The sequence below is a fragment of the Malaya genurostris genome, chromosome 2 (assembly GCF_030247185.1).
Source record: "Malaya genurostris strain Urasoe2022 chromosome 2, Malgen_1.1, whole genome shotgun sequence".
NCBI classification, from domain to species: domain Eukaryota; kingdom Metazoa; phylum Arthropoda; class Insecta; order Diptera; family Culicidae; genus Malaya; species Malaya genurostris.
In genome coordinates, this window is record NC_080571.1 from 190550416 (window position 1) to 190683224 (window position 132809).

Genomic DNA, 132809 nt, shown 5'->3' on the forward strand with positions numbered 1-132809 from the left:
GTTCCAGAATCCAATTTCAGCACGCAGGCTCTGAATTCTAAACCTCGTTACGACTACCGAAAAGCGAATGAGAGTTACGACCTGAGCGTTTGAGGTTTCAGCTACGCAGAAGGTGCTCTCTCCGTCGCTGCTGGTTGATGGTTTAGTTCTCGCGATGGCAGTCTGTTCGCCTTGATGGCCAGCAAGCGAATGAGAGTTGCTACCTGAGTGTTTGAGGTTTTAACCACGCAGAAGGTGCTCTCTCCGTCGGTGCTGGTTGATGGTTTAATTCTCGCGATAGCAGTCCGCTTGCCTTGATGGCCAGCAAGCGAATGAGAGTTGCTACTTGAGCGTTTGAGGTTTTAACCACGCATAAGGTGCACTCTCCGTCGGTGCTGGTTGATGGTTTAACTCCCGCGATGGCAGTCTTCTCGCCTTGATGGCCAGTAAGCGAATGAGAGTTGCTACCTGAGCGTTTGAGGTTTTAACCACGCAGAAGGTGCACTTTCCGTCGCTGCTGGTTGAAGGTTTAACTCCCACGACGTCTGCTACCATCGAACGCACGAAAAGAAATGATCGATTTTCGACCACGGTTCCCCTTTTATACGCATTCAGTTGAAGATATGTGCCTGACTACCTCAAAATCGTCGTCCTTGCGCGAAAAACCCAAGCGAAAGTAAAGAGTTTTCCGCATTATTTTAAAATTTTGAGAAAACTTAATTTTTGAGTTGTTTGTGGTTATCGCACACTGTTCAAAATATTATCCTAAATTCCTGATCATATTTTTGATGAAATGGTGAAAGAATTATGTTGCTACCATTAATACAAGTCGAGTAATCAATATTAAGTTCTGGCCATTCTTCCATATGGCTAATTTTGAAAAGGCACCCCATAGTAAAGTAAGTCGTATTCACGACAAAAGTTGTACGGACTTTCGGATGATCGTGCCACTCGTGTCGATCCTCGCTCTTCGAATCACACCTTTCAGGGCAATATTGAACAAGATACAAGAAACTCCATCACCTTGATGTAGCCCTCTCCGAGATTCGAAGGGACTCGAGAGCGTCTCAGATACTCGGACGTAGCACATCACTCTATCCATCGTTGCTTTGATCAATCGCGTCAGTTTATCCGGGAAACCGTATTCGTGCATTATCTGCCATAGCTGTTCTCGATCGATTGTGTCGTATGCCGCCTTGAAGTCAATGAATAGGTGATGCGTGGGTACGTTGTATTCACGACACTTCTGTAGTACTTGTCTTATCGCGAATATGTGATCCGTAGTGGCGTGGGCTCCAGTAAACCCCGCTTGGTACGACCCTACGAATTCATTAGCTATTGGTGATAGACGAAGGCAAAGGATTTGTGAGAGTACCTTGTAGACGGCGTTGAGCAATGTGATTGCGCGGTAATTGCAACAATCTAGCTTATCGCCCTTTTTGTAGACGGGACATACCACTCCATCCATCCATTCCTGCGGTAGAATCTCCTCCTCCATGTTTGAGCAGCTCGCCTGGTAACTGGTCTTTGCCCGCGGCTTTGTTGTTCCTCATCTTGCCGATCTCCTCACTTATCTCCGACAGATCAGGGGCTGGGAATCTGTCTGTATCCTGTGCTTCGCCATTCAGATGCTCGTCATAGTACTGCTTCCACCTGTCGATCACCTTACGTTCGTTCGTGAGAAGGTTACCACTGGTATCTCTGCACATTTCGGCCTGTGGCGTGTAGCCTCTACGTGAGCGGTTCACCTTCTCATAGAATTTCCGTGTATCATTTGCGCGGTACAGCTGTTCCATCGCTTCGCGATCTTGGTCTTCATGGTGGCGCTTTTTCCTCTGGAAAACCGTGTTCTGTCTGTTCCGTGCCTGTCTGTATCGTTCCTCGTTCGCTCTAGTGCGGTGTTGCAGCATCCTCGCCCTTGCTGCATTCTTCTCTTCGACCAACTGCTGACATTCGCCGTCGAACCAGTCATTTCCTCGATTCGATAACCTCGTTCCTAGAACGGTTGCAGCAGTGCTACCCACGGCGGACCTTATGTTCCTCCAGCCGTCTTCAAGAGTCGCCGCGCCAAGCTGCTCTTCCGTTGGTAGCACTAGCTCCAGTTGTTGCGCGTATTCCTCTGCAGTACGAATACTACGTAGCTGCTCGAGATTTAGTCCCGGCGTTCTTGTGCGACGAGTATTGTGCACCGTCGATAGTTTTGAGCACATACAAACCGCGACAAGGTAGGTGCGGACATTGATGACGTCGGAGAAGAATCGCCCGTCGATGAGAACGTGGTCGATTTGATTTTCCGTATGTTGATCAGGTGATCTCCAGGTGGCTTTGTGGATATCTTTGCGGGAGAAGAAAGTGCTTCGAACTACCATTCCTCGGGAGGCTGCAAAGTTTACGCATCGTTGACCGTTGTTGTTTGTTACCGTGTGCAGGCTCTCCAGCCCGATCACGGGTCTGTACATTGCCTCCCGGCCTACCTGAGCATTCATGTCGCCGATGACGAGTTTTACATCCCGCCGTGGACAGCTGTCGTAGATTCGTTCCAGCTGCGCCTAAAATGGTTCCTTATCGTCATCGGGTCTCGTCTCATGTGGGCAGTGCACGTTCATGATGCTGTAATTGAAGAAACGACCCTTGATCTTCAATACGCACATTCTATCACTGATTGGCTGCCACCCAATCACGCGCTGGCGCATCTTGCCCAACACTACAAATCCCGTTCCTAGAACGTTGGTTGTGCCGCAGCTCTGGTAGAAGGTAGCCGCTCGATGCCCACTTTTCCACACCTTCTGTCCCGTCCAACAAAGTTCCTGCAGTACTACGACATCGAAGCCGCGGATTTGAAGCTCATCATGCAGCATTCGGTCGTATCCTGGGAAGCCAAGCGATTTGCAGTTCCATGTGCCAAGCTTCCAATCGTAGTCTTTTCTTCGTTGCGTAGGTCTTTGCCGATTATTCCGAGTCGTATTTGTATCCTGATTATTCGTAACAAGTGTTTTCCGGGCGGCTTGTTAGGCCTGCACCAACCTCCTGTCTCGCCGGAGGGCCATCGTGTCAGCACTGTTTAGAGTCCCACACTGACACAACGATGGTAATCAGCCGCTCCTTACATGGAGAACAGACGCTGTTTCGAGCCGCCCCAACATGGGGAACAGACAGGCTAAGAACCACATTGGGGCCTGAAATACGCATTGTCCAGTCGTTTACCAACCGTTACTCTAAGCTGCAGGTAGTTGAAACTGCTGGTGCTAATCGCCAAGGCAATATTCGGAGCGTTTCCCGACTGGAAAGCTAGAAACGACGGCCATCCCGTTCATGCGCACAGATGTGTATAGAAACAGAGGTGCCATCGCATAAAGGTGTGACAGAGGTGCTAAAGCAACCCAGTGCTGATCTAACAGGTACCAGAATTTGTACGTTGCGTAGGATCGAAAGAGACGACATATATCGTGAGGTGTTACACTGCAAGCATTACATTTGATCACCACCAAGAGCAATAGCACTGTACCTGGGCAGCACACCAAATTATTAAATTATTTGCTATTGAATTTCGAGTTTACATTCCATCGAAGGAGGTGGAAATTGACGGTGTTGTCACTGAAGCCAGTCTGACAGCCGATGATATACTTAAAAATGGAGTTGATCGTTTCAAAAACTCCATGCTTGAGGGAGTTGAGATACTCGAGTGCAAGCAATTGTACACAGCATCCATTGTCGATGGATAAAAGTCTTATCGTCCCTCGGATTCGTTTCGCGTAACATTTGCCGGATCTGCGTTGCCTAGCCATGTCTACATCGATAAAATTCGTCTTCCTGTTCAGATTTTCTTACAGCATGTTATGAATAGCACGAACTGTAAAAATATCGGGCATACAGCTACTTATTGTAGTAAGAAGTCCAAATGTATCAAATGTCAAATGCCCCAAAAGGATAATCTTTGCTATAAAGATATTGAAAAATGTGTTTATGAGTCCTCATGATCTCTCAGTATGTGCTGCATTTAAATTATGTAAAGACAAAATGAAGCTTTCTTTAAAAGCACGGTCTAAGCGCACATATGCAGAAATGCTCAAAACGATCATTTATGTCCCACCTTTGGAATCCGAAAACGGTTTTTTAAATCTTGCGGAATCAGAGAAAACTGACTGACGAAAATAGTGAAGATACCTCGTTTGTCACTCCTCAAGGGTCTGTTAAGAGGAGATTACCAAACCAAAAATTACCAAAAATGGCGTCTAAAATTACACTTTCAAGAAAAGATCCCCGTGTTAAATCTAAAAAGCCAAATTTAAAACCAAAAACTGTGCCTCCTGGTTTGTCAAATTTACATACCAATCCAGGAACTAGCACAAGAAAAGACAATAATCCAGTGGGCTCCGTTTCACATTCACCAACAGGACTACTGAAGTTTTCAGAAATTGTAGAATGGATTTCCGCAACATTCAATATTTCTGAACCTCTAAAGGCTATAGCTAGTATTTTTTGAAACAGTTATCAGCTCAATTTCCAGTTCTCTCAAGTTTTGCATCATTTGATGGATAATTTATCATCCGCCGCAAATGATTTAATCACTGTTCTGCAGTGGAATTGTCGAAGCATCATGCCAAAACTTGATTCATTTAAAGTTTTGTTGCATAGTGAAAAATGTGATGTATTTGCTTTATGCGAAACATGGCCTACATCAAACATAGATTTAAATTTTAAAGACTTTAGCATTATACGTCTCGATAGAGACTCCCCGTATGTTATTCCTTTTATAGATTTAACATTCCTTCTACTTCTAGTACAGAAGTTGTTGCTTGTCAAATAAACATTAAAGAAAAAGACATTTGCATTGCTTCGGTATATATTCCACCAAGAGCACAAGTTGGACAGCGACAGCTTACTGAAATGGTCGAAGCCCTTCCTGCTCCACGTTTGATGTTAGGAGATTTCAATTCGCACGGAATTATGTGGGGTTCCGTTTACAATGATAGCAGATCATCTTTAATATATAATATTTGCGACAATTTTAGCATGACGGTACTAAATATGGGTAACATGATATATATATATATATATATATATATATATATATATATATATATATATATATATAAATATATATATATATATATATATATATATATATATATATATATATATATATATATATATATATATATATATATATATATTTATTTATTTATTTATTTATTCCAAGCCCTGCTGCACGTCCAAGTGCATTAGATTTATCTCTTTGCTCGACTTCAATTCGACTAGATTGCACCTGGAAAGTATTTCCTGATTTACACGGTAGCGATCATTTACCAATCATCATCTCAATTAGTAGTAATAAATGCATTGATAATTTAGTTAATATTCCATATGATTTGACAAATAATATTGACTGGATTAAACACAAAATAATATTTCAAGTGTCTTGAATTCAATGAAAGAGCTTCCCTTTCACTTGAAGAATATGACTTCCTCGTTTTTTCGATTCTGGAGGCCGCAGAACAAGCACAAACCAAACGATTTCTTGGTCCATCGTCTAACAGAAGGCCTTCAAACCCTTGGTGGGACAACTCAAATACTAAACACGCGAAACAAAATGCTTTCAAGACGTCTTTAAAACGAGTAGGAGGAACTCCTCAGAATTTTGAAAAGCTCTTAACTTTAGAAACCTAGTACAAGAGCATACTTCGGGCCAAGAAATGTAGCTATTGGAGACATTTCGTCGAAGGTTTGTCAAGAGAAACCTCAATGAGCACTCTTTGGAATACGGCCAAACGAATGAGGAATCGTAACGTAGGAAATTAGAGTGGGGAATACTCAAACCGATGGATATTTGATTTTGCGAATAAAGTTTGTCCAGATTCTGTTCCTACGCATTGCATTATTATGGAGTCTTCTTCAAATAATGGTTCCATTGATAGCCCTTTTCAATGATGGAATTTTCCATAGCACTCATGTAATAATAACGCTCCTGAGTTGGACAGAATTAAATTCAACTTGGTGAATAATCTGCCCGACCTTGCAAAAAGACGTTTGTTGGAATTTTTCAATAAGTTTCTTGAGCAAAACCTGACTGGAGGCAAGTGAAAGTTATCGCCATTCAAAAGCCGGGGAAACCAGCTTCCAATCACAACTTATATAGACCCATTGCGATGTTGTCCTGCATCAGAAAATTGGTGTCGCTCAAAAACAAGAAATTGCATCTGTATTTTTAGACATTTAAGGAGCATTTGATTCAGTTTCCATTGATGCTTTTTCAGACAAGCTCCACCAACATGGACTCCCAGCGGTTATAAATAATTATTTGTACAACCTTTTGTCAGAGAAGCGCATGCATTTTTCACATGGCGATTTAAAAACATTCAGAATTAGCTACATGGGTCTCCCGCAAGGCTCTTCCCTCAGTCCGCTCCTCTATAATTTTTACGTGAATGACATTGACAGCTGTCCAGTAACCCCATGTACACTAAGACAATTGGCAGATGATGGCGTGGTTTCAGTTACTGGACCCAAAGCTATTGATCTGCAAAAACCATTGCAAGATACCTTAGATAACTTGTCCGCTTGGGCTGTTCATCTGGGTATCGAATTCTCTGCGGAGAAAACGGAGTTGGTCGTCTTTTCAAGAAAGCATGATCCCGCGCAACTTCAGCTTCATATGATGGGAAGAATGATCCAACAGGTTTAACTTTCAAATACCTCGGGGTATGGTTTGATTCCAAATGCACGTGGGGAGGACACATTAGGTTTCTGATAACGAAATGCCAACAAAGTGTAAATTTTCTTCGAAGAATAACAGGATCTTGGTGGGGTGCTAATCCGAAAGATCTAATAAAATTGTATCAGACAACGATAGTTGAGCTTCAATCTCTAACAAGATTCATGACAGTAAACTTTAACCATATGTCACAGGAAATCGACCGTTCAAGATATATTCCTATCCGTGACAGCCTCCTAAATGTCCCTGATTCAACTTTATTTTTCGACATATCCATGGAGCGCGCAGTGCGTGGAATCCCGGAACACCTACGCTCGATGGAAATCCCAAAAATATTTACAAGTAAGTTAAGGCATATTGACTCTGAGAAAATGTATTACACGGACGGATCACGAATTGAAGAGGCTACTAGGTTTGGTATATTCAACAATAATGTTTCGGCTTCATTTAGGCTTCAAGAACCTGCATCTGTTTATAAAGCAGAGTTAGCAGCAGTTCATTATAGTTTGAGTGTAATCGCCACATTATCTCCAAGCTATTATTTTCTCTTCACAGATAGTCTGAGTGCAATTGAAACCATTCGCTCAAATACTGCTGGCAAAAATGAACCGTTTTTCTTGGGCATGACAAAACAGTGCCTGAACGACATTTTGAATAATAATGATCAAATCACAATAGTTTGGGTCCCGGCTCATTGCTCCATTCCAGCAGACCCTGTCAGCTTGGAGCGATCTCAATCTTCAGTTCAGCAACGCCATCGCACGGCATCACATTCAACATATCATGTCAATCGTATGGGTGCGCAACCCTGCTATTTTGGCGCGCACGAATTTGACATTTCTCTCCCCTACTTCTATGTATGAGATTCGATGCGGACTCACCTGAGGGCGACATGTTCGCAAAAAAGGATGTTGCCAATGATTTGTTCGGGAAATGTGAGAGCTGCATATCTTGTTAATATGATGTCTTTGATTCCAGGCAATAAAAGAGCCGATATTTCAGCCAAACGTGGTACTATTGAGGGAGAAATTTATGAAAGACCGATTGCTTTCAACGAATTCTATAGCGCGTCTCGCCAAAGAACACTTGCCAGCTGGCAAGCTTCTTGGGATAAAGATGATCTGGGTCGGTGAATCCACTCAAATATTCCTAAAATATTATTCAGGGGACTGGATGTGAGTAGGGACTTCATTCGTGTGATGTCCAGACATTCTTGCTTGTCGTGACCTTCCTTACATGAAACTTCTTTATCATTTCATGAAGTCCATTGGAGTTCCAATTTAAATTTTATTTTATGTTAGGCTCCTTTCTCTTCCATGAGTTCAACCAATAGCCAGCTATCTTATATTGTATAAAAGTAATAAACTGATACAAACAAACCTGAAATAGTTATAAGACCATGTACAATATAAATTAATTTTATTTAATGTAAGTTATAATAGCAAAACGATTTATAAAAACCCTTCTTAATCCACCTAGTGGTGTGATAATGCCTTTCTCTTCTTTCATAACAGTCTCATGAAAATATGTTTCATACTTTTATTAAATAATTTCGGATACTAATTTTGACACCAATTGATTCAGATTGATTCGAGTAGTTCACAAAAGCATGCTTCAGTGTTTATGTCACACAGTCAGCATCATTTTTCCAACTAGTGCTTGACATTTGCGTTGCCTATTTGTATGAGAACAGTGATGCTAATCTAAAAAAACCCTTCTTAATCCACCTAGTGGTGTGATAATGCCTTTCTCTTCTTTCATAACAGTCTCATGAAAATATGTTTCATACTTTTATTAAACAATTTTGGGTACTAATTTTGACACCAATTGATTCAGATTGATTCGAGTAGTTCACAAAAGCATGCTTCAGTGTTTATGTCACACAGTCAGCATAATTTTTTCAAACTAGTGCTTGACATTTGCGTTGCTTATTTGTATGAGAACAGTGATGCTAATCTAAAAAACCCTTCTTAATCCACCTAGTGGTGTGATAATGCCTTTCTCTTCTTTCATAACAGTCTCATGAAAATATGTTGCATACATTTATTAAATAATTTTAGACGCCAATTGATTCAGATTGACTCGAGTAGTTCACAAAAGCATGCTTCAGTGTTTATGTCACACAGTCAGCATCATTTTTCCAAACTAGTGCTTGACATTTGCGTTGCCTATTTGTATGAGAACAATGATGCTAATCTAAAAAAAAGCCTTCTTAGTCCACTTAGTGAAATTTTCATATATCTTGAAAAATCACCATAGGGGGGAGTACATGAAATTTTCGAAATCGAAAAAAAATTTTTGATGCCAAAAGGCTTAGAATTGCATGAAACGTCGAGATTTAGTGTCATCTCGAAAAAAAAATTTGTTGAAAAAATCGACTTTTTGGGACTTAGAAAAAATATGAAAATTTTTCTAAGTCCCAGAAAGTTGATTTTTTCAAAAAAATTTTTTTTGAGATGACACTAAATTTCGATGTTTTATGCAGTTTTAAGAGTTTTGGCATCAAAAAAAATTTTCGATTTTGGAAATTTCATGTACTCCCCCCTATGGTGCTTTTTCAAGATCGATAATTGTCAAACCTTTACCACCGGGCAGCACCCCTTAAGCATGTCCGATTTAGGTCAAATTTTGCATGAAGGCTTTTTTCGAGGTGCTTAAACTTTTGAGCACTAGAACTTTACGAAAATAGAGTTGATCCCAAAATTTTGGCACCCTTATATATACAAGAGCGGTAAAAATCAACGTGTTTTGTCGGTTACGTCACTTATACCATCATATATCTGGAACCAAAAGTCACAACCATTTGATCTTCGAACTTGATCAACGGCCCGACAGTAGCTTTCAAACGAGCCCAAGTTTGTTAAAATCGGATCAGCCATCTCTGAGAAAATTGAGCGCGTTCAAATACAACGCTTTTTGTCGGTTACGTCACTAATACAATCATATCTCCGGAACCAAAAGTCACAGCCATTTGATCTTCGAACTTGATAAATGGCCCACCAGTAGCTTTCAAACGAGTCCAAGTTTGTTCAAATCGGTTCAGCCATCTCTGAGAAAATTGAGCGCGTTCAAATAGCACGATTTTTGTCGGTTACGTCACTTATACAATCATATCTCCGGAACCAAAAGTCACAGCCATTTTATCTTCGAACTTGATCAATGCCCCGATAGTAGCTTTCAAACGAGCCCAAGTTTGTTAAAATCGGTTGAGCCATCTCTGAGAAAATTGAGCGCGTTCAAATATCTTCGAAAAGTGCACACACATACACACACACACATACACACACACACACACACACACAGACATTTTCCGATCTCGTCGAGCTGAGTCGAATGGTATATAACACTATGGGTCTCCGAGGCTCCGTTCGAAAGTCGGTTTTTCCAGCAATTCTAATACCTTTCTATAGAGAAAGGCAAAACCCTTCTTAGTCCACTTAGTGGAATTTTCATATATCTTTAAAAATCACCATAGGGGGGAGTACATGAAATTTTCGAAATCGAAAAAAAATTTTTGATGCCAAAAGGCTTAGAATTGCATGAAACGTCGAGATTTAGTGTCATCTCGAAAAAAAATTTTTTTGAAAAAATCGACTTTTTGGGACTTTTCTAAGTCCCAGAAAGTTGATTTTTTCAAAAAAATTTTTTTTTGAGATGACACTAAATTTCGATGTTTTATGCAGTTTTAAGAGTTTTGGCATCAAAAAAATTTTTCGATTTTGGAAATTTCATGTACTCCCCCCTATGGTGCTTTTTCAAGATCGATAATTGTCAAACCTTTACCACCGGGCAGCACCCCTTAAGCATGTCCGATTTAGGTCAAATTTTGCATGAAGGCTTTTTTCGAGGTGCTTAAACTTTTGAGCACTAGAACTTTACGAAAATAGAGTTGATCCCAAAATTTTGGCACCCTTATATATGCAAGAGCGGTAAAAATCAACGTGTTTTGTCGGTTACGTCACTTATACCATCATATATCTGGAACCAAAAGTCACAACCATTTGATCTTCGAACTTGATCAACGGCCCGACAGTAGCTTTCAAACGAGTCCAAGTTTGTTAAAATCGGATCAGCCATCTCTGAGAAAATTGAGCGCGTTCAAATACAACGCTTTTTGTCGGTTACGTCACTTATACAATCATATCTCCGGAACCAAAAGTCACAGCCATTTGATCTTCGAACTTGATCAATGGCCCGCCAGTAGCTTTCAAACGAGTCCAAGTTTGTTCAAATCGGTTCAGCCATCTCTGAGAAAATTGAGCGCGTTCAAATACAACGCTTTTTGTCGGTTACGTCACTTATACAATCATATCTCCGGAACCAAAAGTCACAGCCATTTTATCTTCGAACTTGATCAATGCCCCGATAGTAGCTTTCAAACGAGCCCAAGTTTGTTAAAATCGGTTGAGCCATCTCTGAGAAAATTGAGCGCGTTCAAATATCTTCGAAAAGTGCACACACATACACACACACACACACACATACACACACACACACAGACATTTTCCGATCTCGTCGAGCTGAGTCGAATGGTATATAACACTATGGGTCTCCGAGGCTCCGTTCGAAAGTCGGTTTTTCCAGCAATTCTAATACCTTTCTATAGAGAAAGGCAAAAAGCCTTCTTAGTCCACTTAGTAAAATTTTCATATATCTTGAAAAATCACATGAAATTTTCGAAATCGAAAAAAATTTTTGATGCCAAAAATCTTAGAATTGCATGAAACGTCGAGATTTAGTATCATCTCGAAAAAAAATTTTTTTGAAAAAATCGACTTTTTGGGACTTAGAAAAAATATGAAAATTTTTCTAAGTCCCAGAAAGTTGATTTGTTAAAAAAAAATTTTTTTTGAGATGACACTAAATTTCGATGTTTTATGCAGTTTTAAGAGTTTTGGCATCAAAAAAAATTTTCGATTTTGGAAATTTCATGTACTCCCCCCTATGGTGCTTTTTCAAGATCGAAAATTGCCAAACCTTTACCACCGGGCAGCACTCCTTAAGCATGTCCGATTTAGGTCAAATTTTGCATGAAGGCTTTTTTCGAGGTGCTTAAACTTTTGAGCACTAGAACTTTACGAAAATAGAGTTGATCCCAAAATTTTGGCACTCTTATATGTATATAAGAGCGGTAAAAATCAACGTGTTTTGTCGGTTACGTCACTTATACCATCATATATCTGGAACCAAAAGTCACAACCATTTGATCTTCGAACTTGATCAACGGCCCGACAGTAGCTTTCGAACGAGCCCAAGTTTGTTAAAATCGGATCAGCCATCTCTGAGAAAATTGAGTGCGTTCAAATACAACACTTTTTGTCGGTTACGTCACTTATACAATCATATCTCCGGAACCAAAACTCACAGCCATTTGATCTTCGAACTTGATCAATGGTCCGACAGTAGCTTTCAAACGAGCCCAAGTTTGTTGAAATCGGTTAAGCCATCTCTGAGAAAATTGAGCGCGTTCAAATAGCACGATTTTTGTCGGTTACGTCACTTATACAATCATATCTCCGGAACCAAAACTCACAGCCATTTGATCTTCGAACTTGATCAATGGTCCGACAGTAGCTTTCGAACGAGCCCAAGTTTGTTAAAATCGGATCAGCCATCTCTGAGAAAATTGAGCGCGTTCAAATACAACGCTTTTTGTCGGTTACGTCACTTATACAATCATATCTCCGGATCCAAAACTCACAGCCATTTGATCTTCGAACTTGATCAATGATCCGACAGTAGCTTTCAAACGAGCCCAAGTTTGTTAAAATCGGTTCAGCCATCTCTGAGAAAATTGAGCGCGTTCAAATAGCACGATTTTTGTCGGTTACGTCACTTATACAATCATATCTCCGGAACCAAAAGTCACAGCCATTTGATCTACCGTAAGGCTGCTGGAACTTGTTGAAGTAGTCGAATGTAAAGAGTGTCGGATACAATTTAACAATGAAGTCTCATTTTCATTTCGTGAAGACTGGTACTAACTTCCGAGTTGGTTGACAGTATGTTAAGCAAAAGTGATGTGTTTCGGAAACTCGACTGGTTATTTCTAAAAAGAAAGACCATCATCATGGATGAGTTAGATGACTACACTGAAGATAGAGTTAACGGGTAGCTGTGGATGACGCATTTCTGTCGCAACACTACTTCTAGTACCAGATTTGGTTATTGTACTATTGTGGTCGGCGCAAATCTAAAAAGAACGTTGAAACAAAATTTGAATTTATATAAAAGTTTCACAACTTTCTCAAATGATTTGTTTATTTATTATAGCGCTCCTTGGTAACTAGTTCATAGCAACTAAAACAGTGTTGCTCAAGAAGTTTATTTTCATGATTATCGAGGGGTTGCTATATTTATGGTAACTGGCGGTAAATCATTCACGAACACTTTTTGTTCAGATTTTTCTTCGGAGTGCCTGGTCGTGTCGTCGATTTTACCTTGTTGGCCACAATTCGAGGATTACTAGTGGAATTCCACAAAGAAATCATTTTACCGTACGTTATGTAGATACCGCAAAGCACTAGCCTCGCACAGCTCGTTGTCGGTCATTTCCATGTCTTCCTCGTTGGTTTGCGCTAACTGTTATCACACAACGGTTTCAAGTCAGCAGTGAGTTATGCATCCCAATGTCCCTAAGACCTTAATATTGAATTTGGCTTTATTGAAGACATAACTCATACTCCTCAATTTTTACATTCCGCTCGAGGCAGGTAAATCCATGAAAATGTTCCGTAATATAATAACCGATCTGAAATTTATTTTGTTTACATTCATCTTGCAGTAACCAAGGTTATGGTGACTGTTATTCAAAATCAATAATATATCAACTTGTGCTGCCAGTTTATAAAAATTCACTAGCTTTTTCGATTTGACATTTCCAGTTACTGAGGGGTAGTTAAATTTACGATACAGTTTTGATAGACGAGTGGCAGGTCGTGTCGTCGGTGCTACCCTGTGGTTGAAGTTTGAAAATTATCGATCTTGAAAAATCACCATAGCCACCATAGATCAAATAAACATAGATTTCCCATTGTACGGAGACACTATCAGCGCTTCTAGTGAGAAACGGGTGTATTTTTTTCCATGAGCTACTGTCATAAATAAAATAAACCTAGATCCCCCAGTGTAATAGTACTGTACTTGAGCAACCCGTGACACCAAAAGCGACGTCTGGTCATAAATCAAATAAACATATATTTCCCAATGTAATAGTAATGTAGTTGAGCAACTCGTGACATCAAAAGCACCGTCTGGTGGAGAATGGGTGCGTAAATGCTCCTAAAATGCATGCATAAAGTTGCCTGCGCATTTAACACAACCGCAGTAGCTAATGGGAAAAAGTATACCCGTTTCTCACTAGAGGTGCTGTTAGTGTCACCGTACTGTGGGAAATCTATGTTTATTTGATTTATGGTCTGGTTTAGTTTGCCTGCGCATTTAACACAACCACAGTAGCATAAATCAAATAAACATAGATTTCTCATTGTTGTGGACACTAGCAGCACTGCCACGGCAACAGTCAACCGTGTCCCTCGGTCGGAAGCTGCCGGTCTGTAAATCAAGATAGCGGATGGAAGACGTCAGCAACACAGTATCGTTGGCGGAAGCGTTTAGCTGTCATCAGAGGTGTAGATTCATTCTTGTTTACATCGGAACAGTGAACGTGGTGAAAGATAAATTAGATTTGATATTTGTACGTTAAACTATATTATTTATCGTTAAATTTTTTAATTACTAATAGTACGGTGATTTATTACTACTTATAGCTAAATTGGATACTATACTTAAACCTACATTTGTATTACTTATTCTAATCTGAGCGAAAACTGATTTTGTAAGTACGGGAAGAACATGCATTGATTATTTGTAATACTAGCTAGTACAAATAAAATTTCTAGCTTTAAGCTCTATATCGCACAAGAAACATCGGCTTTGCGATTTTTGCTACGAAGATTCAGTGTCCTCTCCACGTAATATTCCTGCTCCGGAACAAACTTTAAGAAAATCATCCATCGTGAAAGATCATAACCTCACATTCAGAAGATGCCAGAAACCGAGTTAAATGACTGCCCTGTGTGTGGTAAATCCAACAGCCTCGATGATATGGTGCTGTGCTCAGGATGTGCGAATTGGTATCACTTTGGCTGTGTGGGTGTTGATGGAAACGTCCGGAAGATTCGGAAATGGAAATGTGGTGTTTGTCGGAAAACGACACACCCGATTCCTCCCAAACCGCCAATACCAGTTACGGAAATCGTGAGTTCTGGAATAGTTATGCCACCAGGTACGGTAGTGATGACCGCTGCTCCGACGACTGTGGAGGGAAGCGGAATAATTTCTCTACCTGCATCAAATGAGGATGCCGGAACAATAATATCCCCTACAACGATGGAGATAGCAACGGAACTTATTAATGCAGCAGGCTTTGCTTCTCCTGTCTCGGTTACCGCGACTGGTGCAGCGGTAGAAATCAGTCCAGTCAGTTCGTGTTCAGGGCAATTGTCCAATGCATTTGGGGATCGGCTTCGCTGGCTTCAGGAGCAACGTGCCGTATTAGAAAAGGAGATGTACGAGCAACATAAACTGGAGCTGGAGCGTAAGAGGTGTGTGTTGGAGAAAGCGTTTTTGAAAGCTGAAAACAAAATAGTGGCAGACGAGGAAACAGAGATGCGGTCAATGATGACAAGCATTCGTCAGTCAGGTATCGGGAGAGTTGAAGATTGGATGAAACGGGTTGATGTTGGATTCTCTAACCTGTCGTTCACACACCCAAACGTGACGTCAGTGGTTATGTCACCAGCAATGCCCACATACAACCGTAATTCAACACCGACAACCACAGCTGTACTGAATGGAATGTTCGAGCTGACGCAACCGAACTCGAACCTTGAAGCAACCGGTTTTCAAATAAGCGGATCCTCATCAACGAGTTTCCCGGCACCCGCGTGCGCCGTTTCACTCCAGCCGAACAATCAACAAACTTACACATCGGCAACAGCATTGTTTTCAGGGATGTCAAAAGACCACTATAAGCAGCAAGGTGCAATTCCGAAAGGTTTCCGAATGAATTTGGATTCCAACGTGTTATCCTCGGCAACGGTCTCGGCTCAGCCGGCGTCGGCATTTCTTGGATGCAGCACAGTTCCAGCAATGACACAGCCATTGATGTTTCCTGGCGTTACGGCTGGTACGGCTGATGTGACATGGACTACTTCAACGATGCCATCGTCCACGTCGGGTTTTCCGGGCATAAGTTTAGGAAGCAAGGTGATGCCATCGGTAACGTTCCCTACCATACCGGCCTATTCGACAGCGGGATATCCGGGACGTAGTGTAGTTCCACAGCCGTTGGTATTCCCAGCTACTACGTCTGGTGTGGCATGGACAAACCCAACGATGCCATTGCCCACACCGGGCCATCAGACAACAAACGTGGGTCAGCAGCCGTCTTACAACGATCGTTCGGTTCTGACTGGTGGACTCACCCAGCAGCAGATGCTGGCGCGGCAGGTAATGCCGAAGGAGCTGCCTATATTCAGAGGCGACCCGGAAAGTTGGCCGCTTTTCTACAGTTCCTTTGTCAATAGTACGTCGGAGTGTGGATATTCGGACGCCGAAAACCTAGCGAGACTGCAACGAGCGCTACAGGGTAAGGCACACGAAGCAGTGAAGGGTCGGTTACTTCTCCCGGCATGCGTCTCTCAGGTTATGTCCACCCTTTATCTCCTCTTTGGGCGTCCGGAACTTATTATTCACACATTGCTGAATAAAGTTCGAGATGTACCGGCGCCGAAAGCCGACCGTTTGGAGACACTCATCGCATTCGGGGTGGCAGTGCAGAATCTCTGTGACCACCTGGAAGCTGCGGGGCAAATGGCACACATGTGCAATCCAGTTTTGCTACAAGAGTTGGTGGAGAAGATCCCAGCTCAACTACGGCTAGACTGGGCATTGTTCAAGCGACAGTTCCCAGCCGTAGATCTTCGTACGTTCTCGGCGTACATGTCCAACCTCGTCTTCGCCGCTTCAGACGTAACAGTGATGGCTAAAGCAAAGTCGGCTCGACCTGGCAGAACTGAGAAATCTAGGGAGAAGATCTATCTCAATGCACATTCCGAGGATGGCCTGACTCAACGGGATGAAAGTAGTAAACCAGCATCGCCGGCGGCAATATTGTGTTTGGTGTGTAAAAATCCAAATCACAGGGTGAAGGAATGTCCTGTTTATATGAAGATGGATCCGGACTGCCGTTGGAAAGTCACGCAAGATAACCATCTTTGTCGGACGTGCTTGGGTAAACATGGCAGAAGACCATGTAAATCACAGGCTCAATGCAAAGTAGATGGCTGCTTACAACGTCACCATCCCCTCTTACATGCAGTATTCCACAAGCGGGACCTACCAACTAAGGTAGTCGACAAGGCAAAAGCAGCAGACCCATCAAAGGATCGTGTGAACGCGCATCACAACTTGAAGCAGTCGGTGATGTTTAAGATCATGCCGGTCCGGTTGTCGTGGAAGGGCAAGTCGGTGGAAACCTTTGCGTTCTTGGACGAGGGGTCATCTCTGACGTTAATGGAGCAGTCGATCGCGAAGCAACTCGGTATAGATGATGGTGAAGAGCTTCCACTGTGCCTGAGCTGGACCGGAAACATCACACGACGAGAGCCGAAATCGCAGCGAGTTTGTGTCGAAGTTCGTGGCGTTGACTCTAACCAACAGTACCAGTTGACCGATACACGCACGGTGGCGAATCTGAACCTACCGAAGCAGACACTGCTGTACGATGAACTAACGCGGCAGTATACTCATCTGCATGGCCTCCCGATTCGTAGCTACAAAGGTGTTTCACCGGGAATACTCATCGGCTCCAATAACGCTGGTCTAATTTCTGCTTTAAAGGCAAAGGAGGGTAAGCTAGGCGATCCAGTTGCTGCTAAGACAAGGTTAGGTTGGACGATTTTTGGAGCGGCAACCGAAGGCAACGATTCAGACAACTTCAGCTTTCACATTTGTGAGTGCTCTCGAGATCACGAGCTTCACGAACTTGTGAAACAATTCTTCAGTGTGGAGAGTGTAGGAGTTTCAGTCGATGTTGGGCCCGAGTCGGATGAAGACAAACGCGCACGAGACATCCTCGAGAAGACAACAAGGCGCGTAGGCGATCGGTACGAGACCGGCCTACTGTGGAAGTATGACCATATTGAATTCCCAGATAGCCTGGGAATGGCTAAGCGACGCCTGGAATGTTTCGAAAAACGGATGCGAGCGGACCTGGTTCTAAAAGAGATTGTGCAGCGGCAAATTGAAGAATACCTGGGAAACGGCTATATTCATCGTGCGACAGCGGAAGAGCTGAGTCCGTCGGAACCCGGACGAGTCTGGTATTTACCGCTGGGAGCTGTTCGGAATCCAAAGAAACCAGGAAAAATCCGACTCGTGTGGGACGCTGCTGCGATGGTGAGAGGAATCTCGTTCAATAGCATGCTGCTGAAAGGCCCCGATCTGCTTACACCTCTACTGACGGTTTTCTTCGGGTTTCGAGAGCGAAAGATAGCGATATGTGGTGACATAAAACATATGTTTCACCAATTCCGCATTCAGCCCAGGGATGCTCAAAGTCAACGATTCCTCTATCGTGCGAACCCATCTCTTCCTGTGCAGGTGTACATCATGGATGTAGGAACCTTCGGTTCGACCTGTTCACCGAGTCAGGCACAATACATAAAGAACCGCAACGCTAAGGAACACCAGAAGACCTTTCCCAGGGCAGCCGATGCGATCGTGTCCAAACACTATGCCGACGACTACTTGGACAGTTTCGACAGCGAAGAAGAGGCCATAGAGGTAGCCAGAGAGGTAGCAGAAGTTCATTCCAAAGGAGAATTTCTAATCAGAAACTGGCTATCTAGCTCACCAGCAGTCCTTCGACGGATCGGGGGTCCGGATGACAAAGCGGTAAAGGCTATCAACGTGAACAGAGAGACCGCAACCGAGCGTGTGCTGGGGATATGTTGGCGGCCGCGCGAGGATCAGTTTACGTTTGCTTTGGAAATGAGCTTGTGGAGCGTACGGCCGACAAAACGGAACATACTGAAGACCGTGATGAGCGTGTTCGATCTTCCAGGCCTATTTTCTCATTTTCTGGTACACGGTAGGATAATTGTGCAAGAAACCTGGCGCATTCGAATCGGCTGGGACGAAGAGATCGTTGGTGATATCTACAGTAAGTGGCAAAGATGGATCAAATTGTTTGAGAAGTTGCCAGAGGTATGCATAAACCGGTCGTACTTTCCCGGATTCTCATCTTCCAAGATTGGTGCGCTAGAACTGCACGTCTTCACGGATGCAAGTGAGGATGCATACGCAGCTGTCGCCTATCTTCGAGCAGAGATAGAAGGAAGATTCTACTGCGCATTGGTGATGTCTAAAGCAAAGGTGGCTCCACTGAAGGCACTGTCAATACCTCGATTGGAGTTGCAGAGTGCGCTGTTGGGTGCTAGACTGAGTAAGGTGACTAGCAAGTCACACAATTTGCCCATTGTTCGACGAGTGCTATGGACCGATGCAGACGTCGTTCTCAGTTGGATCGGATCAGACCATCGGCGCTATCGACAGTTTGTTACGTGCAGAGTGGGGGAAATCTTGGCGATGACCAACATCGAAGATTGGAGATGGGTCCCATCAAAGTACAATATAGCGGATGAAGCAACCAAGTGGGGGAAAGGTCCTTGCTTTAGTCCCGGTTCAAGATGATTCCGTGGTCCTGAATTTTTATACGAATCGGAATCGGAGTGGCCGAAGAAACGCGCACGGGACCTGAAGGAAACTACAGAAGAATTACGTCCCTGTATGGTTCTTCGAGAGTACGTTATGGAAGAACTCATCGATTTCACAAGGTTCTCCAAATGGGAACGCTTGTTGAGAGCAGTCGCATATGTTCGTCGTTTCGTAACGAATTGCCGTCACCGTGTGGAAAGGCAACAGATACTGCACTTGACACAAGATGAGTTGATGGAGTCTGAAACAAACCTTTGGCGTATGATGCAGGCGGCAATGTATCCGGACGAGGTGGCAGTGCTGGGAAAGCATGGTTCGAAGAAAAAGCAAGATATCGAGAGAAGCAGCAAACTGTACAAATTGTCACCATTCATGGACGAACAGGGAGTGCTACGCGGAAACGGCCGCATCGGAGGGGCACCTTATGTAACGTACGATTTTAAGTTTCCAATCATCCTCCCCCGGTACCACCGTGGTACCGCCCTTCTCCTGGACTGGTATCATCGAAAATACCTTCACGCTAATCGCGAAACGGTTGTGAACGAGGTACGGCAGCGATTCCACGTGTCGAACCTACGAACGGTAGTGCGAAGGATGGCCAAAGAGTGCCAGACCTGTAGGAATAAGAATACATTTCCAACAATGCCGAGGATGGCTCCGTTACCGGAGGCAAGGCTGACTTCATTTGTTCGTCCGTTCACATACGTCGGGCTTGACTATTTCGGGCCATTGCCGATCAAAGTCGGCCGCAGTGTAGCGAAGCGATGGGTAGTCTTGTTTACTTGTTTGACGGTTAGAGCTGTGCATCTGGAGGTCGCCCACTCACTATCGACGGAAGCTTGCAAAATGGCGATTCGTCGGTTTGTCGCGAGACGAGGAGCACCTCTTGAAATATACTCGGACAATGGCACGAATTTTCAAGGTGCTAGTCGTGATCTGTTAGACGAGATCAGGAATATGGAACAGGAACTAGCTGATACCTTCACGGATGCGCACACGAATTGGATCTTCAACCCACCGTCAGCTCCGCATTTCGGCGGGGTTTGGGAGCGTCTCGTACGTTCAATTAAAGTGGTATTAGGATCGCTAACCACATTGCGGAACCCGGATGACGAAACCCTGCTCATCATTTTGGCCGAAGCGGAGTCCATCGTCAACTCGAGGCCTTTGACGTACTTGCCGCTCGAATCTGCCGTTCAGGAAGCCCTCACTCCTAACCACTTCCTACTCCTGAGCTCAAATGGTGTTGTACGAGGTCCAAAACCACTGAAGGAGGCCGAGAAGGTATATCGTAACAATTGGGATCACACAAGGCAGTTCGTCGATCACTTCTGGAGACGTTGGATAGCCGAGTACATGCCAACGATCGCGAAACGTACGAAATGGCATCGAGAAACAAAGGCACCAGTGGTTGTACTTAACGAGCAGCAACGTAATGGGTGGATTAGAGGACGTATCGTCTCGTTAGTGAAAGGGAAAGACTCGAGAGTGAGACAAGCGGTGGTGCAGACGTCAATTGGTAGTTGGCAAAGTTAGCAGTGCTGGAGGTCGGTAAAGCTGCAGCAGATATGGAGCAGCGTTACGGGTCGGGGGATGTAGTGGACACTAGCAGCACTGCCACGGCAACAGTCAACCGTGTCCCTCGGTCGGAAGCTGCCGGTCTGTAAATCAAGATAGCGGATGGAAGACGTCAGCAACACAGTATCGTTGGCGGAAGCGTTTAGCTGTCATCAGAGGTGTAGATTCATTCTTGTTTACATCGGAACAGTGAACGTGGTGAAAGATAAATTAGATTTGATATTTGTACGTTGAACTATATTATTTATCGTTAAATTTTCTAATTACTAATAGTACGGTGATTTATTACTACTTATAGCTAAATTGGATACTATACCTAAACCTACGTTTGTATTACTTATTCTAATCTGAGCGAAAACTGATTTTGTAAGTACGGGAAGAACATGCATTGATTATTTGTAATACTAACTAGTACAAATAAAATTTCTAGCTTTAAGCTCTATATCGCACAAGAAACATCGGCTTTGCGATTTTTACTACGAAGATTCAGTGTCCTCTCCACGTAATATTCCTGCTCCGGAACACTCATTGTACGGAGACACTAACAGCGCTTCAAGTGCGAAACGATCGGGGGTCCGGATGACAAAGCGGTAAAGGTTATCAACGTGAACAGAGAGACCGCAACCGAGCGTGTGCTGGGGATATGTTGGCGGCCGCGCGAGGATCAGTTTACGTTTGCTTTGGAAATGAGCTTGTGGAGCGTACGGCCGACAAAACGGAACATACTGAAGACCGTGATGAGCGTGTTCGATCTTCCAGGCCTATTTTCTCATTTTCTGGTACACGGTAGGATAATTGTGCAAGAAACCTGGCGCATTCGAATCGGCTGGGACGAAGAGATCGTTGGTGATATCTACAGTAAGTGGCAAAGATGGATCAAATTGTTTGAGAAGTTGCCAGAGGTATGCATAAACCGGTCGTACTTTCCCGGATTCTCATCTTCCAAGATTGGTGCGCTAGAACTGCACGTCTTCACGGATGCAAGTGAGGATGCATACGCAGCTGTCGCCTATCTTCGAGCAGAGATAGAAGGAAGATTCTACTGCGCATTGGTGATGTCTAAAGCAAAGGTGGCTCCACTGAAGGCACTGTAAATACCTCGATTGGAGTTGCAGGGTGCGCTGTTGGGTGCTAGACTGAGTAAGGTGACTAGCAAGTCACACAATTTGCCCATTGTTCGACGAGTGCTATGGACCGATGCAGACGTCGTTCTCAGTTGGATCGGATCAGACCATCGGCGCTATCGACAGTTTGTTGCGTGCAGAGTGGGGGAAATCTTGGCGATGACCAACATCGAAGATTGGAGATGGGTCCCATCAAAGTACAATATAGCGGATGAAGCAACCAAGTGGGGGAAAGGTCCTTGCTTTAGTCCCGGTTCAAGATGGTTCCGTGGTCCTGAATTTTTATACGAATCGGAATCGGAGTGGCCGAAGAAACGCGCACGGGACCTGAAGGAAACTACAGAAGAATTACGTCCCTGTATGGTTCTTCGAGAGTACGTTATGGAAGAACTCATCGATTTCACAAGGTTCTCCAAATGGGAACGCTTGTTGAGAGCAGTCGCATATGTTCGTCGTTTCGTAACGAATTGCCGTCACCGTGTGGAAAGGCAACAGATACTGCACTTGACACAAGATGAGTTGATGGAGTCTGAAACAAACCTTTGGCGTATGATGCAGGCGGCAATGTATCCGGACGAGGTGGCAGTGCTGGGAAAGCATGGTTCGAAGAAAAAGCAAGATATCGAGAGAAGCAGCAAACTGTACAAATTGTCACCATTCATGGACGAACAGGGAGTGCTACGCGTAAACGGCCGCATCGGAGCGGCACCTTATGTAACGTACGATTTTAAGTTTCCAATCATCCTCCCCCGGTACCACCGTGGTACCGCCCTTCTCCTGGACTGGTATCATCGAAAATACCTTCACGCTAATCGCGAAACGGTTGTGAACGAGGTACGGCAGCGATTCCACGTGTCGAACCTACGAACGGTAGTGCGAAGGATGGCCAAAGAGTGCCAGACCTGTAGGAATAAGAATACATTTCCAACAATGCCGAGGATGGCTCCGTTACCGGAGGCAAGGCTGACTTCATTTGTTCGTCCGTTCACATACGTCGGGCTTGACTATTTCGGGCCATTGCCGATCAAAGTCGGCCGCAGTGTAGCGAAGCGATGGGTAGTCTTGTTTACTTGTTTGACGGTTAGAGCTGTGCATCTGGAGGTCGCCCACTCACTATCGACGGAAGCTTGCAAAATGGCGATTCGTCGGTTTGTCGCGAGACGAGGAGCACCTCTTGAAATATACTCGGACAATGGCTCGAATTTTCAAGGTGCTAGTCGTGATCTGTTAGACGAGATCAGGAATATGGAACAGGAACTAGCTGATACCTCCACGGATGCGCACACGAATTGGATCTTCAACCCACCGTCAGCTCCGCATTTCGGCGGGGTTTGGGAGCGTCTCGTACGTTCAATTAAAGTGGCATTAGGATCGCTAACCACATTGCGGAACCCGGATGACGAAACCCTGCTCATCATTTTGGCCGAAGCGGAGTCCATCGTCAACTCGAGGCCTTTGACGTACTTGCCGCTCGAATCTGCCGTTCAGGAAGCCCTCACTCCTAACCACTTCCTACTCCTGAGCTCAAATGGTGTTGTACGAGGTCCAAAACCACTGAAGGAGGCCGAGAAGGTATATCGTAACAATTGGGATCACACAAGGCAGTTCGTCGATCACTTCTGGAGACGTTGGATAGCCGAGTACATGCCAACGATCGCGAAACGTACGAAATGGCATCGAGAAACAAAGGCACCAGTGGTTGTACTTAACGAGCAGCAACGTAATGGGTGGATTAGAGGACGTATCGTCTCGTTAGTGAAAGGGAAAGACTCGAGATTGAGACAAGCGGTGGTGCAGACGTCAATTGGTAGTTGGCAAAGTTAGCAGTGCTGGAGGTCGGTAAAGCTGCAGCAGATATGGAGCAGCGTTACGGGTCGGGGGATGTTGTGGACACTAGCAGCACTGCCACGGCAACAGTCAACCGTGTCCCTCGGTCGGAAGCTGCCGGTCTGTAAATCAAGATAGCGGATGGAAGACGTCAGCAACACAGTATCGTTGGCGGAAGCGTTTAGCTGTCATCAGAGGTGTAGATTCATTCTTGTTTACATCGGAACAGTGAACGTGGTGAAAGATAAATTAGATTTGATATTTGTACGTTAAACTATATTATTTATCGTTAAATTTTCTAATTACTAATAGTACGGTGATTTATTACTACTTATAGCTAAATTGGATACTATACTTAAACCTACATTTGTATTACTTATTCTAATCTGAGCGAAAACTGATTTTGTAAGTACGGGAAGAACATGCATTGATTATTTGTAATACTAACTAGTACAAATAAAATTTCTAGCTTTAAGCTCTATATCGCACAAGAAACATCGGCTTTGCGATTTTTGCTACGAAGATTCAGTGTCCTCTCCACGTAATATTCCTGCTCCGGAACACTCATTGTACGGAGACACTAACAGCGCTTCAAGTGCGAAACGGGTGTATTTTTTTCCATTAGCTACTGTGGTTGTGTTAAATGCGCGATTGTTTTGAGAAATATCGATACAGCCATACATAATTATGCATAATAAATCATTACATTATTGAAGTTCCAAAAGCTCAAACAAAATTCAATTCTCCTTCATCTACATCAATATCAACGTTCTTGTGATCCTACTACGGAATAGTTGAGGAAGACCTTTAAAAGAAAAATTAACATAGATTTACTGAACAAATCATTCCAAATTCTAAATCTTTCTAAGATTCTATACTGGTCCTCAGAAACCAGTTTCAGCTCTCAAAGAAAAACTCAAATACTCCCAAACGCAAACGAGGGATAAGATTCAATGTCAACAACTTTACTAATTTTGTGAGTCCTATTGAACAACAACAGAACAGTCCTTACGGAAATATGAGCATAAGAAAAGTGTTGACTCAAGATTTCATTACTTAGACAAATCATGATGAAATAAGGGCAATCATCAGAAATCTTAAAAACATGAAGGCTCCTAAGAATTAATAATTCTATGAAAAATTTCCCGATGTTACCTTGAGACTGTGCCATCAACCTAGAACATGTATGGTACAATAAGTTGTTTTAACACTTTTACTGAACATCTCGTTCAAACGTAAAATTGGGTATTGTCTCCTACTTTTCACCTGTTGAAAAAAAATCATGATTCCCGACTTTTTCCCGGTGAAACCAAATTCCCGACATTTTCCCGGTCACTTGCCACCCTGTTGAATGCTTTTTACTGAATGTTAAAAATTATTTCATTCTCGGGAAATACTTGAATTTTCACCGTACAAATCTACATGGGCCATCATCTTCAAACACAATAAACATCCAACCGATTCTTAATTTGCTGTATTAACTTTTTATAAAATATTTATGACGAAACAGCTTATTTCTTGTCTGCAATAGTAAATTTTGAAATGCCTTCAAGTAAATTTATATACGCCGAATGTTCATATTGGGTACTAAAATCTGCAACTTTTTCTACAAATTCATTGCTTATTCCCTTTTCTTCTAGTATGTTCATAAGTAGATCGTAGAGGTACTGAAAAAGAATTTTTTTAAATAATTTACAATTTCACATATTCTAACTTACTCCATCTAGTACATCTCCTGCTACAACGTAGGTTTTATCATTCCATTCGCCCTCGAAAAGCGTTATTTCATCGATTCCAAATAGATCATCTGTGAATGCAGGAAGCAAATATGTTTAAGTATACTTTTAAATTTCCCCGGATGCTTAAATGTACTTACTATATTCACCTTCTTGTGCTTCACCCTGTAGAAAAGAGCAAGTAAAACTGAGAGTTTGGGTACCCTTAACAATATCCACTTCAAATTGTGGTTTGCTTTTCATCTCAGCAAACTCTGGTTTGTCAGCAGAAGAATTAATATCTGCGTCATTTTCTGCATCCACAGTGTGATTAACGTTGAAAGAGATAATTATTCTGAAATGGGAACGTTCTGTTACACTATAACAAAATCGACATAATCTAATTGAATATGTTTTACTTTTCGTTATTTGTTTGTTTTTGCATTTCGACGTCTGCGCCATTGAGTTTAATTTCAAACCCATCTATTTCCAATGGGATTTTCTTTTTCTTCTGAGACTTTTTCTCAGCTATAATTTCTTCTGTAAGGAATTCCACTAACTCACGTTCACCTGCAAATATTAAAAACAATATGATTTACTTTTGTCTTATTTTTTCTAACTTTCTCATTGTAATGTTTGTTATTTGCCAGGCAGTGTGTAAGTAACATTGAATTTATTTCTGAAAAAGTGAAAGAACTATCAGTTAAAAACTGTACTGAGATCTACAAAAGATCATAGATAATTTGAAAAAAATTCGAAATATATCAAATTTCGTGTTCTCAATGCGAGAAAAAAATACATTAGACAGACGAAGAGGACGGATATATTCGGTACAAAGAACACATCGCAGAAATAGCGAAAGAATTTAAAAGGGTTTACCCAGGCGTTATGTACACGAACCCTTTATTTTGCGCTGAGACAAATTTATTCTCATTCTCATAGGACAACCACGAACATGCGACGGGCTTTAGCCGCTCTCAAGAGAACTCTTTGGTATTAGCGATTTCAATTTCCCGGATTGCCCGGTGCGCGAGATCAAAATGCCCGTTTTAGGAACAGGCCAAATAGCCTATCTTCAGCATTTTTTTAAATATTTCTCTCATTCCAGCTGTAAGTAAAAATTCCATGTTCAAAAGAACTTCGAGAGTTGAGAAATGAAATATTTTTCGGGTATCTCCTTGGACCTACGTTTAAAAATCTCATCCACAGTTTATCCAAACGTTCATCTTCTGAACTGACAATACCACCCAGCTCAATGTATTCAATCTTTATTTTGTCTATTACTTCGCCAGTATCTTCGATGTAACAATAGTATTAAAACAAGAAACATTTCTGGCCAACGGTGATGAAAGTGATCAGTCTTGCATTTCGCGAAGGAATGAAGCATCAACATTCTTGCAATTCTCTCGAAAAATCAGCAATATGTTCAAAATGAATTAACTAATGAACAACTCTCCTCCCGTAAAACCGATTTCTTCTAACAACATATACGATATTCTTTCAAAATTGGATTTTAGTGAGACAGAACAAAATCCTTCTAGAATTCTTAAAATGCACGCTTGTCACTTTGGAAAAATAACAACAATCTATTACCGTTTTCGTTTATTGATCAGAGTAGCCCGAAAGCCGACCCAGAGTCGCCCAAACAACGTTTGATATGTTTGTTTTAGCAACCTGAAGTCGCTCTAGATCGGACTCCAATCGCGTAGTTTCGCTCTGAAAATTTTCTCGGGTCGCACCACGCATCCAGCCGAGTTTGTTTATTTTTTCTTTTTTTCATGAGTTGTTTAGGGCGCGTACCACGTGTTCGTTTTACTCGGAGTCAGAGTAGCCCGCGTCTAGGTTCAAAAACGAAAACGGTATATGTCTTTAGTGACTGAGATGATCTAATTTTGATTTTGACATTCTTCGACTGCTTCTTCGTCAACATCAATATCCTCATCATAGCTGATAACCTTAAAAAACATAGATTCACTGAACAAATCAAACAATCTTCTAAACCTTTCAAAGGTTCTTACAAACTCTGAAAACCCAATTTCAGCTGTCAAAGAAGGTAATAAAATACTCCTTGCAAACGGTGGATAAGAAGAAAGTTGAAACTTTTGTCGATTTTGCTAATTCTATTGAAGTCAATACCAAGATTACAACACAAGTATTGTCACAGTTTGACATTACAGAGATAAATTTTGATAAAATAAGGGGAATCAATGGCCGGCACTTAAAAACATACTCCTAAAAATTCTTTAAAAAATTATTAAACATATTACCTGATGTCCTTTTTACCATTATGCATACATATTCTGAAGTTTGAAGACAAACATTAGAAGTTCAAATGACTCTTTCTTTACTCACTCTTTCGATTATTACGGTCCTATCGGCAATACTTCTATCTTACACTTTGCATAGAATAACGACTGAAATCATCAACTTTCGAACTGCAATTAAGAAAATGTTGGAAAATTCAGGAATATGCCGTAATAATTGAAAGAGAAAATAAACAAAGAGAAATTGTCATTTGCACTTGGGACCTTTTCTAATATTTATTGAGATTTAGAAATCAAACAGAAGTATCCAAATTATCCTTATTTTTCATTATGAGCATTCATTTTGCTGTTATTGATGACAACTAAGGAAGCTCTTATTGATTTAAAATTGCTGTCAAACCCATAAAAACCGTTGAATAAGACATGAAGCGTTGGTTCCATTTACAATGGATTGTACACCATTGAACCTGTGTGGGACAATAAGATGTTTCGAAACTTGTACCGTAATTGTCGTTCAAACACAAAATTAAACATTGCCTCCAATTTTTCATTTGTTGTATCAGGAAAATCATGAAAATCGTTACTAAGGTTAGATCTGCCAACTGTATTAGGCACATTGATTTAGTGATTTTGCGAGCAAAAACAGGAAAAAGACCTGCTCAACCTGGTTTGCCTCTAGGGAACAAAACCCCAAAACTGAAAATCGGTATTTTTCTGTATGAAAAAAATTGAAATATCGGTATTTTGAGAGAACATATCTGTATTCCTGTATCGAGTCCGAAGATCGGTAGAAATACCGATAAATCGGTATAGTTGGCAGCGCTACTTGCCACCCTGATAATCTCATCGCATTGTGCCAAATACGAGGCATAAGCGCTCTTATCACATGGGATAGCGCGGCGCGCTCGTTTCATGCGACCTACGAGCGGTTTGTGCGTTAGTAGGATTTACACGAACATGACATAACCTCACAAAATGTAAAGAATTAACTTCATTTCACAGCCGCCGGTAGTTTGATTACAGTTTAAAAGTTCATCAGCAGTTCATCGTTTAAATTTAAAAATCGCAAGTCGCCTCACACTAAATAGTTGTGGAAAATTCAAATACAACTACATGTGTCCAGTTAAAAACATAAAAAAATCCATATACATCCGCTTACGCATGGTTTGTCTCCCGCAAGCAGAGAATTAACTTCATTGTCGTCTTCAGTGAAAAACCCGTCTACAATTGATCTGGTTCTAACAGATCAAAGTCACATTTGTAGTGAACCGATTACACATGCTGACTTTGACTCAGATAATCTTCCTGTAACATTCAGACTTTCCAACGAAGCTATAATTAATCCAATTAGTTCTATTTTCAACTATCATAGAGCTAATTGGTTGGATTACAGATCTCACATTGAAAATCATGTGGATCATGAAACTATTTTAGAAAATTCTGCGGACATCGACACAGCAATTGACAATTTGAATCATTATATTATCGAAGCTAGAAATCTTTCAGTTCCCAAAGCTCAAACTAAATTAAATTCTCCTATCATCGATGACAATCTTCAACTGCTCATTCGGTTGAAGAATGTTCGTCGACGACAATATCAACGTTCTCGTGATCCTGCTATGAAAAACATAGTTAAGGATTTACAAAAAGAAATTAAACATAGATTTACTCTTTTGCGAAATGAAAATTTCGCTGAAGAAGTTGAACAAATTAAACCATATTCTAAACCTTTCTGGAATCTTTCTAAGGTTCTTAAGAAACCTCAGAAACCAATTCCTGCTCTCAAGGAAGGAAATCAAATACTTCTTACAAATGGTGAAAAAGCTCAAAAATTTGCTCAGCAGTTCGAGAGTGTCCACAATTTTAATTTGAACGTTGTGAGTCCTATTGAAAATGAAGTCTCACTGAAATATGATCATATTTCATCCCAAGTGTTATAACACGATGACATTATTGAGACGAATTTTGATGAAATTAAATCAATTATTAGGAAACTCAAAAACATGAAGGCTCCTGGTAATGATGGAATTTTTAATATTCTTATTAAAAATCTTCCCGATGTTGCCTTGAGACTCCTGGTTAAAATTTTCAACAAGTGTTTTTCATTAGCTTAATTCCCAAAAAGATGGAAAAACGCTAAAGTAATTCCTATCCTCAAACCTGATAAAAACCCACCAGAAACATCAAGTTATCGACCAATTAGTTTACTTTCTTCTATCAGTAAACTTTTTGAAAAAATTATCTTGTTGAGAATGATGACTCATATAAATGAGAATTCAATTTTTTTACCAGAGCAGTTTGGATTTCGTCATGAACATTCAACTACTCATCAACTTGTCAGAGTAACGAACATGATAAAATCAAATAAATCTTCTGGGTTATCCACTGGAGTTGCTCTTCTAGACATAGAAAAAGCATTCGACAGTGTTTGGCCCAAAGGTTTAATAGCAAAAATGTCTGATTTCCAGTTTCCTATTTATTTGATCAAAATGATTCAGAATTATTTAACTGATCGTATTCTTCAGGTTAGCTATCAGAATTGTAAATCTGAATTGCTACCCGTACGAGCCGGTGTTCCGCAGGGTTCGAGTGTAGCTCCAATCTTGTATAATATTTTCACTTCTGATCTTCCAAATCTACCCGTTGGTTGTCAGAAATCGCTATTCTGTGACGACAGAAGTCTGTTAGCCACAGGTAGAAATCTAAGAGTGATTTGCAGTCGCCTACAAAGAAGTTTAAATATCTTCAGTGATTATCTATCAAAATGGAAAATTAAACCAAATGCAGCAAAAACGCAATTAATTATCTTTCCTCACAAGCAAAGAGCTTCTTTTCTTAAACCAAACAATAATTACATTCTCAAATTGAATGGCTTGGAATTGACATGGTCTGATCAAGCTAAATACTTAGGTTTAACGTATGACAAAAAAACTCTCTTTCAAAGATCACATTGAAGGAATCCAGGCAAAGTGTAATAAATATATTAAATGTTTTTATCCTCTTATAAACAGAAATTCTAAGCTCTGTCTAAAAAACAAATTGTTAATTTATAAACAAATTTTCAGACCAGCCATGCTTTATGCGGTACCAATTTGGTCAAGCTGTTGTTCCACCAGGAAGAAAACGCTTCAAAGGATTCAGAATAAAATTCTGAAAATGATTTTGAAGCGTCCTCCCTGGTTTAGTACAAATGAGTTACACAGACTCACAAATATAGAACCATTAGATGTAATGTCACATAATATTATAAGCAAATTCCGACAAAAATCGATGCAATCTTCAATTGAATCGATTCGCTCTCTGTATTAGTTAGTAAGTTAGTATATAAGTTTCGTTTTTCCCATTACACAATACAAGTAGGTTTAGAATTTTCCCTACACAAAAATCTCAGAATTGCGGAAACAAATAATGTAATAACCAAATCATATATATATATATATATATATATATATATATATATATATATATATATATATATATATATATATATATATATATATATATATATATATATATATATATATATATATATATATATATATATATATATATATATATATATATATATATATATATATATATATATATATATATATATATATAATAGGGCTGAAAAGTCACCACTTGTGGCTGAACACCCAATTTAAATCTTAATAAATAAATTTTAACTTATATTCCAATAAATAGTTATTAAAAAAAAAAACTTAATTGTCGCAAAACAAAACAAACCATAGGCAACTGTCAAAGATGAACTTGTTTCATCGGTAGTTAATTCGTGTCGTCATAGTGTGGAACCTAATTTTCATCGTCTTTATTTCTTTTTTTAGGATAGCAAGTTCATTTCGTATACAACATATGCACATATGGCGCAGTTCGTAGCAAAAGATATATTCAAATCGAAGATAGTGTATTCGATATCCGAATACAAAGAGCGTGGTCAGAGTTGTGAGAAAATGAAAAGACGCAACACAAAAATATGTTTGAATATTGGTTTATTAGATGAAAAAAATTACATGCAAATATTAATAACAAGTCTAATCCCCTTCAGCGTTAATAATGGCTTGAAACCTTCGAGGGACACTTTGAGCGATTTTCTTCTGAAAATTTTTGCGCGTATTCTTCTGAAAATAACCTCCAAAATTTTTGTTAATTCAACGAACAAGCTGCTTAAAATTGTGTGGTCGGTTTTGCCCAAGCTTCATCTTCATTTGAGCCCAAACGTTCTCAATCGGCCAATCCAAGGTCACGATACCATGGCCAATTCAAGACGTGTTTGCACATGTTTTTCACTCAACATCGGTTTTTGCGAAATAATTTGAAATTTCAAATTATTTGCGATTAAATGTCTACGAACAGTTTCGTACGATATATTCGGATTCTTCAAAAACAGGTCACCAATCACATTATCTCCTTTTTCCGACAATACATCGACAGAACCGCGATTTTAAAAGTCGTCGACATTTTTCACCTTTTTAAAACGATTCACCCCACTTACTCGCAAACTGATTCGATTTTTGCATGTATTTCGCCGCCGCAGCTTGGGTCATTTTGGGACCTTTCGGGTGCGAGCACAAAAAACTGCTTCAAAGCGCGAAGCGTACGCAATACTCATTTTGGAAAAAATGCTTAGATCGAATTCTAAACAATAGTCAGCTGATTTATTCTCGCATTGCACGAAGGACACTACTGCCCTCTGTGTTAAAAATAATAATCACACCATTCCACTTTAACAAACTGTATATATTTTTAAAACATAGGGTAAGGGCTCCCTATTTCATCTCATTTGTAAGGACGTTACCTTAAAAACCTGATTTAGCCACCAAAATCACTACGATTTTTTCATATTTCTGCTTAATTCGCCTTGCTCCACATTGGGAATTGATTCACATTTCTTGGAAATTAAAATAATAATTGAAAAATCAGCTAAAAACACTTCTGATATGTTCACTACTGTGCTCCTAATTTCATCTCAAAGGTTTTGTATTCATCCTATTGTTGGTCCTTTATTCATCCCATAAATTAGCAATGGCGACAGCAATCAAAACCAAAATATTGCACTATTACACTCTCAGGTTCAAAATGTCAGAATTTTCCTTAAAAAGGGCCTAATGCCAACTATGACACAACACACGATGTTTAAAAAAAAACAGTTTGGAATCATTTCGACGTTTAAAATTATTTTGGATCGTTTTAATTACCTTTCGTTTCAAATTTAAAATTTTACTCTGAAGTTAATTTGGAGAATTTAAAAAAAAAACAAAAATAGAATTGTTACTTTTTAGGCATCAGCCCATTTTAAAAACAAAATGTAGAAGCAGAGATGCCATTCATACAGATTTATCTGTATTGTATAGATTTTTGCGTTCGCGTTCGTTAAATCAGATTACAGATTTTCTAAATTTAATACAGATTGGACTTTTCACTCTGAGTATCTATTAGTATTTGATTACAGTACTTCTTTGAAAGTTTATTAATCAACGGACAAATCACATGTTAAAATGGAAATCTTTTGTGCAAATGTTTGATGATGAACACTGATGAACATTTGGATTCAGTAAAAACCATTCAAGCGAAGAGGTTGTGTTTCGATTGTACTGGCTCGTGAGTTAACGGCTGCTACCGAGACAATTCTAAGCTTCAGGTAGTTAAACTGCCCATAGCAAACGCAATATTCGGGGCGTTTCCCGACTGGAAAGCTAGCAACGAAGGCCATCCCGTTCATACGCACAGAGGTGTAGAGACACAGAGGTGCGAGAGCATAGAAGTGACGAGTCACAGAGGTGCCATCGCATAAAGGTGCGAAGACGAAGGGGTGCAAAGGCACAGAGGTGCTAAAGCAACCCAGTGCTGATCTACCAGGTACCAGAATTTGTACGCTGCGTAGGATCAAAAGAGACGGCATATATCGCGAGGTGCTACACTGCAAGCATCGCATTTGATCGCCACCAAGAGCAAAAGCACTGTACCTGGGGTCAGGTACAGCAAGTGCAGTGGTGTTCACAACGACGGCAGAGCAACTGAGATAGCAGTAAACGACAGAAGACTGCCAATTGGAAACAGCAAAAGACTGCCAATTGGAAATCGTTGGAAGAGCTTCACGTCGTTCTTCACGATAAAGGAACAGAGACATCAGCTACAAGGTAGATTTAATTTAATTTATTTTTTATTTCTTATATCTGAAATTTTACTAAACATAAGTTTTTATTTTGGTATTATTAATTTACAAAAAAAATTTAATGTAATGGATGATCTCATGGAAGATCATCCGAATCCGATTCCGGATACTAGTAAAAGTTTAAATACTCCGAGGGCTAAACATTATCCACAGGGTACCACTGGGCCATGGATAGTCTATCTTCGAAAAAAAGAAAAGATTTTAAACTTGATGCAAATTACAAAGGATTTGACATCACATTTCTCTGAAGTTAAAGAAATCTGTAAGGTTAATAGAGATAAAATTCGAGTTGTAGTTAACGACTTGAAACAGGCAAACGATATTGTAACCTGTAAATTATTTGCTATTGAATATCGAGTTTACATTCCATCGAAGGAGGTAGAAATTGACGGTGTTGTGACTGAAGCAAGTCTGACAGCAGATGATTTACTTAAAAATGGAGTTGGCCGTTTTAAAAACTCCATGCTTGAGGGAGTTAAGATACTCGAGTGCAAACAATTGTACTCAGCATCTATTGTCGATGGAAAAAAGTCTTATCGTCCCTCAGATTCGTTTCGCGTAACATTTGCCGGATCTGCATTGCCTAGCCATGTCTATATCGATAAAATTCGTCTTCCTGTTCGGCTTTTCGTACCGCATGTTATGAATTGCACGAACTGTAAAAAATTCGGACATACAGCTACTTACTGTAGTAATAAGTCCAAATGTATCAAATGTCAAGGGCCTCATAAGGATAATCTTTGCGATAAAGATGTTGAAAAATGTGTTTATTGTGGGGAAAGCCCTCATGATGATCTTTCAGTGTGCGCTGCATTTAAGCTGCGTAAAGACAAAATGAAGCTTTCTTTAAAAGCACGGTCTAAGCGCACATATGGAGAAATGCTCAAAACGGTCATACATGTCTCCCCTTTGGAAACCGAAAACGGTTTTTCAAATCTTGCGGAGCCAGAGGAATCTGACTCTGACGGAAATAGTGAAGATACCTCGTTTGTCACTCCTCAAGGGTCTGTTAAGAGGAGATTAACAAACCACAAAATACCAAAAAAGACACCTAAAATTATACCTTCAAAAAAAGATCCCCGTGTTAAAGCTAAAAAGCCAAATTTAAAACCAAAAACTGTGCCTCCTGGTTTGTCAAATTCACAAACCAATCCAGGAACTAGCTCAAGAAAAGACAATAATCCAGTGGGCTCCATTTCACATTCACCAACAGGATTACTGAAATTTTCGGAAATTGTAGAATGGATTTTCGCTGCATTCAATATTTCTGAACCTCTAAAGACCATCATAACAGCATTCCTTCCAATAGCTAGAACTTTTTTGAAACAGTTATCAGCTCAATGGCCAGCTCTTACAGGTTTTGTATCATTTGATGGATAATTTATCATCCGCCGCAAATGATTCAATCACTGTCCTGCAGTGGAATTGTCGAAGCATCATGCCAAAACTTGATTCATTTAAAGTTTTGTTGCATAGTCAAAAATGTGATGTATTTGCTTTATGCGAAACATGGCTTACATCAAACATAGCCTTAAATTTTAATGACTTTAACATTATACGTCTCGACAGAGACTCCCCGTATGGTGGAGTGCTTTTAGGAATTAAGAAATGTTATTCCTTTTATAGATTAAACATTCCTTCGACTTCTAGTATAGAAGTTGTTGCTTGTCAAATAAACATTAAAGGAAAGGACATTTGCATTGCTTCGGTATATATTCCTCCAAGAGCTCAAGTTGGACAACGACAGCTTAATGAAATTGTCGAAGCCCTTCCTGCTCCACGTTTGATTTTAGGAGATTTCAATTCGCACGGAATGATGTGGGGTTCCGTTTACAATGATAGCAGATCATCTCTAATATATAATATTTGCGACAATTTTAGCATGACGGTACTAAATATGGGTAGCATGACACGGATCCCAAGACCTCCTGCACGTCCAAGTGCATTAGATTTATCTCTTTGTTCGACTTCAATTCGACTAGATTGCACCTGGAAAGTATTTCCTGATTTACATGGTAGCGATCATTTACCAATCATCATCTCAATTAGCAGTAACAAAGGCATTGCTAATTCAGTTAATATTCCATATGATTTGACAAAAAATATTGACTGGATTAAATACCAAAGTAATATTTCAAGTGTCTTAACTTCAATGGAAGAGCTTCCCCCACTTGAAGAATATGACTTCCTCGTTTGTTCGATTCTGGAGGCCGCAGAACAAGCCCAAACCAAACGATTTCTTGGTCCATCGTCTAACAGAAGACCTCCAAATCCTTGGTGGGACAAAGAGTGCTCAGATGCTAAACACGCGAAACAAAATGCTTTCAAGACGTTTTTAAAACGAGGAGGAGGAACTCCTCAGAATTTTGAAAAATTCTTGGTTTTAGAAACCAAGTACAAGAACATACTTCGGGTTAAGAAATGCAGCTATTGGAGACATTTTGTGGAAGGTTTGTCAAGAGAAACCTCAATGAGCACTCTTTGGAATACGGCCAGACGAATGAGGAATCGTAACGTAGGAAATGAGAGTGAGGAGTACTCGAATCGATGGATATTTGATTTTGCGAGGAAAGTTTGTCCAGATTCCGTTCCTACGCATAGCATTGTTAGGGAGTCTTCTTCAAATGATGATTCCATTGATAGCCCCTTTTCAATGATGGAATTTTCCATAGCACTCATGTCTTGTAACAATAACGCTCCTGGATTGGACAGAATTAAATTCAACTTGGTGAAGAATCTGCCCGACCTCGCAAAAAGACGTTTGTTGGAATTGTTCAACAAGTTTCTTGAGCAAAATATTGTTCCACCTGACTGGAGACAAGTGAAAGTTATCGCCATTCAAAAGCCGGGGAAACCAGCTTCCAATCACAACTCATATAGACCCATTGCGATGTTGTCCTGCATCAGAAAATTGTTCGAAAAAATTATTCTACGACGTCTCGACACTTGGGTCGAGACGAACGGTTTGTTGTCAGATACTCAGTTTGGCTTCCGTAGAAATAAAGGGACGAATGATTGCCTTGCATTACTTTCGTCTGACATCCAAATTGCCTTCGCTCAAAAGCAACAAATGGCATCTGTATTTTTAGACATTAAAGGAGCATTTGATTCAGTTTCCATTGATGTTCTTTCAGACAAGCTCCACCAACATGGACTCCCAGCGGTTATAAATAATTATTTGGACAACCTTTTGTCAGAGAAACGCATGCATTTTTCACATGGCGATTTGGCAACAATCAGAATTAGCTACATGGGTCTCCCGCAAGGCTCATGCCTCAGTCCGCTCCTCTATAATTTTTACGTGAATGACATTGACAGCTGTCTAGTAACCCCATGTACACTAAGACAATTGGCAGATGATGGCGTGGTTTCAGTTACTGGATCCAAAGCTATTGATCTGCAAAAACCATTGCAAGATACCTTAGATAAATTGTCCGTTTGGGCTGTTCATCTTGGTATCGAATTCTCTGCGGAGAAAACAGAGCTGGTCGTCTTTTCAAAAAAGCATGATCCCGCGCAACTTCAGCTTCATATGATGGGAAGAATAATCGAACAGGTTTTGACTTTCAAATACCTCGGGGTGTGGTTTGATTCCAAATGCACGTGGGGAGGACACATTAGGTATCTGATAACGAAATGCCAACAAAGAGTAAATTTTCTTCGAACAATAACAGGGTCTTGGTGGGGTGCTCATCCGCAAGATCTAATAAAATTGTATCAGACAACGATACTTTCAGTGATGGAATATGGATGCGTTTGTTTTCGTTCCGCTGCAAATTCTCATATTATCAAACTTGAGCGAATTCAGTACCGTTGTTTGCGAATTGCTTTAGGCTGCATGCATTCGACACATACAATGAGTCTTGAAGTTCTGGCGGGAGTTCTTCCATTAAAAGATCGATTTTGGGAGCTTTCATCACGCCTGCTAATAAGATGTGATGTGCTGAATCCCATGGTAATTAATAATTTCGAACGACTAGTCGAGCTTCGATCTCAAACAAAATTCATGACAGTATATTTTAACCATATGTCACAGGAAATCAACCCTTCAAGATATATTCCTATCCGTGTCAGCCTCCTAAATGTACCTGACTCAACTTTATTTTTCGACACATCCATGCAGCGCGAAGTGCGTGGAATCCCGGACCACCTACGCTCTATGGAAATCCCAAAAATATTTTCAAGTAAGTTCAGGCATATTAACTCTGAGAAAATGTTTTACACGGACGGATCGCGAATGGAAGAAGCGACAGGGTTTGGTATGTTCAACAATAATGTTTCGGCCTCATTCAAGCTTCAAGAACCTGCATCTGTTTATATAGCAGAGTTAGCAGCAGTTCATTATAGCTTGAATGTAATCGTCACATTATCTCCAAACCATTATTTCCTCTTCACAGATAGTCTGAGTGCAATTGAAGCCATTCGCTCAAACGCTGCTGGCAAAAATGAACCGTTTTTCTTGGGTAAAATAAAACAGTGTCTGAACGACATATTGAATAATAATTATCTAATCACAATAGTTTGGGTTCCGGCTCATTGCTCCATTCCAGGCAATGAAAGAGCCGATATTTTAGCCAAACGTGGTGCTATTGAGGGTGAAATTTATGAGAGACCGATTGCTTTCAACGAATTCTATAGCGCGTCTCGCCAAAGAACACTTGCCAGCTGGCAAGCTTCTTGGGATAAAGATGATCTGGGTCGGTGGATGCACTCAATTATTCCTAAAATATCGACAAAGGCATGGTTCAGGGGACTGGATGTGAGTAGAGATTTCATTCGTGTGATGTCCAGACTCATGTCCAATCACTACACGTTAGATGCACATCTCCTTCGAATTGGACTTTCCGAGACTAATCATTGTGCTTGCGGCGAAGGTTACCGCGATATTGACCATGTTGTTTGGACATGCGTGGAGTTTCGTGATGTCAGATCTCAACTAATAAATTCCTTGCGTACCCAAGGTAGACTATCCAATGTCCCAGTTCGCGACATTCTTGCTTGTCGTGACCTTCCATACATGAAACTTCTTTATCATTTCATTAAATCCATTGGAGTTCCAATTTAAATTTTATTTTATGTTAAACTGTTTTCTCTTCCATGAGTTCAACCAATAGCCAACTATAGGATATTGAATATAAGTGGTGAACTGATACAAACAATCCTGAAATAGTTATAAGATCATGTACAAAATAAATGTATTTTATTTAATGTAATTTAAAATAGCAACTCGCTTGATAAAAACAGTGTTTAGATTAACTAATGAGTACCAACATACTAATATGATATTCGAAATGTATTAGGTTTAAACTACTATGTATTGTGGATGCCACGGCGAAGAAAAACTTATGTATATTGCCTATGAAATAAACGTATTATGAAAAAAAAAAAAAAAAAAAAAAACTGATGAACATTTATATTAAAATTTAAAACCAATTTGAATTTGATTCATTTTATTAGTGAAAACAGATAGAGCAGATACATATTTTCTATGAAAATATCTGGCATCTCTGTGCACAGCCGATGAAACACACACATTTAACAGTGTTATGGTGACGTATAGCGAAAAGGAAGCAGTGCTACTAGATTTGCCACAATGGCTATTTGATTAGTATTGAACACGCTCTATTTGGTAATATTAGAATCCGAAACAGTTTTTTTTATGTATAAATATCAATGATATAATTAAACTAATGTCACGGATACCAAAAAATACTTGTTGATGATAATTTAAAGAAGAAAAAATATTTTTTTTATTTAACATTATGAGAAAACTTGGCAACCTTGCGATACGAAATGAGATGAAAATAAAGCGCAATTAAGTGAATTAAGTGCAATTTTTTATCTCATATTTATATAGCTATTATTGCTTATCAGGTAATTTAAGAAGTCTTCAGCCGTTGATTAAACAAGTGGAAAGTGAACATTACTAACTATAAGGTCATCCAACATTGAATAGTGGTGTAATTATGTGAAATAGTGATCATGTTTTGAGACGAGCCGATTAGTAAATATTCAGAAACATGATGAATTGTAAAATTTCAGACGAATGTGGTTCCTAAATCAAGAAGTGAGTTTATTTTAAATGAAAAAAGCGATCGTTGAAGGTTTTTAAACTATTTTTTTTTTTTCAATTGGAAAGTGTGGCAAAACCTAGAATAAATGTTTTAAAACGTTCCAAAGTTTCGTTCAGGTACGTTTAAAGATGTGATTAATGTTCAAAGTTATGAGGTGAAGGAATGAGATGGAAATTGGAGCTGAGATGAAATAGGGAGCCCTTACCCTGTACACTGTTTGGTTAGGAAGCTGTTCGTTTATACTCGTACTGAACATATGAATCAATCCTTCTTCGGTTGGGGCGAAAAACTGAAAGTTTCTTTCTGAATGAAGATCTGGAAAATTGCTGTAGATTTTAGTAATGGTACTATTCCCTCCCATGGTTGGTGGGCTTGACGGTATTGCAAACATAATCAGATACAAACAATTACAATTGAATATAAACATGTTGGCGGGTTGGTGTCTTACAAGCCAGTTGACATATATTCGAACCTCGACCTAGAAGGTAAGATCGTAGTACTAGCCATGCAATGATTCTGTACTCTAAGAATCGGCTGCGAAGTCTGTTGAAACAGAAAGGATTAATTCCACAAAAGGAATGTAATACCAAGACTTTGCTATAAATATGTGTTACACCTTGAAGCTTCATAATTTAATTTAATGAATGATGTATGGAACGACTTAACCCATTATGTCCTATCGTATGATATATCATACGCAAAACTTCCTATATTTTAATGCATGTTTACTTTAGAAGTTTTATACCTAATAACATTACTAGAGCACTAGTTGATAGTTTACACTTCCAATTTCTTTGTATATTAAAATTGTTTTCATGTGTCAACATTTCATTTTTTTACCTTGCAAAATTCACACAAATCACCAAACAAAAGTAAGCAACATATTCGTGTGAATCTTATGATCGAAACCATAGATATTACTTCCATCTTTTGACAAACCATATTGCCATTTATGTTAAACAATAAATAAATTGTTATTAACATTTGAACGTATAATATGGGAGGGAAGGGTCTAAATGATGAAAAATATCAACATTTTTGCGAATATCAACATTTTTGCGAAGGTTGAGGTCTGGTTTTTTATATGTAGGAAGTGTGTGCAAGATTTGAAAATAATTGGTGCAGTAGTTTTTGAATGACGATGGACACGGATTTTCAAAACCTGCTTTCGAGAAAAACGCGTTTAAAGTATATTGTCTATAAAATCGAAGGAAACAATTTATTACTCAAGGGAGCACTTAGGCTCTAACATTCTCAAAAAGCAATATTTTTTCTTTTGTATTTTGTTACAAGGTGGCAAGTGAAATAGTAATTTCAATTTCCCGGTTTTTTCCCAGTTTTCCCGGTGCGCGAGCCTAAAAATTCCCGGTTTAAAAAAACCGACAACATGTCCAAAAAAGCATCTAAAGTTGAGAAATAAATATTTTTCGGGTATCTCCTTGGAACTACGATTCAAATTCTCATCCACAGTTTGTCCAAACGTCCGAACTAACAGTACCATCCAGCCCAATGTATTTCATCTTTATTTTGTCTTTTACTTCGTCAGTAACTTCGATTGAAACAAGAAACATATCTAGCCAACGGTGATGAAAGTGATAAGTATTGCATTTCACTAAGCAATGAAACAACAAAATTCTTGCAATTTTCTTGAAAATCAACACATTATATTTAAACTTCTTGCAGTTTTCAATAATGCTCCTAAGCGCAGCTTTCACATCATATTCGATTAATGGTGGCGTTCTGTAGTTTTCCAGAAATATCATCAGTTATTTGAAAGCCCAATGATGAAAAAATCAATTTCAAGTCTTACAATTAAAATAAAATAATTATTTTTCGAACTATTCAATCTTTTTCAAGACTACCACTGAATCAGTCTTTTAAAGGCTATCTGGAAAATCAGTCCTTCTTAAAACTTATGCAAGTTAGGAGTGTATTCTAGAAATGGGCAAAACCGTTCATTTCAAAGAACTGTTGATAACTTGATAGTTGTACCGAAAGAATTAGTTCTATTAAACCGTTCTTTCGTTTTTATGAAACTTTGTATGTTTCTTCTAAAATAATATGAGAGCTATAAATTATATTTTGTAGTAAACAGATTCAACAATAATAAAGTCTTTTTTGCATGTGTTCTACCAATAATCATTCTCTTTTGTATACATTTTCAAAGTTCGCGAACTTCTACCAGATTCCTCAAACCAGCAAACGTTTCGAAAGACTATTCTATTGAGAAGAATAGTGAGCTATCATTCTTCAATAAAGAACTCCAGTTCACTCAATCTTCGAGAAAACCTAGTTCTGTTGGACCGTACGCGGACTGACCGTCTCTAGTGTATTTCAATTTTTTTTTAGTTTGGTATAGTATAAGGGTAAAAATTAAAAATGAATGAACTAAAGCACAACACTCCTCCCTCAAACCCGACTCCTTCTAACAACCAGTCGCGTCTCGTGACAAAATTTACGGGTTGTGCACTGCTTATACGGTATGGTATCATAACCGTTTCGACGTTGCAACTGACCTCTCCTGAATGTGTGCATAGAAGTTCTCACAGAGCCTATTTGACCAGTTGTGCAGTGCACGAGGTGCACATGAGGACGAGAGACCATTGCTAACAACATATACGATATTCTTTCAGAGTAGGGTTTTGGCGAGAGAACGAAATCCTTCTAGAATTCTTAAAATGTACGCTTGTCACTTTGGAAAAACAACAACAACCTATGCCTCTAGTGACTGAGATGATCTAAATTTTATTCTCCTATCATCGACACTGAACAAGCTCTTAGGAACTCAGAAAAATCAATTTCAGCTGTCAAAGAAGGAAATCAAATACTCCTTGCAAATGGTGGATAAAATGAAAGTCGACTGCTTTGTCGATTTTGTGAACCCTATTGAAATCAATACCAAGATTACTAAACAAGTATTGTCCCAATTTGACATTATTGAGACAAATTTTAGTGAAATTAGGGAAATCATTACCTGATGTTACTTTTACCATTATGCATACTTATTCTAAAATTTGAAGAAACACTAGAAAAGGTCCTAAGTTTAAATGACAGTTCCTCTTTCTTTATTCTTTCTTTCGATTATTACGGTCCTATAGGCAATCCTTCTATTTTACAATTTGAATAGAATAACGACTGAAACCATCAACATTCGATCTGCTGTTAAAAATGTGTTGAAAAATACAGGAATACGCCGTAATAATTGAAAGAGAAAAAAACAAAGAGAAACTGTCATTTGCACTTGGAATCTTTTCTAATATTTGTCGAGATTTAATAGAAATCCAGCAGAAGCATCAAAATTATCTGTATTTTTCATTATGAGCATTCATTGTGCTGTTATTGATGACAACTAAGAAAGCTCTTATTGATTTAAAATTGCTGAGGTGTTGATCCCATTTTCAATGGATTGTGCACCATTGAACCTGTGAGGGACAATAAGAAGTTTCAAAACTTGTACTGAGCTTCTAGTTCAAACACAAAATGGCCTTCATCTTTTCATTTGTTGTAACAGGAAAATCATGATGCTGAAAATCGTTACTAAGATTAGGACTAGTAAATTTTTTCCCGGATTTGCACTAAAATTCCCGACTTTTTCCCGGTTATTCCCGGTAAAACTAAATTCCCGACTTTTTCCCGGTTTTCCCGGTCACTTGCCACCCTGATTGTTATAATGAAGCATTTCGAGAATGTTTTCTCAAGTTTTTAAGTCAATCGAAGCAGAAATCTTGGGCCTGTGTGCGCAGCTCTTATTTCTTCGTAGTATGAGATCGGCAACGATAAAGGCCCATAACTTGCTGAGTTTTGTTTCGATAGGCTTCAAAATTTCACAGAATATTCTTGAAATGTTTTACTATCAGAAAACAGAAAGAAAATAATAAATGATTTTTCAAAACTGTTAGACCCTACCCGCCCCTTAAAGTCATTCACCACTTCGGACCAGAAAATCCTTCTGACCCTGTGTGCGAGGTTGGGAATCGAACTCAGGTAGGCTAGGCATCGACAAATAAAGTTGTAGGTAGGTAGGCATCGACAAATGAAGTTGTTTATTGCAGCTTACAGTACAATATATACAAATAATTATATAACTAATAACAATTCACTAAAACCCGAAACGAAGGTATATTTTGGACGAAATGCATCAAATATTTCTATTTATATTGTGCCATAATCTCCGACAGTACTTCTACCGGTACTATTTAAAAGAAATTGAATCGTATCCAAAAATACCACTCTCAAGATATAGGCATATCTCTTGTCATTTGATTGCTACTGTATTGTCCCAGCGAATGATATATCATACATAGGATAATTTCGTTTGGAAAAGATTTTTAATAGTGATTTGACATTTCCCAACATCATCATTCGTTTGAAAAATGTGCAATACTGCTGTTAACTTGACGCGAAAACTGGAAGCGAATGCATCCCCTTTCGATTCACCCTTCGAGTCATCTAACATAAATAGTGGATCTCACTCTCAAATAAGGGTACTGGTTTGGCTTAAACTTTTTTGCAAGTATCTATCCACACTTCAAAATTCGCGCGACGCCACCTCACTTACTTCTAAGCAGCTTCTATAATACATCGTTCAGCTTCTATGCAGCAGAAATATAAATACTTTAAAATTGCCAAAAGATTCACTCGTTCTCTTAAGAAACGAGAAAGTTCACGCGGAACTTGTATTGTCAAAAAATAATTACGTGTTTTCCTAAGCTGCAAGAAATATCACACGGAATACTTTTTGTACATTCCAAAGTTCTCTTCCGCGTGTACTTTTAAGCAGCAATAATGTGAATATTTTAAGTAAATGTGGAACTTTTGGTGGCTTGGGTTCATACTAGAGACGTAACTTTTTTCCCAGTGAGTTTACTCTAAACTACTTATCGAATTGGTCCAGAGAATCAACGATTCGTGAAGTATATATCAAATTTGTCAGCATTTTTGTCGAAATCAGTTCTCGTAATCGAAACGGAAGTGCACGACGTTGCTAAACGCACCATATTCTTATCGTACTTCTTCTTCATTTTTCTTTGTTTGATTGGAAGGTCACCGCCGAGCCACTACAGCTCGAAAAATTATTCTTTCCTTACTCGAATCTCTAACGCATTGTCCGCGAACCTTAGGGCTCACACATCGGACATATTTCCCGTTTTTCATCATGTTTTCATGTTTGTTTGTTTGGAATCAAGAACACAAATATATTACAGCAAACACAATTCATTATGTCACTATCAAGGCTAATGAAATGAATCTGCGTGATCTGACGATTCGCTCAGTAATGGGCGATTTTTCAAATCTAATATTTTTGCATTGCGTGAGTTAAGAAATTGAGACCAGGATTTCTTTTTAAAAAACAACAATTCACACTTATGCTAAACCAAGAATAACTTTATTCCAGGGACGCTTTTAAATAGGGGCAATGGGGGCAACTACTCGGCCCGGACAGGACCAACCGAGCAAAAAAAAAAGACAAGACGATTAACCGAGCAAAAAAACGACAGTTAGCTAGGGGCACACAAAAAGTACGGGTGTGTAATGTCAAAGACATAACTGAATGTCGTGAATACGAATAAAACTGACAATCTTTCTTCATACTTCCGAATATCAATTAGTTGTTCGATTGTGTTAATTGTGCAAGCTTTCCCCTTTTTCATTACTAGAAACGATACACCTGAACTAAAGTACAGATTAGTTACATTAAACATTCTGACATACAATTAAATATTACAAGCTAACTAGTATAGTTATATATGATAAAATAATGGTGGTTCTGCAAAAACCACCATTATTTTATCATAAATAACTATACTGGTTAGCTTTCTGGGTGCGAAAAAAGCAAGCACGTGTGATGAATTTTCCTCACTATTTCCAAAAGTTTCAGAAAACTTTGTTTCTCAGTTATTTATGGGTATCTGACGCTGTTGAAAATTCAATCACAAATTCCTGATTATATTTCCGATAGCTTGTAGAAAAATTTATGTTGTTAGGGTAAGTACATCAAGAGATATTGGCGATAAAGTTCTGCCCATTCTTGTACAGGGTAAATTTTGAAAAGGCGTCCCATAGTAAAGTAAGTCGTATTCAAGACAAAAATCTTGCCCCCGTAAAAACGGCGCTGCTTTATTTAGATAATTTAAACTAACGATACCCTAGATGCCGTGCGTCCTGCACACGTTGTCATAGGTAGCAAGGTCGTTAACTGAACCCCCTTTAGACATGAGGCTCCGTATGAACGCCCGATTTTTGAACTTCGGTCGTGTGTCGGTTGACTGGCTCGATTCTTCTTTTTGATGGCTCATCAGTATTGCTGTTTTTCGTCTGCGATTGAAGAGACCAAAAAATATGCCAAGACCAATAATTATAGGGGTATCAAATGTGCTTCCAAAGATGGACCTATGTGGCCATTGGATGCTTTTGCTCTTCAGTCTGATGAACTCCAGATACTTCCTAGTTTGCATCTGCAAGCTGTAGAGGTGTTTCAAACTGAGATTTAGAACATCTTGCTGTTTGTAATGGGTACTCCATTCAGGTGTAGTTTAATCGGTGCTCCTGTGAGATATTGTACAATGTTGAAAAAACTATAATTGCTCACATTTATGGCGCAGTTGGTGTAGGTGATCAAATATGACCCGGTGAGATTCGTTTCGAATTCTCCGCAGGTTGTCTTTATGGTTAGGTTATCCATCTGGTTTATTAATATGTGTTGACACGATGGAGGTCATTTGGCTGATTCTTGGATTGGTGGTGTTGCACCTTACTGGTTTTCCTCTCAGAGGCATTGGGATGCAGTCTAGGTTTACTGGCATTATTTCATGTTTGTCTAATGATTTTATGGCGATGCATTCGTTCTTAGAGATGAGATAATTGCGTTATGGCCAATGAGCTTGGCTATGATTTGTAATGATAGGGTGAATGTGGACTTTATGGAAGATTCTGCTTTTATCAATAATACGACCTCCTGATGATTCGTGGCGATTGATGCGTTGACGTAGGAGATGATATCGGCAGTTGTGTGTGTGACTAAGTGTTCCCTAGCTCTCATTCGGTTAATATCTGAATGTTCAAAACTCCTAGTTTAGCTAAAACTATTATTTCTATACTATGTTGTAGGTATTCAAGATTCATAAGAATGTTTATGGTATGAGATTCAGAAGATTTTGCATTGAACAGCTTAAGTGCGTCTCTAGTTTTAAAGATATTCTCTTCCAACTGAAGTGTTAATTCTCTATTGTTCTTTACATGAAGGTTATTATTGGTGACAAGGTTGTTGCCTTTCTCATATAGAAAGGTTATGCAATCACTGTGAAAACCGACATATACCATTCGACTCAGTTCGTCGAGTACGCAAAATGTCTGTGTGTGTATGTGTGCGTGTATGTATGTATGTAACTTTTTTTGCAATCACTTTTCTCGGAGATAGCTGAACCGATTTTCATCAAATTAGATTTAAATGAAAGGTCTTGCAACCACACACAAAGTTCCTTAATTTTATTCGAATCCGACTTCCGGTTCCGGAATTACAGGGTGACATGCGCAAAAAAATGAAAATAAGTGCACTTACTTTTCTCAGAGACGGCTGAATCGATTTTCACAAACTTATATTCAAATGAAAGGAACAATTGTCCTTTACAAAGTTCCTGAGTTTTATTTTGATCCGACTTCCGGTTCCGGAGTTACAGCGTGATTAGTGAAAAAATTGTTTTTTTTCTAATTACTTCCTCATTTTTCTCGGAGATAGCTGAACCGATTTTCATGAACTTAGATTTAAATGAAAGGTCTTGAAACCACACACAAAGTTCCTTTATTTTATTTGAATCCGACTTCCTGTTCCGGAATTACAGGATGATAAGCGCAAAAAATGAAAATAAGTGCACTTACTTTTCTCAGAGACGGCTGTATCGATTCTCACAAACTTAGATTCAATTGAAAAGAACAATTTCTTTTACAAAGTTCCTGAGTTTTATGTTGATCCGACTTCCGGTTCCGGAGTTACAGCGTGATTAGTGAAAAAATTCTTATTTCTAATTACTTCCTCACTTTTCTCAGAGATGGCATGTCCGATTTCAACAAACTTAGATTCAAATGAAAGGTCTCATGGTCTCATACAATACTTCCAAATTTTATCCGGATCCGATTTCCGGTTCCGGAATTATAGGGTGAAGTATGATAAAAATAGAATACTGTCACTTGAAGCGGCGAAACAATACACGTAAAAAAATCTAAACTGGCCTCGAAACTATTGCAATCGGTAGCCATTTTCAATAGACAACCAAACAACCCGATTCCGGGTATGCTGGTTCTCGGTTTCTGATTCCGGAAGCACCGGAAATAAAAAAATTCTAAACATGTCTCAAAACTATTCCAATCGGTAGTACTGGTCAGCAGACGGCCAAACATTAATTTGGCTTTCCTTGTTCTTGGGTTTTTTATGAATGAACGAAAATTGTAGCCATAGACTCAAAAATGGATCCCAATCACTTATCTCTTCGATTTTACCGGTTCCCAGATTCCGGTTTCGGAAGTACCTCTTTTCGTTTCCTCAGAGATGGCCTAACCGACCTGAGTACTGTTTCACTCTGTAGGTTATACTAGGTTATACGATGGTTTTGAGGTAGTCAGACACATATCAGTTCCGACTATCTACTGGACGAGTATAAAAGGTAAATTTTGATTGAAAATCGATCATTTCTTCTAGTGCTTCAGACGGAACTGGATGTCGTTAAAGATACGCTAAAATTAAAACAGGATGTTCCCACTCGCTGGAACTCAACGTATGATATGATTAACCGTACTTTGAAAAATAAAAACTCCATTGTTTCCACTCTTACTATTCTGAATACTAAGTTGACTTTAAACGCTGAAGATTGGTTAATCATCGAAGGATCAGTTGAGGTCTTAAAAATTTTTTCACGAAGTTACAGTCGAAATATCAGCTGAGTTGAATGTGTCTTTATCAAAAAGCGTTGTACTAACTCGTATACTGAATCAGCATATGCAAAAATTGGCTTCAAACGCAGAAAAGCTTCCTCAAGAGGTAATCGAACTTGGAGGCAATGAAAGATGGATTTAACAAAACGGTTGGATTCAAGAAAAGAGAATGAAATAATTTCTCAAGCAGTATTTCTTGATCCTCGCTTTAAAAATCAAGGATTTGAGGAAGACAGTCAGTGCAAATTTGCATATCAAACGCTTCTAAACTCTATATGCATGCAACAAGAGAGCAAAACTCACAAAGATAGTTCTGTGAATGTTAATATTTTGAAACCGACACACAATATGTCCATTTGGAAAGAATTCGGCAAATCTGTGATCGAGAATCAATGTAAGCAAGGTTCGGTTCCAACATGTATTAGAGAGATGGTTAAGTACATGGCTGAAACCCACGATCCGTTGATCTGGTGGGAGGAACGAATTTATACAATGTAATGCAAAATATATTATGTATTCCGGCGACATCCGTTCCGTGCGAACGAATATTTTCGAAGACAGGTCAAATTTGCAGCGAGAGAAGAAATCGATTGGAAGCAAAAAACTTATCCAAAATTGTTTTTCTCAACCATAATCTATGAAAAAGTCGCTTGAAGTAATAAAAACAAAATGTTACAGAAAATGATTCTCATTTTTGCCTTTCTCTATAGAAAGGTATTAGAATTGCTGGAAAAACCGACTTTCGAACGGAGCCTCGTCGACCCATAGTGTTATATACCTTTCGACTCAGTTCGACAAGATCGGAAAATGTCTGTGTGTGTGTATGTGTGTGTGTGCACTTTTCGAAGATATTTGAACGCGCTCAATTTTCTCAGAGATGGCTGATCCGATTTTAACAAACTTGGGCTCGTTTGAAAGCTACTGTCGGGCCGTTGATCAGGTTCGAAGATCAAATGGTTGTGACTTTTGGTTCCCGATATATGATGGTATAAGTGACGTAACCGACAAAACACGTTGATTTTTACCGCTCTTATATATATATAAGGGTGCCAAAATTTTGGGATCAACTCTATTTTCGTAAAGTTCTAGTGCTCAAAAGTTTAAGCACCTCGAAAAAAGCCTTCATGCAAAATTTGACCTAAATCGGACATGCTTAAGGGGTGCTGCCCGGTGGTAAAGGTTTGACAATTTTCGATCTTGAAAAAGCACCATAGGGGGGAGTACATGAAATTTCCAACATCGAAAATTTTTTTTGATGCCAAAACTCTTAAAACTGCATAAAACATCGAAATTTAGTGTCATCTCAAAAAAAATTTTTTTGAAAAAATCAACTTTCTGGGACTTAAAAAATTTATTAGAAGTCCCAAAAGTCCCAAAAAGTCGATTTTTTCAAAAAAAATTTTTTCGAGATGACACTAAATCTCGACGTTTCATGCAATTCTAAGCCTTTTGCCATCAAAATTTTTTTTTCGATTTCGAAAATTTCATGTACTCCCCCCTATGGTGATTTTTCAAGATATATGAAAATTTCATTAAGTGGACTAAGAAAGCTTTTTTTAGATTAGCATCACTGATTACAAATAGGCAACGCAAATGTCAAGCACTAGTTTGGAAAAATGATGCTGACTGTGTGACATAAAAGACTGAAGCATGCTTTTGTGAATTAGTATCCGAAATTTTTTAATAAAAGTATGAAATATATTTTCATGAGACTGTTATGAAAGAAGAGAAAGGCATTATCACACCACTAGGTGGATTAAGAAGGGTTTTTTAGATTAGCATCACTGATTACAAATAGGCAACGCAAATGTCAAGCACTAGTTTGGAAAAATGATGCTGACTGTGTGACATAAAAGACTGAAGCATGCTTTTGTGAACTAGTATCCGAATTTTTTTAATAAAAGTATGAAATATATTTTCATGAGACTGTTATGAAAGAAGAGAAAGGCATTATCACACCACTAGGTGGATTAAGAAGGGTTTTTTAGATTAGCATCACTGTTCTCATACAAATAGGCAACGCAAATGTCAAGCACTAGTTTGGAAAAATGATGCTGACTGTGTGACATAAACACTGAAGCATGCTTTTGTGAACTACTCGAATCAATCTGAATCAATTGGTGTCAAAATTAGTATCCGAAATTATTTAATAAAAGTATGAAACATATTTTCATGAGACTGTTATGAAAGAAGAGAAAGGCATTATCACACCACTAGGTGGATTAAGAAGGGTTGTTTAGATTATGTTCGGAACGTGAAAGAACACTCTTTGTATCAGGTGATAGCACATCAAAGCTGCAAAAATATTATTACTTAAACGTTCAAATTCAATTTATCTGTTTGCTTACATTAATTGGTGTCCTATCTTGCAGCCTCCTAAAGATTGGAATTCAGTTCTATTTTACAGTATTCGATAGCAATATAATTCTTCAACAAATGCGACTTATCTGTAATACTAGGTTAAGTGCAATCTCGCTGTGATGAGTATCTGTGATATTAGGCTAAGTTTTAGATGTTATTGTAATTTCTACATTTCAGTTCCGTACTTACGAATTCAAGTTTGTAAATCTCCTACGCACTATATGCTTTGAGAAATCAATATAATTAATAAAATTCAACTCTCTTTCAAAGAAACCACCTTTCACTTCAACATCAACTTTACTTCTTCTCGACCTACTTTTTCTTCGCCTTTTCCGTTGTTATTTGACAGATTGTCTTCCACGTATCGAGTGTTGCCAGATGAAGTGTTATCGGTTGGTAACGTTGAACAGCCCAGCGGAGTTGTACGTAACAATTCCCCAGCCCGTAATCCTGGTTCGATGAGTGCATCTTGATCAGTGTTACTATCCCTAACTTCCAGAACGGCCAACTTTGCTGTAGCTCGTTTATACATTCCCGTTTTCGTCCGAATCCATGCTTGACGTACTCGCCCGTCGCTAGATACGATTAATTCTTCGACCAAACCTCGTATCCATTGTTTCCGCTTGTCTCCTTCAACTATATATACGATATCTCCAACTTGTAATGGTTTCGTGTCTTTAAACCACTTTGATCGTTGATTAAGCGTCGGGTGATATTCCTTAATCCAGCGATCCCATAGCTGAGTAGCCAATTGCTGTGACCGTTGATAGGCATTTCGCAGTGCTTCTGCCGCATGGGGAGGCGGAGGTGTAAGATGAGATTCGTTTGGCGACATTCCGCGAAGAAAATGGTTGGGAGTCAAAGTTTCTACTTCGTCTATCTGTGACACGTACGTTAGAGGTCTTGAGTTGATCATATCTTCTGCCTCACTGATCGATGTTTGAAGGATCTCATCTGTTAATCTCCTGCCGTCATTTAAAACACCCAAAGTTTCTTTAACTGATCGAACAAGCCTCTCCCAGACGCCTCCCATATGAGGAGAGGCGGGAGGATTGAAACTCCATTTCAATCGAGCGCCCGTGAATTCGTCGGCACAGTCTTCATTAATACTCTTGATTATATTTTCAAGCTCTCTACTCGCACCTCTGAGGTTGGTCCCATTATCCGAAATAAATTCCAGAGGTGGTCCACGACGACAAACGAACCTTCGGATTGCCATTAGACATGCCTGCGTTGTAAGACCGTGTGCAATCTCCAAATGAATCGCGCGAACGACCAGACAGGTAAAAAGGACGATCCAGCGTTTCTCGCTACGACGACCTGCTGACACTTCAAAAGGCCCTAGATAGTCCAGACCCACATAACTAAATGGGCGTAGATACGGGATCAGCCGTTGAACCGGCAGTGGTGCCATTCTCGGTGTATGTGGGCGATTACGGTTAACTCGACACCACGTGCATGTCGCAGCTACCTTCCGAATAATTCCTACAATACCATGCACAAAGAATCTTTGCTTTATTTCAGCTTTCACAGTCTCTCGATAACCATGGCCAAACTTTTCGTGGTAGTACTGCACGAGCATAATGGTTAACTGATGCTCCTTTGGTAAAATAATTGGAAACCGAAGATCAAACGGTAGATATTCAGCGTGTCTTGTTCTTCCTTCTAAACGCAATCCATTTTCATCAACAAGTGGAGTTAGTTTATACAGTTGACTGGATGTTTCTACAGTTATCCATTGAGCCGTTGGTAAGCCACGATTGTGCATCAACACTTTCAATTCATTCCCAAATGCTTCATATTGTGCTATTTTAAATAGAGTGTATTCCGCCTTCTGGAATTCTTCTTGCTTCAAGGGAGCACGCTCCGTCTGCCAATTCACCATTTGAATTGACCTTGCTTGTGTTTTTGTTGCCTTCAATGTTTCGATCGCTTGACCGCTAATTCGCCGTCGACAGTTAGAAATAAACCTAAACACGCACGCAACCATCCGAACTAAAATCCGCCACTTTGAAATGCGACGAAAATCTACCAGCACTTTGGATAAAGTAACGTCGTGGACAAGCAAGTGTGCTTTTAACTCTTCGTTGGTGTTTGCAGGAATTACAGGCTGCTTTGGCCACTCATTTTGATGATAGAATAGCACTCTTGCTCCCTTAAACCAAGAACTGTCGGAGTGTATACTCTTCCCAAGCGGTCACGCGGTCTGCTTCATTATCCATTGTCGGAAGCCATCTCCAATCTGTTGCGCTAGAGTGACATAGAATATCACCAATACGAAATCCCACGAATTGCCGGTATCGACGCTGATCGGACTTGATCCACGATAAAACGTTCCTTGAGTCTGTCCACAAGAACTGCTGTTTGATCTCTATACTGTGATTACGTCGAATGGATTCCGCCAACCTGGCCCCTAAGACTGCCGCTTGCAACTCGAGTCTAGGAATTGTCAGCATTTTGAGCGGTGCCACCTTGCTGCGGCTCATTACTAGCGCACATCTCACCTCTCCATTAACTTCGACACGGAAATATGCCACACAACCGTATGCGGTCTCACTGGCGTCAGTGAAGATATGCAATTGAAGGTTTTCCATTTGATTTGATTCAGCATCACCGAAGTAACTACGAGGAATTTGGATTTTGGCGACCTCCGTTAACATGTTCGTCCATTTTATCCATTTTTCGAACGACTCATCGTCAATCGGATCATCCCACTCACAACCAGTTCGCCACAAATCCTGCACGAGCATTCTTCCCATGATCGTGAATGGTGCAAGAAGGCCCAGAGGATCGAACATAGCCATCACACAACTGAGAACGACCCTTTTTGATGGACGTTCCAAGCTCTGGAGCATAGCCTGCACCTTCGCTGGCGGCGTTGCCGAGAAGCAGAAAACGTCCCTTTCTGAATCCCACACTATACCCAGAACCCTTTCAATTTCAGTGTCCTTGTTCTGGTGAAAGTGTATGGATTGGTTTGAGTGTTGCTCAGTGCTGTAAAACTTCATTCAATTCAATTGAAACTGAATGTGGAACACATTGACGATCTCTCTAATGCAGTAAACTTCATTCTCTGACACACACAATGTTTGCTGACGGCCCGCACGGGCAGCATTCAATTCATCACTCGTTTCTCTTCAATCGAGGCTCAGTTTAACCACCGTCAGTTGATCTCTTGAAATGTCAAAATATCTATTTCAATAGTGTGAGAGCGGCCTTCAAATGAGGTTCATGTAAACATTCGAATTAGTTCAAGATAATAAATGAAAGACAAACCAGATAGCTGAAATATCAATCACAGAATACACATAAATTAATTGTTTCCTCCTTTAGTTTTCATTTTTAATACTTTACTCCATTTATAATTCTATTCGTTCGAATTTGCTTGCTACCAAGAGCGAAGGCATTGAAGCAGGTAGACTACTTGGCACTCGAAACTGAGCAAGCAAAACTTCAAATGACTAGGTACGATTAATCAACTGACGATGAATTCCGGGAGCTTCACTTGAAAATGGCAGCAAAAGTCAAATGAATTAGTAGGGATATGCTGACTGTCAGCGGCCATAAATTTCATTTTCATCTTATATTATTCGATTGAAAATGAAATTTTACCGCACTGGTGTTGCTCTCCCATTTCTCGTAGAAAGTCTTTGGAATTAGAGACCCAGTTCCGGATTTCAAATCCTCCTTGAGAATGAATAAACTTTACTTCGCGTGCTCGCTTAACCGCTTCATCGATAGTTTCAACGCTATCGAAATAATCGTCGACGTAATGTTTTTTGATAATTGCTGTCACGGCATCCGGATACAGTTCTGCAAACTCTTCGGCGTTCTTGTTTTTCACGAACTGAGCTGAGCAGGGTGAGCACGTTGAGCCGAACGTTGCTACGTCCATCACGTAGATTTGCGATGGCCCTGAGGAGTCAAAACGATACAGGAACAGCTGAGCTTGTTTGTCCTCAGATTTGATTCGAAGCTGATGATACATTTCCTTGATATCACCTCCAAAACCGTAACGCCGCTCTCGGAAGCGTTGAATCACTCCGAGAAGAGACGTTGACATATCAGGTCCCGTCAATAGTTCCGAATTCAGCGATATTCCTTGCACTGTCGCTGCTGCATCCCATACCAGGCGTAGTTTTTTTGGTTTTCGGGGATTCCGTACTACATTTAACGGGAGGTACCAAACCTTCGACAGATCGGTTTCAAACAGCTCTTTATCAGTTATTTTGTGCGTGTAACCCTTAGCTTCGTAGTCTCTTATTTACTGATCTACTTGGGATAATAGATCCGGATCCTTCGCCAACTTTCTTTCCAATGCTTTCATTCGTCTTTCAGACATCGGGTAGCTGGCCGGAAATCGTCGAAGATCTGTACGCCAAAGCAGGCCAGTTTCGAATCGATATCCTATTCGCTTAGTGGTACGTTTTAGAATAGTTCTAGCTCGTTCGATTTCGATTGATTCCGGCATTACGCCCGAGATTCCAGCTTCATCCAGCACGAATTGATTTCGCAAAATATTATGGAGCTCCTGATTGCTAACCACTGGTGAATCGTGCATATTAGCATACATGTGCTGAGCCGTAGTTTGTTTCAATGGTCCAGTCCATCCTAGCTTCGACTTCACTGCGATTGGTTCGCCCACTTCACCAATTCGTGATTCCGTTGGTGCGAATATGTGTAAATTGTCTAATCCAATCATTATCTTTGGTTCTTCGAGGGCGTGGTCGCTAACTGGTAGGTCCCGTAGATGAGGATACCTTTCAGCGATTTCCTGGAATTTCACCTCCTGTTTTGGCAATACGAGCTGTTTGACCGTGCGCGCATTTAGCAACGGGAATTCTTCAGTTGATCAACTCGCGGACACCGTAAAATCAACCTTCCTCGAATGGTTCTCATAGCGTTTGACATACCCAGTCCAGGTAACAATCAAGGGTTCAAGATGCCCTTTTAGCTTTAACTGATCAGCTACATCTTCTTCTACCAGGGTGACCGAGGATCCTTCGTCCAAAAACGCCAAGACATCTAGTTTGACGCTATCCCCGTGGATGGTAATCGGCAGCATGCGGAATATTACCGAACGGTTTAGGCGAGTATGAGTATTACATTCAGCTTCCAGCATCGGTACTGGTTCGATAGAGCGGTGGAGCAGTGGATGATGATTCCCTTGACAGGCGCCTACATTGCATCGTAGCTTGAAATTGCATCTACTCCTTCCATGATTGTTCAAACAAAGTGTACACAAATTAAACTGTTCTGCTACCGTCCAGCGCTCCGGGACTTTCAATCGCTTGAAGTCTTCGCAGAATCGTATTTTGTGATCGGCATTTTTGCAAAACCAACAAAATAGACTAGTTTTCTTATACGAGTACGGGTCCTTTCCTTCCGTCATTGAGGTATGCATATGCATGAATTCTCTCTTCGGGCGCATTTTATTAAAACGGAATACTTCATTCGATTCGCCTGGCGATAATTCCGATATCTCAGAGACATCAGAGATTATACCGTTCATGAAATTTGTGAAAATTCGAAGGGGTGTGCCATCCTTATTTCGTCTGAAACGGACCCAATCTAGCTAATAGCTTGGAGGAAGCTTGTCTACTATTTCCTGCACCAGCATGGGATTATTGAGATGATCGGACATCTTCGCCGCCTCAAGATGGTCACATAGCTGTTTTACGGTTATTCCAAAATGAACAAATGTATTTAAACAGCTGCACTATTTTTGTACCATTTAATTCCACTATTTCCAAAAACAAACTTATAAAACCGATACACTGAAGAAGGATGTAAGTAACATTCCGAAATACGCGTATCTGTATTGTAACGTTTGTTATGCTTCATTAAAGTATAGTGACTTTGTGAAAGTGTAATAACGTGACAGTGAAATAGTGGAATTAAATGGTACAAAAATAGTGCAGCTGTTTGAATATATTCCGCTAACAGCTCCAGGTGAAAAATAGTGGAAATGTATTTAGTTGATCCACTCTCGGTGCCTGTGCTTTGCGAACTTTCATAAGCAGACTTTTCAATAACTTTTCGGGCTTTCCAAATAAGTCCCGCAGATCGTTAATGACGTCTGGTACGGATTCGGGTAAAAGAAGCCGACTTTTCACCGCCTCTAGTGCATCTCCCTGTAAACTATCCTGCAGGCGTTTCAGGTTGTCTAAATTAGTAAAACCACAGGCCTTGGTGGTATACTCCAGACTGCTGATAAACATAGGCCAAACTTCCGGTTCTCCTCTAAATGTAGGTAAATGTTTGGATATAGCTTGGCGTGCAGCTAGTTGCTCTTTCGTAATACTAGGGCCTGCCTGTCCAGCCCTTTTATGAATCTTCAATAATTTCGCGAGTCTTTCAAGTTCTTCCTTGCTAAATACGTCATTCTCTGGTATGTCCAGAGGCCATTTAGTTTTCTGCCCCAGCCCGTTTTGCTCGTTTTCTTCCATCAACCTTTTGTCGTCCTTATCCTCTTCGTCGGACTGACTCGTGTTTTCATCATTTTCCTCTATTAATTTAATGATTTCCGATAACGTACTCTGCTTTCTTCCTACTAATTTCCCGATCTTTTTTTCCGAAATTTTTCCTTTCGTATCATTAATTTCATCTTTACTTTCGCTTTCCTGAGACTCATTTTGATCACTCAACCAGAGCTGAACTTTCTTCTTGTTGGGCAGCTCTTTGTCGTTATTCTTATCCGAGACACCCCCCACGGCTCCCTCGCCAGCAGAAAGTTTCCTTATAGTTTTCATGCGTATCTGAAACTGTTCATGCAAATTTTGTCGTTTTTTTTGAAACGCGGCCTCATCCGCCAGACGTTTTTCAAACATTTCTTGCTCATGTTCCAATAAACGATCTTGAATCTCTCGATCCAGTTTTCTCTTCTTTTCCTGAATCTGCTTTTCGTGTAACAGCTCCTTTTCTTTAAGCATACGCTCCAATTCCAAACCCTTTTCCCGTAGCAGGTATTCCTCATCCTGTACTTTTTCTTTCATTAAGTGTTCTTCTTCCAACTGTCGCAATGACGCATTCAATGCTGACACTGTACTTCTTACGGATCCGCCTTCGCTTTTGGAAACTCCCTTTTTTATAGATTTTTTAGTTTGCTTTGGCAAGCGCAATTGATTTGAGCATTTAGCACAATTCCATGAACAATTTTTAATTTCATCGGTAACACCAGCGCAGCGAAAATGAGTCCACAACGAGCAGGTATCACATTGTACCATATTATCTGCTCCGTCCGGGTCTTAGCAGAGCATGCAATGATTATCAGCGGATGAATCTTCCATCTCTAAAGGGTATTCCAATTGAACAATTAATCTTTGATTTATGTTCGGAACGTGAAAGAACACTCTTTGTATCAGGTGATAGCAGATCAAAGCTGCAAAAATATTATTACTTAAACGTTCAAATTCAATTTATCTGTTTGCTTACATTAATTGGTGTCCTATCTTGCAACCTCCTAAAGATTGGAATTCAGTTCTATTTTACAGTATTCGATAGCAATATAATTCTTCAACAAATGCGACTTATCTGTGATACTAGGTTAAGTGCAATCTCGCTGTGATGAGTGTCTGTGATATTAGGCTAAGTTTTAGATGTTATTGTAATTTCTACATTTCAGTTCCGTACTTACGAATTCAAGTTTGTAAATCTCCTACGCACTATATGCTTTGAGAAATCAATATAATTAATAAAATTCAACTCACTTTCAAAGAAACCACCTTTCACTTTAACATCAACTTTACTTATTATCGACCTACTTTTTCTTCGCCTTTTCCGTTGTTATTTGACAGATTGTCTTCCACGTATCGAGTGTTGCCAGATGAAGTGTTATCGGTTGGTAACGTTGAACGGCCCAGCGGAGTTGTACGTAACAGATTAGCATCACTGATTACAAATAGGCAACGCAAATGTCAAGCACTAGTTTGGAAAAATGATGCTGACTGTGTGACATGAACACTGAATCATGCTTTTGTGAACTACTCGAATCAATCTGAATCAATTGGTGACAAAATTAGTATCCAAAATTATTTAATAAAAGTATGAAACATATTTTCATGCGACTGTTATGAAAGAAGAGAAAGGCAATATCACACCACTAGGTGGATTAAGAAGGGTTTTTATATTTAAATTTGTTTTATAGAATTAAATATGTAGTTATTTTTATATACTACTAGCTGACCCGTCGAACTTAGTCTCGCCTGAAATTATTTTTTTAAATTTGTGTTTTCAGACAGCAGAGTAGTTAAAAGTTAATGTTTCTTTCCATTATTTTACTGATTACTTGGCTTACAATAAACGAATTACGAAAAATTCATATCCAACACATTAACTTTGTCCCGAAAAAGAAACATCATCAAGAATTATTGTGGATATGTTCAATGCGTTTGGTACGCAAAAAACTAAATAAATGCACCGATTGCCATCTCATCCTTCGAGTCAGTGTATTGAACAGAGATTGTAGATCTCTCTCAAACTAAAGGTTTGACATGTGAGATTATGGATTGGATTGAATCATATCTGACTGGTCGTAGTATGACCGTGAAAATTGGCGACTGCGTTACTCCATCAATCATTGTGAGCTCTGGCGTTCCTCAGGGAAGCCATCTAGGACCATTCATATTTCTGCTATATCTAAATGATCTGAATTTCACATTGCAATGCATGAAGCTATCATTCGACGACGATTTCAAGATGTTTCATCTCATCAAAGATCTGAAAGACTCAAATTTCTTGCAGTCACAGTTGGATGTATTTTCTAACTGGTGCAACGTCAACAGAATGGTTATGAACACCTCTAAATGCTCCGTTATCTCCTTCTCTCGTAAACGAACCACGATCATGTATGATTACACTATTTCGCAAGCTGTACTGAAACGGGAGACATCAATTAAGGATCTAGGAGTGTTATTGGATTCAAAATTTAGTCTCAAAGATCACATAGAATATACCCTCTCTATGGCTTAAAAGATCTTTCGCATCTAAAAAAATTTCAATTACATATACTGCCTGAAATCGTTATGTTGCACTCTAGTTCGCGAGTATGCTGTTGTTGTTTGGGCACCATATTACTAAACAGATAACCTACGCATTGAAACTGTTCAGTGCAAGTTCATTCGTTTTGCTTTGCCTCGCCTGCCCTGGAGAGATCCATTGAATCTTCCAAGCTACGAAAATCGTTGTAGGGTCATACACTTCGATTTGCTATCAGTCCACCGTGATACACAAAAAGCTGTTTTCGTCGCGGACTTAATCCAATCTCGTATTGATTGTGCAGATCTCCTACAGCAGCTAAGTTTGGACATTCTTCGACGTAATTTGCGGTTTAATCCCTTTCTCAGAATTCCTCGTGCTAGAACTAACTATGGCTTCAATGAACCGTTTTCGAGTATGTGTCGCGTATTCAATACTTGCTCTGATGAATTTGATTTCAATTTATCTCGTAACGCCATTGAAACCCGTTTTCTCCAAATCTTTTCCCGCTAGTTTTATTAGGATAATTAGTCAATGTGAATAGTTGTTAGTAACTTTGTAGTTTAAATAAGGGTAATTAATGATTTGTTGATACAAAAGATGAGAAGGTTTTATGCCTGCTGGAGAAGGAGAACCAAAATCTCAGCTCCAGCAGGCTTTTCCTAAATAAACAAATAAACAAATAAACGGATGGAAAAGAGACGACCAAGATGAATACTTTAAATTTATCCCACAAATTTCCAAAAGCAGTCCTCGGGGATTGTTGTTTGTCATTGGATGTTAAGACTTACTTGTACTGAAGACGTTTAAAAATTTAATAGCAAATCCTTAGGGATTATCGAAAGTAATAATTTGGTTTTGAACGGTTGTCCATAACCTGCTTTACCGCTAGTGATATTACTTAGTCGTGTTTGATAAATGTTCGTAGCATGATAATTACAGGATCAATTTTCGATTAACGAATTAGCGATAAAATGTAAAATTCTTGACCATTCGAAAATTCAAATTAATCTTTTATTAAATATTGTGTCCATTAACTGTGACATGAACGCTGGATTCGTTCAAGAATTGTATCAAAAGACCTCTCATTTGTCGAGCCACCACATGTTTTTGCTTAGTATTCAGTCCTGAGAATCAATATTCTGTTCTAGCGGAGCGAACATGAGGAGTGATTATACCAGTATTCTTCTTATCGTTAAAGCCAATGTATATAACAGCAGATTTCACAACTAATGGTTCTTACATGCCACGATTTCTCCTTCAGGTATGATATTCACGATTCGCATATGGTAATTCGTCAAGTAATCCAAAGTTCGGAAAATGAAATGATTTGGCTTAAGCAGCTTACAAATGTCATTAATAGCATCCTAAGAAGACCGTTTTGAAGTAAACCACTCTTGAAAACTTACCCGAATCTGCTGAACAAACTTCAGCATGCTAAATGCCAAGAAGATATTTTCATTTGAACTCATTATTTCAACACCAGAATCCTATCATTATTACTTAAAAATTCGTTACATAATTTGATTTGTTCAACTCACGGCCACGATGGCCAACATTATTCATCTAACTACATTTACTGGTAAATGATATTAGAACTTGTGCTTCTGTTTACGGTATAGCTAAAAGTCATGTGCATTCTACCATAAGGTTATTTGGCAATTTTGATACCCTATTAGGCACGTGTTTCCAAATGACGAATCAATCATGCATGTAAAATCTCCACCCAAAACTACCCGTTGCGCGCAAAAAGATTTTTTCAACGATCTAGTATTCCTTTCTTCGACGGCCAAACACTTATGCAACTCGTTATGCGCCAAACACCTATCGATGATCTAGCAATCATTGGCGACTTTTTCAGTGGAAAATTCCATTGTCCATACAAAATAACTTTATTGGTTTTTCCCACTTTTCCGGTAAGTTTTCCTATTTTTTTTATGTACGAATCCGGTGGGGGTAAAAACTGATCAAACAAAAAAAAAGCATCTCAATCCGTCCAGCCGTTCTTACGTGATGCGATTGAATGATCTCTGCATTTATATATATGTATATATATATATATATATACATATATATATATATATATATATGTATATATATATATTTATATATATATATATATATATATATATATATATATATATATATATATATATATATATATATATATATATATATATATATATATACATATATATATATATATATATATATATATATATATATATATATATATATATATATATATATATATATATATATATATATATATATATATATATATATATATATATATACATATATATATATATATATATATATATATATATATATATATATATATATATATATATATATATATATATATTTATATATATATATATATATATATGTATATATATATATTTATATATATATATATATATATATATATATATATATATATATATATATATATATATATATATATATATATATATATATATATATATATATATATATATATATATGTATCTTTCCATGTTAATGTATCTTTCCATTATTTTACTGATTACTTGGCTGCGATGAATTCATAAAAAAATTGTGAATATGTTAAAAGCTTTTGTTAAGCAAAAATAAAGCGAATGCACCGCGAATCATCTTTTGAGTCAGTGCATCGAATAGCGATTGTTGATCTCTCTCAGACTATGGTTTCGACATATGGAATAAAAAGTGAAGCAAAAATAACTGAGATGACTACTTTAAATTGATTAGAACAAATTTACAAAAGCTGCCCTCGCGACTTGTAGTTCGTCACTTCTCGCTAGTCTGGTGATATTATTTAATCGTGTTTGATGAATGTTCGTAGCGTGACAATCACAAGAAAAAATTTCCATTAACAATTTAGCGATAAAACTTTATTTTTACTTTTAATGTATGAGTAACTATTTAGTAAATTTTTTGGTGTGGGGGAGTGTGGTGGGCAAAAAAAAAAATTTAACATATCAGAGACTCGGATGTTTCGCATCGCTAAGTTCGACTCCTCTGGTAGACGGTTAGATGCGTTTAGATGTTTAGATGCGAGAAATCTTCTTCTTACTTAAATGAACCTTGTTAAACCTCCTGGAGTACTATGGTTAGTTTGATATTGTTAAAAAATCGAATGATAAAATGAGTAATTCTTGGACATTCGAATGTTCAAGTTACCATTCTTTTAAATATTGTATCCATTAACTTTTACATGAACACTGCATTCGTTTAATAGTTTTATCAATAGTCATATCATTAGTCAACACCACATAATTTTGTTTAGTACCCCACCTACAATTAATGAATGGTGGAGTTCAGCACTGAGAATCTATATCAGAAAGTTTTATATGAAAATAATGTGCAGTTCTTCTGTTATAGAGGAGTGAAGATGAGGAGTGATTGTACCAGTATGCAGCTTATCGTTCGAGTCAATGCATAAAATCTCACAACTAATGGTTTTCAATCCACCAGAATTTACCCGACGCGAGCGAACTTCAGCATGCTAAATTCAAAGCAAACCTCTATGATTGATCTCATTATTTAAACAGCAGCATCTTATCATTGATTCGTACAAAAATCGTTCTATTTATAAGGTGATTTGTTCAACTCACGCCTACGATGGCCAACAATAAACAACTAACCGATTACATTGCACACAATGCATCTTCTGGTAAACAGTATCAGAACTTTTGATCATGTTTACGGTATAGCTAGAACACTCATATGCGTTCCATCATTGAATCATTTGGCAATCAATAATAACTTTATTGGTTTTTCCCACTTTTCCGGTAAGTTTTCCTAATTTTTTTGATGTACGAACCCGGTGGGGGTAAAAACTGATCAAACAAAAAAAAGCATCTCAATCCGTCCATCCGTTCTTACGTGATGCGATTACAAAGAACGATCTCTGCATTTTTATATATATAGATATACGGTCACGTTTTGAAGAACGATGAGGAAGCTTCTCTTCACAAAGCCTCTGTTCAAATTCCTACGACCCTTTTTTTATCACTTTACCTTACAAAGTTTTTGTCTTAGTCTTTGAACAAGCATACCAACTATCAAAAGAACGAACGAACGGCTCTGGAGAACTAGTTCTTTCAATTGAACTCTACAGTACTGAACGGTTCTTTGAACTGTTTTGCCCATCTATAGTTAGAAGTAAGTTATATAATTTATTTTACCGCATTCTCAGATAAAGTGATTCTCAAACGTTGGGAAAGAAAATGGAGCTTCTTCGAAAAATAGATTAAATGAACAATTTAACTTGAAGGAAATAGTTCGCATGCTCACGTTCAGCCTGGTGTAATTTTTCGTAAAGTTGTACGTCCGCATTTTTTCGAATCTATTCTTCCTTAAGTAAAGCCAAGCTGCTGAAAAAATTTTCTTACTGAGTTGACTGAATTTCGCAATTATTTTTTTTTCCTCTCATGGGCTTTATGGCTCAGACCTATTGATCCATAAAGCCCCGTCTTGTGAATTGTGTTGCCAAATTAATCGAACCTATTAGTATGGAAATAAGTAAAACTAAATTGATTAGTACGGTTACAGAGGTTGTTCCAGAAAGTAAACACCGTCTTTACAGTTGCCAAACTAAGCAGCTAAAAGGCTGTAATTTATTCAATTCATTAATTATTATTCTATGGTAAGTATACTTATTTCATACATATTCAGTGTTTTCTTCTTCTTTCTTTTCAGGTATTGTCACGGAAGGATGATTGCTCACAATCTACAATAGTAACGGTAAGTTTTAGGTTAAGTTTCAGGTAAGTATTTTTCAGCAACTTTTCAGGTAAGTGTGATTCAATTATTCAGGTAAGTAATCTTAGAAAATCTTCGCAATTCACAACGTACCTCAATTGAACTAGTTTTTCCACTCACTACGTGGATGAATCAATTTAGATTTAATAATTAAACAATTCACTGAATTCACTGCGCGCTATTAAACTGATTACGATGATTGATTTCTAACTTTCTCTTTCACTCCTGCCGTCTGTCAAACATGAGCATGAGTCACGTAATTTTTTATTCCCTGTGGTAACTTTCTTGCGAGGGATAGGGCAGATGGTTCACAAGTACTCTTGACGACGAATATCGTTAACATTCCCCGACCCGTGAACCATTTCCGATTCCGAGAAAATTCGCTCCGACTTCTGGCTATTGCTGGCGACATCTAGAACGGCTAACTTTACTGCTGGCCTACCAAACACGCCTCTGCTTGTCTGCACTGTCGCTCTCCTTACTTATCCGGAAAGGTCTCCAGAATGCGTCCTCGTTCCCAGCGGTTTCTAGCTTGTTCATCAACTATGACGACCAGATCGCCAGGTTCTAACGGTTTAACTGCATCGAACCACTTTGTCTGCCGTGTTAACATTGGAAGATATTCCCGAACCCACCTTCGCCAGAAATCATCCACGATGAGCTGGGCTAGCTTCCAACTATCCCGAAGAATGTTTCCGGTAGGTATAGAATTGCTCGGTGGTTGCTTGATACCGCTCGAACTATATAGCAGGAAATGATTAGGTGTGAGTGCTTCGTGGTCTTCTGCTTCCAAGGGCACGTAAGTCAGTGGCCGCGAATTTACAATACCTTCGGCTTCCAGCATGATCGTTTCCAGTACTTCGTCACTTGTATGTCGAGGACTGTCGAAAATAGCCTTCATCGCGACCTTCACGGACTTAACCATGCGTTCCCATGGCCCTCCCATATGCGGAGCTGCCGGAACGTTGAAATGCCACTGCGTATCAGCGTTCGTGAATGTAGCGGCACAGTGCTTCGATATTTCCTCGATTTTCGACCTTTCTTCCGATAGCTGACGATTTGCTCCAACGAAATTAGTGCCATTATCGGAGAAAACCTCCAGGGACGCGCAACGCCGAGACACGAATCTACTGAATGCCATTACACAAGAGGTTGTCGATAGGCTATGCACCAACTCTAAGTGAACCGCACGAACCGTGAGACAGGTGAACAGGCATATCCACCGCTTGACCAAACTGCGTCCTACCTTGACTTCGAAGGGTCCCATGTAGTCGACACCGACATACGTAAATGGTCGAATAAATGGTGTTAGGGAAGCGGTCCCATAAGCGGTGGCACCGGAACAGCTTTCTTCACTTTACAGTACTGACAACTTCTGCCAACTTGACGTATGAGAGTTCGCAACCTCGAGATGTGAAATTTCTGTCGCAATTCGTTGTAGACTGTCTCATTGTTAGCGTGAAGAAACCGTCGATGAACAGCATCCACAAGAAGAACGGTTATACGGCTATTCCTAGGAAGTACTAATGGGTATCTTGTCGCGTAGGGAACATGTGATGCGTTGCCGATACGACTTTTGATCCGAATCAGTCCTTCTTCGTATATAAAGAGAACCATCGAACTTAATGGACTTCGTTTATTAACGTTGCGACCCTTTGTCAGCGCCTGAATCTCTTCGAAGTATGCCTGCACTTGTGCCTGATGCCAAAGAGCTTTCTCTGCCTTCTCGAATTGATTCTGGTCGAGACCGAAACTACTGCGTCCACGGTTTTCCGAATGTTTCCATATATTTAATGCTTTGTAGACATAAGCCATCGTTCGTACTAAGCGATTCCAGTTAGAGAAACGGCCAGCGTCCACGATCTCATCAACTGTCTGGTGTACAGCTACCACTCGAACTTCCTCAACGGATGCATCTATCTCATCTACCGTGTTTGATTGCTTGGGCCACTGCTCTTTCCTGGGTAGAAATGATGGGGCTTGATACCAAAGATTTTCCGGATTGAACGACGGTCCTGCGTTCCACTTAGTAGCATCATCGGCTACGTTGAGCTTTGAGGGCACGTAGTACCATTCATCGACACTGGTGAGCGAAAGAATTTCGCCGACTCGGAAGGACACGAACGGGGGATAACGACGACTGTCAGAGCGAAGCCAGGCTAGAACCAAAAACGTCTTCTTATGTTTTTGTTTTTGCTGCTACTAGCGAACACCAACTACTGCCATTATGCGACATCCTTAAATATGCCACGCAAGCGCACGCCGACACACTGGCATCGGTGAACACATGAATCTCCATTTCCTCCACCTCTTGAGACTGAAGACCACCGAAATAACATCGAGGTATTCTTACTTCGTCGATCATATCATACAACTCGATCCATCTATTCCATAGATCGTGCAAGCTCTCCGAAATAGGTTCGTCCCAGTTCGTTCCTGTCCGCCAAATCTCTTGCATTAAGATTTTTCCTTGAACTACGAAATGCGCTACAAATCCCAATGGGTCATACAGCTTCATTACCGTTCGCAGTACCTGCCGTTTCGTCGGAATTACAACACTGCTGCTCAGAACATCTTTCACAGCCGATCGGTCGAATGTGAAGTGATCTGTTGAAGGAACCCACACAATTCCTAAAACTCGCTCGAACGAATGATCTTTATCCAATCCCAACGACTTGCTGTTCGACGTACCGGTTTCTCCGAGACGATCGAGCACGTTTTGCGAATTTGACAAAATTTTTCCGAACTCGAAACCAGCTTCTGCATGAATGAGTTGCACTTCTTTAACGAGTTTTACTGCTTCATCTTCCGAATCAACACTATCCAGAAAATCGTTCACGTAGTGGTTGTAGACGATTGCATCTGCAGCTCTTGGATACAGTTTTGCATATTCGAGTGCATTTTTGTTCTTCACGAACTGTGCTGTACACGGTGAACTGGTAGCTCCGAACATAGCAACGTTGATTACGTACACCTCAACTTCATCCGCCGGACTGTTACGCCATACGGAGCACTGCGACCACTTATCCTCCTCCCGAATAAGGATGCGAAGGAACATTTCGCGAATATCAGAGCAAACTGCTATTTTGCCTTCTCGAAAACGTAGCAGGAGGCCTACTAACGATACGAGGAGATCCGGACCTTTGAGCAGCATGTCGTTGAACGCAACTCCACCGGCTTTTGCGGCTGCATCCCACACCATCCGAATTTTGTTGGGTTTCTTAGGATTCGTCACTACTCCTAACGGCAGATACCATGTTCTACGGGTGTTTACTTTCGCTAACTCTTCTGGCGATACTTTACGAACGTACTGTTTCTGCTCGTAGCTTTTGATTTGATCGTTAACTTTTATCCGTAAATCAGGATCTTTTGCCAAGCGTTTCTCCAAACCTTTCAACCTGCTGATCGCCATTTGATAGCTATCTGGGAAACTTAATTCGTCCTTTCGCCAGAGTAAACCTGTCTCCATTCGGTTTTCTTTTCGTACTGTTGTTGCCTCCAAGATACTACGTGCTCGTTTATCCTCTTCCGATTCTAACTGATGCGTCGAAACTACTTCTTCCACCGCAAAAAACTTCCGCATTGCATCATGTATGCTGCTGTTGCTCATGTCGTCACATGAATGAATGTGTAACTGTTCAACCGAATTTTTATTACCACAACTTCTCCCGTATATGCACCAGCCTAATCGAGTTTTAGATGCTACAGGTTCGCTGTTACTGCCTTCTCGTGTTTTCAAGCTAGTCAGCAGCCGTACGTGTTCCAGACCGATTATCATACCAGGTTTGGCATCGATGTAACTGGCTACGGGAAGTCCTTGAAGATACGGAAATCTACTCGACAACTCTGTATAGTCCAGCGTTTGACTTGGAAGGCCTAGCTCGCGCACCGTGCGTACATTGGCCAGTCGAAACGTTTGCTTCTCTTTGTCGTCCGATATTTCAACTGTCAGCCTCTTTGACGCTTTCTCGGGTCTGCTAACCTTTCCGGTCCAACTCAGCCATAGATGATCAGGTTCTCCTTCTATGCCAAGTTGTGCAGCGATTCCTTCTTCAAGCAGTGTACACGATGATCCATCATCTAAGAATACGAAGGTTTTTACTTGTTTTCCATTCCCATACAAAGTAACTGGCGAATAACGGAATAACGAAAAGGATTTCGTATGATGATGGTTCTGATGAACGACTTCTCCGGACCTGTTACCCTCACTGGTGTCATCGCGACTACTGTGTAGCAACATATGATGTCTAACTCGACACCCGTCTTGCCCGCATTCTTTCTTCGATCGACACGGCCAACTACGATGCGGAATCAAGCACAATCGACACAAGTTCTTCTGCCGAACTGCCTTCCAGCGACCTCCCACGTCCAACGATTTGAAACTGCGACAATTTAGAATCTGATGGTTGTTTTTCTCACAGTAAGAACACGCTTTTTATGTGGATTTCTCGACTGTACTGTCCATGTTCGATTTATTCGGCGACATGCCCACGTGAGTTCCTCCTTTTGCTTTTGCTTTTCCGCTCTTTGCGACTGCTGATAGTTTTGAGCGGAAACCACATCAATACTCAGCTCGGAAGCTAGATTCACTAGTCCCGACATGAAATCATTGAAAGTCGCCAAGTTGACGTTTGTGTACGCTTGTTTGAACGTACCCCATTGCATCTTCAACGAAGTGGGCAATTTATCGACCAACTCTTGAAGTAACATCGGATTCGACAAATGCGCTTGCTGCTCAGCCAAAACAATATGATCAACGAGATTTTGTATTGCTAGCCGGTAGCAGACGATGGAACTAAGGTTTTCCGACTTTGGCGGTGGAACGTTTCGCACCTTCTTCAGAAGAGAACTGATAAGAATCTCGGGTCTACCATAGAGCTTTTGTAGCGTTCCCATCACGTACGGAACGGATGCTGGCAAAAGTAAGCGACTTCTTACTGCTTCCAGGGCGGGACCTCCTAAAGAACGCTGTAATCTTGCTAGATTCTCGGCGTCGGTGTATCCACAAACGTCCGTTGTGTTCTTGAATGAACTGTATAAAATAGGCCACTCTTGAGGATCTCCGTTAAACTTCGGTAATTCGCGTGGCATAACCTGCCTAGCCGCCAACTGAGCGCTATTAGGCCCTACGCTAACTGGAACATGGTTTCCATTTCCGTACATTCCTAGCGATGATGGTATTGCAGACGGTATCGCTCCTGATCTTACAGTAGAAAAGGGCACGCTTGCTGGTGGATAATTATTCAAAACGGGATCTTCCGGTAACCAAGGGACTCCGGAAACCGCCGCAGAAGAAGTAGAAGGGTACTGGACTGTTGAATATATACCTGTATTCGAAGAAATAACAGGTCTTGAATTGGTTACGCTTCTGTCAGATAACTGCAACGAAGGCATTGGAGTAAACAACTGGAGTCCTTGTCCATTGTTCATTCTCGGATACGAATAGACAGGCGCTATATGCATTAGAGCATCCGTAATACTGGGTAGATTCGAATTTGGAAACGTAGTAGAAACTGGTGCATGAATTGATGAAACACTCGTTGACGCAGTAGCGACCGTCGTGATACAATTTCCGCTTATCGTAGCTACTACTGTAGCTGGAACTGCCGTAGAAACCAAACACGAATTTAACGTCGTGTTTCCCGGTATCGATGCAAACAATTCGTACGATTTCGCCAAAGCACCAAGACTTCCACTGGAAACTGGAACTGCTGGATTCGGATGAAGAATATCCGGAACAGTCGAAGTACAAATGGTTGAGACAAGTGACGTTGGCTTTGATACCTGAACGTCATTTTGTAGGCAAACGACTGGTACTGGCAGGGTAACTTCCTGTTCTGACATTGTAGGCTTCGACTGTCCCGTTTTGTCAACTTGTGTTCCCTTATTAAGCCAGTTCTCCAGCTGTTCACACCTCCTCTTCACACTAACTCCGCTTTTTCGACTCGATCTGCTAGAATCCTTATCCTCTTCAATCTGAAGCAGCAATGCATATCGTTTCCTTAAATACTCCTGCTCTTCATCGATTTGCTTCAGTTTCGCTTCTTCTTCCAACTTCCGGGATTTCCTCTCCTCTTCTGCACGCTTCTTCTTTAAGTTTTGTTGCTCCTTAAGAAGTTGAAGACTCAGCTGTAGTTTCTGCGATGCTCGACTACTCTTGCTGACGGATGACTCGTTGAAAGAAACAGCTGATTTTGATTCGCCATCCCAATCCGCCAAGCATTTACTGCACTTGAAACTCCGATCCGGTTCAGCAATAGATTCACTTACACCAGCACACTGAAAGTGAATCCACGATTCACACATATCGCAACATACCATGTCGTCATCGGCATCGACACGATCGCACCTCTTGCAGTGCCTACCATTATCACCCGATGTCAAATTATTTCGTTCGTCTGACATTTCGAACGATTATTTTAACCGAAATAGCGACCTAACTTTCCCTAAACAGTTTATACAATTTATTTCATTATTTCCTAAACTGTACGGGACTCGCGAATAGTGGGTGACAGAAAACTATCGTATATAATTATAGCGATCGATGTTTGCACTCTCAAACCTCACTTCCGAGCGGTCGTCTTCGGTATGTACTTCTCGGCACAGTAGACTATCTTCCGGACGGTACGTCTGTCGAAGGAACTTCCAAGGATGACTATCCAAACATCCAACTTAGGATGAATATCCTTTTAGAAATGTTCCAGAAAGTAAACACCGTCTATACAGTTGCCAAACTAAGCAGCTAAAAGGCTGTAATTTATTCAATTCATTAATTATTATTCTATGGTAAGTATACTTATTTCATACATATTCAGTGTTTTATTCTTCTTTCTTTTCAGGTATTGTCACGGAAGGATGATTGCTCACAATCTACAATAGTAACGGTAAGTTTTAGGTTAAGTTTCAGGTAAGTATTTTTCAGCAACTTTTCAGGTAAGTGTGATTCAATTATTCAGGTAAGTAATCTAAGCAAATCTTCGCAATTCACAACGTACCTCAATTGAACTAGTTTTTCCACTCACTACGTGGATGAATCAATTTAGATTTAATAATTAAACAATTCACTGAATTCACTGCGCGCTATTAAACTGATTACGATGATTGTTTGTTTGTTGTTGTTGTTGTGTTTTCTTGTTTTTGGCTCGAGGATCGTAGCCTCATATCCGCCACTGACGATTACGATGATTGATTTCTAACTTTCTCTTTCACTCCTGCCGTCTGTCAAACATGAGCATGAGTCACGTAATTTTTTATTCCCTGTGGTAACTTTCTTGCGAGGGATAGGGCAGATGGTTCACAAGTACTCTTGACGACGAATATCGTTAACACAGAGGTGATAGTACGGAGCAAGAGTTGAGGTTAAATACTGCAAGGAAGAGCAAGGAAGATAACCGAAATTTACAAGATTTATTGAAACCTATATAAAATGAAATAAATTTGCAGCTAAAAGCGTGCACCACCAATACAAACTGTGGTCTACTGATTTTGAGTCAACAGCGGTAGTTTGACCGATTTCCATAAACTTAGATTCGAATGAAAGGTTCTCGGAATTCCTGAATTTTATAAGGATCCGACTTCCGAAGTTATAGGGTAAAGTGTGTTCAATATTGTACACCGTCACATAAACTGGCGGAACAAAACCCGTAAAAAATGTTGTAAACTGGACTCAGAACCGTTATTTACAATCATAGGGTCAAATGAAAGGTCTTATGGTCCTATCAAAAATTACTGCATATTTTCGGATACAACAAACATTTAAATCATCATTTAGAGTGCGATGGCAAAATTGCATAAAATTTTCAAAATTTCAATAAAAACAAGTAGAGTATCATGTTATTTGGTGGCCGTACGAACCGACTTTGGTTATTGTAACCAGTGGTCACATTCAATGGTAATGGTCTCCGCCATAAATGATTGCTAAACGCGACCTGCTCAGATTCCCTTCCCTTCTGCTAATTCACCATCTCCTACCATGACAACACGATTACCAGTGTGAGTGATAGCCTTCCACGTCCGTGTTTACATGTGAGACCTTCATCGCGACCTTCACGGACTTAACCATGCGTTCCCATGGCCCTCCCATATGCGGAGCTGCCGGAACGTTGAAATGCCACTGCGTATCAGCGTTCGTGAATGTAGCGGCACAGTGCTTCGATATTTCCTCGATTTTCGACCTTTCTTCCGATAGCTGACGATTTGCTCCAACGAAATTAGTGCCATTATCGGAGAAAACCTCCAGGGACGCGCAACGCCGAGACACGAATCTACTGAATGCCATTACACAAGAGGTTGTCGATAGGCTATGCACCAACTCTAAGTGAACCGCACGAACCGTGAGACAGGTGAACAGGCATATCCACCGCTTGACCAAACTGCGTCCTACCTTGACTTCGAAGGGTCCCATGTAGTCGACACCGACATACGTAAATGGTCGAATAAATGGTGTTAGGGAAGCGGTCCCATAAGCGGTGGCACCGGAACAGCTTTCTTCACTTTACAGTACTGACAACTTCTGCCAACTTGACGTATGAGAGTTCGCAACCTCGAGATGTGAAATTTCTGTCGCAATTCGTTGTAGACTGTCTCATTGTTAGCGTGAAGAAACCGTCGATGAACAGCATCCACAAGAAGAACGGTTATACGGCTATTCCTAGGAAGTACTAATGGGTATCTTGTCGCGTAGGGAACATGTGATGCGTTGCCGATACGACTTTTGATCCGAATCAGTCCTTCTTCGTATATAAAGAGAACCATCGAACTTAATGGACTTCGTTTATTCACGTTGCGACCCTTTGTCAGCGCCTGAATCTCTTCGAAGTATGCCTGCACTTGTGCCTGATGCCAAAGAGCTTTCTCTGCCTTCTCGAATTGATTCTGGTCGAGACCGAAACTACTGCGTCCACGGTTTTCCGAATGTTTCCATATATTTAATGCTTTGTAGACATAAGCCATCGTTCGTACTAAGCGATTCCAGTTAGAGAAACGGCCAACGTCCACGATCTCATCAACTGTCTGGTGTACAGCTACCACTCGAACTTCCTCAACGGATGCATCTATCTCATCTACCGTGTTTGATTGCTTGGGCCACTGCTCTTTCCTGGGTAGAAATGATGGGGCTTGATACCAAAGATTTTCCGGATTGAACGACGGTCCTGCGTTCCACTTAGTAGCATCATCGGCTACGTTGAGCTTTGAGGGCACGTAGTACCATTCATCGACACTGGTGAGCGAAAGAATTTCGCCGACTCGGAAGGACACGAACGGGGGATAACGACGACTGTCAGAGCGAAGCCAGGCTAGAACCAAAAACGTCTTCTTATGTTTTTGTTTTTGCTGCTACTAGCGAACACCAACTACTGCCATTATGCGACATCCTTAAATATGCCACGCAAGCGCACGCCGACACACTGGCATCGGTGAACACATGAATCTCCATTTCCTCCACCTCTTGAGACTGAAGACCACCGAAATAACATCGAGGTATTCTTACTTCGTCGATCATATCATACAACTCGATCCATCTATTCCATAGATCGTGCAAGCTCTCCGAAATAGGTTCGTCCCAGTTCGTTCCTGTCCGCCAAATCTCTTGCATTAAGATTTTTCCTTGAACTACGAAATGCGCTACAAATCCCAATGGGTCATACAGCTTCATTACCGTTCGCAGTACCTGCCGTTTCGTCGGAATTACAACACTGCTGCTCAGAACATCTTTCACAGCCGATCGGTCGAATGTGAAGTGATCTGTTGAAGGAACCCACACAATTCCTAAAACTCGCTCGAACGAATGATCTTTATCCAATCCCAACGACTTGCTGTTCGACGTACCGGTTTCTCCGAGACGATCGAGCACGTTTTGCGAATTTGACAAAATTTTTCCGAACTCGAAACCAGCTTCTGCATGAATGAGTTGCACTTCTTTAACGAGTTTTACTGCTTCATCTTCCGAATCAACACTATCCAGAAAATCGTTCACGTAGTGGTTGTAGACGATTGCATCTGCAGCTCTTGGATACAGTTTTGCATATTCGAGTGCATTTTTGTTCTTCACGAACTGTGCTGTACACGGTGAACTGGTAGCTCCGAACATAGCAACGTTGATTACGTACACCTCAACTTCATCCGCCGGACTGTTACGCCATACGGAGCACTGCGACCACTTATCCTCCTCCCGAATAAGGATGCGAAGGAACATTTCGCGAATATCAGAGCAAACTGCTATTTTGCCTTCTGGAAAACGTAGCAGGAGGCCTACTAACGATACGAGGAGATCCGGACCTTTGAGCAGCATGTCGTTGAACGCAACTCCACCGGCTTTTGCGGCTGCATCCCACACCATCCGAATTTTGTTGGGTTTCTTAGGATTCGTCACTACTCCTAACGGCAGATACCATGTTCTACGGATGTTTACTTTCGCTAACTCTTCTGGCGATACTTTACGAACGTACTGTTTCTGCTCGTAGCTTTTGATTTGATCGTTAACTTTTATCCGTAAATCAGGATCTTTTGCCAAGCGTTTCTCCAAACCTTTCAACCTGCTGATCGCCATTTGATAGCTATCTGGGAAACTTAATTCGTCCTTTCGCCAGAGTAAACCTGTCTCCATTCGGTTTTCTTTTCGTACTGTTGTTGCCTCCAAGATACTACGTGCTCGTTTATCCTCTTCCGATTCTAACTGATGCGTCGAAACTACTTCTTCCACCGCAAAAAACTTCCGCATTGCATCATGTATGCTGCTGTTGCTCATGTCGTCACATGAATGAATGTGTAACTGTTCAACCGAATTTTTATTACCACAACTTCTCCCGTATATGCACCAGCCTAATCGAGTTTTAGATGCTACAGGTTCGCTGTTACTGCCTTCTCGTGTTTTCAAGCTAGTCAGCAGCCGTACGTGTTCCAGACCGATTATCATACCAGGTTTGGCATCGATGTAACTGGCTACGGGAAGTCCTTGAAGATACGGAAATCTACTCGACAACTCTGTATAGTCCAGCGTTTGACCTGGAAGGCCTAGCTCGCGCACCGTGCGTACATTGGCCAGTCGAAACGTTTGCTTCTCTTTGTCGTCCGATATTTCAACTGTCAGCCTCTTTGACGCTTTCTCGTGTCTGCTAACCTTTCCGGTCCAACTCAGCCATAGATGATCAGGTTCTCCTTCTATGCCAAGCTGTGCAGCGATTCCTTCTTCAAGCAGTGTACACGATGATCCATCATCTAGGAATACGAAGGTTTTTACTTGTTTTCCATTCCCATACAAAGTAACTGGCGAATAACGGAATAACGAAAAGGATTTCGTATGATGATGGTTCTGATGAACGACTTCTCCGGACCTGTTACCCTCACTGGTGTCATCGCGACTACTGTGTAGCAACATATGATGTCTAACTCGACACCCGTCTTGCCCGCATTCTTTCTTCGATCGACACGGCCAACTACGATGCGGAATCAAGCACAATCGACACAAGTTCTTCTGCCGAACTGCCTTCCAGCGACCTCCCACGTCCAACGATTTGAAACTGCGACAATTTAGAATCTGATGGTTGTTTTTCTCACAGTAAGAACACGCTTTTTATGTGGATTTCTCGACTGTACTGTCCATGTTCGATTTATTCGGCGACATGCCCACGTGAGTTCCTCCTTTTGCTTTTGCTTTTCCGCTCTTTGCGACTGCTGATAGTTTTGAGCGGAAACCACATCAATACTCAGCTCGGAAGCTAGATTCACTAGTCCCGACATGAAATCATTGAAAGTCGCCAAGTTGACGTTTGTGTACGCTTGTTTGAACGTACCCCATTGCATCTTCAACGAAGTGGGCAATTTATCGACCAACTCTTGAAGTAACATCGGATTCGACAAATGCGCTTGCTGCTCAGCCAAAACAATATGATCAACGAGATTTTGTATTGCTAGCCGGTAGCAGACGATGGAACTAAGGTTTTCCGACTTTGGCGGTGGAACGTTTCGCACCTTCTTCAGAAGAGAACTGATAAGAATCTCGGGTCTACCGTAGAGCTTTTGTAGCGTTCCCATCACGTACGGAACGGATGCTGGCAAAAGTAAGCGACTTCTTACTGCTTCCAGGGCGGGACCTCCTAAAGAACGCTGTAATCTTGCTAGATTCTCGGCGTCGGTGTATCCACAAACGTCCGTTGTGTTCTTGAATGAACTGTATAAAATAGGCCACTCTTGAGGATCTCCGTTAAACTTCGGTAATTCGCGTGGCATAACCTGCCTAGCCGCCAACTGAGCGCTATTAGGCCCTACGCTAACTGGAACATGGTTTCCATTTCCGTACATTCCTAGCGATGATGGTATTGCAGACGGTATCGCTCCTGATCTTACAGTAGAAAAGGGCACGCTTGCTGGTGGATAATTATTCATAACGGGATCTTCCGGTAACCAAGGGACTCCGGAAACCGCCGCAGAAGAAGTAGAAGGGTACTGGACTGTTGAATATATACCTGTATTCGAAGAAATAACAGGTCTTGAATTGGTTACGCTTCTGTCAGATAACTGCAACGAAGGCATTGGAGTAAACAACTGGAGTCCTTGTCCATTGTTCATTCTCGGATACGAATAGACAGGCGCTATATGCATTAGAGCATCCGTAATACTGGGTAGATTCGAATTTGGAAACGTAGTAGAAACTGGTGCATGAATTGATGAAACACTCGTTGACGCAGTAGCGACCGTCGTGATACAATTTCCGCTTATCGTAGCTACTACTGTAGCTGGAACTGCCGTAGAAACCAAACACGAATTTAACGTCGTGTTTCCCGGTATCGATGCAAACAATTCGTACGATTTCGCCAAAGCACCAAGACTTCCACTGGAAACTGGAACTGCTGGATTCGGATGAAGAATATCCGGAACAGTCGAAGTACAAATGGTTGAGACAAGTGACGTTGGCTTTGATACCTGAACGTCATTTTGTAGGCAAACGACTGGTACTGGCAGGGTAACTTCCTGTTCTGACATTGTAGGCTTCGACTGTCCCGTTTTGTCAACTTGTGTTCCCTTATTAAGCCAGTTCTCCAGCTGTTCACACCTCCTCTTCACACTAACTCCGCTTTTTCGACTCGATCTGCTAGAATCCTTATCCTCTTCAATCTGAAGCAGCAATGCATATCGTTTCCTTAAATACTCCTGCTCTTCATCGATTTGCTTCAGTTTCGCTTCTTCTTCCAACTTCCGGGATTTCCTCTCCTCTTCTGCACGCTTCTTCTTTAAGTTTTGTTGCTCCTTAAGAAGTTGAAGACTCAGCTGTAGTTTCTGCGATGCTCGACTACTCTTGCTGACGGATGACTCGTTGAAAGAAACAGCTGATTTTGATTCGCCATCCCAATCCGCCAAGCATTTACTGCACTTGAAACTCCGATCCGGTTCAGCAATAGATTCACTTACACCAGCACACTGAAAGTGAATCCACGATTCATACATATCGCAACATACCATGTCGTCATCGGCATCGACACGATCGCACCTCTTGCAGTGCCTACCATTATCACCCGATGTCAAATTATTTCGTTCGTCTGACATTTCGAACGATTATTTTAACCGAAATAGCGACCTAACTTTCCCTAAACAGTTTATACAATTTATTTCATTATTTCCTAAACTGTACGGGACTCGCGAATAGTGGGTGACAGAAAACTATCGTATATAATTATAGCGATCGATGTTTGCACTCTCAAACCTCACTTCCGAGCGGTCGTCTTCGGTATGTACTTCTCGGCACAGTAGACTATCTTCCGGACGGTACGTCTGTCGAAGGAACTTCCAAGGATGACTATCCAAACATCCAACTTAGGATGAATATCCTTTTAGAAATGTTCCAGAAAGTAAACACCGTCTATACAGTTGCCAAACTAAGCAGCTAAAAGGCTGTAATTTATTCAATTCATTAATTATTATTCTATGGTAAGTATACTTATTTCATACATATTCAGTGTTTTATTCTTCTTTCTTTTCAGGTATTGTCACGGAAGGATGATTGCTCACAATCTACAATAGTAACGGTAAGTTTTAGGTTAAGTTTCAGGTAAGTATTTTTCAGCAACTTTTCAGGTAAGTGTGATTCAATTATTCAGGTAAGTAATCTAAGCAAATCTTCGCAATTCACAACGTACCTCAATTGAACTAGTTTTTCCACTCACTACGTGGATGAATCAATTTAGATTTAATAATTAAACAATTCACTGAATTCACTGCGCGCTATTAAACTGATTACGATGATTGTTTGTTTGTTGTTGTTGTTGTGTTTTCTTGTTTTTGGCTCGAGGATCGTAGCCTCATATCCGCCACTGACGATTACGATGATTGATTTCTAACTTTCTCTTTCACTCCTGCCGTCTGTCAAACATGAGCATGAGTCACGTAATTTTTTATTCCCTGTGGTAACTTTCTTGCGAGGGATAGGGCAGATGGTTCACAAGTACTCTTGACGACGAATATCGTTAACACAGAGGTGATAGTACGGAGCAAGAGTTGAGGTTAAATACTGCAAGGAAGAGCAAGGAAGATAACCGAAATTTACAAGATTTATTGAAACCTATATAAAATGAAATAAATTTGCAGCTAAAAGCGTGCACCACCAATACAAACTGTGGTCTACTGATTTTGAGTCAACAGCGGTAGTTTGACCGATTTCCATAAACTTAGATTCGAATGAAAGGTTCTCGGAATTCCTGAATTTTATAAGGATCCGACTTCCGAAGTTATAGGGTAAAGTGTGTTCAATATTGTACACCGTCACATAAACTGGCGGAACAAAACCCGTAAAAAATGTTGTAAACTGGACTCAGAACCGTTATTTACAATCATAGGGTCAAATGAAAGGTCTTATGGTCCTATCAAAAATTACTGCATATTTTCGGATACAACAAACATTTAAATCATCATTTAGAGTGCGATGGCAAAATTGCATAAAATTTTCAAAATTTCAATAAAAACAAGTAGAGTATCATGTTAGTTGGTGGCCGTACGAACCGACTTTGGTTATTGTAACCAGTGGTCACATTCAATGGTAATGGTCTCCGCCATAAATGATTGCTAAACGCGACTGATATGTACACCTTATGTATTACATAGTGGAAACAGAGGTAACGCAAGTAACCATCCACTTGTCATCGAGATAGAGCAAGTAAATACAGGCAGAGTTTCTCTGTATTCGTTTTTAGGCAGTTCAGCTAATCAGTTGGTTTTTCTTTCTTCAGCAAATCTACCGAAATTCAAATAGGTCAATGTCCTATAGAGGTCGATGCCCTTTAAGAAGTTTGTAGGTGAGTATATCATTACTTAGAACTTTGTGTTCAAAGTGCAGAGAGATAGTAAAACTGGCGACGAGGAAAAACGTATTGAGTGAAGCATTGGACGGCATTTTGGAAGTTTCTTGTGAGATGATATTTGAGCCATAGCCATAGGCTTCTTTATATAACATTGTATTTGTTACTCTGGTGGTGATAAAAGATTTAATTTTTCCCAGGGAAAGAATCAAACAGCGTGCGGAGGTGCCATTTTTTTTCTGGTTGATTGTTCTTTCTGAATAGTGAGTGAGTAGCCATTAGGGTAAATTTACATATAGTGGAGTTTATGATGGAATAATGAGACAAAGTGGGATGTTTTTTTGATTAAAAAAAATCACCATTTTGAACAACGGCGTCATATTTCATTTAATTTTCTTTTGGTTTAAAAGATTAAGAGCATATTTTAATGCTATTAAGTTGAATAAGTGACTCGTTTACAGCAAAAAAATTTATTACCGACAATTAATAGGGTTTTTATCTTTCTTTTCATCCGGTAAAGCTTGGAGAATAACTGTTCAAAAAGGATTGAACTTTGTCGGAAATATCTACGGAGCAGGCAAAGGTGCTCGCAAGGACTTGGAAGGCATCGGATTCGGTGAAGGAAATTTAGACGGACCAGGCAAAGGCGCTGAGATTAAACGACAGAGGTCTAGTATATAACACTAGCTAAGTGGCTTGAGCTGGTGACAGTATTGGATTTGTAGGGTGAGTCATTTTGTTTGCCATATATATAGAACTATATTTATTCGACAATCAGCTCCCAGTGATCTAATTTGGTTTTTGTTATTATTATTTCGTTTTTGACTTTATTAAATCAGAAATGGCTCAAATGAGCATGGCCTCGATTATCGAACCGTATAGGAAGGGTACGCCCTTTAGCGATTGGATAGATCGTTTGGAATTTTGTTTTACCGCAAATAATATTACTGCTGATTTAAAAAAAGCTCATTTTTTCACTCTGAGTGGTCCGTTTGTGTTTGCAGAACTTAAGCTTTTGTATCCTACGGGGAATTTGAACGATTTGTCGTATGAGGACATGATAAAAAAGTTAAGAACACGCCTTGACAAAAAACCGTCTGGTTTAGTACAGCGGTTGAGATTTTCGAATAGGGTGCAGCACCCTGATGAATCCTTAGAGGATTATGTCCTCGCAGTGAAGCTCCAGGCTGAATTCTGTTCTTTTGATACTTTTAAGGACCAGGCCGTAAGAGATAGAATTATCTCGGGTATAACAGATACAGCCCTACAGGAAAAAATTCTAAATGAGGAGGAAGACTTAAGCGCTGAAGCCACAGAGAAGATTATACTGACATGGCAAATGGCCAAGTCAAACGCCAAATCGCTGGGAATAGGGGGTAAACCTGAGACAATAGCATCGATTAACCCAACAAATTCTCCTCGTGGAAAGGTTTGGCAAAAACTTATGAATGCTTACTGCAATTCGCAAGCTGCTAATAATTTTAGCACTCCCAACTCATCCAGGGGTCCGGTAAAATCTAGATTAGGTTACAGACAGTATGGTCGAGGGGAAATACCCAAATCTCATTTGAATGGTTCGGAAAGATTATATGAACGTAAGAAGATAGATTATTCTAGATTGACATGCGATTTTTGCGGAGTAAAGGGCCATATTAAAAAAAAATGCTTCAAATTGAAAAACCTAAAAAGGGATGCGGTAAAATTCGTCGATACCTATGAGAAGCCTGGGACCAGCCAAAGCAAATCGTTGAACGAGATTTTCAGCCGGATGTCAACACGGGAGGACAGCGAAGACGAACCTGATGCAGGTGATGTTCAATGTATGTTGGTAACTTCTGTCAACAAAATAAACAATCCTTGTTTGATAAATGTCATTATGGAGGGAAAGACCATCCAAATGGAGGTTGATTGTGGTTCGTCGGTAACAGTTATGAGTAAACAACAATATGATTCTTGTTTTTCGATGCCTCTGAAGAAATCAGAGAAGAAATTATTGGTAGTAAACGGGGATAACTTGGAAATAATGGGAGAAACAAATGTTTCAACAATATACAAAGGTATACAAACAAAATTAACATTAATAGTTTTAAAATGCAACAATAATTTCATTCCGCTATTAGGACGCGATGGTTTGGACGTTTTTTTCTCCGATTGGAGGAGCATTTTCACAAATTCTATAACTGAAAATGAAATCATTAAAGGGGGAACTGGTATAGCTCAGGGAATCAAGGACAAATTTTCTAATGTATTTATCAAAGACTTTTCGGTTCCCATTAATGGTTATGAAGCAGATTTAGTCCTTAAGGAGGACAAGCCAATATTTAAAAAGGCATATAATGTTCCTTACCGGCTAAGAGAGAAAGTTTTACTCTATCTAGACAAATTAGAGAATGAAAAAGTTATTACGCCCATAAAAACCAGTGAGTGGGCATCTCCTGTTGTAATTGTTATTAAAAAGGACAACAATATAAGGTTAGTGATAGACTGCAAAGTGTCCATAAACAAATGTTTAATTCCGAATACCTATCCTTTGCCTACAGCACAGGATCTGTTCGCTGGTTTGGCCGAATGTAAAGTGTTTTGCTCGCTTGATCTTGAGGGCGCATACACTCAACTCTCATTATCTGAAAAGTCAAGAAAATTTATGGTGATAAACACAATCAAAGGATTATTTACGTATAACAGATTACCACAGGGAGCCTCCTCTAGTGCAGCGATTTTTCAGCAGATTATGGAGCAAGTATTACAAGGTTTGGAAAAAGTGTTTTGCTATTTGGATGATGTTCTAGTTGCGGGAAAAGACTTACAAGATTGTAAACACAAATTAGAAATGGTTTTAACAAAATTATCAGACGCAAATATTAAAGTTAATTGGGAAAAATGCAAATTTTTCGTAAGTGAATTACCATACTTGGGGCACATTATCAGTGAAAAGGGTTTATTGCCATGTCCGAGCAAAATTGCAACAATTAAAGAGGCAAAAGTGCCAAGAAATGTAACGGAATTAAAATCTTTTTTGGGTTTGATAAATTACTACAACAAATTTATACCACATTTATCATCAAAACTTTATTATTTATATAATCTTTTAAAAAATGACACTAAATTTATTTGGGACGCTAATTGTGACAAAGCATTCAAAGAGAGTAAAGAATCGTTAATAAATACTAATTTCTTGGAATTTTACGATCCAAGGAAACCTATTGTGGTAGTATCGGATGCATCAAGTTACGGGCTTGGTGGAGTAATTGCTCATAAAGTCGATGATGTCGAGAAACCAATATGCTTCACATCCTTTTCACTGAACTCAGCGCAAAAAAATTATCCTATCTTACATCTGGAAGCTTTGGCATTAATTTCTACAATAAAAAAGTTCCATAAGTTTTTATACGGTCAACATTTTATGGTTTACACGGACCATAAACCTCTTGTAGGCATTTTTGGTAAGGAAGGTAAAAATGCAATTTTTGTTACAAGACTTCAGCGATATGTTTTAGAAATGTCTATTTATAATTTCGACATTCAATACAGGCCATCATCCAGAATGGGAAATGCGGATTTCTGTTCGCGATTTCCATTGCAAGAAGAAGTTCCAAAACATCTAGACGTAGAACTGATTAGAAATATTAATTTCGGTGAGGAATTTCCAGTAGATTCAAAAAAAATAGCTGAAGTTACTAAAACTGACGAGTTCCTAAGGGAAATTATGAAATATATGATGAATGGCTGGCCAAAAAAAGTAGACAGACGCTTTGTTGACGTGTATTCTAACAAACATGAGCTAGAAATAACAGAAGGCTGTTTGTTATATAAGGACAGGGTTATAATCCCGCAGCAAATGCAGGGCCGGATCCTCAAATTATTACATGCCAACCATGCTGGAATGGTAAAGATGAAATTGTTTGCCAGACGATATGTGTATTGGTTTGGTATAAATAAAGATATAGAAAGTTTCGTAAAACATTGTGATATTTGTGGTAGTATGGCTGTAGTCCCAAAGCAAAAAATTGAATCTAAATGGATACCAACAGCAAAGCCTTTTAGCAGAATACACATCGATTTCTTTTATTTTGAGCATCGTACATTTTTGTTGATAGTAGACAGTTTCTCCAAATGGATTGAGATTGAATACATGAGAAATGGTACGGATGCAGGAAAGGTCCTGAAAAAGTTAGTTGGGTTTTTTGCCAGGTACGGTTTGCCTGATATTTTAGTTTCAGACGGAGGACCTCCGTTTAATTCTTATAGTTTCGTGGGTTTTCTAGAAAAACAAGGGATAAAAGTTCTAAAAAGCCCACCTTATAATCCATCGAGTAACGGTCAGGCCGAGAGGCTCGTGAGGACGGTAAAAGAAGTACTAAAAAAATTCCTAATTGAACCGGATACTAAAGAATTAGATTGGGAGGATCAAATGAATTTGTTCCTATTTAACTATAGGAACAATTGTTTGACAAATGAGGGTGATTTCCCTTCAGAAAGAATATTTAGTTATAAACCAAAGAAACTCATAGACTTGTTGAATCCAAAAAATCTTTATAAACACCGATTGCCACTACCACACCCTATTTGTGATGAAAAGTCGTCAAATTTCTCTTTAGAGAATACAAATGATCCTTATAATAATCTGATAGAAGGTGATGTGGTGTGGTACAAGAACCACAACCCCCATAATCATATGCGATGGATAAAAGCAAATTTTTTAAAACAATTTTCTAAAAATACCTTTCAGATTACAATTGGAAGCGTGCCGGTAATGGCACACCGTTCCCAAATACGGATTAGAGATAGTAGTCCGGGGAGGAGAAACTTACTGGTTTCTTGGAAGCCACGAACCGAAATTGGAAGAGAAAACGAGAACAACACTATGAGTGACGAGGAAGAATTCAGGGGATTTCCTGAGCAGGATCAACCAAGGAAAGGTGTTAAAAGAAAGCTGAATTTGGACCAGGTGGATTTGCCAGCATTAAGAAGGTCGAAACGGTTGCGAAAAGCAAATCTCGATCATAGTTACATTTACGAATGAATTGAAATGAATTTTATGAATTATGTTCTAAATGAATTATAACGAAACCATCAGGAAAGCCTGATTTCGAAATATTTTCAAACTGGTTTCGAATTACTTTCAAATTGTAATTATTGTAAGCAATCATATGTACATATTTTATTATTTAATTATAAGACAATTTTAAGGGAAAAGTACTGATATGTACACCTTATGTATTACATAGTGGAAACAGAGGTAACGCAAGTAACCATCCACTTGTCATCGAGATAGAGCAAGTAAATACAGGCAGAGTTTCTCTGTATTCGTTTTTAGGCAGTTCAGCTAATCAGTTGGTTTTTCTTTCTTCAGCAAATCTACCGAAATTCAAATAGGTCAATGTCCTATAGAGGTCGATGCCCTTTAAGAAGTTTGTAGGTGAGTATATCATTACTTAGAACTTTGTGTTCAAAGTGCAGAGAGATAGTAAAGCGACCTGCTCAGATTCCCTTCCCTTCTGCTAATTCACCATCTCCTACCATGACAACACGATTACCAGTGTGAGTGATAGCCTTCCACGTCCGTGTTTACATGTGAGACGGAAGGTTCACTCACTGCGGTAAGTGTAGCAGATATGCATTTTACAGTGCTCAATGCAACGGTTGGAACTCCTTTTCGCGCAAATTCCTATTCACTGTGATTGGTGCTATCGGCAGGGCTACCAATGTTTGACAGTCATAAACGTCAACCCTTATGGTCTAAAACAACCAAAAATATGAACAATTTGCGAGTCGGTATGAGGTTGGCTGTGCTCAGCACTAATTGGGAAAATTCTTTCCGTTAGTGACACTCAAATGAGTAAGAAGTGCACGCGATTCTCGATCCTATAATATGTTAGTGATGATTTATTAAAAAATGTTGTAACGTGTTAATAATGTTATTTTTTCTTATAGTCTAAGTTTACCAAATCGAAAACAAACAGCTATTAAGATTATAAAATTGTTTTATAGTAAAAAGTATTAAAACGGTTAGTCACATTATAGTAGTACAAATTAAAATGGTGTTAAAAATGTATATTTATATGTACATTGAACAGTGTCAAAACCAAGCATAAAAACCACGGAAAGCACGAAACACATTATAAAATGTAGCAAAAGGTAAAATTATTAAATAAATTAATGGGTTTGGTTAGGGTTCAGCAAACACGTGATCAATTAGCTAATGTCTACTGGGTAGGCCCCAGCAGCCTTTTTGTTTCGGGCTGAAGACTTTGTCCGAAGCCATTCTCGTTCCCAGCTGCTGAACTCGGATAAATCGGGCGCAGTCATAACGCACGACCCTAGTAAACGAATCCGGAGATTCTAACTCAGATGCTACTCCAATCGCTAAAGATTATAAGACCATCAACTTTAAGCCGTGCGATAAGCCACATGCCTGAGTTACAGCTTGGGAATTCCCTTCTTCGTTATTCGGCATGGCTGCCGAGATAAATACTCAGTTTTGATATGAAACCAGTCGCTGATCACAATACATTTCGTCGTGGATCACCGCCTGCTGTCATTGATCATCATCCGTTTCGTCGAGTACACACTGTGAACCCGAATCATTCTTCCAGAAGAAACACGCAAGTAAAACAATCAAAAAGTGACGTCACATAGATATAAGATCATTGTTAGGGTAGTAATAAAATTATGATCATGTTCAGAAAATCTGTGGCAATTTAGTAAGAAAAGGTAGCCATTACTAATATCGTTACATGATCGCTTTTACCGGTTTCTAGACTCAAAAAGGGGTCTTCAGTCCTCGCCTTTGAGTGTTCTCCAGAAGAAGCTTTCCTAAATTTCGCTTTTGAGTACTATGGGGCGCCTTTTCAAAATTTACCCTCTGAGAGAGTAATAATTTTTTGATCGTAAATATCTTTTGTTATATCTAACGAATCAACACAATTTTTGCTTTATGTCATCGGAAATATGATCACAATTTTATGATAAAACTATGTTTGGTACAAACGAGTATCAAAGAGGATAATTTATAATGCGCGTTTGCCTTTCTCGTATTTTGAAAGCTCATAGTTCAGTGATCTGTGAAAGGATTACAATAATCTAACTACCAATAGAATCGAAATTTTTCAACTTAAACGTGTATAGCAACAGCATTGAAGTAATTCAATAGTACACTATTAAAAACCTGTCTCATTTGACCCATGTCAACACCAGCCAATCAGAACGCGTTCTGAGGAAGAGAACAAAATATCTGCTCCTGTACAACAAATCGTTCGAGAAAAATGTTCTGAACAGTGCTTAATATCGTAGTGAGTTCCACAATTTGGTCCTTCTGAAAGGCAAGAATAAATCCCGTAGAGCATCCTGATAGTTTCTTTCAATGAAATGCAAATCCGAAATTAAATAATCGACATTAAAATTCTGTTAGGACCGCCCATTAGTGAAATAGCTACAAACGAAATCACGAAAAAAGAAACCTCTTAACAAAAATTGGATCAGGATTCTATCGCCACTGCGAGCAGATGTATTGTGTGTCGTTTGCAAAGCTAGTTTCGCTGTCGACAAGAGCGATTACGTCACAGCCGCCAGTTGTTTGCATTGGTGAAAAAACAACGGAAAGAGGACAACGGTGGAGAACATCACACAAAATCAGTCGTTCTAATGGCTCTAAAAGTTTTCTAAAGAACTATTAGGATTTCTTGCTCGCAAATCGAAGGTAAACAATCTCAGTTTAGTGCAAATCTAGAATTGTTTGATTAGATTTGTGCATTTTTCGCTGTGTGAAATTCACAGTAATCGAGATCAAGTGAAGCTTTCTTTGTTGTTGCGAAAAATGTCAAAAAGGGGAATGCTTGCATAATTCACACAATTGATCAACTAATTGATATTCAACTAAGTGTTAAGGAACATGTCAGTTGTTTTTGTATTCACGAAATCCAGTTATGTCTCTGACATTACCCACCCGCCTTTTCCACACGGATTCCGGAATTAACACGATTTTAATTTACGCGGTTTTCGCAATTAAGGTAGCGCTTCGCCGTGGTCACGGGAGTTCGCTGCCTATCCCGGGGTTTCACGCACTTTACCCAAAATTGTGAGAAAACGGGGAAGAAAACGGAAATTCCAAGAACATACGATTCTAGATAATTAATTTTTCTATCTATTCGTATATAAATTGTGCCTGATAAACATTTTTATCGAAAGATTTCGTGCGAGTTATAAAAATAAATAAGTTTTTCCTTATTCTTTCGCACGCACACAATGTCAACGCATGCATTGGGGTGTGCAAAATGCTACATGCGGTAGACGCTAACAACATTTCTTTTGTTTTCGTTGTCCGTTCTCTCTGCGTAAACGTTGAATATAGTTGAGTAGAAAATGTAAGTAAGTGTTACTACTTTGTAAAATAATTTCTATTCATGTTTCAGTAGAACCAGAAATCAGTAAAGATTTTCATCGCTACCTAAGACAAGACCTGACATCTGGGGGGGCTGCTTTTGTTCCAAAATGGACCAGTTTCTGATTGGCTGATTTTGATGTTGCCACCTGCACATTGTGAAAAGAAAAAACTTTTGCAGGGTACGCGAGCAATGATGCCAGGTATAAAGAAAATCAGAAAACAAATTTATTAAAATGTATAATTTTAGCTCACCAATGAAAATGAAAATTTTCGGAGAATGTTTAACTTTTTTTTCAATCTCATTGGTAATAAATGTTTATAGTGGCAAGACTGTGTAATTAAAATAGGCATCAAGCCGTCTTACTTTTTAGTGAATTAAAGTGTAACCAAAAAAAGATTTGTTAAATTAGTGTAAACTCGAAAGTGTGTTTAGTTTTACGAGAAGAATGAACTGTTGTGTTCCACACTGTGGTCGCATTAAGCATTTCTATCCGAACCTGACTTTTCCCGGTTTCCAAAAAATCCGGTAATACGTCAACAATGGATCCGATTGTTCGTTCAACATTAGATATTTTGTGTTTTGTCATCAAAGCTCAATTAATTGTTTTTAAGCATTAATATATAATAAAGAAATGCATTCACCAAAACATGTTTTATGTTTATTTCAAATCAAAAACCTAAAGTCTAAAAATTTAAATGTAATATTTTTTTCCTAGCATAGTTATTAAAAAAATTCTGTAAATATAGCTACACTGTAGCCGATACGTTGGTATTTATTCCACAGGGCGAAAATGGCGAGAAGGATGATTCGGAAGGAAGAATAAGAAGCCAGTTGTCAGGTCTTGTCTTAGATCGCTACTAGCTTTGACGCTTTGGTGAAAACGTAGCACATCCCTACATATGCGAGTTGTTTATAGCGAGAAAAGAAAAAAGAAAACCAAATTTTAACAAAAATCGCACGAAATCTCGCGAAAGAAAAGCTTTCTAACTGATATTTTTCGCCAAATGCATAGTAAAATCATTTACCTACAATCGTATGTTTTTGATTTTTCGTGAATCGGGTTAGTATTTTAGAAATTTGCAATTTAGGGTGAAATTTCGGCGACAAAGCAAGAGGAAGCAGTGAGATGTCTTGCTTCGACCTGACCACGGCGAAGCGCTACCTTAACACGGTTTTATTTTACACGGATTTTTTTCAAACGGTGCGTAACCCCCGTGCAAAAAGAGACCTTAGAGTCATTATGTAGAACAAGTTTCATGCGATATGCTAACTTTTTACGAAAAATATCTAAAATAGTAGTAAACAAATCTGTTCGTGCACATGGTTAAGTTATATAATAAATTATAACATATAAACATTAGATTAACAGAGTGATGTAATTATGTTTATTTACCTTTTGTGTGAATTCGATGCGTTCCTAAGCATCCACAGGTGCATGTTGTGCTGGATTTGAGAAGATTTTGTGAAAACCGAGACGTTATGTGGCTATCCGATCGACACATGTTCCTAAATGCTCTCGTGAAATCTCTTTTACAGATAACTTTCGTTATATTTGAAGGCAAAAAAACAGTAAACTGCTTATAAGGTGTTGATCGAACGATTTTTCCTAATACATTCATTATTGTTTTGAAGTTAGCCGGTAGATAGGATTCAAAAATTCACTTTTTTTTCTCTCCGACTTTTACTGGCTTAGACCATCAGAACCATAAAACCAAACAAAAATTCACTTGCATGAAAATCTTTATGCTCGAGTTTTACACAATTTTAGGAAATTGACAATAGCTGCCGGGTTGCCAGAATGTTTCATAATACGATAAGCAAATCTACACGCACATTGGACATAATACACTCAAATAAAAATTCACGTTCGATTCACTTAAAAAATCACGTAAATTGGTTTCAAATGTCAAATTGAATATTTTACGTGACGTAATTGAATGTTACACGAACATCCCCTAAAATGAATAGAGTCATCACATAAGGTTTACGTGAATTGACCAAACGTCAAACAATCTACGTGAATTTCCAGTGTGAAAAACTTGATTTTGAAAATGGCGAACAGTGGCTCTCAAATTGTAAATAGTGTAAATATTTGCGAGAAATGTTATTTAATTACAATTTTTTACTACATCGACTGGACCATTCCAGTATGAAAGTTTCTATGTGTTTAACTAAACCGAATGCCTGCGTGAGTTCGGAAGTTTGCCGCTCCTTCCGAATGCTTCAAACATGTCGTTGGTCCACCGAAAAACGAGTTCAAAATCGGTATGAAGCTAGAGACACTGGAACCATGTATTGCGACTTCAACCTGCATCGGTAGTGTTGTGGGAGTTCTCGTATCTCGACTTCGGATTCGGTTGGATGGCAGTGACAATATGATTTCTGAAGACTTGCCGATTCGAGATCCCACGTTATTAGTTGCTTTTTATTTTCAGCCATTAAAATTCTATGCTAATTTTCTGAAATAAATGTTTTATTTTTCATTTCCTAGATTTATATAAGAATCTGAAATCTCCCTTTTGACTTTAACCAATATATAAAATAATAATTCTCTGGTATCTAAATTTGATATGAACTGATAGGTAAATGTGATATGAGCAGTACATTACATTTTACCTATGAAACACGTAACTTTTACTGGATTATGCATTGAACAGCTTTTAAATGTCAGTCCATTTAAATCTACGTGAAAAGTAGGGTGGAAAATATTCACATAACTTTTCACGTAACTATAACATGATTATTATTTTGAGTGTATATTATCTATTATCTCAAAGTTTGAGTTGCGGTTATACTCAAATATATACACTGAAAATAATTCATACACGCAGAGAAATGAAGCATGTTAAAAATAACAAAACAGTTAGTAGAATTTTTAATATGATTTATGTTCATTTCAAGCTTTTTGTTTGGTTTAACCTAACGAAAAAATTTTTTGCTCTCGATGAATTTTGTTGTTGAATTAAACTAACTATTTATTACATGCCAACCAAAGTGGAATTGACGTTATAGAAATATCCGTGTTGACTCAATCCTGTTGTATCTTTATTTCTAGAAAGAAAAGGGTTTTCAACAATCAAAAGTGTTAGTTGAAATAACTAATTTCAAGGAAATTTATTTCAACTAAAAGTACAACATCCTGGCACCGGATTCTCCAACGAGACTGTCTAGATCGGGAGTCCATTCCGTTCTAGACATTTTCATCAGCAACATCAGCATAGACAACTATCCAGTTTTTTTGTCCTTCGGAATAGCACCAGTGTCATCACCAAACGTTCGCAGACTGGCCACTTTTCCAGCAACTAGCCGAAGAGAACATCAATGTCGATATGCCACTGGACGCTCTGGTGGAAATCGATACGGTCATTAGAAACATCGAGGAGGCAATCACGATCGCCAGAGAAAGATCAATAAAAAACAGTTCAGAGGGTGAGTACTTCTCTCCAAATTGACTGCACACTAAACACCTTATTCGTCTCCGGAATATTTACCGGAGACAGTACCAACGTACAGGTGGTCTTGATAAAAAGACCACCTACACCAACTTGACTAGGGTTATCCAGGGAAGGTTGGTGGAAATAAAAAACAAAAGTTTCGAACAAAAACTTCAACAAATCCTTCCCCATTCGAAACCGTTCTGGTCGATGGGGAAGGTGTTCAACGAAAAATCAAAACCGATCCCTCCACTGGTTCCGCCTGAGGGCGCAGATGAGGGAATCATTTTAGTAACACCTGCCGAGAAGGCTAACGAACTGGGGCGGCAGTTTGTGTGTTCACACAATCTGGGACTCAACATTGTTAGTCCACACGAAAGGGCCGTTGCCGATGGCGTGGCCGAGATTGAACTATCAGACAGCTTAGTTCCAGAAGAAACAAGAGCTACTGCAGATGAGTTGATGGCTTTTGTGAAAAAGTCCAAAAACATCAAGGCCTCCGGTTTCGACAACATTTTCAACATTGAACTAAAGCAACTGAGTTTCCGTTCTTTTGACTTTATTGCAAAAATATTCAACCGGTGCTGGGACCTTGGCTACTTCCCTTCAATGTGGAAGTTAGCTGAAGTCATCCCAGTACTGAAACCGGGTAAAGATCCTTCCCTATCCAAAGGCTATCGACCCATCAGCTTACTCTCTGCCCTGTCTAAGCTGCTCGAAAAATTCATCCAAAGCCGAATCCTTGCATTCGCCGATCAACATGGGGTCTTCCTGGAAGAACAGTTTGGGTTCCGGAAAGGAAGATCTACTATTCATCAACTCACGAGAGTAACCAACATCATTCGACGGAATAAGTCGGTGTCCAAGTCGACAGCAATGGCGATTTTGGATATCGAAAAAGCGTTCGACAATGTATGGCACGATGGGTGTTCAAGCTGCATCGATACAGTTTTCCGGTGTATCTGATTAAGATCATCAAAAGTTATCTTTCAAATAGAGCTTTTCAGGTTTCTCTGCAAAATGTTCAATCGGACAAATTTTCCATCCCTGCAGGTGTGCCCCAAGGAACTCCTGGGTCCCATTCTGTATAATATTTTCACATCAGACATCCCACCTCTTCCGGGGGGTGGTGTCTTGTCACAGTTTGCTGACGATACGGCCATCCTTTATGATGGACGAGTCGTCAGTATCCTGAAGAACAAACTGCAGAGGGGTCTGGATGCTCTAAATGAATATTTCTCGAACTGGAAAATTGTAATCAATGCAGCGAAAACTCAGGTCATCCTGTTTCCGCATTCGAGATCGACTAGACTTGTTCCGTCTGACGAATGCAGAATTCGGTTCGGTTTCGCTGACGTGCAGTGGTCCGACGAAGTGGTCTATCTAGGATTAACGTATGACAGACATCTGATCTTCAGGTCACATGTTGAAAAAATAATCACCAAATGTAACATACTCATCAGGTCTCCATACCCGTTGATATGTAGAACATCAAAACTGTGCCTGAAGAATTGGATGGCTGTCTACAAACAAATCATCTACCCCGCAATCGAATACGCAGTCCTTGTTTGGCGGGGTTGTGCAAGAACACACAAGCTAAAGCTCCAGCGAGTTCAAAATAAAATCTTGAAAATGATCCTTAAACTGCCCCTTCGGACGAGAACCACGGATGTACAAGAACCGGCTTCCCTGGATACCCTAGAAACAAAATTTGACCATCAGTGCATAAAATTTGGGGAGAGGTGCTCAGCCTCAGAAATTGCTATAATTCAAACTTTGAATGTATTAGATTAGGCTTAGACATAAATAGGTAGGATTTTATAATAATTGAAACAAACGAAAGTTCAAACTTTGCAAAGTATACTACAAGAAATTGAAAAATTCACATCGGTACAAATTACTGTAAGAGGAAAAACCAAAGATGAAGAGCCATAGGCTGAAACATTTGAAATGTACTATGTTAATGTAAAACACATAAAAACATCAAATAAACACATAATTAATAATACAAAATATGCAAAACTTTCGAACATCACAGTGACATTAATAAACAACCCTAATATATATCAGAGACATAACTGGATGTCGTGAATACGAAAACAACTGACATGTTCCTTAACACTTCCGAATATCAATTGTTTGAATTATGCAAGCATTCCCCTTTTCCACATTTAGGCTTCACTTGATCTAGATTACTGTGAATTTCACACAGCGAAAAGTGCAAAAATCTAACCAAACTGTTTTAGATTTGCGCTAAACTGAGAATATTTCCTTTCGATTTGCGAACAACAAATCCTAATAGTTCTTCAGAAAACTTTTAGAGCCATTAGAACGGCTGATTTTTTTGTAATGCTCTCCACCGTTACTTTTTCATCCATGAAAATGACTGGCAGCTGTGACGTAATCGATTTTGTCGGAAGCGAAACTAACTTTGCGAACGGCACAAAATACATCTGCTCTCATTGGCGATTGAATCCAAACTGATTCAATTTTTTAGGAGCTTTCTTTTACGTGATTTCGTTTGTAGCTTTTTCACTAATGGACGGTCCTAACGGCTATGAAATAGCCGCATACAGAATTTTAAAGTCGATTATTTCATTTCAGATTTGCATAATTTATTGAAAGAAACTATCAATATGCTGTAGGGATTCGTTTCTAGCATTCAGAAGGACCAAATTGAGGAACTCACTACGATATTCATTACTTTTCGGAACATTTTTCTCGAACGATTTGTTGTACAGCAGCAGATATTTTGTTCTCTTCCTCAGAACGAGTTCTGATTGGCTGGTGTTGACATGGGTCAAATGTGACAGGTTTTCAGATAGTGTACTATTGAAATACTTCAATGCTTTTACTATACACGTTTCAGTTGAAAAATTTCGATTCTATTGATAGTTAGATTGTATAAATCCTTCCACAGATCACTGAGCTATGAGCACAGACTAACAGACAGGACACTCAAATTAGATTCTTCAATCATTTTAACTGTCATTTCGAATATTCCTTTATTTGGGACAGTACTCACATGTGTCATGATGGCGCCACGTTACCCTATCAAAAACATCCTGTCTGTCATCTAGACTGTGTTTATTTTTTTCATTTACCAACAGAGTTGCCATTCATACAGAATTACCTGTAATGTATTGATATGTATTTGCATTTGTATGCGAATTTCATGAAGGATACAGATTTAATACATATTGCCAAAACTATATACAAAATTGTGCCTACCTCTCATCCTTCAACGCAATACAAAATCGAACCCGTTTAGTGGCAATATTTACTTGCTTCTGATCTGCCGCCACTTAATTTCGGGTGAAAATTACCAACACAATAAAAAATAGTCTAGATGAACAATGTTGAGAAAAATATATGGTTACCTTCCAACATCGCTAAAAAGTTTAATATATTATTAACGTAATATAATAATTTACTGTAACGATTCATTTCCAAATATTATGATGAAATCAGGCATCCCTGCAAGCAGCTGATCGGTGTTGACAAACGAGGGGGAACCAACTAGTAAATTAACTTTTACATAACACAAGGGGTGTACCGATAGTAAATAGTTCGCGCGGTACAATATAGGTGGAACTAGTGCATCACGAAAAATTATTTTTATAAGAATTTACTCATACTGTCATGTCTGTTAGTCTGTGCTATGAGCTTTCAAAATACGAAAAAGGCAAACGTGCCTTATGAATTATCCTCTTTGATACTCGTTCATACCAAACATTTCAGAAAAGTTTAATTTTGAACTATTTGAGATTATGTCACACAACTGAAAATTTTATCAGAAAATTGTGATCATATTTCCGATGGCAAGTAGAAAAAATTATGTTGATTCGTTAGATACAACAAGATATATTCACGATCAAAAACTTATCACTCTCTCAGAGGGTAAATTTTGAAAAGGCACCCCATAGTAAAGTAAGTCGTATTCACGACAAAAAACGTTCAAAAATAGTTCTTCATTGGTCCAATACGTTGGATCATTGGTCCAATGAAAGTCCAATCAATCGTTCAACGGGAGGCCAACACGGGACCTTCGTTTGCCGATTTTGAAACAGACCTTTGAACCGAGTGCCATTTTTTCGTTCAACAAACCCGGCAGACAGAGGTCCATTGTTAATTCATTTTTAATATGGGGAGTTGGAGCCCCGTTGGACTAGTTTTACTGCAGAGTTTCTGAAGTTTTTTCCACTTATTTTTTTTAATTAACACTACATACCTGCACAATATTTCTACTTCACGTAGAATAACAACCAATTTTCTTTCTATGTAAAGGTAACACAAAATTTTCACACAGTTTTTACAAGAGAAAAAACAACAATAAACCGCTCCAGCAAAACTGAACGAATATTATCAAAATCAGATCAATATAGATCAGATAGATCAAAACAAAGACTTCATATTAACAAGATATCCAGCTCTCACATTTCCCTAACAAATAATTGGTGACATCTTTTTATGTGAGCATGGCGCCCTCAGGCGATTTTGCATCAAATCTCGTACATAGAATTGACATGATATGTTGAATGTGATGCCGTGCGATGGCGTTGCTAAACTGAATATTGATTTCGCTCCAAGCTGACCGGGTCTGATCAAAACTAGAAGTTAATCGAAATTAACGCTGGAATGCATTTAGTCACTTCTGCTTAAAAAATACACTTGGCATCACTTGATCTCGATTACTGTGAATTTCACACAGCGAAAAGTGCACAAATCTAATCAAACTGTTCTAGATTTGCACTAAACTGAGAATATATTTATCTTGGATTTGCGAGTAGGAAATCCTAATAGTTCTTAAGAAAACTTTTAGAGTCATTAGAACGGCTGATTTTGTGTGATGCTCTCCACCGTTGTCCCCTTTTCGTTGTTTTTTCACCAATGCAAACAACTGGCAGTTGTGATGTAATCGCTCTTGTCGTTGTTTGATTTTTGCGATAGTTGATTTAACTAATTTCTTTTTGATTCAACCAATATGGTTTTTGATTTGCATATATTCAAGTAGTTGAAAAATATGTTGTTTTGAATGCTGTCAAATGCCGGAGACAGTTGAAAGCAAAACAATAATTGCAATGCAAAATCAACAACTTTTTTAGTTGAAATCTGTTTGCGTCGCTTCAAAATGTCAATGAAAACAACATCGATGGTTGAAGCGTTTGGTGAAATTGTGTTCATTCGATTTGAGAAATTTATGATAACAAGTGTTTATCTAACAGCGGTGTTGTGATAAAGTTAACCTTGTTTAAGATGAAAAGGATTTGGTGACAAATTAGAAAATGTTAATGAATGATCATCTCGTAATCATTCAGGTATGCGCACAAATATTATGCTTCAAATTCGATCATTGATTTACTTCCAGCAGACTGTTTTACTTCCAGCTGTTTGATACCGATGATGATGTTCATGCATTAGCAATAAAACGCTTTTTGACATGAATTTAATTTATGAAAGTAACAGGAGCGAAGGGTTTCAAACAAACAGAAGTTATTTCTATTGTTTGCTACCCGCATCGCAGCAGCCAAATCCTGAGTCAAGGTCACGCTGAAGCACAACGAAGGAGTGAAGGAGCAACTCACCTAACAGCTTACCGTGACATACTGTTAAGTATTTTCTCAAACTTTTTCTTTCAACTTTTACTATTCATATTGTTGTAACCGGTGCTTTCCTCACTCTTAAATCCGGATTTGCAGCGAGCCGAGTAAAACGCGTTCATGTTATTAATTGACTTACAACTCAGTGACAGTTTATTTTCTCTCTCGTATCAATGACAATCAATGTATATAGACAGGTTATATAAGAGTATTGTTCGTACACTGTAAAACTCAACAGCTTTCTTCCCCTAGAATTGTGTTCTAAACAACATTCAGCTTTTCTATGTTTCAATATACAAGTTGAAGAATTTCTATTGTTAGTTGCACTGATAATCATAGATCTAATCGCGTAGGTGGTTTGCTTACTCTTGTGGATCTACGGGGTACTTCCACAGTTGATTTGTCCGGAACTTGCTGCTTCTTTCCTGTTTCACGCCGGACCACTTCAACTGTCTCTCTAGAAGATTCAGCATGGCCTTCCTCAGGCTGGGTTGAGGGAATGGTTGTTGTTTGGACTTTATTTGTTTTTTCGTAATCGGAGACTAGCTGATTCAAGTAACTAGGTACTGTAACTTCTCGTGGTCTATCGTTGATCTTCACTCCGGGGTCGATTCCAATATTTGGTTTAACAGGACCTGATCTCATCTGATCCACGTGACGCTTCCAGATTCTACCATCATCTAGCTCAATCATGTAGTGAAGTTTACCCATCTGTTCTGTTACTGTGCCGAACTGCCATTTAGAAGACCCTAAGTAATCTCGCACTGCCACTCTATCATTTATAGCAAAACGACGATCACCCACCTCCTCACGATATGAATCTTCTGGAATACTAGTGGGAATGAGCATATCAAGCCTGGATTTTATTTGTCTTCCAAAAACCAGCATGGACGGTGAAGTTTGAGTTGTAGGGTGTACACTTCTCCGGTAGGCCATCAGGATTTTATAGAGCTCAAACTGGATTTCTTTCCGCTCACAATTCAAAGCCTTCAATTTTTCTTTGAAAGTCTGAATGAATCGTTCCGCTTGGCCATTTGTAGCCGGGTGATATGGAGCTCCCATTTTGTGTGTGATGTGGTTTCGCTTCAAGAATGCCCCGAACTGGTCTGACGTAAACTGTACTCCACGATCACTGACAATAATGGAAGGTACTCCATAGGTCACAAAATATTCTTGTAAACGATCGATAGTAATATCTGCTGTCATATTAGGGACAATCTTAACTTCTGGCCATTTTGTAAATGAATCAACGATCACGAAAAAGTACAATCCTTGGAATGGTCCCGCAAAATCCACGTGAATCCGTTGGAATGGTTCTGTGGCTTTTTCCCAGCAGTGCGTTGAAACCTTCGTGGGATTTTTCTGTACTCTGGCACACTCACAGCAGTCTTTTGCTAATTTCTCAATGTCACAATCAACAGTTTCCCACCAGCAATACGATCGTGCCAATGATTTCATTCTGGATATACCAAAGTGTCCTAAATGCAGTTCTTCAAGCACTGGTCGCCGTAGCTTGGGAGGGATGTAGACTCTTATGCCCCTCATCAGACAACCCTTCTGTATTGAGAACTCACACTGGTTGATACCGAATCTATCCCGACCTTCAACAGTTCTTCCGAATTTCAGTCCTTGAATCAGATTTTCCACGCTAGAGTCATCTTTTGTGCATTTCGCCAGGTCTTCTGCTGTAACAGGTAAGGTTTCGATTTGATTTATTTCGACGAGGTCCACTTCCTCGATTCGGTGTAGGTTGTTCGAATCATGAATTGGTAACCGAGACATCGCATCCGCATTTGCATTCTCCTTCGAAGGCCGGAAACGTATTTCATAATCGAAAGACTCGAGGAAGACAGCATAATGCTGCATTCGTAAAGCACTGAGGGCCGGAAGTCCTTTGTGAGGTGCCAAGATCTGAGTAACAGCTTTGTTATCGGTTACAAGAATGAACTTTCGACCATAAATATATTGGTAAAACTTTTTCACACCAAAAATGATTGCATACGCCTCTTTGTCGACTTGTATATAGTTTTGTTGAGATATATTTAGTGTTTGCGACGCGTAATGTATCGGTCGTTCTGTTCCATCCGGGTACAGGTGGCTCAATACGGCACCCACACCATAAGGCGATGCATCGGTTGCAAGTACAAGTGGAAGTTTAGGATCGTAATGTACTAGAACACTATCTGACTGGATTTCATTTTTGACCCAGCAAAACGCCTTATCACAATCGTCATTCCACAGGAACGGCACATTCTCCTTCAACAAGTTGTTTATGGGGTAAATCCGAGAGCTAAGATTCTTCATGAATCGCCCATAATAGTTTATTAGACCTACGAACGCTCGAACTTGTTCCCGGTTTCGAGGTCTAGGCATCTCCTGGATAGCATCCATTTTGGTTTTCATTTTCCGAATACCTTCTCTATCAATTACGAAACCGCAGTATTCGATGCGATCAGCGAAAAACTCACACTTCGCCACGTTTAATCGTAATCCGTGGTCGTCTAATTTCTTCAGAATCATTCTAAGTCGCCGTAAATGTGATTCATCGTCTGGACCAGTCACTTTAATGTCATCTAAGAAAACTGATACTCCGGGAATATCTCCAAGCAACTGTGAAATTTCACGTTGGAAAATCGCTGGTGCAGAAGACACGCCGTACATGAGACGTGTTGGTTGGTAAAGTCCAAGATGTGTATTTAGCGTCAAAAGTTCACGGTCCTTTTCTCGAACTTCCATTTGGAGGTAAGCCTGTGCTAAATCTAATTTTGAAAACTTCTGACCGCCCGCCATGTTTGAGAACAACTCGTCAATGGTCGGTAAGGGATGCTCGTCAACTAAGAGACATTTGTTCACCGTCACCTTGTAGTCTCCGCATAAACGCACTCGATTAGCTGATTTCATAACAGGAACTACTGGTGTTGCCCAAGCACTACGTTCCACCTTCTTCAGGATTCCGTTTTTGACCATATTTGCTATTTCACCTTCCACGGTGTCACGAATTGCAAAAGGAATAGTACGTGCTTTCATGAATACAGGCTTGCTATTCGGTTTAATGTGTAGTGTCGCTTCAATACCCCGCATAGTACCCACCGCCGGATCAAACACCCGCGGAAAATTATCTATTAGATTCTTTACTGCACTAGACAACGGTTTATCAGGGATGTGAACTTTAATAGCTCCAACGCAAGATGTTGGATTCCGTATGACATCATTCCAGTCGACATTCAGCTCACGCATCCATTCACGCCCTAGCAGCGGGTGGCGATGCGTTTTTACAATGAACAACCGTAACCAGTTCGAACCACCGTTGTACTGTACATTCACTTTCATATACCCATAAACTTCGATTTTATTTCCACAATAGCTAAACAACTCTACATCAGTCTTCATCAATGGTATTTCATTTAAATAGACCCTCTTGTCGCCGAGGCTCATGAGCGCCACAGGAGATCCACAATCTACTTCGAATTTGATAACTTTTTTGTTTATATTCAGCGGTAAAATAACTTTTGAGAGTGACTTTGATTCTTCCATTTTACATATTTCAAGCGTGAGAACTTCATCAACATCCGATATTTCGATTTCACCCTGTGTCTCATCAAGATTGCTTTCATCAGCTATCAAATTAGTATGCATATTTCTTTTCATTTTTATCTGTTTGTCCTTCTTCACATGTTCTCCTTGTGATTTGAATTTAAGACACACTCTCTGCAGGTGTCCAGGCTTGTTGCAAAAACTACAAATAGTATCCTTGTGACGGTAAGTACTCGCCAAGTGTGTTTCACTTCCACACCGGTAGCATTTTTTTGCAGATGTATTAGATGTCTTAATTGCACGCTTTTCCGTGAAGTTAACATCTAACGAACGTTTCTCGAAAATTTCCGCGCCCTCTCCCGACGCTTCTAAAGCGAGTGCTATTTCTAAGGCTTTTTCAAACGTTAGGTCCTTTTCCTCGATAAGTCGTGACCGAATACGTTTCGATTGAATACCAAACACTAGTTGGTTCCGTAGTTCCTTTTTCAAGTAGTCCTCAAATTTGCACGATTTCGCGTCGCGCTGTAGTTCCGTTACGAATTCTTTCACGGTTTCTCCCGCTTTTTGTGTTCGGGTGCGAAACTTCCAAACTTGTACCATTTCGAGCGGTTCCGGATCGAAAAATTCTCCTAATATAGCAATAATCTCCTCATATGTTTTGGTTTCTGGATCGATGGGACTAATGTGATCACAAAGTATATCATACGTTGCGGCACCCATATAGTGTAAAAGATAATCCATTCGGCGATTTTGCGGTACGTTAAACATCCGAAAACTCCCTTCCAATCGTTTCACCCATCTAGACCATTTGCATTTTTCTTTATCGTACGGTTCCATGACAAAATTTGGTGCAGCCGACGCAGCTTCAGCTGCAGCAGCTCGCTCTCCCTGCGCCATGGCGATGTCGAAATTACTTCAGTCAACCTTTACCAATAGTAACAGCAGGAGTTATCTATTCCAGTCCTCTTTTTTTTTTTTTTTTTTAATCGCTAATATCGTCCAAAGCAAGTGAGGTTATAAATGGTAGACATGTGCTTCGTGCTCGGAATCACTTCTATTATCGGTCATACATAGAAATATTCGCTTCGCCAGTAGAATTTTCACCGTAATTTGTTTTGTCCTTACGTGGGTCGTTTCGGTCTCGTCGCCAAACTGTTGTAACCGGTGCTTTCCTCACTCTTAAATCCGGATTTGCAGCGAGCCGAGTAAAACGCGTTCATGTTATTAATTGACTTACAACTCAGTGACAGTTTATTTTCTCTCTCGTATCAATGACAATCAATGTATATAGACAGGTTATATAAGAGTATTGTTCGTACACTGTAAAACTCAACACATATATTTTCTTTTCATTTTATTTCTTTCTTTCTCATTTCAAGTGCGGGAGACTTCTTTACTCCCGCACTTTAAATATGAATATTGATGACAGTGGGGGTGTCTCGGAGGAGGGCGAAGCTGAACGAATGAACGAAGAACATTTAGAGGCTGAGTTTGCTTCCGAGATGCCATCTACCCCTCCTATACCATCTCCCCCTCCGATACCATCTCCCTCTCCGATGCCATCTCCTTCTCCGATGCCTCCATCTCCCTCTAAGATATTGCCTGCCCGCCAAAAAGTTTACCAAGACGATGGCTCGGGGGGTCCGTGGGTGGTATACTTCCGGCCCAAATTGAAGTCTCTCAGAGTTTTAAATATTGCTCGGGACCTGGAAAAACATTACTCGGCAATAAAAACAATAGATAAGGTTTCGCCAAACAAGTTACGCGTTGTTGTGTCCGACCTGAAGCAAGCAAACGCGATTGCTACCAGCGAGTTGTTCACGAAGGAGTACCGCGTGTACGTCCCGTCTCATGTGGTGGAGATCGACGGTGTGGTCCGTGACGAAAGTCTGACAATCGAAGATCTGATGAAGGACGGGGTAGGCCGTTTCAAAAACCCCGACCTTCATCCAGTAAAAATTTTGGAGTGCAAGCAATTGCACTCCAAATCGATAGATGGTAAATTTTACCAATCGGACTCATTTCGCGTGACTTTTGCCGGATCTGCACTTCCAAATTATTTGGTAGTGAGTGGAGTTCGTCTACCTGTTCGGCTGTATGTACCGCGGGTAATGCATTGTACAAGCTGCAAACAGTTAGGTCATACGGCAACCTATTGTTGCAACAAACTGCGATGCGGCAAATGCGGAGAGGCCCATGAGGACGATCTCTGCAGAAGAGCAGTGGAAAAGTGTTGCTACTGCGGGGAGAATCCTCATGATCTTTCGGTGTGCCCTACGTACATACAGCGTGCGGAGAAATTGAAGCGATCCGTGAAAGAACGTTCCAAACGTTCTTATGCGGAAATCTTAAAAAGAACCACTCCATCGACCCCTGAGAACCCGTTTGCAATCTTGCCAGTTGAAGAGGATACCTCTGACGACCCAGGCGAAGGACCTTCCTACACACAGGTTGAAGGAAGCAGGAAAAGACAAAATCTGGCTTCTCCCAAGCTTCCTCGTAAAGGCCTCAGACTGTCCTCTTCGTCACAAAAGAACCAAACGGAAACAAAAAGTGCTGACTCAAAACCGAAGCAAACACCTCCTGGGTTCAAAAAACTTAGGGATGATAAAGAGTACCCAGCACTTCCTGGGGCATCAAAAAACCCGAATGACCCCAACGCACAACCAGAAAATCCAACAAACGCTGGATTATTGAAATTTTCTGATATCGTGGACTGGATATTAACAGCCTTCAATATTACTGATCCTCTGGAAAGCTTCCTAACTGCTCTACTGCCAACAGTAAGGACATTTTTAAAACAGTTGACTGAACAATGGCCCCTCCTTGCAGCGATCGTATCTTTTGATGGATAATTTACCACTGAGAATCGAAGATATGATCATTGTGCTTCAGTGGAATTGCAGAAGTATCATCCCAAAGCTTGATTCTTTCAAACACTTAATACATACTCATAATTGCGATGTATTCTCCTTGAGTGAAACTTGGCTTACTTCTAACATCAACCTCGATTTCCATAATTTTAACATAATCCGCCTGGACCGAGAAGACTCTTATGGAGGGGTACTTTTAGGGATTAAAAAGTGCTATTCATTTTATCGTATTAACCTCCCCTCGACACCGGGAATTGAAGTTGTTGCTTGCCAAATTAATATTAAAGGCAAAGATCTATGTATAGCTTCTATCTACATTCCTCCCAGAGTCTCGATAGGGCATCGTCGGCTTGCAGACATCATAGAACTTCTTCCTTCACCGCGGCTGGTTTTAGGGGACTTTAACTCGCATGGTACAGGATGGGGCTGCTTATATGATGATAATCGTTCTTCGTTAATCCAAGATCTGTGTGACAACTTCAATTTGACAATTCTAAACACGGGAGAAATGACACGGAACCCTAGACCGCCAGCACAACCAAGTGCGCTGGATTTATCCCTTTGCTCGACTTCGCTACAGTTAGATTGCAAGTGGAAGGTAATCTGTGATCCTCACGGTAGCGATCACTTGCCGATCATAGTTTCTATCACCAACCGTGGAAGACCATCGGAAACAATCAATGTTTCGTACGATTTCACACGAAACATTGATTGGAAACGTTACGCGAGCTCGATATCTGAGAAACTAGAAACATCACAGGAGCTTCCTCCGGAGGAAGAGTATACATTTTTGGCTGGCTTGATTCTTGACACCGCAATTCAAGCTCAGACGAAACGAGTACCTAGCGCGCAAGCTAGTATGCGTTCTCCCAACCCATGGTGGGACAAAGAGTGCTCAGAGCTGAAAACGAAAAAAGGTTCAGCCTTCATCTCGTTTAGAAAGAACGGAACTCCAGATAATTATCGGAAATACGCGGCGTTAGAATTTCAAATGAAAAGTCTTATTAAAGCTAAGAAACGCGGTTACTGGCGAAGGTTTGTTGACGGATTAACGAGAGAAACAGCAATGAGCACTCTTTGGATTACGGCCCGTCGCATGCGCAATCGAAATCACGCGAACGAAAGCGAGGAATATTCTAACCGCTGGATATTTGATTTCGCTAAGAAAGTATGTCCTGATTCTGTTCCGGAACAGAAGATATCCCGCGTCGCGACATTGAATACAAACGAAACACCGTTTTCGATGGTAGAGTTCTCGCTTGCGCTCTTGTCGTGTAACAATAGAGCCCCGGGGTTAGACAGAATTAAATTCAACTTGTTGAAAAATCTGCCCGACTCTGCCAAAAGGCGCTTGTTGAATTTATTCAACAAGTTCCTCGAGGGTAATATTGTCCCACACGAATGGAGAGAAGTGAGAGTTATTACTATTCAAAAACCTGGAAAACCAGCCTCCGATCACAATTCGTATCGGCCGATTGCTATGCTTTCCTGTATCCGGAAATTGTTGGAGAAAATGATTCTCTTCCGTCTAGACAATTGGGTCGAAACAAATGGATTGCTTTCAGGTACACAATTTGGGTTCCGCAGGGGCAAAGGAACGAACGATTGTCTAGCGTTGCTCTCAACAGAAATTCAAATGGCATTTGCTCGTAAAGAACAAATGGCATCAGTTTTCCTCGACATCAAGGGGGCATTCGATTCAGTTTCCATTAACGTTCTATCTGAGAAGTTGCATCAGCATGGTCTTTCACCAGTTTTGAACAACTTTTTATATAATCTATTGTCCGAGAAACACATGCATTTTGAGCATGGTGATTTGACGACAAAGCGATTCAGTTACATGGGTCTTCCTCAGGGCTCATGCTTAAGCCCCCTTTTATACAACTTTTACGTAAATAACATTGATGAATGTATCAACACATCTTGCACGCTAAGACAACTTGCCGACGACAGTGTTGTGTCCATTATAGGACCCAAAGCTGCCGATCTCCAAGGACCATTGCAAGATACCCTCGACAACTTGTCGACATGGGCTTTTCAAATGGGTATCGAGTTCTCTACGGAGAAAACTGAGCTGGTTGTATTTTCAAGGAAGCGAGAACCTGCGCAATTACAGCTTCAACTAGGGGGTGAAACCATAGCTCAGGTTTTCACATTTAAATATCTCGGGGTCTGGTTCGATTCCAAAGGTACCTGGGGATGTCACATTAGGTATTTGAAACGAAAATGCCTACAGAGAATCAATTTCCTTCGTACAATAACCGGAACTTGGTGGGGCTCTCACCCAGGAGATCTGATCAGGTTGTACAAAACGACGATATTGTCAGTAATGGAATATGGATGTTTCTGTTTCCGCTCCGCTACGAATATTCATTTCATTAAACTGGAAAGAATTCAGTATCGTTGTTTACGTATTGCCTTGGGTTGCATGCAATCAACCCATACGATGAGTCTTGAAGTGCTGGCGGGCGTCTTACCGTTGAAAAACAGGTTCTGGGATCTCTCATATCGACTGCTAATCCGATGCGACATTTTGAATCCGATGGTGATAGAAAACTTTGAAAAGCTCGTCGAGCTTAATTCACAAACCCGTTTTATGTCCTTGTATTTTGACTACATGGCTCAGAATATAAATCCTTCTTCGTTTGTTCCCAATCGTGTTCATTTTGTGGATACTTCTAATTCTACTGTGTTTTTCGACACATCCATGAAAGAGGAAATTCGTGGAATCCCGGATCCTGTACGCCCTCAAGAGATCCCAAAAATTTTTAATAATAAATTTAAAGAAGTCGACTGTAATAAAATGTTTTACACTGACGGATCATATCTAGACGGGTCCACTGGCTTCGGTATATTCAATGTAAATTTCACCGCTTCCTATAAACTCAGTGATCCAGCTTCAGTTTACGTCGCAGAACTAGCTGCAATTCAGTATACCCTTGAGATCATTGACACTCTGCCCACAGATCACTACTTCATTGTATCGGACAGTCTCAGTTCCATTGAGGCTCTCCGTTCAGTGAAGCCTGGAAAGCACTCACCGTATTTCCTGGGGAAAATACGGGAACAATTGAGTGCTTTATCTGCAAAATCATACCAGATTACCTTGGTTTGGGTCCCCTCACATTGTTCCATACGGGGCAATGAGAGGGCGGACTCGTTAGCCAAGGTGGGCGCACTAGAAGGTGATATCTATGAAAGACCAATCTGCTTCAATGAATTTTTCAGTTGCTGTCGTCAGAAAACTCTAGCCAGCTGGCAGAATACATGGAATAGTGGAACTCTGGGACGATGGTTACACTCAATAGTCCCACAGGTATCGACGAAAGCTTGGTTCCGGGGGTTAGACGTGAGCCGAGACTTTATTCGTGTAATGTCAAGGCTCATGTCTAATCATTATATGTTCAGCGCGCATCTCCGTCGTGTGGGGCTCGCTGAGAGTGGTGTCTGCGTTTGCGGTGAGGGTTATCATGACATCGAACATGTTGTTTGGACATGTGTCGAGTATTGTGATGCCAGGTCCCAACTCATAGGTTCCCTTCGGGCCCGAGGTATACCACCCTTCGTACCAGTCCGCGACGTCTTGGCAACTCGAAATCTTCCTTATATGACTCTCATCTATAACTTCTTGAAAACTATCAATGCTCAAATTTAGTGCTCTCCCTATCTCTTTCTCGTCTACAGCTCTACCGCACTCTTCTTTACGTTGCTGGAAGTATGGCCTGTGTAAACGATGCTTCGGAGCATGCACCTGCCTTGAACTGACTGAGTTGCTGGAAGCTACCCAAAAACGTCACATCAACGTCAGAACACACCAACGAAGCATCCCAATCCAGAATAATCTCTTCATTGCTACAAGCTGAAAAACATGAAGATTCATCGAACGCAAAATGTGTCTAAAAGATGTATGCCACAAACCAATGATGTATTCAAATTTCAATTCAATACTGTGTAGGTCCCACCCTCCCTATGTCCCCTTACTAACTGGGAAGTATGCCGCCCCGTAATACGGCATCCCTTTCTCTCCCCCTAACAACAAGACAATCGGCCACGTTAAGCTAAAGCAAATGAGCCTAATAAAAATTTTATTTGAAAAAAAAAACGTGATTAATCCACCTAGCAGTGAGATGATACCTTTTTTTTAATCAATACGCATGTGTTTTTGCATGGATATTATTAGGTGTTTTAGTTCTCATGACATTATTTTAATTATCGTTGTTTTAAACGGCAAATTGAGATTTTAATCACTCATTACCCTGTAATGCCGAAACTGCAAAACATATCGAATTTCAATCTTAGCGTGCGACAATCGATTGAACATTCCATGAGATGTCGAAATAAGTTCCACTTTAGAGTTTTTCGTCATTATTTATGGTACTTCCAGAGCCGGTATTCAGGAATTAGCAAAGCCCAAAATGATTCGAATGGCCATAAATTATTACGCCAAACAATTTACATGAAATTTATAAACTCATCATCTGTAATTCCAGAATCGGATAAAATTCACCAATTTTGTATGGGACCTTAAGTCCTGTAATATTTGTTTTTGAAGTTCGATTTGGTCTTTTTTGAAAAAATGATTGAGCTTTGAGAATCGATTCGATACTGGAACCGGAATTCTAAAATCGGTGTAGCCGAAATCAGTTAAATTCACCTGAGCAGTGTGTAGACATCTTTGAGAAATTGTAGTGCGAATTAAAATTTGGGGGTACATTCCGAATTAAAAAACGAATACCGCTCAAACTGAAATAAATTTATTTGGTAATCGACTATCCAAATCTGCAAACCCGATAAACCTGATTAATTTATGTGAAATGGACATTTTTTACTAATCACCCTGCATTTTCTAAACCAGAAGTCGGATCTGACTAAAAAGTAAGAGATTTTATATGATTTTAAGACCTCTCATTTGAAGCATAGATGATTCTTAGATTTCATTTGAATCTTAGATCGGTTCAGCCATCTACGAGAAAAAATGAATTGCATTATTTTAATTTCGTTTCACATATCATCCTGTGGTTCCGCAATCAGAAGTCGGATCCAAACGTAATTCAGGAACCTTGTTTGGGAGTATACGACTTTTCATATGAATCTGAGTTTGTAGAAAACGGTTTAACCATCTCCGAGAAAATTGAGTGAAATTATTTGTCACACACGCATTTGCTGATCTCGACGAACTGAGTCGTATGGTATATGGAAGTCATGTTCTTCCAGCATTTATTGCTGTAAATAGTTTGAATCAATATAATTATGGAATTACTTCCAACTCGATAATGCTCGTGTCATCTGGTTTACATATGACATATTCGAAAGATTATGTTGCCAAAAATGAACCGTGCTAAAATTGGTCCGAGGCAAATTGTCATAAAAAAGGATGCTGTACACAGTCTTTTTGGTACTTAGAAACAGTTATATGTAACAGTATAAAAAATCGTGTTTCATGTTGCTCCCAAGCATTGCTTTTTCATACAGCGCTCAAAATTCCTTCTACTGGAATAAGGCTTACACAAAAATATCGATATCTCCGTTAAAAATGGACGGATTTTAACAATCTATGGCTTGTTGGATAGGTATTACCGAGCGAAATCTAAGTCTGAAAACATATTCTGTTTTCAAGGTCAAATGTGACAGATACTGTCAAAAAACTGAAAATTTTGACATAAAACTTCGTATAACTCAAAAAGTAAACATCCGATCCCAAAACCATTCAATAGCGTTTTGGGTGACGGGGAGACTTTTCATTTGCGACTAGTTTGATCAAAATCGGTCCAGCCATCTCTGAGATCTCGACCTCTTAGTTGACAACACACATACAGACACACACACATACACACACACACAGACATTTGCTCAGTTCGTCGAGCTGAATCGATTGGTATATGACATTCGGCCCTCCGGGCCTCGGAAAATTTTTCGAAAGTTTGAGCGAATTCTATACCTATTTTTTATATATATAAAAAAAGGTAAAAAAAAAAGACGCGAAGCAAAGTCATATAGGCAGTGTTTACGGTTTATTTTTAAAAAGTAGGTTTGCAGAAATCATTTTTAACATAATGTTCGCATTTCAAGACCAAATTTGATCACATTTCAAACATACTTTAAACATTTTATAGCAGAAGTTTTGCATTTGAGCCCATTTTCAAAACGATCAATTTGTTTCTTGGCAGTTTACACTGTGTATATATCCGAGAAACACTAAAAGCAATGTTCTTTAAGTTAATATTCATCGGAACTAAAAGTTATGAAACTAGTTTCCTCATAGGCATCTACAATATTAGAACCATTCATCAAATGCTAACCTCATGAAGCATTAGGTTTTTTATCGTGACGACACAAATGAACAAGTATTCATCCTTGACAGATCAGCGGTACTGTTTACAAACAAGCTTAAACAAAAATCGAAGAGCGCATCTAAAACAATCATCTTTACACTTTGCAACTAGTCACTTTTATTTAATAAATATCAAAAACGAATCGTATTCAATCGTGAACAAATGTTTTAAAACTTTATTTAGGTGATACGGACCGTAAATGGTCTGATTCAATTTGTCAATAAACAAACAAAAGAAATTTCTGTTTACAAACAGTACTGCTGGACTGTCAAAATGTGTTCATCCGATTGAGGTTAGCAGTGACGGTAAAAAACCTAATAGGTCTCAGCAAGCGGGCATATTCATGAACTAATGAACGAACGAAGCAGCTCTCCTGGCTTGGGATGCGCTGTGAATTCTACCTGACATACGAATGTGTGTGAATAGCACAGATGGTGAAATCCTTTCGTTCATATTCGTTGCTTCAATTTGCAAGCCCTGGAGACAATTGAAAGCAAATCAATAATTGTAATGCAAAATCAACAACTTTTTTAGTTGAAATCTGTTCGCGTCGCTTCAAAATGTCAATGAAAACAAAATCGATGGTTAAAGCGTTTGGTGAAATCGTGTTCATTCGATTTGAGCAATTTATGATAACAAGTGTTTATCTAACAGCGGTGTTGTGATAAAGTTAACCTTGTTTAAGATGAAAAAGATTCGGTGACAAATTAGAAAATGTTAATGAATGATCATCTCGTAATCTTTCAGGTATGCGCAAAAATTTTATGCTTCAAAATCGATCATTGATTTACTTCCAGCAGACTGTTTTACTTCCTGCTGTTTGTTACCGATGATGATGTTCATGCATTAGAAATAAAACTCTTTTTGACATGAATTTAATTCATAAAAGTAACAGGAGCGAAGGGTTTAAAACACACATAACTGCGAATGAATGGCGCGTTTGAATTGCCGTCGCAAAACTCCAATTCCCAGCGGTTGATGCACTCAAGTTCATATAAATTGACTAAAATTATCAGTGCATTGTAAAGTCAGGAGAGCGTGAGAAAGCTATCCTCTAAACTTTATCTTACCTAACGGTTATCTTCAGTACTCCAGCTATCCAGAACCGATTAACTAGGCTTCTCGCGTGACAATCACCAGCCGGAAAGGATAAGAGAATCTTCGGAGTTTTCTTTAAAATATAGCTCACCAGTTTTAAGTCAGTACGTCTCCAATGTCTGAACAAGAATGCCAGCTTCTCGCCGTTTATTTCACTACTCTCTACATTTTGACATTTATGTTACACTGAATGCGTAAGATACCGTCATTATCCGCAAATGGACAATCTTTATAAATGACGCTATGTTTGGATAAGATTTTTTCTCCTGTTTCCTTTTTAGGCGAAGACAAAATTTTCATTTCTGCACTGAAACATTGCTGTTGGATTCGCTTGTAGTGGAACTTCTCAGCGTCCGATAGTTCATCGCTGGTGAGAGGGCCTGTCACCGGATACTTTCCTATCTTTCTCCGCCTGACGTTCAACGGGAATCGACGGACAAAGGCAGTTAATCGAATTAAGTGTTTCCAGCTAGAATAATTTTTTGGCTCCAATACATCGCTAATCGGGCTCTCAGAATGATGCAACAGGTTTATTCGAATCTCCTCTGTTGATGTCCACTCGTTAACCGACGATACTGGCCAGTCGGCGTGCGGTTTCCAAAGAAACGGTGGTGCTCGGAACCAGCGATTACTTTCGTCGAACGATGGTAAATGCTGCCATTCCGGATTCACTGGCGTCTACAAACGTATGTAGTTCGATTATCTGTCGGCTGTTGTTAGCGTTAGGGGCATAGTAGCACCTAGGAATTCGCACTGATTCAATGTACGGCAACATTTTCAACCATGAATTCCACTTTGCAAATTCTCTGTCACCAATTCGCTCGTCCCAGCCCGTGCCGGCACTCCAAATTTCTTGGAGAAGTATCTTCAAAGGCATCATGTTTGCGATCAGACATCAGTTTGCGATCAGACCGAGGGGGTCGTAGGTACACATTAACGTTCTGAGAACTTCGCGTTTGGTCGGTATTTCCATTCCAGAGAGCAGTTCACGGTTACGATCAGTTGACAGTTTATATCGAAAAACGTCATTCTCGGTGTTCCACCACATTCCTAGCACTTTCTCAAAGCATGGGCTGGAATCCATGTGCATGTTCTTATCATTTCTTCGTGCAGCACCAAGTGCTCTTAGAACCGTTTATGAATTTGACATCCAGTTTCGCATTTCGAAGCCTCCTTGCTGATGAATGAAGAAGACGTTTGACGCGAGTAGAATCGCTTCATTTTCGGTGTCGACGCTTGCAAGGATGTCGTCGTCATAATGCCTACGTCTGATCGCATCAACCGCTAACGGAAATTGTTGCTCGAATCGTGTCGCGTTCCCGTTCATGATGAACTGAGCGCTGCTGGGCGAGCACGTAGCCCGAAGGTCATTACTACGGGCAGTACTACGGGCAGTATGCGTCAGACTGGTACCGTAGATAATCCAACCAAGCCGAGTTTTGGTCGCTATCGGTTCGTGCTCGTTCCCTTCGCGAATGTCTAGCGAATGCACGACATGTGTGTTATTTACACCGATTAGTATTCGAAATTGTATGTCGACGTATGAGTCAACCGGTATTCCCTTGAGGTGAGCATGACTTTTGGCAAGCCTCTCCACTGGTAGGGTTTGAAAAGACAGCTTTAACTCCTTTACTGTATAAACATCAGAGAGACGATACTTCTTATCTGCGCTTCGTATTACGGATACTTCAACGGAGGTCTTGATAGCTGAATCTTCATAGCGACACGTATCGGCAGTCCACCGAAGGTATAGTGGGTGCCTTTCTCCTTGAAGATTTAAATCGGATGCTAGACTCTCTTCTAGTAGCGTAAGTGGGAATCCATTATCTAAGAAGGCGTACGTATTAATGGATCGCCCTTGATTGTATAGTATTACTGAAATGTATTTAAACAACACTGACTTTTCGCACGTGCGATGAGTATTGTAATTGTAGTTATTTGAACCTAACTCAGTTGAGCTATGCATAATCGATTGTGTTTCAGTCGGTTGGGTAACACTGCGGTTGTGTTGATTCGACTTGTCCTTGGCATCGTTATGAAGCAGCTGGTGATTCTTGTATGGGCACCCGTCTTTCCCGCATTTTTTACTGAATTTGCACAGTCCTTTATGCAACTTTAGACAACAACGACACAATTTGTGGTTCCTTAGAAGAGCCCAACGAGAAGAATGGTCTTGTCTTAAGAACTGCTTACAGTGACCTACTGTCGGGCAACTACCCTGACAGATTATGCAATTTGTGCCATCGAATTCTTGTGATGACGGCCTCGTCTCGGTTACCGTATGTGCATGTACAAATTCGTCGTCATTTCTTCCCCGTCGATGATTAGCTTCGGTAGTATTAATCAAGGGGGGCACTGTCACCGCACTCGCTGCTTCTGCTAGTGCATATAACCAGTCGCTGAATTCGATTAGTGTGACTCGTTTCATGTTTTGACGATGAGTCGCCCAGTTGAGCTTTATCATTGAAGGCAATCTATCTACTAAGCTCTGCAACAGGGTAATGTTGCAAAGATGTTCTTCTAGATTGCATGCCTGTATTGTGGCCACCATGTTTCGCACAGCTAGCGCAAAATCGACGATCGAGTTTAGCTTATCTGCTCGTGGCGATGGAATATGATTGATTTTCTGAACCAGTGAATAGACAATAATTTCTGGTCGTCCGAATAACATTTTGAGTGTCGACAAAACATGCCCCAAATTTGAAGGGTGCAGGAGCTGACAGCGGACAGCGTCTAGTGCTTTACCTCTGAGGCATCGTTGCAATCGCGCCATGTTTTCCTCAGGAGTGTATCCACAAAGCTTTGTTGTGTTTTCGAAGGTCGCGAAAAATAGTGGCCATTCTTCAGGGTTGCCGTTAAAGACTGGTAGCTCTTTTGATACGGCGTGACGTGCAGCAATTTGGCTTTGGTTGAGCAATGCTGTATCATTCAGTGTGGCTGTATCGAGTAACGGATTCACGGGATTGAGAAAAGGCGCTATTAGCCGCGGCGGTAGAGGAGATGACTGATGCCGCGGTGGCAAGATGGTGCTGTCTATCCCTAAATTCCCTGTTTTGGTCGTCATTAAAAGTTCATACTTCCTTTGTAAGAACTTTCGCTCGAGCGCGTACTCTTCTTCTAGCAGTTGTAATTGTAATTCGGCTAATTGTACCTTCGATGTACCTGATAACGATGGGTTTGGCATAGGTTGCGGGTCTGTGCTATTGTTTGCCGTCGAATCGTCACTTGTGTTGTGTTCATCTTTCTTGGAGTCATTTGCGCACTTCGAGCAACTCCAACTATGATCCTCGATTTCTTGAGTAACACCGACACAGGTAAAGTGAAACCACGCATGGCACTCGTAACAGCTCACCATTCTACTGTCGTTAGGTAAATCACAAACACCACAGTTTTGATCCGGTACTGCTGATCGTTGGTTTTGTCCGGGCATCATGTAACGGTTTGTCCAAAAACGAAAATTTAAGATGTTAGAAGGGAAATAAGGGAAACAATTTCCGAAACCTGAATTTCTTTATTCTCTCTTAGAAATATAACAATGAGTTCAATTTAGGTGTGCTTAGAAGACTCGCGTTTTGTGGGTTTCTGCTTCTTGTCGTTCGGGACAAGCAAGGTGTCTAACGAGCCTCTTTTTTAGCCTACGTTTAGCAAATTGTATAATATAAAGGGTTTAATATGGATTACAATATTTTATACCTTGACAGGTGTTAGCGCACGTTATCTTATGCACCGATCTAACTTGACACGGTTACAGCTCTCTGTTCACAAGTTGTTCAAAGGTTACAGTATTTTAGTTAGTTTTCTAACGATCTAGAACGGTCTATCGGCACAGCTAACTGCGAGCCAAATCAGTACAGTTAAGCTTTACTGCTTCACCGTTTCCGCCCAGTGACGTTTCTCTCGCTTGTCAGCAGTTGCCATCAAATCAGGGTTGCTCTTTGTTCGGCGCGTTTTCACACGAGAGGTGCGCACAACAATCCACCAAATGTTCAAATTGTTTCGAAAACCCCTCCCGCAATAGGTAATTTTATGTGATTAGCTTCAAATTGATGCGACATGGGTTACTTAACATCGGTTAAATCCATAAAGTTTTATAGGTGAGCCAAAATATATGAAGTGGCCAAAATACCTCTGTTATCCTACGAACTTATGGAAATTCTTTAAATTCAGAAGATTTTTACCTATAATTATCATGTATATTTTTTTCATATGAGGTGAATTCTAATTTATGATTGAAATGTGATCATTTGGATATCAACTTTTAAATAATTTTTGGATATCAACTTTTAAATAAGTTTCTATTTTTCACTTGGAGCTGTTAGCGGAATATAGTTTATTGAATATATATTAAATATAGTTTATTGAATATATATTATTCGCTAAAATTTTCAATAATTTTGATATAGAATTTTAATTTCGCCAACTGACACAAGACCGTAGAAGAATTGAACGGTTTTGTTAGGTAATCTCCAATTCCATCATATGCTTGACACTTCCCTCTCAGCAGGCGGTTCTATTTTGTTGGTCGTTGAGCGCTTATTGAACGATATACTGCACGAAATATTCGTTCAGTTTGCTGGAACGGTTTGTTGTTGCTTTTTCTTTTGCAAAAATAGTGTGAAATCTAGGTGTTAACTTCATATAGAAAGAAGATGTTATTCTACGTGAAGTAGAAGTATTGTACAGGTATGTAGTATTAGTTTAAAGAAATAAGTGGGAAAAACTTCGGAAATTGTTTAATAAAACTAGTCCAACGGGGTTCCAACTCCTCATATTAAAAATGGCTCAACAATGGACCTCTGTCTGCCGGGTTTGTTGAACGAAAAAAATGGCATTCGGTTCAACGGTCTGTTAAAAATCGACAAACGAAGGTCCCGTGTTGGCCTCCCGTTGAACGATCGACTGGACTTTCATTGGACCAATGATCTAACGTATTGGACCAACGAAGGACCACCGTGTAACGTTTTTTTCTAAGAGGGTTAGTGTTGCCGCAATTGTCAGGGAATATAAAGACTACTAAGAAAACATATACACATGAATAAAGCGACACTTCAAACTGACATGTTGTGACATTTATCTCTGTCATAAAGTTACACGCTTCAGTCTTATGTTCAAATCATTGTATATAAACAAGTCTGAACTTAATGTTAATATGTGATGACATTCGATTGAGCTATATGACGACATTCCCCAAGTAACCATATGCATTATATCACTGCACATTTACAACTCTATTTTTACATTGTTAATGCATAATTTCACTAATCCTACATACTTTAAAGCAATGTGCATTAAATTTGCATTCAAAATGTAACTGAGCATTATGTTATAGCAACCTTCCGCCGTGCAGTCGGTGTTGAACAGTCGTTCACACCGCACGCGTATAGCTCTTGGCTTCTGGAAAAATTTTCTGGCTACCTAGAGTTTCATTGATTCAAGGCTTCAGTCTTTTTCAAGGCTACCTGAATCACTAACAGTCTTTTTAAAGACTAAAAATTAGTCAGCCTTTCTCAAGGCTATTCAAAGAGTGATATTAGAGTGACTAAGTGATATTAGAGTGACTAAGAAATTAAGCAGCCTTTTTTTAAGGCTAGCTATTCAAAGAACTATTATTCAAAATTCAAAATTTCATTCATTTAAAAAATGCCTGCGTCCAACCGGAAAGGCAACAAGCCTAAGGCTAAAAATAATTCAATACGGAATAAATCAGAATCCGTTATTCAACATTTTTCTAATAACATTCACGATCTTATAGAATCTGAATGTAAAAATAAAAGACAACGGACGGATTTCCCTTCCGCTGATCCTATGCCGTCTAACAATATTTACGAGATTCTTCCTGAATCCGATTGTAGCGACATAGAAGAAAATTCTTCAAAAATTCCCAAAATGGACGCTTGTCGTTCTGGGAAGAAACATCAATCTATGCCACCATTCCGACGTCGAAGCATTCCGTACTGAGCTTTCTACTTTTCTCCCAGAAGTAAAAGTCTCATTTCAAATCGGACGAAGAGGAGAATGTCGAGTCTTGGTTGATGGATTGGATGATTACGAACGTATTATTAGATATTTGTCCGAGAAACTTCATAAATTTTATTCATATGATATAAAATCAGACAGACCCTTCAAGGCTGTCTTGAAAGGCTTATCAAATGATCAAAGTATCGATGAAATTAAGAATGAACTAAAAGAATTGCTTGGTTTTGCCCCTTCTCAAGTACTACTTATGAAAAAAGAGCGAATGGTACTTCTAAACCACACTCTGGAATTTCCAATGAACTTTACCTAATACACTTCAATCGAAGTGATGTAAACAATTTGGAAACTAGAGTAGAAAAAGTACGTTTCATTTCCCACATTAAAATTCATTGGGAACATTATAAAAGGCATATTCGTACTGCAAACTTAACGCAATGTCGTCGTTGCCAAGGCTTCGGCCATGGAACCAAAAATTGTCATATGGATATATGTTACGGTGTTTGAATTGTGGTAAATCGCATTCGAAAGACGTTTGTCCAATGAATGAAACCACTGATAAATTTTCATATTCAAATTACGATGGAAATCATAAATCCAATCATTTGAAATGTCCTGCCAGGGAAAAAATTTTAAACGCTCGTTCGCTTAGACAACAAGTCAAATCAACGACCTTAAATTTACAGAACATACCTGAAAATCAAAAATCCGTTACAAGTGCCACGCCTAATTCTTCCAAGGCACTTATTTCTTCGAATTCCAAACAACGAACAGGTACGCCTGCCAATTCCTCTTCTAACGAAAACAATTTATTGACAGGTAGATCGACCTCGTCATCATCTTCTTCTAATTTCAGTTATGCTAATATAACAGGTAGAAATTTACCACTTAATTCTTCTAATGTAAATAATCAAAACACAGGACCGCCTTGCAGTCCATCTTCTAACGAAAACAATTTAATAGGTAGATCGGTCATATCATCTTCTTCTAATGGCAGTCTACCTACAAATATTCATTCAATGCCATTCGCTTCCTTAAATGAAGTTGGTTTAGGCGATATAACTGAAACTAAAATGATCTACCTACAAGATCAACTTTTTCAAATGATCATCCGAAAGAATTCGACTTCATCACTTTTTGAAGCATTTCAAATCGGATGGCAATTTGCAAATAATATTATATTGAATTTAAAATTTAACAGTGATGTTAAATAATTATTTGAATATTTTAAATTGGAATGCTCGATCTTTGAAATCGAGTGAAGATTAATTATATAATTTTCTCAAAGTTCACAAAATTCATATTGCCATTGTGACAGAAACTTTTCTTAAACCAAATGTCAAATTGAAAAGTAATCCACGTTATGTGGTTCATCGATTTGACAGGTTTACTGGAATGGGTGGTGGAGTTGCCATTTTTGTCCAACGGCACATTAAACATCGAATTTTACCTTCTTTCAATACTAAAGTTATTGAAAGCTTGGGAATCGAAGTTGAAACCATTAATGGAATTTATTTCATCGCTGGAGCATATTTGCCATTCCAATGCACCGGCGAACAATTAAATTTCTTTAAAGGCGATTTGCAAAAACTCACAAGATATCGACCGAAATTTTTCGTAATAGGGGACTTAAATGCTAAGCATGTCCATTGGAATTGTAGGCAAAATAACAGTAATGGTAAAATACTTCATAATCAACTCTCAGCGTGTTACTTCACAGTTCTTCATCCCAGTAATCCGACATGTTTCTCTTCCGTGAAAAACCCGTCTACAATTGATCTGGTTCTAACGGATCAAAGTCACATTTGTAGTGAACCATATGCTATTACATATGCTGACTTTGACTCAGATCTTCTTCCTGTAACATTCAGACTTTCAAACGAAGCTTTAATAAATCCAATTCGTTCTATATTCAACTATCATAGAGCTAATTGGTTGGATTACAGATCTCTCATTGAAAATCATGTGGATCATGAAACTTTTTTAGAAAATTCTGCGGACATCGACACTGCAATTGATAATTTGAATCATTATATTATCGAAGCTAGAAATCTTTCAGTTCCCAAAGCTCAAACTAAATTAAATTCTCCTTTCATCGATGACAATCTTCAACTGCTCATTCGGTTGAAGAATGTTCGTCGACGACAATATCAACGTTCTCGTGATCCTGCTATGAAAAACATAGTTAAAGATTTACAAAAAGAAATTAAACATAGATTTGCTCTTTTGCAAAATGAAAATTTCGCTGAAGAAGTTGAACAAATTAAACCATGTTCAAAACCTTTCTGGAAACTTTCTAAGGTTCTTAAGAAACCTCAGAAACCAATTCCTGCTCTCAAGGAAGGAAATCAAATACTTCTTACGAATGGCGAAATAGCTCAAAAACTTGCTCAGCAGTTCGAGAGTGTCCACAATTTTAATTTGAACGTTGTGAGTCCTATTGAAAATGAAGTCTCACTGAAATATGATCATATTTCAACCCAAGTGTTATCACAAGATGACATTATTGAGACGAATTTTGATGAAATTAAACCAATTATTAGGAAACTTAAAAACATGAAGGCTCCTGGTAATGATGGAATTTTTAATATTCTTATTAAAAATCTTCCCGATGTTGCCTTGAGACTCCTGGTTAAAATTTTCAACAAGTGTTTTTCATTAGCTTACTTCCCAAAAAGATGAAAAAACGCTAAAGTAATTCCTATCCTCAAACCTCAAAAAACCCAGCAGAAACATCAAGTTATCGATCAATTAGCTTACTTTCTTCTATTAGTAAACTTGTTGAAAAAATGATCTTGTTGAGAATGATGTCTCATATAAATGAGAATTCAATTTTTTTACCAGAGCGTTTGGATTTCGTCATGAACATTCAACTACTCATCAACTCGTCAGAGTAACGAACATGATAAAAGCATATAAATCTTCTGGGTTATCCACTGAAGTTGCTCTTCTAGACATAGAAAAAGCATTCGACAGTGTTTGGTACAAAGGTTTAATAGCAAAAATGTCTGATTTCCAGTTTCCTATTTATTTGATCAAAATGATTCAAAATTATTTAACTAATCGTACTCTTCAGGTTAGCTATCAGAATTGTAAATCTGAATTGCTACCCGGTGTTCCGCAGGGTTCGAGCGTAGCTCCAATCTTGTATAAAATTTTCACTTCTGATCTTCCAAATCCCCCCTATCTAAGAGTGATCTGCAGTTGCCTACAAAGAAGTTTAAACATTTTCAGTGATTATCTGTCAAAATGGAAAATTAAACCAAATGCAGCAAAAACGCAATTAATCATCTTTCCTCATTAGCAAAGAGCTTCTTTTCTTAAACCAAACAATAATCAATTGAATGGCTTGGAATTGACATGGTCTGATCAAGCTAAATACTTAGGTTTAACGTATGACAAAAAACTCACTTTCAAGGATCACATTGAAGGAATCCAGGCAAAGTGTAATAAATATGTTAAATGTTTATATCCTCTTATAAACAGAAATTCTAAGCTCTGTCTAAAAAACAAGTTGTTAATTTATAAACAAATTTTCAGACCAGCCATGCTTTATGCAGTACCAATTTGGTCGAGTTGTTATTCCACCAGGAAGTAAACGCTTCAAAGGATTCAGAATAAAACTCTTCAATTGAATCGATTCGCTCTCTGTATTAGTTAGTAAGTTAGTTTATAAGTTCCTTTTCCCCATTACACAATACAAGTAGGTTTAGAATTTTCCCTACACAAAAATCTCAGAATTGCGGAAGCAAATGATGTCCTCATGGTAATAACCAAATCATATATATAATAGGGTTGAAAAGTCACCACTTGTGGCTGAACACCCAATTTAAATCTTAATAATTTAATTTTAACTCATATTCCAATAAATAGTTATTAAAAAAAACCTTCCACCGTGCTATGTATTGATATTCAATATCATATTTTGAAGCAACGAAACTTAAATAACAACAGTGCAAGGAAATGGAATAGCTGCATTAAATCAATGTCTTGGTATTGATAAAAAGTCTAGTAGTTCTATAATTCAAAGCTAGTCTAATTTTACCTATATTTACCAATATGTGTCGGCAGGACAGAAGTAAAATGTATTGCCGAGGAAAGTTTGCCTTTTACTTACTTCGAAACATTCGAAAACAACATTGTTAACATTCTGCAGCATTATGCGAAAAGGTTCCAGGCGAAAGGTGCAAGCTACAAAATCAGAGAGCCACACTTTATGGGTCAAATCCAAATAAATATAAAAATAATATGCCATAAACAGCATTAATAGTGATCTTCATTTAGATATGTTTAATGTTTAATATCTTTTTCAATATTTGAATTTCATTTGTAACACAATATTTAAGCACTCTTATTGCATTGTTACCTTTAAAATCTACCATGTTACCATCCATAAAGTAGATATTTGCATTATAGATACTTTTATAATGTGCAATTCATGCTTCACCTGTCAGATCCTACAAGAGTCTAAAAATCGTTTTTTTTTTCAGTTTTATAATAGCATTATAAAAACATGTGTAACTGCGCTGAATTTAATCAATTTCTTTATGCGAATTTTTAAAGCTGAAATAATGTTTAGTTACTGTGGTAATCAGATTAAACAATACTCGCGTGGTTCTTAGTTCAGGGAAATCTATATTTCTATATGCGTTCATGGTACATTGTACATTGTCAGTTGTCCTGCATCGGATGGCACATATAATAGAATCAGATACATCTCCACATCTCCCTTTCCATATAAAATCAAAACTTTCAATGATCAAGAATAAAATCAGCGAATCGGTTCGGGGTTTTGGCTTTACGAGGTACCCTGCGTTGTTCCAAAAGAGATCGTCGGTTGACTGACCGGATAATTTACATCTGATAGGTACTCTGGAGGCTTATCCGAGGAGTCTTCATTTTCCCCAGCTTCCTTATCTGTATCACCAAGATTGTTTTGGCTGTCGTTCTCGTTCCTTATCTTCTTCAGGTGACAAGAGTTTCTATCATACACTTTACCAGTTCCTTTATATTGCACCGTAATTCTTGAACCCCGCTTAGCTGTAACCGTTAATACATCACTGTTAAAGGTAGAGCTTAACTTGTTTCCCGGTACAGCTCGTTTCATATGTACTTTATCACCAATGTCCAGGTCCGAAATCTTGGCACCACGTCGATAATCCTCCGCTATCTTCCCCTTTTCTTTAGCTTGGTGATCTCGATCTCTGTAATCGGTATTTGGGACAGCTGTGCTCAGATCTACTAAGGAAGGTAGTTTGGTTTGAACGTTTCTTCCGTACATCAACTCACTTGGTGTTTTATCAGTCGTACTATGCGGTGTCGAATAGTACATAGATAAATAGGTAAGTAAATCGCGTTTCCAGTCTTGTTTAAGAGCTTGACTGATTTTGAACCATTTGACTAGAGAACGATTTTGACGCTCTACTAAGCCATTCTCTTGTGGCCAGTAAGGAGTGGTTCTATTCTGTATAATGCCACGCCGCTTACAATAATGCTCAAATTCAGTGCTCACGAACTGTCGACCGTTATCGAGCGTGATTGTCCTTGGATAACCAAGACGGGTGGATATTTTTTCAAGTCGATCAATTGTTTAGGTCGCCGTTATTTTCCTCAAAATTTTCACCTCCTTGTATCGACTAAAGTAGTCAATCACAACTAAGAGATGATCTCCAGAAGGCAGAGGTCCGAGGAAATCCATTGCCAAATCGATACACGGAGCTTCCGGTAACTTACGACGATGTATTGGTACTGGTCGATCTGCTTGGCTCACAATTCGACAACCCGCACAGGCATCTACTGTTTTAGCTATGGATTCGTCCATACCCGGCCACCAACAAGTGCTCCTTAATCGCTGCTGCATTTTCGTCCGTCCAGGGTGTCCCTCATGTCCTAATTGCAACATCCTTTGGCGTAAAAGAGTTGGCACAATTAGTCTTGAGCCTCTGACAATGAGGTTGCCAACGGTACCCAATTCGTTCCGAAAAGCATGAAACGGCTTTATCAAATCGGACGTGTAATTCGAAATTCCGCCATTCAAACACCCTCGAAGTTCACACAATACAGGGTCTGTAGCTAAAATCGATATCGATAGCTGCAACCTCCATAACACTTCGAATGTACATGTCTGAATCGGGGTCGAATTCAACACATTCGGATGTTTGCGATAATCTTGACAATGGATCAGCGATGTTGGATTTACCGCTCCGGTAGATTACATCATAAGTAAAAGCTTGTATCCGTAAAACCCAATGCTCGATCCTAATGCATGGTGATGAATTCGGAGAGAAGATAGCTTCGAGGGGCTTATGATCTGTCTCTATTTCAAAACGGATCCCTAAAAGATAGATACGGAAACGTTCGACTGCCCAAACTAAGGCTAAAGCCTCTCTTTCTGTTTGCGCGTAGCGCCGTACGGTTTCGGTCAAACTTTTGCTTGCGTACGCTACTACTTTTGGCAACCCTTCTTGATACTGCGAAAGTACGGCGCCCAATCCCACCGGCGAAACATCTGCTACAAGCCGAGTTTTGAGTGTTGAGTCGAAATGAAGTAATTTACTAACATTTCCAATTTGCTTAATAATTTGTTCAAATGCGTATTGTTCGATCGCTTCCCATTTAAACTCTGACTTGTTTTTAGTAAGTTCTCTGAGGGGGAAGGAAAGGGTTGCTAGATCAGGAATGAATGAACCTACATAGTTAACAAGTCCTAAAAAGCTGCGTACTTCTTCTTTTGTAATCGGCGGACGAAAGGTACACTGAGCTTAATTTTCTTTTTCACATTATATGATATTCTAATGATTTGGCACTATTAGCATTTCCAATAATAGTTACAAGATGTGTTCAACATCATGTCAAATATATGAGATAATCTTATGAAACATAAAACTCTTCTTAACGATATTTTTACAGGATTTCCATATAACGAATGAAATTTCCAGTCTGAGTCAAATTTATTGGCGCGTCTTATAACCATTACTAGATATCCGCACAACATACATTGGAACAATTTATGAAGCGCATATTATATTCACTTCGAATTTATGTAGATAGTCATATATACCATATGACTAGTTTTATAAAATTTATTTATTTATATATATATATATATATATATATATATATATATATATATATATATATATATATATATATATATATATATATATATATATATATATATATATATATATATATATATATATATATATATATATTTACATATATATAACTTTCAATGGAGCTCATACGAATAGCAGATAATTGCCAACTACTACTTTTCTTTGAGGATTCAAGCTAGTATTCCATTCGGTAAGGGAGCACCTCATGATATTTGCGAAAGAGAAGTTAGATCCCGAGACTGAAAATAAAAAAGCGATTTAAAATTAGATTGAGATGCAGAACTTCCTGAAAAAAATGGTCTGGAGCAGTTGATGAAAATCGAGGACACAACTATTCACGACTTTCATCGGATTTCCATATAAATTATATGAGATATTTTTATAACTTTCATTATGATAACGTCCATTTAGATTTAACGTACACATTAAATAAAGATTATAAGTTTCCATATAATTTCTATGAAGTATATTCTGCATATGATTCATATGACAAATCTAATGAATATAAATAAGATTTTCATTTCAGTGTATGGATTGCTATGATTTTATCTCGAGCCGGGGACATGCCATTAGCATCGAAGTGATGACCAAGGAAGTCAATTTCTTTTAGTTTGAACACGCACTTTGCCTGATTCAGAAGGATATCATATTCATTGAGAATATGAAGGACACCTTTGAGGGCTTCATCGTGTTCCTGTTATGTCTTTCCGAATATGATGATGTTATCGGGGGCGGCCCGTTTGGCATAAGGTCATTTGGCATAATACCGTTTGGCATAACGCTGTTTGGCATAATGGTCATTTGGCATAATGGTCATTTGGCATAATGCCATTTGGCATAATTATAATTGGATTTGCAATATTTTAATCTAATGAAAATTTTCGTATGTGTTTCGATCGATTGATGTTCTGCAAGGAAAACTCGAACGAAATATGTGAAACCTTTTTATATAAGCAACTCACTTAGTGCCAGCCAATATTCTGTTCGTCATAGATGATTCAGGTCGAGACGGCCGAAGGCCGCGAGTGCGCCGGCGACCCGCCGTCGGAAGCGCCGGCCACTGCGGGGGGGCAGCGCCCCCGCAGAAATCACCTCTGTCTAGTTGCGGGCGTTTGCCCAGATTACCCAAAGCTAGGAGCTATCCCTCAGTTAAGTCCGAACGAGCGGCAGCGAGGTCGGACACCAGGTCATTAAAAATGATGCGGCGTAGCCGCATTAGACCTTTCAAAATTGCACTAAATTAGAACAATTCCTATTAAGCAGCATGTTCATCTGTTATGCCAAATGACTGTTATGCCAACTGACCATTATGCCAAATGACCATTATGCCAAACGGCGTTATGCCAAACGGTATTATGCCAAATGACTTTATGCCAAACGTGGTAGCCCCGATGTTATCAACGAAATTGATACAAAATCCGTATTTCAAAAGGATCTGTTCTAAAATTTTTTGGAAAATTTCTGGCGCACAAGAGATTCCAAAAACTAGGCGTTTATACCTAAACAAGCCTTTATGCGTAATGAATGTCGTTAGCGGTTTGCTCTCATCATCCAGCACTAGCTGATGAAAGGCGTCTTTGATATCTAGCCGTGAAAAATAAACAGCCCCATTTAACCTCCAACGGACGTCTTCTATTGTGGGTAACGGATGGGTCTCGCGTATTACAGCCTTGTTCAGTTGTCGCAAATCCACACAGAGGCGGATATCAGCGCTGTCCTTCAGAACCACAACAGCAGCTCGGCTAACTTATCTTCAACGCATGTTAGAGAGGAAAAAGGCAGGCGCTGCAATCGCTGAGCTACTGGTAGCATAGTCTTGTCTATCGGTATATGGATCGTTACACCACGAATACTTGGAAACCGTTGTACATTTGGATGTACCACACCAACTTGCCAGAGTTCTTCGTACCGACTAGGAAGGCGAATTCTAAGAACTCCTAGTTACCTCGCTGTAGTTTTTTCAAGTAACGGTTGTGGGCCTCTCTTCACTACATAAAAACGAGCAATCGTTTTTAGTTGACGGTTTCCATCACTGATAATAATCTCTGTATCAAACATCAAATCCACTTCGAGACAATTATGCTGAGTATATGCTTTGAACTTTTTATCCGTTTTTTTCGGTGGCCAACAACTACTACTCCATTTTGTTCCATATAATGCCATGTTTCGTCGTCGATAATGTTTGACTGCACACCGGAGTCGATCTGCCTTTCGATCATTACATTTCCAACCTTGGCCCAAATCAACTCATCGGAGTCTCTTGTCGACGATACCATTTCGACCAATTCAACCCCGTTCTCGAAATTTTCTGTCTCGCCTATTGCATGTAGTCGATGCGAAGGATGCACTGTATTACGTTGAACGTTTTGACGACCGGTAGATGATCCAGCAAAAGCTTGAGCATGTGTGCGCTTTTGAAAACGTTGGGCTCGTGGTACAAAGTTATAGTTCGACTCGGAACCGCTACACGAGTGAAACAGGCTCGTCGAAAATGCCCTTTTTTACCGCAGTTTGAACATGTTCGGTTCCATGCTGGGCACTGTTGGTCTTGTTTATGAGTACCCCCGCAGTACTTGCAAATTGCAGTGACCTGCTGTAGGTTTTCCGAGGCACCCAAAACCAGTGTTGTATTTTGATCGGTCATTTGTTGACTTGCTGATTTGGTCGTTTCGTATATATTAACTTGTCGAATTACTTCTTCAACGGTTAGATCCTTATCTTGAAGAAGTTTTTCTCTAAGATGCCCCGGTACAAATTGTAAAATTTTGTCGATGACGGCTATATCCGAACTTTGCGTCGCTGACTTGCCAAAATCGCACTTTTTAGCATGCATTTGGGTTCTCATGAGGAACTTTCCCAAAGATTCATCTGGCTCCGGCTTCATTTTCCAAAATAAGAATCGCTCATGAGCTTCGTGTCGTTGAGGAGCAAAGAAATCATCTAGTTTTCCAATTGCGACGTCATATGGGTTGATTGTATCACTTTCCGCTACGTCAGCGTCTGGAATACCGAAAAATACCTCTTGTAACTCAAATCCTTCTTCTCAGATGTCTTGTTTATCTTTCTAGCTCTGAGGCAAATGCTTTGCTCGTATCCATTCCTTAAATTGTATTAATGAATATACCTTCGAAATCTCTTTTGTTTCTAATTTTACATACCAGAATTCTTTGTAAAATGTCCAGTTACATGTCGATCTCCGGCAACGAGGGCCAATCTCCGGCAACGAGGGCCAATCTGCGGCAACGTTGGCCAATCTCCGGCAACAAGGGCCAATCTCCGGCAACAAGGGCCAATCTCCGGCAACAAGGGCCAATCTCTGGCAACAAGAGCCAATCTGTGCAGTATCAGTCGCTTCTTATTAGTATTGGTGAAATGCTAACCTCACTTCACAATCGAGTAAATAGCCGCCACTATCGAACAGCTTATTACAGTTATTCTGTAGTTTCCTATTAGTTAATCCACTTACCTCAATCAAAATCTAAAAAAACAACAGTTTTGTAAGCCCTGGAATCAATTTCCGCCCAAAATTATCCCAGACTTGTCGCCAATTTGTGGTAATCAGATTAAAAAATACTCGCGTGGTTCTTAGTTTAGGGAAATCTATATTTCTATATGCGTTCATGGTACATTGTACATTGTCAGTTGTCCTGCATCGGATGGCACAGATAATAGAATCAGATACATCTCCACAGTTATAATATGTCGTGGTTACTTGGGACTTTACTTTTAGCGCAAATTCAGGAGCTAGAGGCAGTGTTGCTAAGCTCGCTTATATTGTGCAGATAATTCTCACTCGTAGGCCATCAGTACACCTGAAACGCCCGTGTGAGTGTGCTCCCCGTGGTTATTTTCATCCTTTGTTTTGTTATCGCAGTGCTCATCTGTGAGTGGCGATGAAATACCGAGCACTCCTATCGTGCATATACCACCACTCACTCTTTCGTTGGTCTACTAGGCGGTGTGCACACTCTTACTAAAGCTGTTCCTCATAGATATTCGCACTCGCTTCAACTTGCGCTCTTGCGCTTACTCACAACTTGGCGCCCACTCTAACTCTTATGCCGTATTTGGTTTTGGTACTATGCGCGGGGAGCTAATATCCCAAGTAGCAATCCGCAACTAGTTCTGATACGACTAAGTCCAAACTATGTTGCAACAAGAGCACGAATATGTTTTTTATGTTATATTGATTAAAACAAGGTGACAACAATGCTTCTTTATAACATAACTATTAACGAAATAGTTATTCAGGTTTCAAATCACCACATATTTTTGTCATATTGAATTAATTATTATCGTTACTTAATCCAAACATATCTTTAATAACAACTATGCTTCTAGCTACTAACTGAAAATAAGTTTATTTGACTCCAATAGTAGCAACCCGTAACTAGTTCTGATACCACTTAGCCAAATTATGTTGCAACAAGAGCACGAACATGTTTTTTATGTTATACTGGTTAGAAAAAGGTGACGGTAGTATTTCTTTATAACATAAACATTGAACTATCATTTGTAAGTAATCGTTACTTGATCCTAAAATATCTTTTATCACAGCTAAGGTTTTAGCTACTAGTTGAAAAAAGGTTGCGAAACCATTATAAATACGTAAGATTCAGATAATAGCTATCTGAGGTTTTCCCAACGTAATGATAACGGAAATACAACCTAAAAAACATTTGTTTGGTATGAATATGGCGATCACAGGAAGTGTATAAAACATCAATAAAACCAGGATATTACTTTTTCAAAACTACTATTTGGCGGAAATAATGAAAGGCAGAATAGTCAAATAAATAATGAAAGGCAGAATTGTTCTATGCACTATCATAAACTCAAAGAAAACAATATATCGATTGTTCTATTACTATCTAATTATCATGATATATGAATTTAGAATAATGAGAAATCACTCTACTTGGATTATTTTGAGCATTCTGAACATTTTGATTGAAGGCGCATAAAAACAGTTAATTAAAATTTATTTCAGCTCGACAGTTTTATAATCGTTGTGAAATTTGTACCTTGAATCAAGTTTCTGATTTCAAGTACTCTACTGCCTTTTTATTGCTGATAGAAAAGTTCTCTGGATTCATTCACTGTTTATAATGTCGATGGTGACTAAATTTCAACTAGTTTACTTGAACACACGTTATTTTCAAGTTATGGAATGAGAAGTTTTTTCAGTATGGCATTACAACGTAACGACAACTTATTTTTAGCCGTTAAGTCTAGAAGAAACTGCGCTTTTTGAGTCACGCAAGTGGTTAAATATTAGTAACAATAACTTGAATTTCTGGTTGCAAACTAGTCATAAATAAGTTAGCGTAACAAAAATTGTTACTTGGGATGCAATCTGATCAAGCTCGATCATGCTGTGATTAAAAGCAGTAATGACAATAATATAATCAATATCAGAGCATGGTTTGTGTAAGTTTCAAAAATATTAACACTATTAACTTGAATTTCATACACATAGTAACAGGATCGCAGCACGCATGCTAAGCGAACCCAAACCAGCCCTGTAGCAAAAAGAGCGTTCTACTAAATGCTATTGTAGCCAACATCTCGGCCGTTCGGCGAGCGATCAGAGTGCTCAAAATATTGTGAAAAAAATATCGAATAGTCCTAATCCCTTGCTCGCGTTAAAAATATTCTGATCGATAATTTGGGAAGTATGGTAACAGGTACTGAATGAATATTTATATTGTCATGACATTGTTTTTGATAGCCATTCTTCTTAATTGCTTTGATTTTTGCAGAAGGATGCTTGCCACAGCTAAATGGTTTCTCAGCAGAGGACTGGTTCAAACGCTGCACAAACCTCTGACCCTCACTCCTGTTACTTCTATAAATCATATTCATGCTAAATAGCGTTTAATTGGGTTTAAACTGATTATATATAGTATAAGAGTGAATCAATCCTGGCATTAAAACATAGTATTTTGTCTCCATAATCAATACTCAGAATGTGTTAGTTTTCAGTTGTACTTGCATTGCATATTGCTATTGCGTATTTCACATATGAATATAATAATCTGCTAGTGAAAATAGCTGCATGGCAGATAATCCTGAGAATGATCATTCATAATGATGTATAAATTTGGCTCGACTACACAGCAATTGCTTTGAACTCAAGTCTCAACTTAAGTTCCATAGAGGCAATCTTTCACAATAAAGGTCTCGGGATTGCATTAGCTTAAGACGTTCCATGCATTTCTAGAACATCTCGAGTAAAATAAAATTTAATCCATCTTCTCGTCATTGACAATTGAAATTGAATTTTTGAAATCGAAGTTGAAAATTTTCTAACAGCACTACCCATGTCTGATTCAGCTCAAGCTATTCACAAGGACTATATTTAGCAGTCAAATGTTGGTACTATAGACCATCCTGATTACAGAAACCATTACTCGATGAACATTAGACGAGGCCCCAAGTGCAATTGACGACAATATCCAGTAATTTCCAATACATTCCACAGTGCACATCGAAAGTTGATGGTTTTGGGCATTATCATATGTAAAGTGTTAGATGGAAGGATTGCTATTGTGCCAACTTAGGGGACTAGAAGGAAAGTCCACCAGAACTGATTGTTACCGGCCCACGACTTACCTCGTTCAGGATCTGCATTAAACTGGCGGGTACTCCAGTTCTGCGCGCTAGTGTTGTCGCGCATGCAGCGCCTGTATGTCGTGTAGACATCCAGTGTGGACAGAGAAATAAACATGCTACACAATAACGTTAAGCTCGATCTACACATCTTCCCTCTTCTAAAAAAAAAGAAAAATTTTGTTTGAGTACGAGTCAATCTAGATATAACTCTAACGACGATATTCTCGACCATAAGTTGAACTCAACCGTGGAGTAAGTATGCCATCATGATCATTGATTTGTACGGCACTCGATCATGATTTAGTAGAAAATTTGTTTCCTGTCCGGACTCCTTCTACTGGGTAAAATAAAATATTATAAGTAACTTTTCTGGCGACGTGTACCCACTTGTACTCGGCGGGCAGATTCCCCCCAGACGGTTGGCTATGTCTACCAGCCATTTTTGTCGGAATTCCGACAAAAGTCTGGCAACAATGCAACAACCGTTTCCGGCAGAGAATTTCGCCTCGCGGTTATTAACGGTTCTGTTTCTGCCAGATTCTTGCCATACAAGATTGGCAGAACCTTTTTGAATAGGTTCTCCATGTTTAGCGTCTTGGTTTCATTTTTTCATTAAAAAGTACATATGAAAGGAATAAAAAAAGAAAAAAGAAGGAAGAGAGAAATAAACAAGACACATACAGGGATGTCAGGTCATTTTTTCAAAAATCTGTGATCAAACCCAAATCCTGTCTGTGAAAATCTGTGACCGTTTTCCTTACCACTATAGCAGTTCAAAATCAATTTGATGAGCAAAAAAAAAAAGGTCTTACTACCAACACGCTCTGTACCTTTTTCCTTAATCGCTCTGTACTTTTTGGTGCTAAACTGTGCTCGATTTCCAAAATCTGTGAAAATCTGTGATTTATTCAAGTATCTGTGAAAATCTGTAATCATTTTCAGAAATCTGTGAAAATCTGTGTCATTTTAAAAATCTGTGCAGAAAATTCAAAATCTGTGAAACACAGATTAATCTGTGAACATGACATCCCTGGACACATACGGCGAGATAATGACGCAATTTCGCCTGGACAATTTTGACAGCAGCCGGAATGCAGCCATAGTCTTCTGACGGTTGCCAGAATTCCTTACAAACGGGTAGGTGCGTATCATATTATTCATGTAGAATCCAACTGTACCTCGATACCGCACAGCTCTATTTCACAGTCAATAGCTACTGTCAACCAGAGTTGCCATTTTAAAATCTTAAAAAAAACTGTACAATTTGTGTTGCATATTTTCGATCATAACCTGTTAAA

The 132809-nt window shown here is 39.5% G+C and overlaps 6 protein-coding genes across 9 annotated transcripts; 3 read left to right on the forward strand and 3 right to left on the reverse strand.

The window, feature by feature from the left end:
• Nucleotides 1–19546: 19546 nt before the first annotated feature.
• LOC131429065 (uncharacterized) lies at nucleotides 19547–22146 on the forward strand. The gene is made up of 2 exons (XM_058593116.1): nucleotides 19547–20962; nucleotides 21601–22146. Exons 1-2 carry the CDS (start codon nucleotides 19547–19549, stop codon nucleotides 22144–22146), a joined length of 1962 nt encoding a protein of 653 aa, XP_058449099.1.
• Nucleotides 22147–22335: 189 nt separating this feature from the next.
• LOC131429066 (uncharacterized) lies at nucleotides 22336–24000 on the forward strand. The gene has a single exon (XM_058593117.1). The coding sequence runs from the start codon at nucleotides 22336–22338 to the stop codon at nucleotides 23998–24000; it is 1665 nt and encodes a 554-aa protein (XP_058449100.1).
• Nucleotides 24001–25460: 1460 nt separating this feature from the next.
• LOC131432864 (complement component 1 Q subcomponent-binding protein, mitochondrial) lies at nucleotides 25461–90722 on the reverse strand. 2 transcript variants are annotated; one of them, XM_058599420.1, is made up of 6 exons: nucleotides 90328–90464; nucleotides 27986–28153; nucleotides 26138–26288; nucleotides 25880–26073; nucleotides 25722–25810; nucleotides 25461–25670 (listed from the first exon to the last, which is right to left on the reverse strand). In XM_058599420.1, the coding sequence occupies exons 2-6, from the start codon at nucleotides 28002–28004 to the stop codon at nucleotides 25515–25517; spliced, it is 609 nt and encodes a 202-aa protein (XP_058455403.1). In that variant the 5' UTR covers nucleotides 28005–28153; nucleotides 90328–90464; the 3' UTR covers nucleotides 25461–25514. The 2 variants fall into 2 exon arrangements, with proteins under 2 accessions (XP_058455403.1, XP_058455402.1); XM_058599419.1 differs by lacking the exon at nucleotides 27986–28153 and having other exon boundaries at nucleotides 90328–90722.
• On the reverse strand, nucleotides 69531–72720 carry LOC131432862 (uncharacterized). The gene is made up of 2 exons (XM_058599416.1): nucleotides 72259–72720; nucleotides 69531–72133 (listed from the first exon to the last, which is right to left on the reverse strand). Exon 2 carries the CDS (start codon nucleotides 71666–71668, stop codon nucleotides 69656–69658), a length of 2013 nt encoding a protein of 670 aa, XP_058455399.1. The 5' UTR covers nucleotides 71669–72133; nucleotides 72259–72720; the 3' UTR covers nucleotides 69531–69655.
• Nucleotides 80334–86275, forward strand: LOC131432863 (uncharacterized). Of its 3 annotated transcripts, none has more exons than XM_058599417.1 (4): nucleotides 80334–80547; nucleotides 81071–81276; nucleotides 81390–82370; nucleotides 85280–86275. In XM_058599417.1, exons 3-4 carry the CDS (start codon nucleotides 81392–81394, stop codon nucleotides 85330–85332), a joined length of 1032 nt encoding a protein of 343 aa, XP_058455400.1. In that variant the 5' UTR covers nucleotides 80334–80547; nucleotides 81071–81276; nucleotides 81390–81391; the 3' UTR covers nucleotides 85333–86275. The 3 variants fall into 3 exon arrangements, 2 of the variants coding, with proteins under 2 accessions (XP_058455400.1, XP_058455401.1); XM_058599418.1 differs by having other exon boundaries at nucleotides 81390–82358; XR_009229980.1 differs by lacking the exon at nucleotides 81390–82370.
• A 7579-nt stretch (nucleotides 90723–98301) lies between the features above and the next one.
• LOC131429067 (uncharacterized protein K02A2.6-like) lies at nucleotides 98302–102399 on the reverse strand. The gene has a single exon (XM_058593118.1). The coding sequence runs from the start codon at nucleotides 102397–102399 to the stop codon at nucleotides 98302–98304; it is 4098 nt and encodes a 1365-aa protein (XP_058449101.1).
• Nucleotides 102400–132809: the final 30410 nt, after the last annotated feature.

Coding starts and splice junctions, on each gene's coding strand:
- LOC131429065 (XM_058593116.1), top strand. CDS start 19,547: ATGGTTCTTCGAGAGTACGTTATGGAAGAACTCATCGATTTCACAAGG. Junction 20,963..21,600: donor TGAAAGGGAAAGACTCGAGA/GTGAGACAAGCG, acceptor AGACACTAACAG/CGCTTCAAGTGCGAAACGAT.
- LOC131429066 (XM_058593117.1), top strand. CDS start 22,336: ATGACCAACATCGAAGATTGGAGATGGGTCCCATCAAAGTACAATATA.
- LOC131432862 (XM_058599416.1), bottom strand. CDS start 71,668: ATGTCAGACGAACGAAATAATTTGACATCGGGTGATAATGGTAGGCAC.
- LOC131432863 (XM_058599417.1), top strand. CDS start 81,392: ATGGCTCAAATGAGCATGGCCTCGATTATCGAACCGTATAGGAAGGGT. Junction 82,371..85,279: donor TGATGCAGGTGATGTTCAAT/GTATGTTGGTAA, acceptor AATACCTTTCAG/ATTACAATTGGAAGCGTGCC.
- LOC131432864 (XM_058599419.1), bottom strand. CDS start 90,553: ATGAATGTATTAGGAAAAATCGTTCGATCAACACCTTATAAGCAGTTT. Junction 26,289..90,327: donor GCATCGAATTCACACAAAAG/GTAAATAAACAT, acceptor TAATATTTGCAG/GTGAACGTGAGTTAGTGGAA. Junction 26,074..26,137: donor AAACAAACAAATAACGAAAA/GTAAAACATATT, acceptor TTCCCATTTCAG/AATAATTATCTCTTTCAACG.
- LOC131429067 (XM_058593118.1), bottom strand. CDS start 102,399: ATGGCGCAGGGAGAGCGAGCTGCTGCAGCTGAAGCTGCGTCGGCTGCA.